Source organism: Physella acuta, unplaced genomic scaffold (genome assembly GCF_028476545.2).
Source record: "Physella acuta isolate Inbredline_101_S28 unplaced genomic scaffold, ASM2847654v3 ptg000107l, whole genome shotgun sequence".
Classification (NCBI taxonomy): Eukaryota; Metazoa; Mollusca; class Gastropoda; family Physidae; genus Physella; species Physella acuta.
This window is the reverse complement of record NW_026731627.1, coordinates 373,031-505,796: the sequence shown is the minus strand read 5'-3', so window position 1 is coordinate 505,796 and position 132,766 is coordinate 373,031. Positions and strand designations below refer to the sequence as shown.

At 38.0% G+C, this 132,766-nt stretch overlaps 2 protein-coding genes across 4 annotated transcripts; one reads left to right on the top strand and one right to left on the bottom strand.

The window, feature by feature from the left end:
• Window positions 1–27,658: 27,658 nt before the first annotated feature.
• On the top strand, window positions 27,659–27,976 carry LOC131933430 (transmembrane protein 14C-like). Its single transcript, XM_059290199.1, has one exon. It carries the CDS (start codon window positions 27,659–27,661, stop codon window positions 27,974–27,976), a length of 318 nt encoding a protein of 105 aa, XP_059146182.1.
• A 13,041-nt stretch (window positions 27,977–41,017) lies between these two features.
• LOC131933610 (UPF0764 protein C16orf89 homolog) lies at window positions 41,018–125,154 on the bottom strand. Of its 3 annotated transcripts, none has more exons than XM_059290307.1 (9): window positions 125,038–125,154; window positions 77,600–77,871; window positions 60,722–60,849; window positions 51,358–51,539; window positions 50,542–50,653; window positions 45,591–45,753; window positions 41,723–41,915; window positions 41,390–41,436; window positions 41,018–41,167 (listed from the first exon to the last, which is right to left on the bottom strand). In XM_059290307.1, exons 2-9 carry the CDS (start codon window positions 77,823–77,825, stop codon window positions 41,082–41,084), a joined length of 1,137 nt encoding a protein of 378 aa, XP_059146290.1. In that variant the 5' UTR covers window positions 77,826–77,871; window positions 125,038–125,154; the 3' UTR covers window positions 41,018–41,081. The 3 variants fall into 3 exon arrangements, with proteins under 3 accessions (XP_059146290.1, XP_059146298.1, XP_059146285.1); XM_059290315.1 differs by lacking the exon at window positions 125,038–125,154 and adding an exon at window positions 111,850–111,944; XM_059290302.1 differs by lacking the exon at window positions 125,038–125,154 and adding an exon at window positions 103,195–103,313.
• Window positions 125,155–132,766: the final 7,612 nt, after the last annotated feature.

Below are 132,766 nucleotides of genomic sequence, written 5' to 3'. Positions count from 1 at the left end.
TAAAGCTATTTGGAGAGACTAGCCAAGGACATAGATGCCTGACACCAAGAAGATTGGATACACCTGGGGACAGTTGGAGAGACTAGCCCAGGACAGGATACACCTGGGGACAGTTGGAGAGACTAGCCCGGGACAGGATACACCTGGGGACAGTTGGAGAGACTAGCCCAGGACAGGATACACCTGGGGACAGTTGGAGAGACTAGCCCAGGACAGGATACACCTGGGGACAGTTGGAGAGACTAGCCCAGGACAGGATACACCTGGGGACAGTTGGAGAGACTAGCCCGGGACACCTGGGGACAGTTGGAGAGACTAGCCCGGGACACCTGGGGACAGTTGGAGAGACTAGCCCAGGACAGGATACACCTAGGGACAGTTGGAGAGACTAGCCCGGGACACCTGGGGACAGTTGGAGAGACTAGCCCAGGACAGGATACACCTGGGGACAGTTGGAGAGACTAGCACAGGACAGGATACACCTGGGGACAGTTGGAGAGACTAGCCCAGGACAGGATACACCTGGGGACAGTTGGAGAGACTAGCCTGGATACACCTGGGGACAGTTGGAGAGACTAGCCCGGGACAGGATACACCTGGGGACAGTTGGAGAGACTAGCCCGGGACACCTGGGGACAGTTGGAGAGACTAGCCCAGGACAGGATACACCTAGGGACAGTTGGAGAGACTAGCCCGGGACACCTGGGGACAGTTGGAGAGACTAGCCCAGGACAGGATACACCTGGGGACAGTTGGAGAGACTAGCACAGGACAGGATACACCTGGGGACAGTTGGAGAGACTAGCCCAGGACAGGATACACCTAGGGACAGTTGGAGAGACTAACCCAGGACAGGATACACCTAGGGACAGTTGGAGAGACTAGCCCAGGACAGGATACACCTGGGGGCAGTTGGAGAGACTAGCACAGGACAGGATACACCTAGGGACAGTTGGAGAGACTAACCCAGGACAGGATACACCTAGGGACAGTTGGAGAGACTAGCACAGGACAGGATACACCTGGGGACAGTTGGAGAGACTAGCACAGGACAGAGATACCTGGAAAGCTTTTGTCACAGAAGGAAGACCGGCTAACCTAACATAAAAGTGTTCCCTTTCTTACGGTCTGGGGGCAAGTGAAGTAGAGTTCATCTGTTTATGCGATCTCGGATTATAACGTTCAGCACTATGCCCAGCCACCTTCTGTTTCCCTAACGTGAGTCATGTTCCCATCGTAGCTGGGTGAACTCAGTGACGTTCTGCGGACTTGAACAGTGATTTGAACACGAGACTTTCGGGTTAGCAGTCGGATGCTCTACCATTCGACCACACCGTCTCAAAGCGTATGTTCTAAATAAAAGTAATCTAAAGAAGGCAACCTCAACTCATTACTAGACTACATCAATTGATTACCAAATGGCTACATCTCGATGCAATTCTCATAGATACCGCATCTCTAAACACGTTATACATTCTGGCTTGATCACTGCCCCTAATGTGTAACGTGTAGCACAATGGTAACACAGCTCTAAGCGTAGTACAAAGGTAGCAAAGATGTACCTGCACACAAAAGTATACTAAAGGTATAACAGTGGTAAAAGGTACACAACGACCAGACAGATATACCTGTGATACAACGGTAAGACACATACCTTTAACACAACGGTAAGACAGATGTACCCGTGACACAACGGTAACACAGACATACCTGTACCACAAAGGTAACATTATACCTGTCAGTTATGTCAGAACCCCACCGTTCCCGAACTCGTCTTGCAAACTACACCGGACACGAATCGACACGGATCGTTGACCTAGGTGAAAGGTACAGTACGAAAAAAAAACCTCCGGGACTCGGAGGTATTCGAAATGTTAACGTTTTTTTAACGCTTCCCACGGTTGATTGATTCCCTAAGGTTCATCTCGCAACAAAGGTACGCCTTTCTCAAACCACGGTTACACACTCGCTAGATCTGACGGAAGAACAGGCGGGGCACCTGCTAGGGGCATTTCATAAGGCGCTACAATGACTAGCTTGTATACATATCTGTGCACATTTCTACCTCAACTTTATCTGAGATTTGAAAAGTTTGTCATCAGCTGCGAAACAAACGTAACGATGGGTAGCGCGGTACGAAATTTACAGCAGAACGATAAGATCGAGATAGATGATAAAAATTTTAATTCTAAAGGCAGGAGTAACGTGTTAAGTTAGGCAAGAGGGTGCGGTGTGTGTGTGTGTGTGGGGGGGGGGGGGTGGTGTGAATGATCTGCACCATTTCATTCGAGACTTAACTTCATCAAGTTATTTTTAGTCTTCATTTTTTATTTTTTATCTTCGATGATATGTTTCCAGTCTAATTGTGCTTGTCAAGTAGCGATAATGGTGCCCGACACCAAAGTGAATAGTAAAGACCAAGGAGAAATGAGGGAAAGGCGGAATAAAGTATTACCGGTGTTTGACAGTGGGCTCTTCCAAAAATAGGTGTGTGATGTTGTTCGAAGTTATATAATATCAGGTTTAGACAATGTATTTAAATTAAATGGCTAAAAATTAGGTTTACAGCTATGGTAGGATATGAGTTAAGGTTTGGGTTAATATTCACATTTTTAAGCTCTAGCAGTTAATAGGAAATGACAAGACACCTAATTGGTTTGGATTTGTGACTGTGGGGCGTCTGTGAGTCTACCCAGCTCTGATGGGTACCTGACTTACGTTGGGGAAAGTTAAAATGGCTGGACATACTTCTGACACACATCATCCCTTCATATGACGAGATCAAAAAACATATGAACTCTACTTAACATACCCAATGGATCGCTAGGTCTAAAGAGGAAATTTCCTTTTTTTTTAATCACAGGTATTGGCCAAGACACAAAGTTCATCACAAGAAACTCACGGAAAGGCCTCACCTTTGAACTCGCCATTGTATTGATCTCACTGGGGCAATCGACACTCATTACTTTGGCTTACGGCCATGAGCCCATAAAAAATCCCATACTTTTGATGAAATTCCCCAACATTTTAAAACGGCGTCAGACTATCGGTAGTAGATTTGGCCCATATGTCAAAATAGAATTTTTATCTAAAAAAAAAAAAAACCCCAGCTATCGCCTTCATAAGTTTACTATTGCAGCTTTTATTTTCAGACATTTTTAGCGTTTTATGTTCTGTAGTTTTGGAAAACTACATTATGCCACATAGGGTAAAGAAGAGTTCAGATTACATCGTTTAGTATCTCACTTTGGTTCCATTAAATGGAAATAGCGACACCAACCGGAGGCAATTGTCTCATTTTCTATGTAAATTGTAGGCTTTGTTCTAAGATGGGTATCGTCTGTGGCGACAAAAATATGACGTCATTAGCTACTGTGATTGCTTGAGTTTGTTCTTATAACGAAAGAGATAAGGATAGATAGAGGGCGAGAGAGAGAGAGAGAGAGAGAGAGAGAGAGAGAGAGAGAGAGAGAGAGGGAGAAAGAGAGAGAGATTACAATAGTGAAATAGAGAGATGGAGTCGTGGAAGACGCTAAAAGGTGTGGAATTGGAGTCATGGAAGAAGCTAAAAGGTGTGGAAATGGAGTCATGGAAGAAGCTAAAAGATGAATTGGAGTCATGGAAGAAGCTAAAAGATGAATTGGAGTCATGGAAGAAGCTAAAAGATGAATTGGAGTCATGGAAGAAGCTAAAAGATGAATTGGAGTCATGGAAGAAGCTAAAAGATGAATTGGAGTCATGGAAGAAGCTAAAAGATGAATTGGAGTCATGGAAGAAGCTAAAAGATGAATTGGAGTCATGGAAGAAGCTAAAAGGTGTGGAATTGGAGTCATGGAAGAAGCTAAAAGATGAATTGGAGTCATGGAAGAAGCTAAAAGATGAATTGGAGTCATGGAAGAAGCTAAAAGATGAATTGTAGTCATGGAAGAAGCTAAAAGATGAATTGGAGTCATGGAAGAAGCTAAAAGGTGTGGAATTGGAGTCATGGAAGAAGCTAAAAGATGAATTGGAGTCATGGAAGAAGCTAAAAGATGAATTGGAGTCATGGAAGAAGCTAAAAGATGAATTGGAGTCATGGAAGAAGCTAAAAGGTGTGGAATCGGAGTCATGGAAGAAGCCGATGAGCGTAGACTCGGCGTCGATTAGCTGGGCTTATGTTTTGAGAGGTCCCCGGGCAGAGAAGGTATCGGGGTCCGAATCGGTAATGGGGTCAGACGGGGTCTCGTGGGGCCTTAGTCTACTGGTCAAGAATTTCTAGGTTCTCAATCTGACCGAGGTTTGATCGTGGGTTTGGCTAAATGGTCTCCTAATATCCGAACCTAAACCACTTTGCCATGCATCTGTCTCACAAATAAACAATGGCGCCTGCAAGAATAACGAAGTATGTGGTTTTATGGGATCGTGAACGTAAAGAAAGAAGCACCCAATTATACGAAACAAATCTACTTTTATTTTTTTTATGAACTCACTTCAGTAATGTGTATTGCGTTTACAATATACCCTACATTAGTCAACGAAAAACACAAGAGATCTAAAGTTAATCTTTTTTTTGAGTACTGATAACCCAGAATGGCATTAAGCAGAAGTGGTACTAAACTTTTGATCTACCATCTCAGACAACTAAGAGAGAGCCCATTTTATTGTTGAAGAGCTCTATGTTAAGTGTCGTCAAGTACCTGAGTAGTTTTATACGAATATGTCAAGCACAAGTTACCGTGTCAATTCACCGAATGTAGCCGTACAGATCCGAATGTAGCCGTAAAATAAGATTTCGAATCAAGAACTCCTGCGTCGTAGGAGGAAGGAGGGGGGTGGGGCGCAACTCGTTACGGATTTTGATCGAGGGCGTGGGGCTATTCAGACGGCGGTGGAGTGGTCTCGTGCACGACATCCAAGTCTTGTTGACGTGGTTTCGCAATTTTCTGGAGAAATAAGTGGATATCTGACTGTCCTTTTTCAGCCTCGATCTGTTCATTCTCAGCCTGTTCTGTTCATTTTCAACCTCGTTCTAGCAAGTCTCAGCCTCGTTCTGTTCTTTCTCAGCCTTGATCTGTCCGTTCTTAGCTTCCGTCTGTTCATTATCAGGGTCGAGCTATCGACTTAAACGAAACAGCCTGCGACCTCAACAGTGTTTCTTTTAGACTTTTCTCTCCGGGGGAGGGGGCACTTGAAATTTTCGGGTCGGGACTTAATTTTCCGAGGGAGGGGGGGGGGGGTGTCGGACATTGGTAAAAGTATATATTTTCTATATAAATTATAATTCGTTCGGGGAGGGGGGGTGTTGATGCTCTTCGGGGCGGAAGCCTGAAAGAAACACTGGACCTCAACTATGACCAACGGCTCGCTACAAAACTTCAATCATGGACACGGCAGTCTAGAAATAATCTTTAAGAACCACTCAACATCTAAGTTAACATCTACTGCCCACATCACCGACTTTATAAAGGTGTTGTTGTTGTTTGTTTTATTAGTTATTATTTATTCTGATGAAGACCTTAAGTCGAAACACCGGTCTTTTGTCACAACGTTGTACCACTTACCAAGACTTAATGTTCGAAATATGCATCGAAAAGTGAAACATCTAAACGCCACGAACGATCAAACAATATACTTAAGGTTAAGAAAAAACATGTACTACTTTGTTTACATAAAATAAATACAAAGTAGTTATTCTAAAACAACAACCGTAGATATATACTTTACGTACTTCAAACCCCATTAGCTCAAACAAAGATATTATTTAATTTATATTTTAAAATATGCTAACCCGAAAGTCTCGGGTTCGGATGCCAGGCTCAAGTCTGTAGGACGTCTCTGAGTCCACCCAGCTCTAATTTGGTACCTGACTCATGCTGGAGATACAAAGATGGTTGGACATAGTGCTGACTACACTATCCCTCACATCCCGAGGTCATTGAAACAGATGAACTCTACTTCATATGCCCCGTGTGGCTCATGCACGAACAGGAAAAGATCATGATGATGATGATTTCAAAATAGCCAATACTACTTCAGATCAGACGGTCCGTGGGACAGATGAAGTAGAGTTCATCTGTCTCTCTGAGATTGTGTTATCAACAATTAACTTTCCTAAACTTTCCTAAATTCAAGCCAGGTATCTATCTGAGCTGAGTTGACTCGAGCGACGTATTAATAAACGAGAATAGATCCCTAGATTCTCATGACAGTAATCGTACGCTCTACTGCTCGACCACGTTGTCTAAACAGTTACGACTATTGAACCTGCCTTAGCGACAGACCCCCTCCTCACACACACACACACACCCCTTGACGAAAAATCTCACACACAAACACCATCGACGGACAGAGACGGACGATGTGTGATCCCATGACGTTGTAGTCTATCGATCTTCAAAAATAAATTGCAATCAAGCGCCCCCTCCACCAGATAGAGAGATACTATCGACGTCAGGGTATTATTTTAGGGTGACCTCCTTTCCGCACACACACACACACACCTACCGACGTCTTGCTACAGTTCAAAGAGTATCAAGGTTCGATAGGTAATCGATACAAGACAGGTAGCTGTCGATACACTTTCTAGGCCAATGGTTAACGGCCTAAGGTACGCGGCTTATCAGCTACGGAGCGCTTGTGCCTTTTTGTATGATTAAGTACGGCTCTTTTCAGTAAGCATTTGGAGCTGTTACTTGGAAATTATATATATATATATATATATATATATATATATATATATATATATATATATATAAAATGAGATATTCTTGCGTTGTCATCAGAAATTAATTTGTAAAGTTTAAAAGAAATTGCTGCAGCATAATAATTGGGTTGAAAAGGAGTTAGAAGATTTGACCACAAACTCATCGAAAGGCAGAGACACTGAGATCTATTTAAAAACGTGTAGAACCTTACGCTAGAGATTTGATGCGCCAACAAACGAAAAACTGGAATTGTGATGGGCAGTCCGTCATTTTACTTTAGCCAATAACAGTAAATGTTGCGCTAGATAATGAAACCATGACAAAAATAAAGAAGCGGTTATGAAAAGATTTATATTCAGCGTCCTTGGATAACCCTTGTAGAAAACTGGAAAGATACAGGGGTCGAATACGTTGCAGAATAGTTGTTGAAAAACTGGACATTAAAGGTGTCAGTGACCTAAGATAACCGGTTGAAAAACTGGACATTAAAGGTGTCAGTGACCTAAGATAACCGGTTGAAAAACTGGACATTAAAGAGGTCAGTGAACTAAGATAACCGGTTGAAAAACTGGACATTAAAGGTGTCAGTGACCTAAGATAACCGGTTGAAAAACTGGACATTAAAGAGGTCAGTGACCTATGATAACCGGTTGAAAAACTGGACATTAAAGGTGTCAGTGACCTAAGATAACCGGTTGAAAAACTGGACATTAAAGGTGTCAGTGACCTAAGATAACCGGTTGAAAAACTGGACATTAAAGAGGTCAGTGACCTATGATAACCGGTTGAAAAACTGGACATTAAAGAGGTCAGTGACCTATGATAACCGGTTGAAAAACTGGACATTAAAGGTGTCAGTGACCTAAGATAACCGGTTGAAAAACTGGACATTAAAGGTGTCAGTGACCTAAGATAACCGGTTGAAAAACTGGACATTAAAGAGGTCAGTGACCTATGATAACCGGTTGAAAAACTGGACATTAAAGAGGTCAGTGACCTATGATAACCGGTTGAAAAACTGGACATTAAAGGTGTCAGTGACCTAAGATAACCGGTTGAAAAACTGGACATTAAAGAGGTCAGTGACCTATGATAACCGGTTGAAAAACTGGACATTAAAGAGGTCAGTGACCTAAGATAACCGGTTGAAAAACTGGACATTAAAGAGGTCAGTGACCTAAGATAACCGGTTGAAAAACTGGACATTAAAGAGGTCAGTGACCTAAGAAAACCGGTTAAAAAACTGGACATTAAAGAGGTCAGTGACCTAAGATAACCGCAGTTCAAAAAACTGGACAAACACAGGGGTCAGTGACCTTAACAAACCGCTGTTGAAAAACTGGACAGATACAGGTGTCAGTGACCTTAGATGACCGTTGTTAAAAATCTGGACAGATACAGGGGTCAATGACATTGGATAACCATTTTTTGAAAAACTGGACAGATACAGGGGTCAGTGACCTTAGATTACCCCAGCACAATAAAATGGACTCCTACAGAGGAGAGTGTCCTTAGTGTGCCATTGTAAAGAGACAGGACGAAATGAATAATGTACTAATAACGGCACGGACCCCAACAGACCGGTCTCACGGCGCATGTCGGACCAAATCACGTGACACTCGCTCTTCTAGCACGTGCAGGTGGACCTTTTGTCGCGTGCAGGTGGACCATCAACCGATAATGACCAGTAGCTAGCTTGAACGGATTAAAAACTAGAATAAAAGTTGAGTTGTTTTCATCCCCCGTGTCGCATACGGCCTCCAACACGTGCAAGTACCTGACATCAGGTGCTCAGAGAAAGACAAACAGCAAGTGACCTTTGTTGTTATGACTGATTAGTATAGTTCGATCACTTGTGGACAATGAGAGGTATTTTAGTGTGACGCCATTTTACCACATCCATTACTGGCCTTGTTATGATGTTCAGATAAATAAACCAAAGACTTGTTGTTATATTACTGCATATAATTTACATTTAGCATACGATTTTTTAAGAGGTAGCTCAAGATTCTAGAATATCTAAACACACCAATATGTAATACAATAAGGTGTTCAACAAACGTGATATACATTTGTATACCAACACCGATAAATTACAGTCTTATTAAATAACCGTTGACTACCGTATAGAATACAAGTACACACAGAAGAAATATCACACTAGTATCAAGTCGACTGGAGTAGAAAAACAAAAAGACCACAAATAACACAAAGAAGACTATAGATAACAGAGACAATAACTACAAGCAGATGACCCACAACATTTCAAATAGCAACAATTAACACGGAGATGATCACTTGAACGACGAATAGAAGATGCTGGAATGGCATGGCCTTTGCTGAAGACAGAAATCATCGATTTCAGTGTGGAGTTAAAATCTCGTCCCTACGCTATATAAAAAAAAACAAAAAGAATACTAATCAGAAATCACTACACACTTTGTTTACGATGAAATCTCACGCTAGGAATGCACAGGCCTACCTGGGGCTAGAAATTCCTCAAACGACTCCCCAAAATTTTGGTAGGATTTTTATCATACTCTCAAAATCTCTTCCACACGCTTAATACCTTTAATCTTAGACCCATATTTGTTCGTGATTAATACTAAACTATACAGCGCATGCGCAGAGCGATACTTTTAACATACCGAATACCCTCGCCTAATGTACGCTAGATGCTAATCGTTTTGTTCTCTTCCATAAAATTCCATTTTTTGCTCTTTAAATGACTAATAAAAAACACGATAAGGACTTGCGCACAACGCCGCGCAACATTTGAAGATTTTTAATGGGTCGGTTCCCGTGGTAGATCGTTGTAGATAAGGGCTATTGGATCAGTTCCTAAGTCTAGAGGTGCGGTTGGTTTATGTATGTATGTGTGTTTGTGAGTGTGTGTGTGGGGGGGGGGGGGGGAGGTGCAGAGGCGTAGCGACGGGGGGGGGGGGGGGTTACATATGTCCCCGGGCGCCGACCCTAGGGGCGCCAAAATAAGCTCATTTTAGCTGCTATTTTGAATTATAAATATAGAAATATATGGGGAGGGGTCGCTACGCCTCTGGGGGGGGGGGGGGTAGTTGATTAGTTAGAATAGAGGGGTTGTGTTTATATGGTTGGTAAAGTTTTAAGGGAACATGGTTAGTAAAGTTTTCAGTGAACATGGTTGGTAAAGTATAAAGGAAACATGGTTAGTAATGATTTAAGGGAACATGGTTGGTAAAGTTTTAAGGGAACATGGTTGGTAAAGTTATCAGTGAACATCGTTGGTAAAGTTTAAAGGGAACATGGTTAGTAATGATTTAAGGGAACATGGTTGGTCAAGTTTTAGGGGAACATGGTTGGTAAAGTTTTAAGGGAATATGGTTGGTAAAGTTTTAAGGGAACATGGTTGGTAGTTTTAAGGGAACATGGTTGGTAAAGTTTTAAGGGAACATGGTTGGTAAAGTTTTAAGGGAACATGGTTGGTAATGTTTTGGGGCTAGGTTGGTAAAGTTTTGAGGGAACAAGGTTGGTAAAGTTTTGGGGCTAGGTTGATAAATTTTGGGGGCTAGGTTGGTTAAGTTTTAAGGGAACATGGTTGGTAAAAATTTAAGGTAACATGGTTGATAAAGTTTTGGGGCTAGGTTGGTAAAGTTTTAAGGGAACATGGTTGGTAAAGTTTTAAGGGAACATGGTTGGTAAAGTGTTAAGGGAACATGGTTGGTAAAGTTTTAAGGAAACATAATTGGTAAAATTTTAAGGGAACATGGTTGGTAAAGTTTTAAGGGAACATGGTTGGTAAAGTTTTAAGGGAACATGGTTGGTAAAGTTTTAAGGGAATATGGTTGGTAAAGTTTTAAGGGAACATGGTAAAGTTTTAAGGAAACATAATTGGTAAAATTTTAAGGGAACATGGTTGGTAAAGTTTTAAGGGAACATGGTTGGTAAAGTTTTAAGGGAATATGGTTGGTAAAGTTTTAAGGGAACATGGTAAAGTTTTAAGGAAACATAATTGGTAAAATTTTAAGGGAACATGGTTGGTAAAGTTTTAAGGGAACATGGTTGGTAAAGTTTTAAGGGAACATGGTTGGTAAAGTTTTAAGGGAACATGGTTGGTAAAGTTTAAAGGGAACATGTGTTGGTAAAGTTTTAAGGGAACATGGTTGGTAAAGTTTTAAGGGAACATGGTTCGTAAAGTTGTTAAGTCGGAATGGGTAAGGGTTATGTATATATGGTTGGTAAAGTTTTAAGGGAACATGGTTGATGAGGTTTTCGGGCAAGGTTGTTATGGTTGTTAAATCGGAATCTAATTATGGTTGTTAGAAATATAGGTTGGGTTAACTAGAATGGTCAATGTGTGGTTACCACTGTCGGTCGTGGCGTAGTGTGGGTGTATGTGTGTGTGTATGTGTGTGTGTTTGTGTGTGTGCGTGTGTATGTGTGTTAATTAAGTAACCTTCGATCTTCTCACAGTTGCAAGATTCGATCTAATACAAGATGGTCAATGATAGTCACGGGACTGTACTCAGCGATGTGTGTACTGGGCGGGGTGGTGTGGGGATGGGGTGTGGGGGGGGGGGGGAGCTGGTACTTATATGGAGAGCAACCAGGCTGAAAATGATGATTTAACGCCCATATTGCAGGGCAAGTGGCGCTGGTTATGGCCCTTGGCTGTGACACAGAACAGTGTTAACTGGGTAAGGTCCTATGTGAGATATCAACATGGGAAGTAATCCATTTCTCAAAACCTCATACAGTTGGCTCAGCTAAAGGGAAAGTACTCTGAGCAAGTTTGTCATTTTCGTATAAAAACAAGAGGAAGATTAATCAATTAATTACTTGAACCACGTTTGAGATATGGAGAAAAATGTAATTAGATATTTTTATATTTCGTGGTAGGAACAATTAATTAACAATTAATTAAATAGAAGTAGGCATAGCTAAAGACTACTTTTCAGTTAGTTACAATTGTGTTGGTGGTTATTAGATTAAAAGACGGCAGTTTTAAAGTACAATTATATGCGTTATATGCAACAAGGCTATCTTTGAGACGTAATTGTATTTTGATACAGTTAAAATTATACGTTTACAGTAAAGTTATATTTTTGGCAGGTATAAAAAATATTTTAAATGGTAACATTTTTTATTACTAATAATGTAAAAAAATAACGCACTATTTTTTTTCTATAAATATTTATATTTTGTCAGGTATAAAAAGACAATGTCTACGGTAAAGTTTAATATTTTAGCATGCATAAATAAGTAAATGTTTACGGCACAGATCAATATTTTGGCAGGAGTAAAATACATAAAAACAAACTACTTTTACCGTAATACCCCGACATTGGAGACACAGACTAAATGTTTTCGTCTCATAGCTACAAATCCACATTTTCCCATACCGGCGCGACGCGAGTATGTCGTGCATTTATTGGTAATTAGTCAAACCAATTAAACAGACTTTATTTACGACAAGCGGTTCTCAAGTTATCAAAAATATAAAACCTGTTTACCCAATATAGTTTGCGAAATATATGAATTTAATGAAATTGTTTGATTTGTAAAAATAATGAATGAAACTATTAAAACTCGTAAATTGGTTGACGTTAATTAAAGAGTAATAAGTAATATTTATTTAAGTATGGCATACTGGATTAGGTACGAATTTCAAATAAAATTTAACGAAGTTTGACATAGAAAAATGTCTCCAGAAATAGGAGTATTAGATGACTATATTACTCATGGGAACATGTAAGGTCCCACTTTTAATTATAGTAAATGAATGGTACCACACTTAATTAAGGTAAACTAGGTTCCTACTTCAGTGGGGTCAAGTTTATGCCCAACCGTTAATTAGTTAATGTCAACACACGAAATACAGATTTTTTTTACAGTGGGTTGGTTTTCAGCTTGATTCGCATTATCTCTTTTAGCGCTAAACCTCGCTAAATTTATACTTAAAATGCACACCGCTTTAATCAAGGCAATAAAAAAGCCCCCCCCCCCCCACCCCCATTATGCCCGTACATACGTCTAACTGCCTGAAGGCCCTAGGTCTTTCGGTGTAGGCCTATCATTACCACCTGTAGCTTCGTGCTCGGATTCACAACGCCATCCCTTCAACAGATACCATACGACATCAGCTGACTGCGTGGATCCTGTGCCGATAGAAAATTTATTAACTGGAACTGGTAAGGAATTGTCCACGGCAGACATGGTGACGCTGCGGTAGTCGTTCCACCCGACGGCACGGCGTACTGCAGATTTACTCCGGGATCCGGTTGGCTTGTCATGCACGTCGGGGGGGGGGGGGGGGTGGATGATGTGGTATAGTGGTAGACCGCGCTCTTAAAGTAAAGTAAGTAAAGTTCACTTTTCGAACATCACGGTACATGGGGAAAGTGAAGTAGACTTCGGCATATGGAGGGACAGTGTGGTCAGCATTATGCCAAGCAGCTTTTACTTTCCCTAACGTGAGCTAGGTATTCATCAGAGCTGAGTGGACTCAGAGACTTCTATTGACTTAAACCGGGATTCGAACTCGAGATTTTTGGATTAGTAGTCCAGCGCTAGGTTAGGGAAAGCAAAGGCGGCTGGTCATAGTTCTGACCGCACTATCCCTTCATATGCCGAGGTCTCTGAAACAGATGAACTCTGCTTCCTATGTGTCATGGGCACGAACGAGAAAAGGATGATGATGAGGAATCAGTACCAAAAGTATTAAACAAACGCTAGAAAATAAACATGTAATATACACAAGCCTAGCTACAACAAGCTATACAAACATCACAGAGGCAGTACTGTACTAAAATAACACCCAGCCGTTCAAAATTCGTTTAAAATACAACCCTACGCAATAATTTTTTTTTGAGAACCGCTGGAAATTCTTCAAAAGCCGCAATATGAAGAGTCGCGACGAGCGATTAGTGCTAATGACGGCCACAAGAACCGAGGTTCACACGAGATCACTCTCAGGAATGCCCCGAGTCGGCAAAACAATATTTCCCTGTGGACACGCAGCGCTGTGTGACATTTCAAACTTTTTTTTTTAATAATCAAATATTGGATCTGGTCACGTGACTGGTCAGAAGGGGGCGGGGCGAGGAATCCAAAAGTCGGGTGGTTTAGTCTGTAGCCGAAACAATTTAAATTCGAAAAAAAAACTATAAGATTTAGGCCTACCGGTTAATTTTAATTTTATTAATTTTATTTGAACTGTAATTTGAGACACGTTTAGTAGGAGTTAGTTTTGTGAAGCAGACATTGTCTGGTCGGATTGTTGGTCAGTATACAGTACGCTAGCCTGGACCATACCCATAGTCTTACACGTAGATAAACAAAATTCATAACAAGAATAGAACTCTTTGTTATAAGTGGTAACCCAAAAATCACGTCAAACACCAAGGGGGGGGGGGGGGGGGGGAGAGAGATGATGAGGCGGAGTTTTGTAACATTGAGTGAAGACGGGTGGGAGGGGGCGACAATCTGGGTGGGTGAGTAGGGAGAGGGGAAGGTTTATTGGGGGTGGGGGTAGTATAAACTCTAAGTAAATTTGGTTTTTACATTGATGACAATTTATTTCCACGCTAAAACAACAAATAAACAACAAATAAACAACAACAAAAAAAACAACATAAAAATAATAAAATTAAAATTAAACAATACACAACATATAAATAACAAATAAATTAAAAAATCAACAAATTAACAACAAATAAATAACAAATAAACAACAAATAAAAGACAAATAAACAACACAAAAAACAACACAAAAATAACAATTAAATAAAAAATAAATAACAAATAAACAACATATAAATAACAAAAAAAATACAAAAAAATCAACAAATTAACAACAAATAAATAACAAATAAACAACATATAAATAAAAGATAAATAACAAATAAACAACAAATCTAAACAAGAAATTGAGTTTTCTTTTAACTTATATACCTATGAAAGCGGTTTCTAAAGTACTAGGATTGGACTCAACGAAGCAACAAAAATAGATCATTACTGTTCCAGCTTTGTATGATCAAAGAGGAAACAATCCAGGTACCAGAATAAAATCGATATCTCTAGTATTGATGAAGATATGGGAGATCGATAATACAACACACCTGAACGCTAATTGATTATTACACTAGAACAACAACCATCCGACATGTTAGTTTACCTGCAATAAACAGGTAAATCAAGCTAGCTGCTGTAGAGTTCAAAACATTGCGGGGGATATACTAAAGTACTCTTCGGACCTATTCTTCTAAAGTGCAGGTGAAGAAGAGTTTATCTGTTTATTTGAAATTGGAATGGTCGATACCATTTTATCATACCTAACATTTCTATTACTGATGAGTCAGGTACAAACTAGAGCAGGGGTGGACATACATTTATACATACATTTATACATTTTTTCCTGACAACTAAATGTATATTAGATAGTTATTTATTAAGTTAATTAGATCATACTTATACTGACAAAACATATAAGAGTAGATTAATGTTGGTAGATAGTGGTATTTGTGTATCAGTGGTTTAGAAATTACCCGACCTTATTACGTGAGACAAATACGATGAATCATGTGTAGCCTACACACAAAACACATCAACACCGAGACAAACTCATACACCAAAACACAAACGTGTACACAAAACAGACACCACATCACAAACATAACAACACACCAATACAAAAATACACCGAAACTTCAACATATGAACACACCAAGACATCAACATATGTAGGCTATACACTAACACAATGACACATGTACACAAACACACCAACAAACGAACCAACATACATACACACAAACTCATGTACGCACACCAACATATGAACACACTAACAAATGTACACACCAGTGCACTAACACACGTACACACAAACACACCAACATATGAAAACACAAACACACCAATGTATAGGCCTACACACACTAACACACCATAACATGTACACACCAACATTATGTTCTAACACACCGACATAATGTACACAACACCAACACCTGTACACACAACGACACCAACATCCCCTAAGTACTCACCTTTCCTTTAAATCCTTTCCCCGCCATATCACAAATACCACACACCTTGACCAAGGTTCACTCTTAGTTTGTAATCCATTAAATCCATTTTTGTTCGTATATCCACAAAAATCGAAAAATCACAAAATAATCCAAGAAAAAATATCACTTATCCTCCAGTCAGCTGAAATTCTAATTTAATCCTCATGATGAAGGATTGGACCATAATTTGTTGGAGTGTTTTACAGACAAGTGTTGGCAGAGATACGTACTTTAGAGGTTCTGTGAAATAGACATAAGAAATAGTTCATAAAATACACGTAAGTGATCAGATCTAGTGGTTAGCTCTTAAGGTTGTTATATCAAATGAAAACTGACCACTGTGATTAGGTAGTAACACGATATCATATGTTAACTGACCGCCTTCATCAGAAGGTAACAGGTGACTAAAATAAGATGGTAACATGCGGTTATGATCAGATGGTAACCGACTATTAACAGGTGTATGGTAACAGATCACTATGAATAGACAAAACTTGTCGCAAGTTTCCCTGACAACTTTTCCCAATGTCCACTATAACTTGTCACAAGATCTATTTGCAAACTTATCCCAAGTTAAACTTAAAAACTTGTCCCAAGTTCCCTATACAACTCGTTGCTTATTCCATTTACAACTTGTTTCAAGTTCTACTTACAAACCTGTCACTAGTAACATTTACTAATCCAAACAATTACAACTTGTGCCAAGTTCTACTTACAAACTTGTCACAGGTAACATTTACAACTTGTCCCAAGTTCTACTTAAAACTTGACACAGGTAAAATTTAAAACTTGTCTAAACACTTCCAACTTGTCCAAAGTTCTACTTATAAACTTGTCACACGAAACATTTACAACTTGTCCCAAGTTCTATTTACAAACTTGTCACCAGTAATATTTACAACTTGTCCCAAGTTCCTTACAAATTTATCACAGGTACCCTTACAACTTGTCACATCACTTACAAATGTGCCTTAAGTTACATTTAAACATATCCCACGTTACACCAACAAACTAAACCCCACGTGACTCCCATTATCCCGCATAATCCACCCTCTAATCGCTTCATATAAAACAACTCGTCTAAAAATAAACATTTCGATCAAACGAACGAAACAAATAACGAGGTAGGCGGCAAACACTGGTCACGTCCGTCTGCCAATATTCTAAGCCTCATTACGCATGGCTGGTCGTCTGCTTCGGGCGGGTCTGGTCATAGACACATCACATGCTGATAAAGTTATGGGATTTTTTTTAAACGGCAGCAAGGTAATTCTGCTATTCGTATTCAAAGCATATCAGCGCTGCCTGTGTTTTTTTTAGCAGGGAAGTGTAGCTGTACTTCTTTGATTCGATGGTAACTTTTGGGTTAGCTCTCTACCGTTAGGCCATGTTGTCCCCTATGCAGTTCGATATATATATATATATATATATATATATATATATATATATATATATATATATATATATATATATATATATAATATTATATATATTTTAAATATCCTAACATTTTCCTACTTCCTTATGAACTCTCATACAAAATTATGCTTCTAAACCCACTAATCTATGCGTATAAATAAATATATAAATTATATATATATATATATATATATATATATATATATATATATATATATATATATATATATATATATATAATCTTTTCTGCTGTTTGTGTGTGTGCACGTGTGTAACATAAATTTTAGTGTTCGTATTTTAGTAAGGGCGATTTAGCTGAAACAACTTAAGAACATTTGATATGGTGTTGTATGTATCTCTGTTATATTACATGCTGTGCGTCTTAAAGCCATACACTTACTACACCAGTGTCGATGTTACTGCGTCTATTACACACCCATTACATACAATTACATAGGATATTTTGTCAACCCCACGGCCCCGTAGTTCTCACGACTGTCAATTTTTATTTCCATACCACGTGACACTGATCTAATAATAGACTGAAGCATTGTCTTGTAAATAAATTACTGCTATTGATTTCTTGAGCCGTTCCATTGCGTGGTACCACAACAACTGTACACAGAAAAAACAAACTCTACTGAACTCTATTATTAAATAACAACACTGGCTCACTATGAACTTATATCGGTACTATCAGGACTAAGGCACATACAATTTGTATGCATCTTTCTTCGGTAAAAGCTTATAACTTAATGCTGCCAACAGTGGCGTAGCCAGGATCGTCTCAAAGAGGGGGGGGGGTCCAATTTTTACCCGGGGACAAGCGTTCGTTTTGCACCCCCCCCCCCCCTCAGACTTTTGATCTGCACGCACCCCCCCCCCCTCAAACTTTTGATTTGCACCCCCCCTCAAACTTTCGATTTGCACCCCCCTCATACTTTATATATATACCGAGGGGTCTATGGGGGGGGGGGTTATGACCCCCCCTAACCCCCCCCCCCCTGCCTACGCCACTGGCTGCCAAACTGAAAGGCATGTGAATAGAGTTCCGTTGAGCTTAATGAGCACGCAAATCAATTAAAAAATTTGGTCCATTAGTTGTAATCAAATCATGTTTAACTAAGCGGCCTTATGTGTCTTATTGATAAAATGGTACCGATGATGATGAATGTTTAACTCAACAAAGTTAGTTTAAGTCTATTGACGGGAATAGGGATACCAATATACCATCGTGTAGAGATTTATGTACGTACTTGTTTTTTTAGAAACTTATTTGTATCTGAACTAGACACAGATAAAGCCTTCCTAGTCCCCACATCAATTAAAAATAATTAATGACCTAACCACGCCCACGCTTGTCATCTGTTTAATTAGTCTTGTGATCAATATGATATCGCGGGTAATTTACATAAAAGTTAACACAAACACTTGCCTAAACCCTGATACTGAACCTTTCCAAGCGGGTTACCATGTTCCTTCGGACTCGATGTCAGCAATTTACGGTAACTAACGATAATACAAGACAATATGCGTTACTTAGCGGTAATCCACAGCAATCTGGTCTGCCTAACGGTAAGACACGACAAGGGAGGGGGGGGGGTGGTGGGGGGGACGGACATATGTCCCCGGGCACCGACCATAGGGGGCGCCAAAATGGGTTGGAAAAATAAATTGAAAGGTTGAGGGGGGTGCAAATCGAAAGTTTGAGGGGGAGGGGGTGCAAATCGAAATCTAGAGGGGGGGGGGAATGTGTGCAAATCGAAAGTTTGAAGGGGGTGCAAATCAAAATCTTGAGTGGGGTGCAAATCGAAAAGTTTGTCCCCGGGCGCCGGGAAGGGTCGCTACGCCTCTGGATAGGTAGTCGTCATACACTGTAATCTACGGTACATAATGGCGTGTTACGGTAAACTGCGGTAAATAACGGTAATACACGGTAACCTGTGTTAATTATTAGCAACTTACGGTAACCTGAGGCAACCCGCGGTAATCTTGCAGTATGCCTATCTATGAGACAGTGAACTACAAGGACTTTTTAAAAACGTAGATTCTCTTAGTAAACGAAGATAAAAAGATACGAAACAATACACAAACGTTTACAGAACATACAAACTACCCATAACACATGAATGAATTTAAGAAAAAAAATTATAACAGTGCATTCTAAAATTAACGTTCTCGATTAACGCTGCATAAAAGGGGTTAGCCCGGTGTGGCGAGAGATAGTGGGAGGGGTGGGTGATTTCCTGGGGGGTGGGGTAGTCGTCACGAACAAGACAGAATACTTTATCAGAAAAAAATGCGATACAACACTATACTGCATTACTGAAGAACATAGAATTTTTCGAATTTGGTTTGTTTATTGGGAGGGGGGGGGGGGGAAGAGGAGAGGCATGGAGCCAAACGGAAAGAAAGGGGATATTCTACCTGCTGTGATTCACCTACACCAAGTGTTGCAGACAAGAAAAAGAAGTGTTTCGTTATTATTTGTTCACCTTCTACTTTGCCAGACTCGAATTAAAAGAAAAACCACGCTAAAACAGGAGTTAACAACCTATATTGCTGTGATATGTTGACACGTAATACTTAGTTGTGTTGGAGGAAATCACCCTCTAACATTACTATTAAGAACGAAGAAGAAGAAGAAAGAAGACTCGATTCATCGTTTTCTCATCACACATATTAGACCAACATGGTTCGGTATCAATTTTTTCTGAAACACACTTTTAACCTAACCAGTCGGTTATGTACATTTATTTAGCCATTATGGACAACACATTTTTGTCTAAAATTTTCACTTTCTCTTAAGATAACGCTGATATAAAAATAAAAACATCGAGAAATTTTTCTTCCAGCTTAAGAACGAAATGGAATTTATACAGAAAACAGGGGTCGGCATGGTCGAGTAGGTAACGATCTTGGTAGCTAAAGCGAATTGTCTCGAGATCGAAACCTCGACAGCTGGGGACAGCAACTCTTCTATGAGAGACAACTCCAAAATCAAACAACTGCTGCCTTGTAGTTCGTTCTTGGTTGGACAAAGGCTATGGAAGCAAATCCAAAAAAAGAAAAGCAGGCTGAAATCGGAATCAATTGCCTATATGCCGCTTAACAAGTTGACACGTATACTTAATTGTGTTGGAGGGGATCCCTTCCAACACTAGAATTAAGAACGAAGAAGAAGTTAGGGTAGCGTCTTGAGCACAATCGCATCAGTGCCCTAAGCTTTTTAAAAGGCGAGTGGGGAATGGACAACATAAAATGATATATACAAGCATGTATTGTCCTTAAACACTGCACAGTAGATAATCAGAAGCAAGCATACGTTATTGTTAACAGATTAACACCTAACTTAAACCCAACCAAGAAATTAGGATTAGATTTCCCATAAGCAACCAAGAAATTAGGATTAGATTTCCCCTAACCCATAATGAAATTAGGATTAGATTTCCCCTAACCCAACATGAAATTAGGATTAGGTTTCCCCTAACCAATCACGGAGTTAGGATTAGATTTCCCATAACCAACCACTGGATTAAGATTAGGCTTAGGTTAGGTCTGGCACATTAAAGAGAATACGTGACAGTAAAATATTGTGCCCCAGCGAGGCCAATGTCCGTGTCGCCGACATACATACCAATCGGGTTAGAAATATTCCACAAAGGAATGTGTCTATGGGTGGTGCTGGTTGGTGTGTGTGTGTGTGGGGGGGGGGGGGATGTTGTGTATGTGTGTGTTGGGTGTGGGTAAGGATAATAGAGTATATCCCATTTTTATTTTCTCGGATATACGAAGTATAGAGAAAGTATTGTAATCGTGCACAAAAATAAATTTTATATTAGAATATTCGAGAAAGTTTAGGGGAGATCACTCCCGGTTTATTATCTGTTGGTGTAAACACTAGAGGGTCAGGTTAGAAATATTCCACAAAGGAATGTGTCTATGGGTGGTGCTGGTTGGTGTGTGTGTGTGTGTGGGGGGGGGATGTTGTGTGTGTGTGTGTTGGGTGTGGGTAAGGATAATGGAGTATATCACATTTTTATCTGTTATTGTAAACACTAGAGGGTCAAGTACGAGCAACTATCCGAGTAATGGTTAGGTTAAAAAGTAAATGTTTGGTTTGTTTAATATCAATCAAATTTACGTTTACCTTGAAGGATTGTAAAGGTTATATTTAAATGTGATTTTTTAAACATGTTTCATACTAATCAAACGTACATTTATATAGAAAGATACCTGATTGGATAAATCAAAGTTATGAGTTTAGAATTCTTCTGCTTAATTGTCTAATATAACCCTAAATTAATTAAAGTTGGCCTGCAATACATAATATGCATCACATAAGATAGCCCTTTCAAAAAATCAATGCTTGATACATATGGTTCACATCTATATAACACAAATGTATTCATAATTCATATTGTCCATGAGTTTTCAACACCCAAATGTCTGTTATGACTTTACGACTTAGCTGATGAACACTATGTACTAATCTGTATAGTTAGCTTTTGAAAACTTGACTAAATAAAAACCCGTAACCTTAGGGATCTAATCATAATCCTAACAGCTTGATGTATAAAAGACTAAACATTGATGTATTTTAACACATCACCCAAACTGCTTGTTATTGGACCTACATTAAAAATTAAATTGTAATGGATCATTATTCAATACTCAACTTTGTATACAGCAAGAAAGTTTACCGCCCTCCCCTTATCCCCCCCACCTTCACGAAAAGGAATGTATATAGAACGAAAATAAATACTTGTGTCTGCCCTCCACCCCTTCGGAAAATTTAGTCGTCGCCTCCCCCCCCCCCCTATAGAAAAAAAGGTCTGAAAGAAACACTGTTTGATAGGAGGTTGATCATGAGAAAGTGAGTAGGCCTACATATTAGAGTAGTAAATACAGGGAAAAAGTATTATCTACTTCGATTCATGTAATTAATCAGCTTTCTAGTCAATTCGCGAAATTAATTATTTTGAAACAGACCCGAGTACCGTAAGTGGCGTCGTGATTTTTATTACCATTTCTAAACCCTATCATAGCTGATCAGTTTTAGACATACTCTCAATTTAAGAACAAAGTTTAATAATTTTTTAGTTTACTCATTGAAAAATATAATGTATTTATAACGGGTGTGGGGAAATTGCGAGACGCGAAAAGCGAAATGGCGAGGCGGGAAAATGCGAGAAGGTAATGCGAGACATACCTGCGGAATTAATGGTAAATAGCGAGACACATTTTGCGAAAAAAGTTTTTTTCTTTTTTTTTTCCATCTTTATTTATTTAAATTATTTTTTTTGTTTTAAAATAAACAAGCATTTAGCCATACCCTTTAACACGAGTGTTGTATGTTGTTATTTTTTATCTAGATACTAAGAAGATAGATCTAGATCTATATCTATATCTATCACTCTTGTTAGCGAGAGGAAAATCCCGTCTCAGTCGGCATTAATTTAAAAATCTAGCCCGCTCATGTTTATACAAACGTGAGCTGTGTCACTGTGAATTGGTATAATCTTGTCAGCAGGAGAGATATTTTGCAACATATATTTATGGATTTTTGTACTTGCAAAAAGTGTAAAAGTATAAACAATTCTAAAAAGTGCAATTTACTCTTTTATTAAGTAATTTTAATTACAAACAAACTTTACAAACAAAATCTTCTGAAACAGTCCTCAAACACACCTCGTGACACCATCTTTCACACATAGTACACCCAACCCAGTTCATTAGACTCCCATTTATACATTTTTCTTTTGCTACTTCTTCCAATCCACATTCACAACATTTCACATTCTCATCACAGTTGACCTCCTCGTTCATCCCACAAACAACACTGGCACCCATGTTCTCATCATCATCATCCGCACGCTCAACATCTGTTTTCCGTTTTTTATAATTTGTATTTTTTATCATTTCTGTAATTTTGGCACAATGTCTTGCTCATTGTTGTCACCAGCAGTTGAGTTTTTTTTTAAAACATCGATATTTTCCCAAAATCTTGTCTAATTTCGGTCAAAATAGAGTATTTTAATCAATTCCTATTACAATGTATTAAAACAGTTTTCTAAAACGCGAAAAAACGTCTAAAATTCTTTTTCTAACATTGCTTTATTATAGTGTGACTTCACATCTACCCCCCCCCCCTCCTCCCCTCAACACACATCGTCATAAAATTACAGACCCCCCCCCCCCCGCCCCTACGAGTGTGACGTCATTTATGGAAGACCCCAAATAACACCACCACCAAAACCAAAAAATTCAGATAAGTTCAACTTGGTTTTAAAAATATTTGAAGTAGGCCCATAGCTTACGATATAGCACGAGCAACTGATAATATCGGTGACGTCACTTTATTTTGTTGTATCCAAATGATGTAGGCATTTCCTTGTGCTTAGATTTATATGGTAAAAAAAGCTAGAAAAAAATCGTAGGCGGCGGCTATAATACACAATTTCTATGCAACAATAGAAAATATGTTTGCGGCGGCAGCGGATCCGGGCACGGCGATCTTCAAAGACGGTAAATCAGGCGGCCTCGGCGTTCCACACAAAAGACAGAAGTTGATCTATCGTCGGCGGTATTTCCGTCGGTTTCGAACAAGGTGGTATTCTAAGTCGACACAAAAGATGGGGGGAGTTGACAAATCATCAGTATGTTTAGCGACGGAAAAATCGGAAGTTTTAACAATGTAAACGAAACGTCTGGACCAAATACCACTGAAAATCGGGTGCGGTAAATGTTTCGCAGAAATCTTCGCATTTCAACACCACCCATCGTAATTATCGGCTTGTGGTAAAATGCGAGACAAAAAAGTCACGTGACCGACCGTTTTCGCGCCCTTCTCGCATTTTCCCGCCTCGCCATTTCGCTTTTCGCGTCTCGCAATTTCCCCACACCCATTTATAACAGTGTTTATATTTATATTTATTAAAAAAAATTCAAACAATAGGGTGCCAATGGATACCCACACCTATGGGAGATTTAATTAAATACCCACAACAATGAGAAATCAAAACGAGTACCCACATCGATGATAATTAAAATTATTATTAGATCTAATATTAACTTAAAATTGAGAAACAAAACACCGAGTAATCCGAATTAAAATCCGAATTAAAGGAGCTTAATCTCACCATACCAGTGGCCTCTGAGTGTTTTTTTTTTTTTTTAAATTATCCCTCATCACATGACATATAGGTACAGCCTAGATCTAGACTACCCCTCTAAGTCTCTACTAGCCTAGTAGTAGATCTAGTATGTTTAACAAAACAATATAGAAATCATAAATCTATATATAGACTCTAGACCTATCTACATTAAACCTGGCCCTAATGGTGAATACAAACCTAAGCTATTCCTGGTTTGAGGATGTATAAATAATTGTATACCACTGTAAACGTCGAGTCCAATCGGCTTCTATAGATTCTAGATAAACACACAACACAAAGAATGACTTAACGAACACTGCACATAACACATTCTAAATCCACTGAAATCCACTTCAATGAATGAACTGAATCACTGACGACACCACTGAATGAACAGAGAATTAATTAACCTTCCTTAAAATTGCCCTAAAGCCATGTAAAAATAAAACAGGTAGATCTAATACACACAACTTCTGGTTCAACTTTTCAACTTAACACGGAATACTAAGAATAGGCCAACAACAACACACACCAAACGAAGAGTAATTCCTTCTGGAATACAGTAGGCCTAATATCTGTCAGTCCCTTTTCAACTTAAATAGCACGGAATACTAAGAATAGGCCTACAACAATTGAACAACAGAACACACCAAACGTAGAGTAATACCTTCTGTAACACATCTACTACACACTTGAATGTTAACTCGTCAAGCCTACACACTACACACTAAAGATCAATCCTATCGCAACAGCCAACATCGAAACACAACACACGGGTTGAAGACACACACAGGGCGTTAAATCCAACACACCCCAGGGCGTCGCGTCAAAAAAAAAAATCCAACACAACTCGGTCGTCCTTACCTACAGGAGAGTTGACAACACACCCCAACCTAATTCCGTTACGCGGTGTGTTCGCGCCGTCTCGCGCAGACGACCGACTCTTCTACCTGGCCACGGTGAAAACATCGAGGGGGAAAAAAAAACGAGAGAAAAAAATCTGGCTATGTCTGCTGTCGTATGGCGGGGCGGCTTAGCGTGGACAGGTGACGGGTCTAGCGGCGGGGCGTAGCGGGGTATTTTCACCAGTTATAAAAAAAAATACTTTTCTCACGACTCATTTCTTTCTTCATTAGGTAATCGTTCTGTAGGAATTTTGAGGGGTGGGTTGTGATTTGGTGTGTGGGGGAGGGGGGAGTGGAAAGATATTGGTGGAAGGGTTAAGAGAAAGAGAGAATAACGGCGTAGTATTCAACGTTTTATTAATTCGAAACTGGAGCCAAATTTTTCAATTTCGGGTGTTATAATATTTTGGGATCTGACACGGGGCTTCGCGTTAAAGTAAATCTGAGTTGACGTCTGCTATTAGTTCAGTCATAAGCCGTAGTCCAGTCACGTAACTCGACGCGGCCTCGCCACATTCCTCGTCACATACAAAACACGAAGCGGTGCTGTTGACTCAAGCGGGTAAAGGACAGGCAACTCGGCATGTAGGTGTGTTACTCTCTAGAACGTTCTCAGTGTCGAATTTGTAATTATTAGGGGATGTAACTCCTGTATATACAGGGGGTCGTTATTAAATGACGTCATTCTTGGGAGAGAGGACAAGTTTGAGGGGGTCGGACTTTGTGACAAGGGAGGGCGGGGGTTAAGAAAGTATTAACCACAGTTTTGAGTTAAAAACGGGTGCTTTAGCCGTAGTTTTTATTTTTGTTCCGAGTGTAAAAAAGACGTTTGTAAATTGTAATAAAAATAAGTTAATATTGCTTAAGAATTATTGACTGAGCTCAATAATTAAATTAGAAATTGCAATTTTGATTGGAATGGAGGGGGGGGGGGTGTGGTCTAAGATTTTTACGTCATTTTAAGGGAAGTGATGTCTAGCTTTGTGTGACAAGGGGGGGGGGGGGGGTAAAAATTGTTTTAAAAGCCTGATATTGTTTATGGGTGACCATGTTTGTGGTAGGAACGTGGACGACAGTGAGATATTTGCAAGAGATATCTCTGTTATTTTAAACAGATCGGTCGGGTCATCATCTTCATCTTTCCTCCGTTCGTGCCCAAGTTACACAGGGCAGATGAAGTAGAGTTCATCTGTTTCTGAGACTTCGGCAAATGAAAGGATGGTGTGGTCAGCACTTTACCCAGCCGTCTTTGCTTTCCCATAAGAGCTGCGTAGACTCTGGGACGTTCTCGAGACTTTCGGGTTAGCAGTCTAGGTCTCTACCACTAGACCACACCGTCCCACATTGCTTGGATATTATGTTATTAAAGCAGGATGGTCTTTTAATTAAATTATTTTACAAGAAATTAATCACGAAGTTCCATTTCAATTCAATTCAATAAATTCAATCCGTTAAATTCTATTTCAAAGCACATTGAACTGAGAACTTAAGTGGGAGGGTGACGAAGGAAACATTATGATACCATTTCATGGTTCATACAATATGATTTGTCTTCGTTTACAAAAGTTTAAAGTATGTACTAGAATATTACAGGCCAGGAGTAAAGTAAAATAAAGGAAAAAATTCCTCTTTAGACCTAGCTATTCAATGTGCAGATGAAGTAGAGTTCATGATTCTTGACTTAGGCACGTTTAAACATTTTTTTGAATTAGTTTTGTTCACAAGTTATGTAAAAAAAAAAAGAAAAACCTGTCTAAAGAACTTTATAGCTAATAACTCAACGGTCGGGGAGTCGACATGGTCAAGTCGGCAAAGTTCACCTTTATTGCTAAACTGAAAAGGCTATGGAAGCAAATCCGAAATCAAACAACTGCTGCCTTGTAGTTTCTTCTTGGTTGGACAAAGGAAGCAAATCCAAAAAGAAAAGCAGGCTGAAATCTAAGTCAACTTCCTAAATGGCGCATAATCAGTTGACATGTAATACTTAATTAAACTAAAATTAAGAACGCAGAAGAGGAATTTGAAGAGAATTCAACAGTGATTTTCATTTAAACAAAGGGAGATAATCTATATTTGAAATACTTGTACACAAACACTGCTAGCTTCCCTTTGCTTTTCTTAAAATGTGTTCCTGTCTTCTATGCATGGTTTTGTCCATAATTTTACGGCGTCTCAAGTTGAACTCCCTTTTCCACCCCTCCCCCGTCTTTTTTTTCACATGTGTGTACGTAAAATACTTATGTCACCAAAACAGCATTTTGAGATAAATGAGTTAGAATTTAAATTAAATATAAAACATAATGATTTTTATTTTAATTGTTACTTTGAAAGAGGCACTGGAATAAGTATATGTTAACATTTGACAAAGCTACACTGTCGACTGCGTAGGCCAGAGTCACTTATATTTTATATATTCATTGTATTTAGTATTTAGAACTAGGACTACAATGTCTTTTCCTTTGGATTTAATTACGGCAGCTTATGCTGCTACTATAGCTGCTGGTGGCATAGTTGGATATGTAAAGGCTGGTAGTGTTCCCTCTTTAGCCATGGGTGTTGCTTGCGGTACACTGATGATGTTTGGAGCATTTCAGATGGGCCAAGAACCCAAAAATGTCACATTATCCTTAGTGACTTCTGCTGTTCTAACTGGTGTCATGGGATACCGTTTTTCTAACAGTGGTAAATTCATGCCAGCTGGTTTAGTTGGTGCATTGAGTTTATTGATGGTTCTGAGGCTCACCTATAAAGTTATGACAAACTAACTCCTCAAGTGTGAAAATCCTAAAAGTTATACTTTTGCAAATTTGTTTAATGTTTTTATCATTAAATGTATGTTGAACTGTTTTCTGGTCTATTGAATAGTTACAGAGTTTTGAATGGCTTAGATGTATGTTATTGAAATGAGTTTTTTAACTTATTGTGAGAAGTGAGATCCAAATGTATGGAAATCTGGTAAGCGCTTCTCAATTCAAAAAATAAACAGAGATCATTTTAATTTTTCACCAATCTTCCATTTTTTTAAACTGAACATGAATATCAACTGTGTGTACTAATTTTTTAAAATTTCTAATGTTGAAGTGAATGTCTCTGCTTGTCTATTTATCAGAACTTTATCCCACTGTTTTCTTAGATGATGTATGTAGCTATTAGTATTAGTTTGTATTTTATTCAATTGCCTTTTGAGCATTGGCTTAAACTTAAAGTAGATACTTTTCTGATACTGGTGTGCCTGGTCTTCCTTATAGATATAGCTAAATAGCAGAATCAATTGAGATCACTTTTTGCATAATGAGAAGTGTTTTATTGCAGGTTATTAACATCATCTTGGAGGTATGCAGATGAAAGAGAATGTAAATTTCATAATTTGGTAGATTTATTGAAACATGTAGAAGATAACACACAAACAAGAAGTGTTTATAAAAACTATTAAAAGAGAAATTGTTAACAAAAAAAAAAAAGTAGGCCTATATGTTAACATTTGTACATAAAATAACTTTAGATAACATCATGCTAGAAGAATAACGACCATTCCTTGGTTTAGTTTTCATTTAAATGTTGCTTAATTAAGCAATAGGCTCTTCCAAATGTATTCCTTTCCATGACAAAACTACATTTGGGATATTATGTCTTTGCAACTTGGTCAGTAAAATTGTCTTTCGGCCATACATAATTACAGGGCCGGCGCTACCTATAAGATGAACTAGGCGGTCGCCTAGGGCGCTAGCCATAGGGGGGGGGGGGGCGCAAAATGTGTAGTTTCCAATAGCAAAGAGAACCTAATAATTAATAACTTTGGTTACATAATACAAACTTTAAACTTTAGGGTAATATACAAAGGCGTGGCGATCTATTTCGAAGCCCGAGACGAACTATCAATTTTGCGCCCCATCTTCAAATTAGGCCTTATATACTCGCCCCCCCCCCAACCTCCCTCACTATGAAAGGTTGGGGGGGGGGGGGGGGGCTTTTTACCAGTCACTGACTTTTTATTTTTGTGTCCCACAATTAATGTAGAAAACAATTAAATAAGTCCGTAATGCCCAGTAGCAGTCAACATTCGTTATTTCGACTGTATATAATTGAGTAATCAGCTTTTTATATTATTATCTACGGCGTTTGGGGCCTTCTTTAGAAGGCTATTTGAATTTTTAAATAGGGCCGAGTCTAATTTTCTCTCACTTTGAATTAGACATCTCGTTAGCCAGGGAGAGATTTAGATCGTTAAACTAAATTAATTGTTGGCACCGCAAGATCCTAAACAGAATGTTAAAGTAATATTCTAACACACACACACACACACATATATATTTATATATATGTACACACGTATATATACGTTTATATATATTATGTATAGGCCTATATACATACATATATATATGTATATATATATATATATATATATATATATATATATATATATATATATATATATATATATATATATATATTTATTTATATTTAAATATATATATTTAAATATATATATATATATATATATATATATATATATATATATATATATATATATATATATATATAAATATATATATATATATATATATAAATTTCCACATATATAATATGGGGTTTCAAAAAACATTTGCGGGGGGGGGGGGGGGGGTTAATAAGTTTTGCCTAAGGCGCTAAATAACCTCGCGCTGACATTGATTGAGTCTAGTTATGTATAGGTATCGAAGTTTGATATGTGTTGTGAATGTAGTAGAGTATATCAAGCAGTCGAGTTTATCGTAAGTTAGATTATTTCAATTCAGGACGGAACACACTACAAGGAAAGGTTGGCGTTATCTAGTTGAAAAAATCGTTAGTTTTTTAGGAATCTATACATCCACTCTTTAATTATTAATATTCATTAAATAGGATGGAATTTATAGCTAACCGTAAACTTTGTTTTTCAAATTATACTTTTTTAAATATATAATAATTCTAGCAATGTCTAAAACAGTTAATGTGTTTGATTTTTTGAAAGACGTCCCTTTAAGTAAGGGATCCAAAAATTTTATTTTGCTTGTAAAGTGAGAATACCATAGAGTGAATTTCATGAAAATTGAATAGAAGTAAGTTATAATAAAGCTACAAGTTTTAGACTTTCAAATAAAACCTACAGTTAAGTATTCAATAGGTAAAAAATATACTGTTTTCACAAAATTACATAGCAAATATAAAACATGGATTATAATTAATACGTAAAGAAATTTAGATAGTGTTATTGTCTTTATCAAACATGTCTTAGTTACACTTGGTTAATTTAGCAATTCTTGTGAAAGTTATTTCCCTTGAATACAATTTTGTTATTTTGATTTTCAAATGGGAGATAAATCGTTGCTTAACTTTACATTCATTTCAAATTCCTGCACCTTAGGTTGACCGCTTACATATAAATACAACTTCAGGTTATTATTTGCTACTGTAAAAAATATATAGAGCTTAAGTTCTAAACAAAATAGTTTGGTAGGTTTTTTTTAGCATTATCAAGTTAAAAACAAATACATCAGTAGCCGTTGTAGATTGCAATACTTAATGTTAGTATTGTTAGTCTTAGTCGTAAATTAAACATCTAATTAATTGTCTTTTCAAATTTTTCACCCTCTGCTAAAGGATTCATCATATATAATAATTTTAGGCTGGAATCAATATCATTTATAACCTTTTATTTTTCAAAAACAAAAAATCGTTACATAATCACACAATATAGACTTTTTGGAATAATAACTAAAGACAGTCAAGCTTAAAACAGGTAAGTTCCGTTTTGGTCACCTTGGGAGGGCTGCAGAGAGTCCAACACTACAAGAACTTTTTTTTCAGTGTTTTTTTTCCAGCACTTAAAATTTTCTAAGGGGGGGGGGGGGAACTATGTCGTAAAGTAGACTCGTGAACTTAGCAACAATTTCAAAGAAATGTGATTGCGCTGGCAAACTGGCATTGAAGGAATTAGTACAAACTTTTGAGACGAAGGAGGCAAGTAAAACTTGATTTTGATGTCTACTTATAACGTGTATGCAATTGATGATAAATTAATATGTCACTTTTAATGAATTGTTTTCTTATACATTTGCTTTAATAATTACTTTGTGTGAAAGGGGGCGTTTTAATAAGTTTTGTATAGGGCGCTAAATAACCTGGCGCCGGCATTGTAAAAGTAACAACCGTTATTATCTTTTCCCATACGTGCCCAAGACACATGAACAGATGAAGTAGAGTTCATCAGTTTTCGGCATACATGAGGATAGTGTGCTCAACACTATGCCCAGCCACCGCCTTTGTTTCCCTAACATGAGTCAGGTACTCATTAGAGCTGGGTGGACTCAGGGACGACCGACAGACTAGAGCCCGGGATTCGAACTCGGGACTTTCGTGTTAGCAGTCTAGCGCTCTACCGTCCCCAATAACAGCTGTTGGCTATATCATAATGCCCATCTTTTATATCCAGTTTTCGATCTGAACTTATCACAATTTGTTAGCAGTCTAGCGCTCTACCGTCCCCAATAACAGCTGTTGGCTATATCATAATGTCCATCTTTCATATCCAGTTTTCGATCTGAACTTATCCCAATTTGTTAGCAGTCTAGCGCTCTACCGTCCCCAATAACAGCTGTTGGCTATATCATAATGCCCATCTTTCATATCCAGTTTTCGATCTGAACTTATCACAATTTGTTAGCAGTCTAGCGCTCTACCGTCCCCAATAACAGCTGTTGGCTATATCAAAATGCTTATCTTTTATATTCAGTTTTTGATCTGACCTGATCATAATTTGCTTTTCTACATCACGAGAGAAATTATAGTCATCCACCTCACTCTGGTTAGATAGAATCCAATCCCTTTTAACAGGGAAAGATTTCAATATCACCAATAGGTAAAGAAGCAATAAGCTGAAATATTTTCCCAGCAAATAGGCAGCGTCAGAGGCGTAGCGAGGGGGTGGGGGTGTGGACCGCACCAGGTGACACCATTTAGGGGGGGTGACACCAAGGCAAAAAATAGTAAAATATATAGAGAAAAATGATAATTCCACTTAATTAAGTGATTAATTCGAGTGTTAAATAGTTTGAGGGGGGAGGGGGGAGGTGCAAATCGAAAATTGAAAATGTGTCCCAGGGAAGAGTCTGGGGGGTGACACCATTAAGTGCCGCCCCGGGTGATACCGGACCTCGCTACGCCACCGGGCAGCGTTCCATCTTTTCAACTGGCATTATTTACTTCTATTTAAATTTAACAGTTTCTTGTTATGGATAATTTTACCAATTAGAATTTTTTTACATTATTTTTTTTCCTGCATGAACGTAGTTTTCTTTACAAATTTTAACAAAGCATCATAAAAGAGCACAACATGAACGTGTTTTTCCCACGTTTTCTTTAACTTGCTTTCGCGTCCGGTTCTCCAATCAAATCTTGCGATCGACATTTCTGGCACTTCCCAGTTAGCTAGCGCGCTGAAATTTTCAGGGAAGCTTTGTTTTGGATGACAATAGAATATTCAATTGTTATTATTACTAAATTGATCCATGGAAACATTTTATTGAGCATTTTAGACCGCTATATAATTGTAGTAAAAACGTGGGGAAAAGGGGACATAACCCAGTAACTGTAATTTGATGAAAACAAGGTTCGGTACTTTCCCTCTTTTTACTGAGTAGTGTTCATGCGGTGGTAACAACTGGTGGCCAGTATGGGGGAGACGATATGGTCGAGTGGTTGGGTACACGATTGCTATCCCACTCGACACGGGTTAAAATCTATGTGTTCTAGTCAGTAACGTATTCACACAACGTGTTTTTTACGAGTTGTCTTTTTACGAGTTGTCTTCGTTTACCCAAAAAAAAGTGAAAAGATAAAATCGATAGCAAGATTTTAATGCAAACAAACAGACAAAGACTAAAAAGTAGAAAATAATAATCATTAAAAAAAAAACAAAAAAAACACGTTTTCTGATTGAACTAAAAAGTAGAAAATAAATACTATACATCACAATAATGCAAGCGATCACTCTACTATAAGCGATCAAAAACGTGGGGCGCCGTGATTTTCTTACAGTTTCTAATACTGTTGACTCTCTACAAGCTCCCTAATAAAAGTCAATAGTATTATCTAATCAATAGTAATATAACTTTTACTTCGGCGCCCCACGTTTTTCATCGCTTATAGTAGAGTGATCGCTTGCATTATTGTGATGTATAGTATTAATTATTTTCTACTTTTTAGTTCAATCAGAAAACGTGGGTTTTTTAAAACTTTTTTAATGATTATTATTACAAATTAATGTAATTAAGAAAATATTATTTAAAAGATGTTTACACTGGGTTAAGCTATATGTGTAGATGGTTAAATTAGGTACTTAATTAATATTCTTTTAAAATCTCATGAATGCGGTGGGGGTCGATACTCTAGTGAATTCATAATAAAAAGTGTAAGTTATTTCATAAATATATATAAATTTTTTTAAAGTAAAACGAATAACTTGTTTTAATTAAGATAATTATCCTTAAGATTTATTAAACGAGAAGACACTAGGGTCTTTTTCACAACTCACACTCGCGCGATATACAGTCTCCAGCAGCCTATCTGTGAAGGCAAACAAAGACTAAATACAGATAAAGGGGTCATCCATAAATGACGTCACACTCGTAGGAAGGGGGAGGGGCTGGAGGGAGGATACGTAATTTTGTGACGGGGGGGGGGGGGGGGGGGTCAGATTGTGTGACGTCACACTTTTTGCGTTATAAAAAGTTATGTTAGAAAACTAATTTTAGTCGGATTTTTCGCATTTTAGAAAAATGTTTTTATAAATTGTATTAGAAATTGATTAAAATGTTGATCAAATTCCGTCAAGATTTTAGAAAAAAATAGATTTTTTAAGGAAAATTCAACTGCGATGTTGAGTTGTGTGTGTGTGTGGGGGGGGGGGGGGGTTGTAAGCTGAGGTGTGATCTCATATAAGGGGAAAGGGGGTTGCTTTTTTGTGACGATGTGTGAGGAAAGGGAGGGGTAAAAATCGTCAAAAAAAGCGTGATGTCATTTATGAATGACCCCTAAGTAAAAAAAACTTTACTAATGTTGACACGTTTGGTAAACTATTGGTAAACATTAAGATGTGTACACAGATGGATGAACCAGAAAAATATCAGTGAGATTTTCTTTTAAGGAGAGATGACTGATGTTGTACACCAGGGGTCTCCAAACTACGGCCCGCGGGCCAGATGCGGCCCGCGATGTCCACTCATCCGGCCCGCGGAGATCTTTTTGTCCACGGAGAAAACGTTTGTTGGTGATGGCTGAGGAACTTTGCCCAGAAAAATCGAAGACATACCTGGAAGAAACTGGCCCCCAAGTTGAAATTTAATGGTTAATGTGGCCCTCGGACTGAAAAGTTTGGAGACCCCTGTTGTACACTGAGGGTGGCATACACCTCTTTCGACTAAAGAAAGTGACTTGCCTATAGGGCTGGTAAGTAGGTCAATAAACAGTTATATGGCCCATGCAGGTTTTATTGAGCCGTAGAACTGTTTATTGACCTACTTACCAGCCCTATAGTTAGACCACACAAAACACATACACTTGTTGTAGAGACTGATCATTGAGACTCATACAGACATACTCCTGTTTTACACGACATAATTTTAAATTTGTCCCTTGATTTCAAGGGAACCAAAATTTTTGTATGTATGCTATTGCAAATTACAATCATTGTGTCGGAAGTGATAATAAATCTAAACTAATCTTTGATTACAGCTAATGTGTTCTTACTTGTGTGTAGAGTTAATTTGAGTTCACACTTGTTTAAGATGTACTAAATTGCCGAAATTTCTAAGTACAATTTAATAAAAATCAATTTAATGATAAACTAATTATAATGAACATTTCATATTTTGCATAGTATCAGACTTTGTTCTGTTACTTAAAAATTTGCTCTTGCATTAATAGTTACCTCCCTTGAATGAATTTTTAATATTAATTTTATTTAGGTGATGAAACTAGTCTAGGTTAGAGCTCAAGTAGATGGTAGAAACAGAGAATAAGTATACCTTACTTAAACAGACCAATGGCAATACAGGAGCTGACCGGTCACGTGGGACGGTCAGCTCACCAGTGAAGCGTCGGTCAGCAGGGAGAGAGCAGACGGTGATAGGTAGCAGCAGTGGCGTAGCGAGGGTGGGGGACGAGGGGGAGGGGGGTGCGGACAGCACCAGGTGACACCATTTAGGGGGGTGACACCAAGGCAAAAAATAGCAAAATATATAGAGAAAAACGATAAACTCCGAGGGAAGGGGGTGCAAATCGAAAATTGAAAGTTTGTCCCATGGCGCCGGGAAAGGTCGCTACGCCTCTGGGGGGGGGGGGGGGGTGACAACATTAAGTGCCGCACCGGGTATCACCCGTCTTCGCTACGCCACTGGGTAGCAGTAAAGAGCAGACGTAGATATGTAGGGCTAGTGAACAGTTAGATAGAAGAAGTAGTAGTAGACAGTATGAAGTATAGATTAGTAAGATGTTTTATGGCAAATAAAAGTATTAAAAAAAAAAGATTAGTAAGATATTAGTAGGAAGTTGATTATGTAAAATAAAGAACATCAAATCTTGAATTGGACCTGTGTGTGTGGTGTTTTCATAGTACTATACCAGATCGGGTCTCTTCCGGAGCCCCCCCCCCCCCGAACGAAATGGATTTTTTATAGAAAATATATAATTTTAACAGTGTCCCCCCCCCCCCGAAGAAAGTCTACCGCCCCCCCCTCCCCCCCTCGAAAATTTCAAGTGCCCCCCGAGAAAAAAGTCTAGAAAAAGAAACACTGGTCTCTTCTTCTCACCACCCTCACAGTCACCCATTACAACGTCCTCACAGATTTAGGATTTGTCCTCTTCCTTTTTTGTGTCTTGTCTTCCGCTGTTTCTGTTGCCTGTTTTATTTTACCTGGTACTGTGTCTTGTGGGTGAGTTTTTATCAGTCATGATCATCAGTGGATGTGACCGTACTATGTACTATCTATATATATATTATTCTCTTCATGGGGACCATGCGAAACACCACGTCACCGCACACCGTTACTCCCCCGCTTTCTAGGCATATAGCTACCACCTCCACCCCCACCATTTTGGTGTGCTAAGGTTAATTTTGGCCCGAATGTTTACAATCGTAGAGCCGAGTCGAATTAGGGGCAGATAATTTAGATTTTAACCATTTGAAACTAAAGCGAGGTAAGAAGTTCTGCTTGATCTTTTCATTGTCGTCCGTAATCTATCGTCACGGATGGCTGCTTTCACGGTTTCAGGGGGGGGGGGAGATAAGGAAGGGAGGGTAGTATCCAATTCACTGACTATGAAGTACTGAAAAGTAGAAAATAAAACAACTAAAAAGCGGCATATGATACGCCGCGGGTCAGCTCGTGTAGTATATTGGTCAATATACCGATTTATTCGTTTTCAGAATGTTTTTTCAGAAAAATCTGAAAACGCTGAGTGAAATAAACATAGTCTTTTAAAAATATAATTACATGACGAGCGTTTGTTTTTTCCCCATTTTAAACAAACCTAATATGTGATATTACACTACTTAATTTTAATAAAGCGGGAGTGATCTCCCCTAAACTTACTCGAATATACTTATACAACACTACAGGGGATGACAACTCGGGAAATAGACATGATTTTTAATCGATGTTTTATTACTTAAACTTTTTAATATAGAATAGAATCTCGTAGGGAAAAAGTGAACATCAAACAATGTGTGTGTAATAGTGTGGAATATTAGTACTTTATTAATTCATATGCCTTTTTGAGAAATCAGAAATAGCGTAAAGAACTTCTTTCGGTAAACGGGAATTACTCAATTTGACAGGAGGCAGATAGTTAGATCTTTTATTTATTTGTGAAGCTTCCTCTATCTATCTGAAACAGCACTCAAGTGAAAGGCTTTTGAAAAACCATAAGTAGAATAAGTTCCACCTCCTGTTACCGGAAATAAGTTGTTACAGAACCACAAATTTGATAGAATACGTATATGTGAAATTTCATCAACCTAGCGGTAACGGTACTCAAGTTATTGTGTTCACAGACACATATCCGCACAGACAGATACACACACAGACATACGGACAAAATTGCAAAACTATGTTTTTCCAACACAAGGAGGTTAAAAACGTCGATTTCGATTTTTTGCACGCTTACAATACTTTCTCTATTTTTGTGCATTGTCATTGAAGACAAATGTATCAGAAAATTTGAACGAAATTGCTGCATTAGAACTGGGTCAAAATTTGCGACAAACCGACAAACGGACGTTGTGAATTAAGTAAAAGCTTGTAGAAATAATTTATTTTTGTCGTACGGAGTACTAGATCTAGATTAAAAAATCGTCAGACATTGTCGGGTTCTAGACATAATAATATTGCTGCTTTCATTCATCACATAGGTCAGGCCTAAGTAAACACGATGATATGAAATTCAAATGCAGCATTTTTAAAAATCATTATTAAATCGGCCTTTGTTTTCACTCTAAAAAAAAAAAAAAAATTGCAGGTCTACAATTAAATGCAGACCAGCACATTTTTTTCGTGTGCAGATTACATGATTTTTGTATGATATAACATAAAAGAGTTATTTTATTTCACGTGTGGACGTTCTCAGCGAGGTGACACCCCACCCCCCTTCTTTCCAGTTCAAGCGCGCTTATTAATTTCGAATCAACCCTTTATCTTCCCCCCTCCGTTCGGAAGTTACAACCCATAGGAGCTGAGCGATCATGTCGAGAGTATGGTGAGTTTCACTGTTAATATTAATTACATTTTTGACCATTCACCATGACCAATTCCTGGCTACTCCTGTAGAAATAGAAATATTAATTTTGCATCTTTTTAATTGAATCAATAGCGTAGAGCAGGGGTCGGCAACCTGCGGCTCGCGAGCCGCATGCGGCTCTCTTGATGTCATGATGCGGCTCTTCAGCTCCATGCACACATATTAATGATTGTTTTATTTTCGAAACTTTTAAAAATATTGTTCTGCAACATTCGGTGATGAACAATATAATAATAAATATAAACAATAAACACTCGCTTTTCCATTCAAATATTTATTTACTCCCCATTTCAATGTACTTTCTATTAAATTGTCTATCCTGAATTGAAAAATTCAACTTCATGGTGGATATTACAATGAAACTAAACGAGCTTAATGTAAAACTGCAAGGAAAGGAAACCCCAGCCCATGCCTTGCTTGAAAAAGTTGATTGTTTCGAAAAAAAATACTTTTAATTGTGTTGAAGACACAGAGAGCGATAATTACTTGATTTCGATAAATTTGAAAAAAAATGAAACCAATGCTACTTTTAACATGAATTACTTCAGCATTAAAATAAACAAAATGAAGGATGGATTCCTGAGTGATTTTAGCAATACAAAACAAATGCATGTACACTTTGACGTTCATAGTAGATCCTCTTAACACGAAAACAAATGAGATCAACATTGAGCCATTTAGAATTGATGCTGGTTCCCTTCAAATGAAATGGCTTGATTTGAAAACCAAACATTTGTGGAGTGGTAAGTACACGGAACTCAGAAGAAAATTAGGAGATTTGGAGGTCCAGAAAAACATGCACGTTTCGCTGCACAACTGGAAAGCACTAAAATAAATGCCTCGAGTTGAGGATACTACAGTGAGGTAAAGGAGTTGGCATTAGGAGTGCTGACGATCTTCGGGTCACTATATTCATGCGAGCAAGCGTTTTCTTCCATGAATAAAGTAAAAAGTAAATAAGCCAACAAGTGTTTCTTCATTGCAATTCTTGGGAGGGCTCTGCTTCCTTCACCCCCCCCCTGTACGAAATGGAATTTATAAAGAAAATATATACTTTTAACAGTGTCCGCCCCGTCGGAAATTTTAGTCCGTCCCCCGCGAAAATTATAAGTGCCCCCCCCCCCCTTTCCAACCCAACCCAACCCAATCCAACCCACCCCCTCCCCCAACCCCTACTTCGGAGAAAAAATTCTGGTAGAAATATTGTATATATATATATATATATATATATATATATATATATATATATATATATATATATATATATATATATATATATATATATATAATCCAAATAAAATATCACAATATTGAAATAAATACTGGGAAATTTTGTAAACTGCAACTTTTGGTTATTCCGTCTGAAGAGGTTGCCGACCCCCGGCGCAGACGATATCAAATTAACTAAATTGTGTTGTCCCTTGAGACAAGGGATCCAAAATTTTACACTTAACAAGTGGTTTCTTCCAGAAAATCATACGTAATTGTAAGTCAAATGATAGAAAAAAGCGGACATGTTGTTATTTGTGTCTACAGTATAGTTATAGCCCGACGCTCTTTAGAATTTAATCCATTAATGCAAAGTCATTGTAATACTAAATGAAGTAATTTATGACTAAACTAATCATAATGAACATTTTTATATGTTATTTTTACCTTGACTTTTGTTCTCTTTCGTTTAGGTTTTTCTATTGCATGTATCGTTATCTCCCTTGAATAAATTTTATTGTTAATTTGTTCAAATGGGAAGTAATCGCATAGAAACGGTTATGCTGACTGCTTAGATCTAAATTACTAGATCTAATTCGCAGCTTACCACAATTCATCACATACACGAATTTAAAAAATTAAACTTCCTGTACTTTATAAGATTTTTAATTTTTTAAATTTTAAATTTACCCTCTTTTACCACAAACATTATGTTTCTAGTCTCGAGTTCGAATCCGGGTTCGTCAGTTAAACGTCCATGAGTCCACCCAGGTCTGATGGGTACCTAACTCACGTTAGCAAAAGTAAAGGCGGCTGGGTAGAGTATTGACCACACTTTTCCTTTCATACGCCGAGGTCACGAAACATATGAACTCTACTTTATCTGCCCATTAGATCGCTAGGTCTAAAGAGGAGTCTTTTTGTTTTTGTTATGTTTCTGATAAGAATTGTACTGATCAGTAACCAATGCAGGAACACGCACGTTGTACACATGTATCAAGTAGAAAAAATGTGTACATTTTTTTTACACAAACAATAACACTTTCAAATCAACTCGTTACCCCATTTAAATATTTTTGTATCATAACACACATACCAACATATTTTTAGACCCCTGTCCTCTCCCCCTAATTTTTAAAAATTAAAATAACATTAATTCACACAAATAATTAGGTATCAACATATGTTTATTATCTTTCGTCATGTTTCTTAACCCCCCCCCCCTCCACCCTCCCATATACTCTACCGATCGTTAAAAAAAAATCAGTCTCCCCCTTCCCCCCCCCCCCCCCCCCAAAGCCAGCACCCTGGTCCTCCAGGTTGGGGGTTGAGCATAAGGTCAGCAACCTTATATCGTAAAACAAATTAATCGCTACAGAAACGCAAACTCCCCCCCCCCCCACCCCCCCCCCCCCCCCACCCGTTGGACCCCGTTAGCTGACGGTAGAGGGCAAGACTGACATCCCTTCATATTGACGGGGTCAAAGAAACAGGCGGACTCTACTTCCTCTGCCTCGTAAACCACAAGGGTACCTGCTATCCCAAAATCCTCCTAGTGGGTGAGGTCCTTTCATGCCTCCCTTTTCCCCCCTCCCCCTCTTCTATCCCACCTCCTCCCCCACTAAAAACAGCACATGAAAACAGAAACGTCATGTTTTTAAATTTAAAAAAAAACAGGATCACAAATTCCACTTGTAACATAAAACAAAAGGATAAAAAAAACTTAATACATTAAAAAAAAACATGTCATAATTTATTAATAAAACATAAACATCTTTGTGGTGGAATAATATCATTTTAATAACATATTTGCTTGTGTGTTGAGTATTCCTATAACATTATTTATTAGCTGTTAACTTGAGAAACTAGAAAGCGTAGATATGTTCCTAGTGTACCAATGGCAAGACCCGTTTTATGCGATAGACAATCACCTAAAGAAATGGGAGAGAATGTAAAGGGAGATAACTATATTTTTATGATAACAATAGAACAAATTCTAAAAAATTGAATAAATTCGGCGATTAGTTTTTTTTTCTATTGGTAAACAAATTTTGATAAATTAAAGTATATGATTTTTAAACATAATTCAACAGTAACTTAAAATTAACATTTTTTTGTGCTAATAAAATAAATGAAAAGGACCGATAACTCACCATGCATAATTCTTTCTCTCATTAATTTCCTGGACGTCGAGTGGTCACTGTTAGAAATTAATTATGTCGTTAATTTTTTTTCATTTACAATGCATGGATTAATGTCAGCCACCACAATAACACCACGCCACCAGTCACCCCCCCCCCCCCCCCGCCAACGCGCATCCACCAAAACCAATCCACCACCACACCAATAAACCTCCCACCCCACCAACCCCCACCCACCCCACACCAATAAACCCCCACCCCACCCATCATCACACCAATAAACCCCCCACCCCACCCACCACCACACCAATAAACCCCCCCCCCCCACCCCCACCCACCACCTACATATAATCAGCCTCGTGCGTCAGCAGTTCTAGAAGCTTCCTCTCGTCGTTCTGGAGCTCGGTCAGGTCCGACTCGACCTGCATCATCTGCCCGGGCAGACCCCAGCAGCCCCGATAGTTCTGCCACCCGACGGTCATGCGGATCCAATCGGGTTTGAAAAACTCTTTGAACCCTAGCACACCGCACAGCACGCCTGAAAGAAATACAAAATTTATATTCATTTTTACAAGCTTTTATTTAACTCACTTCCTCGACAGTCTGTCTGTCGTCAGTCTAGATCGAAACGCCGGAGTGAAAATTCGGAAACTTCTACTTGACCGATACGATTCACATTTGGCACGTGGGTCAAGACATGAAGACAATGCAATCTGAAACTAAATTTGACTTAATTGGATGCCTAATTAATTTTTTATGAATTAATTAAAATTTGGACCGAATTAGTAGACATGTCTATCCAACCACACCACACGCGTCATCACGTTCAATAGCTGCGCCATTAGGTTTAATAGCTGCACCATCACGTTCAATAGACGCGCAATGATTTTTAGTCATGTAACACTATTGTAAATAAAACATGTAAAGTACTGAAATTTTTTTTCATAAAAAACGTTTTATTACAAGCTTTTATGTAATGATGCACTAAAAAGTAGAAAATAAATTATACACTACTATTTAAATTACTATAAAGAAAAGCATGGGTCTCTTCTCAAATATTAGTAAAGGTATCCAATAGGTACTAAAGTACTAAAGTGACCCACGCTTTTCTTTATAGTAATTTAAATAGTAGTGTATAATTTATTTTCTACTTTTTAGTGCATCATCCCATAAAAGCTTGTTATTAAAACGTTTTTTATGAATTTTTTTTTAATTATATCGTTTTGAAAAACTCTTTGAACCCTAGCACACCGCACAGCACGCCTGAAACCAAACCCAAAAAAATTCAATTCATTTTTAAAACACAAAATTTAAATTCAATTTCAATTTGTGTCGTCTCTATTGTATTGTGACTTGAGGCGTAAGGGGTCATCCATAAATAACGTCACGCTTTTTTTGACGATTTTTACCTCCCCCCTCCCCTCCGTCACACGTCGTCACAAAAAGCCAGACCCCCCCCTCCTTAAATGACGTCACACCTCAGCCTACAACCCCCCTCAAAATTGCAGTTGAATTTTTTTTTTAAACATCGATATTTTTCCAAAATCTTGTCTGACATATGTCAAAATTGAGTATTTTTAATCAATTCCTATTATAATTTATTAAAACTGTTTTCTAAAACGCTAAATAACGTCTAAAATTAGTTATCTAACATTAGATATCTATAAAGCAAAAGTGTGACGTCGCACCATCTGAACCCCCCTCCCCCTCATCATACATCGTCACAAAATTACCGACCCCCCCCCCGTCCTCCCCCTTACGAGTGTGACGTCATTTATGGACGACCCCTAAGCTGGATTTTATGTTAAGAATAAGGGGAGGGGGGGGGGGTGAATATAACTTAAATGAATTTCGAATTTAATTTAACGTAATTTTTTTATCTTAGCATAAAATGCGAAACTCTAATAAAATCATAAGGAAATTCATTTACCGTACACACCATAAAAACTACTCAGTCGTCAAAACACACAGGTAAATAGCGTGTCAGGATAAAGTGACAATATCCTAGCTTTGTCGTCATTATCACACGCCACACAAGCGACTTATCTCCCCTTACAAGCATGTTATAGTTTCGTGAGCTGGGGTTTACAGTTAATATGTTTTGGCACGCGATAACATTGTCTTTGTTGTTATAATTCTACAAGTAAGCTAATTTTTACCTATTTGTTTGTGTAACTGATGCGAAATTGTTTTTAAATGAGCGTAGTTTGTTGATACAAAAATAAAATGTAAACATTTAATAAGAAAGTATGAAAAGAACTTTGTTCTTAATGCAATGTTGGAATGGATTTCCTCCAACACAATTAAGTATAGGTGTCAACATTTCAGCCTACTTTTCTTTCTGGATTTGCTTCCATAGCCTTTTTTTAACCAAGAAAAAACTACAAGAAAGCAGTTGTTTGATTTTGGAGTTGTCTAAGATTGTCTAAGATTGGTTTATGTCCCCAACTATCGAGCCTCATCTGCCCGGGGGTTCAAACCCGGGACTTTTAAGTTTAGCAACAATGATCTTACGACCCGACCACCGTGACCCGTCGGGATCGTTTATTTATATATATATATATATATATATTTCAGAGAAGATAAACTTATAACATTAGTAGGCCAAAGTGTCGCTTCTAATATATAGGGCCTACTTTTGTAACGAGTGGAGGGGTGTTCTTTAACACGTGTGTCAAAGTATTATAATGGAATGCTTCTAACTTATTTGCAGTCTAGTTTTCAGACAATTTACTATCTGATCTGCAAACTTTCTAATACAAACATTGATTTAAAAATTAAGTAAACATGATGTATGCATTCTATGCTGTCCAAATATAGCAGTAGATGTAATGTGCTTAAATCAAATGAGATATTAGTGTCTTACTATTAAATTTTTACAGTATCTAAATGCTAAAAATTAGGGGTAAAAAATGCTGTTATGAACTTTTAAAGTACCCAAACGTCTTGATTGATTAGGTTTCTACAGTAAAAAAAATATTCTAGTTATTGTAGTAAATATTTTTTTCATTTTATTAAAACGTTTTTCTTAACTCAGCTTCGCGTTTGTTTGTTTGTTTGGTTGTTTGGATGTTTGTTGTTAAAATTGACATCGAAAATTAGCCCACTTCTGATTGCTCTAGAGACCTGAAATTTGGCATGCATGCTACTTTCGCCTAACAATTTCAGATGCAATCATAAAAACTAGCAATTAGTGACCGTAATTAGCTTAATTTAATTACGCCCCAAGGACCATAAAATTGAGGACATGATTTCTAAAGATACCGACAAGACTGGAGGCCTATTGACACAGTTACTTCGGCCCCAATCGATGTGAGCGCGCTGGCCGTGATCGTATAGTGGTTAGTACTTCGCGTTGTGGCCGCGACAACCCAGGTTCGAATCCTGGTCGCTCAAGATATTTAGTCCGTGTATTTATAAACACTTTTTTAAAAACCACGTTTTTCATGTGTAGCAACGGACTAAAAAGGAGAAAATAAAATACTTAAAAAAAACTTTTTAAAAAAACACGTTTTTTATGTGTAGCAACGGACTAAAAAGGAGAACGGACACGGTAACACATTGTTAACGGTGACACGGTTGGTACGCTGGGCATGCTAAAATACACATAAACACGTTTTTCCTTAACTCAGCTTCGCGTTTATTTGTTTGTTTATGGGAGATTTGATCACGTGATTCGTGAGTAGATCTCCACGCCAGCAACGTAAATTACACCCTTTCTCTGTTTAAAGCGTATTGGTCGCTCAAGATTTTTTTAGTCCGTGTATTTAAAAACACTTAGTCAAGTCATACTTAATCAAGTGATTAGATAAAGTAGAAAATAAACTATATAAATTTTTTTTTAAAAACCACGTTTTTCATGTGTAGCAACGGACTAAAAAGGAGAAAATAAAATACTTAAAAAAAACTTTTTAAAAAACCACGTTTTTCTTGTGGACTAAAAAGTAGAAAATAACTATTTACATACATTTGATGACAAAAAACGTGGGTCGGGCAGATGGGTCGGGAAATTTGATGGTGAACGTACCCACGTTTTTTTTGTCATCAAATGTATGTAAATAGTTATTTTCTACTTTTTAGTCCACAAGAAAAACGTGGTTTTTTAAAAAGTTTTTTTTAAGTATTTTATTCTTATATTTAGTGTATTTCAACGCTTGTTAATATAATGGATTATATACATGATTTAACAACAATCACAGTGAACTGTACTTACTCTGTTCTAAAAATAGATCTTGTTTTAACTCCGGCACGTAACCATTGACGACTTCCTCTAAAGCTTCGCTATAAATAGATCCACAAAGTTTCTTCTGGAATTCCCGAACTGTTGTGCCGTTTGTTTTCGCCAATAGCTCGTTGAAGGCAGAGGTGCATCCTGCCTGTGGGGTGGAAGGGGTGTGGTTAGAGGTGTGGGGTGGAGTTTTATGAGAGGTGTGGAAGGGGTGTGATCAAAGGGGTGGAAGTGGTGTTATTAAAGGGGTGGATGGAGTGTTATTAAAGGGGTGGATGGGGTGTTATTAAAGGGGTGGATGGGGTGTTATTAAAGGGGTGGATGGGGTGTTATTAAATGGGTGGATGGGGTGTTATTAAAGGGGTGGATGGGGTGTTATTAAAGGGGTGGATGGGGTGTTATTAAAGGGGTGGATGGGGTGTTATTAAAGGGGTGGATGGGGTGTTATTAAAGGGGTGGATGGGGTGTTATTAAAGGGGTGGATGGGGTGTGATAAAAAGGGGTAAATGAGGTGTGATTATTGGGGATGGAAAGGGTGTGATAAAGAGGGTGGAAGGGGTGTTATAAAAAGGGGTGGAAGGGGTGTGATAAAAGGGGTGGAAGAGGTGTGATAAAAGGGGTGGAAAGGGTGTGATAAAATGGGTGGATGGGGTTTGATCAGAGGGGTGAATGGGGTGTCATAAAAAGGGTGGAAAGGTATGATAAAAGGTGTGGTTCGAATATGATGAGGTTTAAGGTGTGAAATGTAGATGGTATGTGGATTAGTTTAAATACGATGTTAATTAGTTGAGTAATGTTTAGGTTAAGGATATTGGATAGATGGATTATGTTATATTAGGTAGAAAGATTTTGAACGAGAAAATGTAGGACTTGATAATGTATAATATAAGAATGAATCGCACCGGACAATGGGTATTATAATATCGTCGTTTATAATTTCTTTAGTCTAAATTTATAAATATTGGCGTCTTACTTCCTTAGATAGCTTGTGTGCTTTAAAAAGAAAACGAACCAGAGGCGGATCAATGATTAAATTGAAGAATGGGTGCGATTTCTTTTAAAATTTAGAGTCCACTCACTTTACGTTAGCTAATGAAAAAAATTGAAATATTTTTGTTTGAAGCTGAATCTAGCTAAAACTGGCTTCGATTATGGTTAGCCTCAAAGTCAGAAGTCAAAGAAAAACAAACGGGATGACTTAAGTCAAATCTTAAACAACCCCACTGTGCAGCATGCAGGTTTATTTTAAACAGAATAAAAATTATATTTTTGTATGTATCTATTTACATTGGAATTAAATAACACTTGATGTAGACTTTAAAAAACACCACCCACAAAGCACGATCTTTCTTTTCGGCAAGATGAAATAAGATATCTGATATCGGCGTCAATATATTTTATCCGTTTGTAGCTTTAATAATTTAGATGAAATTTTTTGTAAAAAAAATTTACATTTTTTTTGTCGTCAGTATCATTAAACACATCGTTAAAATAGAACAAATATATAAAAAAAGAAAGTTTGAACTGTAAAGAGCAGTTACTCCATGATCAAAGTTCAGTAGAATTATCTTCTCCTGAATTTAAAATGAATCTCAACTACTCAAAGTCCCGGTACTCTTCTAATGTTTACAATTTTTAAACGAAACAAGGGCTACACAGCATGCATTCGCGTGATGGGACGGTTACATTTAAACATTTTTTACAACTATCCTAGTGTCTAGTCCATTATTCCGGGTCCGGTCCGATATCAGGGTATCCACTGTCATGGTGTCCGGTATCCGGTCCGCTATCCCGGTGTCCGGTCCGGTATCTTGCTCTCAGGTAACCCGATGTCAAATCCATTATTTCAGTGTCTAATCCAGTATCCCAGAGTCCGTTATACCAGTGTCCGTTATCCCTGTGTCCGTTATCCCAGTGTCCGTTATCCCAGTGTCCGTTATCCCAGTGTCCGTTATCCCAGTGTCCGTTATCCCAGTGTCCGTTATCCCAGTGTCCGTTATCCCAGTGTCCGTTATCCCAGTGTCCGTTATCCCAGTGTCCGGTATCCCAGTTTCTGATATCCCAGAGTCTGATATCCCAGTGTCCGGTATCCCAAAGTCCGTTATCCCAGTGTCCGTTATCCCAGTGTCCGGTATCCCAGTGTCCGTTATCCCAGTGTCCGTTATCCCAGTGTCCGGTATCCCATTGTCTAATATCCCAGTGTCTGATATTCCAGTGTCTGATATCCCAGTGTCTGATATCCCAGATTCTGATATCCCAGTGTCCGGTATCCCAGTGTCCGTTATCCCAGTGTCCGTTATCCCAGTGTCCGTTATCCCAGAGTCCGGTATCCCAGTGTCCGTTATCCCAGTGTCCGTTATCCCAGTGTCTAATATCCCATAACAACCAAACACGAGACAAAAAGAGTTCATCGAGTGCAGGCTTTTACCCACATCTGATCCCCTGCCTGACCCCCCTGATTGACCCCTCTGGCTGACCCCCCCCCCCCCCCCCCGACTGATCCGACAAGTCCCATATAGCTGGCGACCCTAGACCGTCCTTGTCAAAAACCATCCTATCTTAACACAACACGCTAATCAGATTTTATCTTAGATATTTTTTTTTCTTTAAGGAAGAAAAAACATTTCTTCGCTAAGAAAAAATAATAATCTTAGGGCAGAGAGTGCGTTAAATGATGAATAGCTTCAGACGCCAGCACTAATTAGTTGTTTAATTAATTAATATTTTAAAAAAATTTCAAACCACACCATCTAAATGGGTCAGCGTGGTCGAGTGGTAGAACACTCAATTAGTAACACCAAAGGCTAGGGTTCGGATCATAGGCTTGATGACGTTGGATGTCGTTGAGAAAACTCAACTCTAAATTGTACCTGGTACAAAAGATTAAGGCGGCTGGGCAAAGATCTAACAACATAACCCGGTAACAGGTTAACTCTACTTCATCTACCCTATTGACCGTCAGGTAACCTTACTGTTTTACATTGCTTATCTATTTATCTTTACTTTTTTATTTACATTTTGGCTTTTACTAATTAATTCTTTTCATTAGTAAGTCTGTTATAAACTAGATTGGTGATGATTAAAAAAAAATCTTATGCATCAATTATTTCCTGATACACCTAACATAATTATAAATTTCCTAACCATAACATAGAAAACGGTATTTAAAAAAAAAATTCAAATAAAACCATGACCTTTGCCTCCATTGCGCAACGTCATAATTTAGTTAATCTATTTTTAGCCACACCGCCCCATTTATTTTTGCCATTCTGCGTTCCCCTTGCTATGGTTTATCCTAGGGGATTCCCCTTAACGGGAGGCCACTCCGCATAAAAGCATGCGTATCCCCTTGGTACACAGTTCATTACCGTTCTTTGAGCTGCATTTAAATAAAAAAATTAGAACCCTTATATGAAGTCTGTAGGCCAACTAGTGTTTGGATTAAAAGGCCGAGGTTGAGTGGAGTGGAAAGTCATTACTAAATTAGTAATTGGATTTTGTAAATTGATGGTTAGTATAGAAAGGGGAGGTTAAATTAGCGAGCGACGTTTGATTATTAATTTGTGAGGAGAGTGTATAGGAGAAAGTAGGAGAGAGAGATAGAGAAGAGAGAGACGGTATGAATGAATGGTCTGGAAAATGTCAGGAATGACGAAGATGAATGGAGTGGACTAAGTTGTGATGAGAGGTTGGGAGAACAGGTTTTCACGTAGAGAAGTTGGGAAACAGGTTTCGTCTGATGAGAGGTTGGGAAAATATATTTTTTTTTATTTAATGAGAGGTTTGAAAAACAGGTTTTCATTTGATGAGAGGTTTGAAAAACAGGTTTTCATTTGATGAGAGGTTTGAAAAACAGGTTTTCATTTGATGAGAGGTTTGAAAAACAGGTTTTCATTTGATGAGAGGTTTGAAAAACAGGTTTTCATTTGATGAGAGGTTAGGAAAAACAGGTTTTCATCATGACTAATAAAACACACATACACAAGCATATATCATGTACACCAACACATAAGGAAACATAAGTACACACACGCTCAAGTGCTTAGCCACAATGATACACACACAAATACAAACACAAGCACTAACACTAACAATAACACACATACATACACACACAAACACTAACACACATACATACACACAAACACTAACAGACACAAATATACAGCACACAAACGCACACACAAACGCACACATATGCAAACATACGTATGCATGCACATGCGCACTCTAGGTTTATTGTTGTACATTTATCTAACCACTCATACACAAACACAAGCACACAAATATATACACACACATACAAATACACAGACTTGTCATCATTTAAAATATTTGATCTCTTAGCCGACTAAATGATCTTAGAGAATAACCGGCTAATCAAAACATACGGCCGGCTAATCACAACATACGGCCGGCTAATCACAACATAAAACCGGCTAATCACAACATACGGCCGGCTAATCACAACATACAACCGGCTAATCACAACATACAGCCGGCTAATCACAACATACTGCCGGCTAATCACAACATACTGCCGGCTAATCACAACATACAACCGGCTAATCACAACATACAGCCGGCTAATCACAACATACGGCCGGCTAATCAAAACATACAGCCGGCTAATCAAAATATACAGCCGGCTAATCAAAACATACAGCCGGCTAATCAAAATATACAGCCGGTTAATCACAACATGAAGCCGGCTAATGACTACATACGACCGTCTGATAACAAAATAAGACCGGCTAATCACAAAATACAGCCGGCTAATCACAGCATACAACCGGCTAATCACAACATACTGCCGGCTGATCACAACATACTGCCGGCTGATCACACTGAATAAATGATCACACAGATAGCCGGCTCAAACACGAATCTCCCCCCCCCCCCTCCGTCCCTCACATTCACCCATCACGTGACCCACCTGCTGGACGAAGATGTAGTACAACAGCTCGTGCGTGACGGCGTAGCCCTTCAGGCCGTTCCTGGTCATCATGGTGTAGCAGTCCATGCTGACTGTACACTTGGGGGCGAGTCTGGGGAGGAGGGGGTTAAAGTTAGGGTCTGAAAGTCCGTGCTCACTGTACCTATGGGTTCTCAGAAAGATGCTCAACGGAAAAAAGTTTTTTATTGTGTTCGCATTTTTCTATGTGCGCTTTTTTCTGTTTGCGTATTTTTCTGGTTGCGCATATTTCTGTCTGCGCATATTTCTGGTTGCGCTTTTTTCTGTGTGCGTTTTTTTTTTCTGTGTGCGCGTTTTTCTATTTGCGCTTTTTTCCGTGGCGCATTTTTTTTGCGCTTTTTTCCGTTGCGCTTTTTTCCGTTGCGCTTTTTTCCGTTGCGCATCTTTCTGGTCACCGTACCTGTGATTCTCGCTGTAATTTTTTCTGAACAACCTTACCGACTTTATTACGGGAATCCATTTAATATATCGCACTGATAATTAGCGATCATCTATGCATGATTTTAACTGCAATATTTATTATATTCTTTATTTTGCTTCTCTATAATATGTTGTTTTGCTCATATTAATTAAATCATTCTCACTGAATCAAAATTCAGGGGACGCCACTATATTTCTAAAACACATTAGCGTGAAAAGTATTATTATTTTAAAATACGTTGTCTCCCCTGAAATATTTTTCATTTATTTTCAAAACGACAATTTTAAAAAAAAATGTAAATTATCTCCCCTTAAATACATTTTCTTAGTTATTATAATACTTGTGTAGAGCCTCACCTGTCGTCTACCTTATAGGTGCCCATGATGGAGGAGAAACAGACATCACCATCCGTTTCTATGTAGGACGAGTCGTGCCCGGCGGGGGGTGGGGACTCCCCCACACTCTCCAGCTGGTAGTCCACCTGGTAAGGGGCATTTATGGTGCCCTGGAAACGTTCGAAGTAGTTCGAATCTTGCTCCTGGTAAATACGAAACAAAAACGTTACATTTTTTTTAGATAATATGATCGTATGGTCAAACGTGATGCATAGGCAGACATTGTTGGTAGCTGATTGGGTTTAGTAGTTCAGCCATCCACAAACTATATATACACGATATCACTATAGCAACGTGTATGTAATGTAGATAATTGATGTAAGCCTATATATATATATATATATATATATATATATATATATGTAACTAGGGTAGGCCTAGCTACTAGTTACAAATCTGATGCAACTGATAACGAACGATAAGCCGAGACGCAGTATTACAGTCTGATGCAACTGATAGCAGGTGGCTTATTAGATCGGAATGATAACAATCTCAAAGCCAACGCGTGCTATTTTGGGAAACGGTACGAGGGGATTCAGACGGCCTGTCAACTTTGATTGATAGGACGCAGATGTTTTATTAAACGGACTGTACGTTAGAACTGCGCAACTAGTAGTCGGAGACATCGAGTACAAGTATCGATTACGGAGGAATACAAGTACGAATACGAGTACGAATACAAGGGATAAATAGGAGGGGACGGCTGAACTCGCTGCTCTTCCCTTTTTGATCGCCCGCTCTCTTCATCGCTCGCTTTAGATCAGTCAGTCTGTGTGACATATCAAGTTGGTTATATTGTGTTAAGAAGGACAATAGACATGTGGATTCAGTTATATGAAGCCTAGTGAGGACTGTTAGGGGTCAGTTGATTCAGACTATTATTGTGAAGCATTCCTGTTGATTCATGGTGTTATATTGAAGCATTTCTTGATTCATGTAATAAAAGGATCAATAGCGAACCTGCATCTTCGAGTATTTCTACTGTAGTCGATGTTGTGTAGCATGAGTGGTTAAACTCGTTACATTTGGCACTACAGGCAAATAGTCTCGTAACATGTGGCGTTGCGAGCAGGGTAACTGTTCGCTCGTTACAATTGGCGTCGTCGGACAGGATGAATTCAACTAGACTTGCCGCTTTAGGCACCCATAGTCAACCTTGTGCATAACTGTGTTTAGTGTGTGTGTGAATTCGGACATTCAGGAACTGTGAAAATTGAGGAACGAGAAAAATTTTTCATACACACACGGTAAGAAAGAACTCTTTTTTTGTTACTTACGGAATAAAATGTCTACTCTGGACGAGAAGCAGACCCATATAGTGGTCCTACCCAGAGAGTCCCACATTAACAAATTTTACGGGGACGGTGATCCAACTTTAACCAACAGGTTCAGTGAAGAGGTCAAAGCGGCCTGGGCCTCGAGAGGCATGTCACCAGAGGAAAGATTAAGACTGCTGATGGGCAGTATAGGAGAGACGGTTAGGGCAGAGGTCAAATGCCACGATAAAACCATCCAATCAGATCCAGATAAGGTGCTGGATCTGATTATGGAGACCTTTGGGGAGAGACGGTCGGGATCGCAACTGCTGGCAGGGTTCGTAGGCTTAAGGCAGAGAATGGCGGAGAGTGTGATGGAGTACTCACACCGGATGAACAGGGCCTTTGATTCGGTAAAGGTCAAAACACCTGACATTGATGTGCGCCTACTGAGGGACCATTTCATCGAGGGGCTAGCAACCCCGATCCTAAGAAGAGAGTTGAAAGAGGAGGTCCACAAAGACCCGCAGTTGACCTTCCTTCAGGTCAGGAACTCAGCGATCCGCAGGTCCGAGGATGAGGACCAATCGAACTGTTCGGTGGACAAAGTCTCTGTGCCTGAACAGAGACAATCCCCACCCACAGGGGCCGACACGATGGAAACCATGATGGCTCAACTGTTGGCCCACCTAGATAAGGTTGACCAACGTTTGGAGAGGTTAGAAAGCAGGTCAACAGCTGAGAATCAGGAAAAGAACGGGACAATACAGAGACGGGTTGGACGGCCGCGTCCTGCCAAGCCATCACTCCAATGGACGGCCGACGGTCGACCAATTTGCTTGTCCTGTTCACAACCCGGACACATGGCACGGTACTGCCAGGGAAACGGTCGTCCTCTGTAAGGCAGGGTCAGGCTACAGAGGGGCGAGGTTATGGCCCAAGAAACAAAATGATGGGAGTCTGTCCCGAAATGGTGATTACGATTGGGGACATCGCGGTGAAGGCAATTGTGGATACAGGCTCCCAGGTGACGACAATCACGGAAAATTTTTACACCAAATGGATGAAAGGAAAAGACCATAGGTTGAGGTCTGACACGTGCATGCGCCTGACGGCAGCTAATGGACTAACCATTCCATACTGTGGTTATTTTCTGGCGGATGTCGTGGTGGCAGGACATAGGTTGAAGCAGGTTGGGGTGTTCGTTACGAAACACAACCTAGAGACAAATGTGTCAAATATACCTTGCCTGTTGGGCATGAATATTCTTGGCCAGTTGCCAGAATTTCTTACAAATATTGTCGGATCGACCACACCAGGTCGGGGATCCAAGTTGGCCAGGTTTGCCAAGACCAGAGGAAGGATATCAGTCCCGGCAAACACGGTCAAGGCAATCACATTACAAATTGGTGATAGAAGCGTGAATGGTGATGTGATGATAGAACCATGTGGCGCCGCACTGAGGGCAGGCGTCGTGTTACTGCGGACATACACATCAGCGGAAAACGGACTAGTTCAAGGGTTGGTAGCTAATGTTTTGGATGAGGAAATTTTTATACCGCCTAATACTCTGGTAGGAGTACCACAGAACGTCGAGGTACTAAGGTCGGCACAGTGCATCGAACTGAGCAATACCAGCAGTAATGAAGTAACAATTAGGTCGGTCAATGTGACGGCCGAGGTGAAGAAAGAGGATGGCCGATCATATACATTCCCGGAAACTGAGGACCCAAAACTAAATGAATTGCTGAATAAATACAGTGATATATTTGCCTCGTATGAGGGTGATTTGGGGTACACGGAAGTAATCAAACACCAGATACCCTTACTACAAGACAAGCCGGTGGCGCAACCCTACCGAAGATTACCGCCAAGTCACTACTCGGCGGTGAAAGCACACCTGAATGATCTACTAAAAAAGGGAATTATTACAACCAGTACAAGCCCGTATGCGGCACCGATAGTAGTGGTAAAAAAGAAGTCAGGGGAGATAAGACTGTGTTGTGATTACCGGAAATTGAACAATATCACAAGAAGGGATGCATTCCCCTTGCCTCGTATTGATGAATGTCTTGATGCGTTGGGGGGAGCAAGATTTTTTTCTACCTTGGATTTGGCTAGTGGCTACCACCAAGTGGCCATGCACCCCAACGATCAACATAAGACTGCATTTATTTCTCCACTGGGACTGTACGAGTGGACCCGTATGCCGTTTGGTCTAACTAATGCACCTGCTACATTCCAGCGAGTAATGCAGAGTGCTATGAGTGACTTTCTATTTCAAATAATGTTGGTGTACTTGGATGATATACTAGTTTACTCAAAAACTTGGGAGGACCATCTAAAAAGATTAGAACAAGTGTTTCTCCGTCTTAGGGAGATAGGAGTAAAGCTGAACCCAGACAAATGCTGCTTTGGTCTGAAATCGGTACATTTTTTGGGTTATGTGATTTCGTCGGATGGCATCGCCACTGACCCAGATAAAATTGCAGCTGTTAAAGAATGGAAACAGCCAACAACTACGGTAGAGGTCAGATCATTCTTGGGCTTTGCTTCCTATTATAGAAAATTTGTGCCTGGTTTTGCAAAAATTGCCGCACCATTGCATGACTTGGTAAACAAAATGACAAAGAAACACAGTAAGGAGAGAAAGAAAGGCAAAACACAACTGATAGGTGAATTATGGACTGATGAATGCCTGAACTCGTTTAAGCTATTGAAAAAGGCTTTGACAGAGACGCCGATATTAGGATATGCAGACTTTGACAAACCATTTCGGCTAGAAATTGACGCCAGCTCTAAAGGTCTGGGAGCTGTGCTATCACAACAACAAAAGCAAGGCTTCAGGGTTATTGCTTATGCCAGTCGAGCTCTGAAGGAATCAGAGAAGAACATGACAAATTACAGCGCCATGAAACTAGAACTTTTGACATTAAAATGGGCTGTGACGGAAAAATTCAGGGACTATCTATTAGGTGCTAAATGTGTGGTATACACTGACAATAACCCCTTGAGTCACCTAAAGACAGCAAAGTTGGGATCCATCGAACATAGATGGGCAGCAGAATTGGCACTCTTTGACCTGGAGATAAAATTTCGCCCGGGGCGGTCCAATGGCAATGCGGACGCTTTATCAAGGAATCCTTACGAGAGACCGGGTGATGAGGAAGAAACGCTGACAGGAATATGTGAGGTCAGAGCGTCAACAGATATCCCTCATGGGGTACAAGTGATGCAAAACGGGCAGACCGGGGTGGAGCACATATCCACAGAGCCCGGACATATGGACAGTAGTGATTTTAATTGCCTTAATCACAAAAAGATAAGAGATGCCCAGAGAACGGATAGTGGCTTACAACCGCTATTGAAATACGTCCAGGAACAAAAATTCCCAGGAAGAAGGGAAAGAGAACAATTTGGTCGAGAAACAAAGAAAATACTGAGTCAGTGGGACCGTCTCAGTATAGAGGATGGTGTTCTCATGCGGAGAATTCATGACCAAATTGATGGGACAATACACCAGGTGGTGGTGCCTGGACAGTTACGAGAAGAAGTGCTAAGGTTGGCACATGACAGGGCAGGACACCAGGGTCAGGACAGGACGCACAAAATATTACGACGAAGGTGTTACTGGCCCAATATGGAAATGGAGGTCAAACGCCATTGTGAGGCTTGTGTGAGGTGTCAGCATGCGAAAATGCCAGTTGTCAAAATGAGACAGCCATCGGGACACCTATTAGCGACAAAACCACTAGAGATTGTGGCTATGGACTTTACGTCGTTGGAGCAATCATCGGATGGGACGGAACATGTGTTGGTAATGACTGATGTTTTCACCAAATGGACTGTGGCGGTGCCCACACGAGATCAGACTGCCAAAACAGTGGCAAAGGTCTTAATAGAACATTGGTTCATCAAATATGGCATACCAAGACAATTACACTCTGACCAAGGAAGGGCTTTCGAGTCAGAAGTAATTAACCAACTGTGCAGCCACTACGGGATCAACAAATCTAGAACAACCACATTTAATCCGAAAGGAAACGGACAGTGTGAACGGTTCAACCGTAGCATGCATGATTTGCTGCGTACCCTAGAACCTGAACAGAAAAAACGTTGGCCTGATTTTCTCCCAGAGTTGGTATATCTATACAACTGCACCCCCCATGCCACAACCGGCTTTGCGCCACACATGTTGCTGTTCGGACGGGAGGCTCGACTCCCTCTTGATTTGTTCCTAGGAAAAAGGGAGAGTATGACTGGCTCATACACCGCACTGGAATATGTGAATGAACATATGAAAAGAATTAGAGAAATGTACAGGGTAGTACAGGAAAGACTAGAACATGAAGCACGGCGAAGGGAACCGCCGGTACAGACAAAGGACCCGCCACTCAAACTGAACGACAGGGTATTACTGCGTAGCCACCCGTTAGGCAGAAACAAAATCCACGATCTCTGGGGACAGGAGATATGGCAAGTCGTGGAGATGCCTAAAGTAGCAGGTGGCCCCTTTAAGATAAGACCCATCGATCACGCCAAACCGGATCGGTGGGCGAATATTGCTCAATTAAAGAAATATTGGAATAGGCAGGAAGAGCAGTTACACACAGAGAAACCTAAGACAATTAGGGAACCGGAAACTATAACGGAAATTCACATACCCATCCCGGAACCATATCACCATCAACAGAACAACCGCGATACACAAGTGGAGGATAACGGCAACAAAGAGGATCCCGTTCCTTCCAGAAGCAGAGAGACAGTAGACCATCAGATAAGTGGTCCGCGGAGAAGTTTGAGGAACAGAAGGAAGACGAAATTTTTTGTCAGCAACCATCAATTCTTTCATGGTCGCGCTGGTATGAGAACAGACGGTTCAAAAAGCTATAAAAGTGAACTGGTGAAGGCACCAAACGAAAAGGGTGGATGTGAATTCTAGAACTGTTTTGTGTCTCAGGAAGATGATGTAGACACAGTTGATATGTGAAATAGGTATAACTGTCAATCGTATACGAATGGGACGACGTGGACAGTGAGTGGAACAATAAAATTTTTTTACGATTGTGCGATTGACTTTGGAGGAGTGCACCTGCCAGGCGTTGTTTGTGGTTGAAAACACACAAAAAAAGGAAGGGGTGGATGTAACTAGGGTAGGCCTAGCTACTAGTTACAAATCTGATGCAACTGATAACGAACGATAAGCCGAGACGCAGTATTACAGTCTGATGCAACTGATAGCAGGTGGCTTATTAGATCGGAATGATAACAATCTCAAAGCCAACGCGTGCTATTTTGGGAAACGGTACGAGGGGATTCAGACGGCCTGTCAACTTTGATTGATAGGACGCAGATGTTTTATTAAACGGACTGTACGTTAGAACTGCGCAACTAGTAGTCGGAGACATCGAGTACAAGTATCGATTACGGAGGAATACAAGTACGAATACGAGTACGAATACAAGGGATAAATAGGAGGGGACGGCTGAACTCGCTGCTCTTCCCTTTTTGATCGCCCGCTCTCTTCATCGCTCGCTTTAGATCAGTCAGTCTGTGTGACATATCAAGTTGGTTATATTGTGTTAAGAAGGACAATAGACATGTGGATTCAGTTATATGAAGCCTAGTGAGGACTGTTAGGGGTCAGTTGATTCAGACTATTATTGTGAAGCATTCCTGTTGATTCATGGTGTTATATTGAAGCATTTCTTGATTCATGTAATAAAAGGATCAATAGCGAACCTGCATCTTCGAGTATTTCTACTGTAGTCGATGTTGTGTAGCATGAGTGGTTAAACTCGTTACATTTGGCACTACAGGCAAATAGTCTCGTAACATGTGGCGTTGCGAGCAGGGTAACTGTTCGCTCGTTACATATATATATATATATATATATATATATATATATATATATATATATATATATATATATATATATATATATATATATATATGTTTATATAAATATGTTTAAATATATAGGCATATATATATATATATATATATATATATATATATATATATATATATATATATATATATATATATATATATATATATATAAAGTATATACACCTATATTATATATACATTTTGTAATTATATAAAATATATACAATCATTTACGTATAAATATGTATATTATATAATTATAAATATGTATATATGTGTGTGTGTGTGTGTGTATTACATTTGCAATCTTATCATAATTACTTATTTGATCCATCTGCACAAGCAAAATTTTCTCAGTAAGATTATTTGTAATTTTTATTTTTGTGTCACCCTTTGCATTGTGTTGATAGGTAAGTTACAACTGCCCCCCCCCACCCCCCTTTCACCCGGTCTCTTAACGGTGGAGATGGGAGGTATTGAAAACGTACACTTTAAAAAATATGATGCTGTTATTCAATGTTGATTTTTGTTCCATTTTTACTTCGGGCTGACATAAATATAAGATCCAATTTCTTTTACGAAGATTGTGTGTTGTAAGTTAATTTAATTTTTCATTGCCTTTCGTCTAACTTAAAGAATAGGATGAGTTTTACATAAGTGTAACCTGTTAAATGTTGATTGTTTCCTTGATGTGTTAGAAATAAATGGTTTGTGTTTATTCAGATTTATCAGTTTGATAAAAGGTTGGTAAAATGTGATAAAAAAAATAATCAAATACTGATCAAAGGGTGATACAATATTGATATAATGGCTTGATAAACGTTGATAAAATGTTTATAAAATGAGGGGAAAAAATGACAAAAACGTTAATAAAATGTTTATAAAAATGCGGAAAAAATGACAAAAACGTTAATAAAATGTTTATAAAATGAGGATAATGATAAAAACGCAGATAAAATGTTTATAAAATAAGGAAAAACAATGACAAAAGTTCGATAAAAGTTAATAAAGTGTTGATAAAAGAGTGATTATAGGCTAATATAAAATGATAAAAAACTGATAAAAAGTTGATAAAAAGTTAATAAAGTGTAGCTAAAAGAGTGATCAGAAGCTAATAAAAAGTTGGTCCTAGGACCTTTGACCACAGGTGCTTTGACCATAGGGGGTTTGACCATAGGGGGTTTGACCACAGCGGAGCTTTGACCATAGGGGCTTTGACCATAGGGGGTTTGACCACAGCGGGGCTTTGACCATAGCGGTGCTTTGACCATAGGGGGTTTGATCATAGGGGGTTTGACCATAGGGGGTTTGACCACAGGTGTTTTCTCAACAGATGGTCTTTGATCACAGGTGGTCTATCAACTGGTGTTTGATCACAAGCGCTGTGTCCGGCTTTGATCATAGGTGTTTTGTCCACATAGGGTCTTTGATCTCAGGTGTTTTGTCCAATGCTGTCCATATATGGTAAGGATTTATTTTAAAAGTTGCTAAATTATATTTTAAATTTCGACATAATGGTCAAACAGATGTACTGACATATTTGCGTGCTATAGCACATCTGTCATTTAGTAAACAATTTTATGTATTACATCTTTGACTATATTTTTGGCAAGTTTTGTATCATTTTTTATCCTTTATACATGCTATATATTTTCAAGTACTTCTACATTATTTATTTGTGAAACTTGTTATATGTCGCATTATTTGTGTTTCATTTATATTTCAAATAAATCTATGAGGTCTAGCACCAGTCTGTGGAGACTAAAATATAGTTCTTGGCTTTTTTAAATACATGTTAATTTCTATTAACGTACTCTCAGGAAACATGTATAAAATCGTGTTAATTGTATCACACCTATGATCAAAGCCGGACACAGCGCTTGTGATCAAACACCCGTTGATAGACCACCTGTGATCAAAGACCCTCTGCTGAGAAAACACATGTGGTCAAACCCCCTATGATCAAACCACCTATGGTCAAAGCACCGCTATGGTCAAAGGCCCGCTGTGGTCAAACCCCCTATGGTCAAAGCCCCTATGGTCAAAGCTCCGCTGTGGTCAAACCCCCTATGGTCAAACCCCCTATGGTCAAAGCACCTGTGGTCAAAGGTCCGCGCACCAAAAAGTTGATAAAAAGTTGATAAAAGTTTAACAAAACACAAAAGGTTGATTTTTACCTCGATATAACTTAAAGCCGAGTCTCCGTAGAAAGACAGCTTATCACTGATGCTGGTCAGATGGTTTACCAGCTGCTCTGGACATTTCTGCGAGGCTGTGCAGTCTTTGATGGTACCCATCACGGCGCCTGTTGGCAGGAGAAAGAAAATTTAATTTAAACTTTCGTTTATCAATGTTGGCTTCAAGTTAAGAGTAATAATTTAAGTGTTATTTGTTGTATTAATCTCGCCTGTGTATGTGATTGTGTATGCGATTGTGTATGCTGTTTTGTATGTGATTGTGTATCAGATTGTATAGCAATTGTGTTTGTGATTGTGTATGTGATTGTGTATGTGATTGTGTGTGATTGTGTATGTGATTTTGTATGTGATTTTGTATTAGATTTGTATGTGATTGTGCATCAGATTGTATAGCGATTGTGTATGTGATTGTGTATGTGATTGCGTATGTGATTGTATATATTATTATGCACTTGATTATGTATGCGATGGTGTATGTGATTGTGTATGTGATTGCGTATGTTAATACGCATTTAATTGTATATGTAATGATGTATGTGATTGTGTGTGTGATTGTGTATGTAATGATATAAGTAATTGTGTATGTGATGAAATATGTGATTGTGTGTGAATATGGAATGGATTTTGGATGTGAATATGAAAGTGTTGATGAGATCATGAAAATTTAATACAGGACCTTTCACAAATAGCAAATCGATGAGCACGCTGGACCCTGCCAATTAAGACCACAACAACACCCAAACTACCAGCACAACCACTTCAATATACCACAATAACATCCCGCATATCTACCATCGTACCTAATGTTATGGAGCAGCGTGGTCGGGTGGTAGAACGTACGAATGCTACTCCGAAAGTATCGTGTTCGAATCCGTAGAACTTTCTTGAGCCCACCCAGCTCTAACGGGTACCAGGCTCATGTTAGATGAAGTAAAAGTATATTAGCATAGTGCTGACCACACTATTCGTTCATATTCCGAGGATACAGAAACATGTGAACTCTACTTCACCGGCCTTACGAATCGTTAGGTCTGAAAGGGGAACTTCACCTCACATTACTTAGATATTTGTTACGTCATTATAGGATAATTAGGATAACCACTTATATAGGCCTACCTTTTTATATTTTTATTGAAATATTTTTTATCTTGATTTCTATCATTTTTCTATCGTCTCTCAAGACCGATAATCCACACAAAGGGAGGTAAATCTAGCACGAAGAAGAATCTATTATCTTCTAATATGAAACGTGGGTGATACGCTTTAAACCCGAGACAACTAGCTCAGATAACAAATGACGTTTCGCCTCAAACGTCACGATATTTGTTACCTTAGACTCGCGTTACATTCCGAGACATTGAGAGACTGGCGTAGCTTGAACCCTTTTAACGCCCCCTTGAATGATGGGGGTAAGTGTGTGTGAGGGGGCGGATTATGAAGGTGGGAGGTGAAGAATACATTGTATAACGCCCAGAGGCGTAGCGAGGGGGGGCGGGGGGGGGGACATATGGGGGGGCGCCAAAGTGAAAGTTTGAGGGAGGGTGCAAATGAAAAGTTCGAGGGGGGGGGGTGCAAATCGAAAGTTTGAGGGGGGGGGGGTGCAAATGAAAAGTTCGAGGGGGGGTGCAAATGAAAAGTTCGAGGGGGGGGGGGTGCAAATCGAAAATTTGCTCCCGAGGGGGGCGCCAAATTGAAAGTATGTCCCCGGGCGCCGGGAAGGGTCGCTACGCCTCTGATAACGCCTTAAGAAAAATGAGGATGCTCTAGAATCGTAACTAGACAATAAAACTAATCTTTACCCTAATCCTAATCCAAACTGTGCTACCATTAGAAAAACGATCACCACTATGAATTACTCCAATGCCAGAAAAACATGCGATAGATAATATTGTAAAGGTCCTATACTCTATTGCGAGTTGAATTTGCGAAAAAGAAGGAATTATTGGATTGGTCTAAATTAAACCATAATCCTAACCTTAACCCAACTTTCAACCGCACCACTGAATACAACCATACTCATTTCGGCGTTATTACCAAAACATAGACACATCGACCTAATAATGTATTGACCAGCCTGCGTCCATCAAACCCCAACAATCTACCCTTCCCCCCCTCACACCCCTCCATCAACAGGACTTCCCGGTGTTTCACACGATACTCGCCCCTTAATGACGCGTGTTTTATTTATAGCTTCATTCAACATGTACGTCACTTCCTCATACTACCGCCCGGAGGCAATGTTTCCATATCCGGGTTTTACGCTAGGGGAAGGACGCGTCCACAAACCGACAAAATATCAGCGATATACTCACATGCTGTTGAATAATTAAAGATTTTGGGGTTGTATGACGTTTATTATTTTTTATAAATTCGGTTTCCTGTTTTGTTGATATTTGTGCGTGTGGGGGAGGATAAATATAATATACTGGGAGTGAGTGAGATATGAGATTGAGGTAGGAGGGTGTAAAATGAGGTAGGAGGGTGTAAAATGAGGTAGGAGGTTGTAAAATGAGGTAGGAGGGTGTAAAATGATGTTGGAGTATGAATATATGGAGGCATGGGTGAGGTAGGAGAGTGAGGTGAGAGGAAGGAAAATGAGGTAGGGGGTGTAAAGTGAGGTAGGAGTAAGAATAAATGCAGGCCTGGGTGAGGTAAGAGAGAGAGAGGTGAGAGGAAGGAAAATGAGGTAGGAAGAAGAGGATGAGGAAGCGTGAGGGAATTTGAGAGGGATACAGGGGGAGGGAGGAAAATAGGTGGGAGGGGGTGAAAATTGAGAAGCTGGGTTGGGGAGTGTGGAGCCGTAGGCGGGACATTAAGTGGGGGTGTGAAGGGAATGAACAGTGGTAAGACTATAGAAAAGCGTGTCAGATATTTGTTTGTCAACTTGAAGGACACAATCAGGTCTAAATTCTAGATCGGAAGGATAGTAGAAAAAAAATATTTCGTGGTAGGGGGGGGGGAGGAAATGACACCCCCGGGTGAATTTTTCAAAAGTGTATAATTTCTGTACAGAATATATACTTTAGCCTGCGCATACCCCCCCCCCCCTCCCCCCCCCCCCACAACTTAAGTGGACCACCCCTCGCCCCCCTCCCGAAAGTTTCAAAAGCCTTCACCAGCCCCAATGATTAATGTCTAAAAGAAACACTGAGTGTGTTAGACGAATGCAGTAGAGTTGTCAGACATACACACACACACACACACGCAAGACACACACAATAATACACAAGACACACACACACAAGACACACACAAGACACACACAAGACACAATAACACAAACCACACACAAGACACACACAAGACTCACACACAAGACATACACACAACACACACACACAAGATACACACAAGGCACACTACACCTCTGTGAGAGCACCCACCACAGACACAGCAGCGATTCGCGCGACGTACTAGGATCTAATATATGTCAAACATGGCGGCGCTAGATAAACCGGAAGCTGATGAATTTCTATCACGCGACAGACTTTCTCGAGATGACGAACATTTTACGACGAGATAATCGAACATTTTGGAGATATTACAGCAATAAAACTCGCTTCAGTGGTCGTATAGCTTACAGCTATATACATATTATACATATACACGGTAGAGTACGTCACTTTTCTAGCTTACAGCTATTAGGTGCTAATCAGTTTTTGCCAGGGCTGAGATCCATACATACATGAGATGTTGATTTTTAGTAGCAGCCATCACGTGATATAGTGATCTTAACACAAGAGTGGGAACTTGTCACGATTTTTTAGAAATCATCATCGTCTTTTTTTTCCGTTTGCGCCCAAGACACATGGAGCAGGTGAAGTAGAGTTCATCTGTTTTAATAACCTCGGCTTACAAGGTGATATTGTGGTCAGCACTACGCAAAGCCGTCTCAGTTTTGTGTAAAAACTCATATGCGATATTATTTATTTTTAAAAATTTTGTCCAAGTATATTTTAAGACATTTTGTCTCAGATATTTTATCCAGATATATATTCTAGGTATATATAGAACACCTGACATTTTTTGTTTGCTGCGCAAAGGAAAACTGCGCAACGGAAAACTGCGCACAAAAAAGTGCGTGAAGCATTTTTGTTTTCTTAAATCAAGCATCGATAGACATAAACAAAGAAGGACCACATGTACACTGTAGCATGATAAAAACATTTTACATGAAATATGACAAAATTAAAGTGTGTTAACAAATTTTAATTGTATTTGCGCATTTAGTCTGTTTGCGCATTTTTTCGTTTGCGCATTTTTAAAATCCAGGTATTGTAACAAACCACTGGCTGTCTTGTTTTTATACGTCGCCTGTTTTACGTAAATATTGATCCACTGTCTTTAAACAATCGATACTACAATTATTATTGTACACCTACGAGATTCACGTATGTATCGTAGCCCTGTTTCAAAGAATCGATTCCTGCTAGCGGTTTCTGTAGTCGTCATGTTTCACATAGCGTCAAAATATCGCAGCGCCGGTGTAAGGAATCGATACTAGTGAACATATTATTAGAGGTCACTAAGTTCAATGTAAATATCGCAATACTACTTTCAAGAATCGATTCTACTACTGTGTCTACGGATAACTGTGTCTGGTCTTTCATCCAAACAACGATTACTCACCCTTTGATTATAAGTTCCTGTAGCTCTGTATAATTTCACGGTGCAAATATTTCACAATTTTAAAATTAAATAAACACAGCATTTGCTAGCATGCAAAATGTGTTGTGAAAACAGGTTTTGTTTTTCAGGTTTTAAAACATACTTTTGTTAAACGGCGGGGGTCGAATTGTATAGGGCTGACCACACTACACCTTCACATGTTGAAGTCACTGAAACGGGTGAACTCTACTTTAAGTGAATTCCCCTTCTAAACCCGACGGTCCATGGGACAAGTGAAGTAGAGCTCACCTGTTTCTGTGACCTCGGCTTATGAAGGGATATTATAGTTAGCACTATATCCAGCCGGGTGTAGGACAAAAGGCCGAAATCCAAAAGGCCGACAAGACAAAAGGCCGACATGGACAAAAGGCCTTTTGGAAGTCGGCCTTTTGCCTTGTCTGCCTTTTGTCCGGATCCCTGTCCAGCCGCCTTTACTTTCCTTAACGTGAGTTAGGAACCCATCAGAGCTGGGTGGACTTAGGGTCGTTCTACTGACTTGCACCCAAACTCGAAACTTAGTCGAGCTCTTTACCGCTACCTGCACCAATAATCGTAAAGGGTTGACAGAGCACTTTAATTTAACTTAGTCAAAGGGGGTAAAAATTATTTTTTTAAGCAAGAAAAAACACCCTTTGAGAAAGCCAGCATCCACCATTCCTATTTTCATTGACCTTCCATGACATGTCACCCAAGCCTTCAATAGATCAAAACATCTCTCTCTTACGTCATGATGACGCGGATCGGATCTCTTTGTTGCAGTTTATTCAAATAAAAGCAATTAGTAAACCGAGCGTTGTGAGATTTTTAAAGAAAAAGAAACTACTTAATTAACGCCCCCACTTCTTACAGTATAATCAAGTTACTGTAAAATATTTTATTTCTTCGCAGTCACCTCGTATTTTTCATACCCCCCCCCCCTCCAACCCACCCCTCAAGTCTATAAATCATACGAAATATCAATTAATTTTATTAATGACACCTCTATTAGAAAAAAAAAATAATGTTTGCGTGTCGAGAATTTATTTCTCAAATATCCACAGACGAGCATTTTTAAATATTTTTTTTTAGCGGGATTAAGGTGCAAGCGTCCGCAGTGGTCAACGACATTTAACTAGGGTGGTGTCCCTTGATCGTTTCTTGTATGTTGAAGTTAAACATTGCAGTAGTTGCAACAGTTCTTCGGTTGTTGTGTTTGTGACTCATTGATTAGAAACGTTATGGATGGTGCGTGGTAAACACATCTTTCCTATAACCAGAGGCGTAGCGACCTATTTAGGCGCCCGGGGCGCACTATCAGTTTTTGTTCCCCAACCCCCATTTATAAATAGTTAATCTCGTTGACTAAAAAACGCCCTGACTCAACAGTTTTTATTTTATTGTCACAAAAATAGATGTAGAAAACGGTTAAATAATCTCTTAAAGCCATATGCTGTGTATTATTTTTAAAACTTTGACTACAATGCGGTCAAAATGAACTTTTTACTTTTTTCTATCCAGTTTGGCGCCCCCTATGGTCGGCTCCCGAGGCGGCCGCCCCACCCGCCCTCCCTTAGCTACGCCTCTGCCTATAACACGTCCATACAAGCATCCCGTTACACACACACATACTACCATCCCATAACTCAACCTGCACACAAACACATACTACCATCCCATAACTCAACCCCCACACACACATACTACCATCCCATAACTCAACCCACACACACACATACTACCATCCCATAACTCAACCCGCACACACACACACACATACTACCATCCCATAACTCAACCCGCACACACACATACTACCATCCCATAACTCAACCCGCACACACACATACTACCATCCCATAACTCAACCCACACACACATACTACCATCCCATAACTCAACCCACACACACATACTACCATCCCATAACTCAACCCACACACACATACTACCATCCCATAATTCAACCCACACACACATACTACCATCCCATAACTCAACCCACACACACATACTACCATCCCATAACTCAACCCACACACATACTACCATCCCATAACTCAACCCACACACACATACTACCATCCCATAATTCAACCCACACACACATACTACCATCCCATAACTCAACCCACACACATACTACCATCCCATAACTCAACCCACACACACATACTACCATCCCATAATTCAACCCACACACACATACTACCATCCCATAACTCAACCCACACACATACTACCATCCCATAACTCAACCCACACACATACTACCATCCCATAACTCAACCCACACACACATACTACCATCCCATAACTCAACCCACACACATACTACCATCCCATAACTCAACCCACACACACATACTACCATCCCATAACTCAACCCACACACATACTACCATCCCATAACTCAACCCACACACACATACTACCATCCCATAACTCAACCCACACACATACTACCATCCCATAACTCAACCCACACACATACTACCATCCCATAACTCAACCCACACACATACTACCATCCCATAACTCAACCTTACTTACTACTTCATAACACATACATACTACCATCATTCGACACATTAATTCAACCTTCCCGTAAGACATTCTTACGCCACCTCTGCTACCATCCCAACTACCACACCACCGACCTGCCCCCTCCTCCACATTTTGCTTCATATGTTGGGATCGCCCTACATTGTATTTCAGTGTTTCTTTCAAACATGTATCTCCGGGGGAAGGGGAACTTGAAACTTTAGAGATGGTTGGGGGCGGACTTACATTTCCGGAGAGGGGGTGGGCGGACACTGGTTGAAGTATAGTAGTATATGTTTTGTATATACATCCTTGTTTGTTCGAGGGGGTGGGGGGTTGAGGGATGGTGGTAAACGTGCTTTGGTGGGGGGGGGGGGATGGGGTGTTTGGGGAAATGATGAAGAGGTGTTTGGAAGAAACTCTGCTGTGTTTACTTAAATGATTTGTTCGCGGCCATTAGTGTGTAATATCTAAGATTATCTAAACAATGTCAACATACCGTCCTAACGATAAAAGCATACAAATAGCTAGAATCTATATGCTAAAATTTCATGTAAGCGTTTTTAAAGAATCACAAAAACAACAAAAAGAGCCTAACGATATCAGTATCAGCAATACCGAGGGGAAAATGTTTGATACGATACTGTGTGGCTCTGATACGATACTGTGTGACCACGATACGATGCTGTTGTCCCAATACGATACTGTGGCCCGATACGATACTGTAAGGTCCCGATACGATACTGTAATGCCGTGTTGTTGTACTGTATGGTCCCGATACGATTAAGTGGCACCGATACTATACTGTATGGCCCCAATACGATACTTTCGTCCCGATACGATACTGTAAAGCCCCAATACGATATTGTGGTTTCCGATACGATACTGTATGGTCCCGATACGATACTTTATGGTCCCGATACGATACTGTGGTCTCGATACGATACTGTGGTTCCGATACGACACTGTAAGGCCGCGACACGATACTATGGCCACGCTACGATACTGTATTGCTCTGATACTATAGTGTGGTCCCGCTACGATACTTTAGCCCGACATGATACTGTATAACCTCGATACGATACTGTATGGCCCAGTTTTGCCTGACAGAAAGCCCACGTGAACTAGCACCAAAGTTTAGACACCTAATCGAGTTACTGCTTCAACTTTTTTGTAGTTAATGTAGTTTTTAAAAATAAATAAACTAAGTCTTCCTGCATTGACAAATCCTACTGTTTCTTTCTTCATTAACTTATTTAATGTACGCAGGGATTCGTATGTCTGGGTATATAACTATATATATATATATATATATATATATATATATATATATATATATATATATATATATATATATATATATATATATATATATATATATATATATATATATACACTTCGTCTTTTAAATTTCTAATATAGCCTAAAAGTGATTATCTGACAAGTATTTTAAAATATTTACAATTTAAGTTTCTAAGATATATAATTGGCAAGGATATATGTAACAATAGAATTATATAAGTTGGCGTTTAGAGGAAAAATCACAATCGTGTGATGCAAAACGTTTTGTGTGTTTATATCATCAATATTTCATGTTGGTGCCCAAGGATGATGGGGCAGATGAAGTAGAGTTCATCTGCTTTAGAGACCTCGGCATACGAAGGGATAGTGTGATCAGCACTATGCTCATCCGCTGTTTTCCCATTAGAGCTGGGTGGACTCAGGGACATTCTACTTACTTGAACCCGGATTCGAACCCGAGACTTTTGGTGTAGCAGTCCAGGGCTCTACCGATAGGCCACGCCATTCCGTATGTTTATATACTCTGCCAATTCTAATCTTAAAAATGCATTTTAAAATACCTAAGACCTCTAAAAATGTAGGTTCTTAAATTTTAATTTCCATAATTGAAATTCAAACAATGATTTAAATGAGCACAACGAACTACAATAGACACCATTTAGACAATCAACAATGATTATCTTAACTTATAGCACCAAATCTATTTGATGTAGTGTACAGCTCTCATTAGCACTAATTGAACTCCATACTGATTGGCTTAGAACAAACAAACAGGGTTATAAATCGATGGCGTAGATATGTATTGAACAACAAAGATTGAGTTTTTGACAGGGGCCATTTTGTCATCGGCCATATTGACGATATAGTAAATATTAATAAATGCTATTAAGCCAAGGATACCTTTTATGATTTATCGAGACCTTTTTGCAGTCGTTTATGTATAATGGGCTATTTGTCAGTCAGAGGCGTAGCGACCCTTCCCGGCGCCCGGGGAAAAACTTTCAATTTGCACCCCCCCCCTCGAACATTTGATTTGCACCCCTCCCCCACCCTCAAACTTTCGTTTTGCACTCCCCCTCGATCTTTCGATGTGCACCCCCCCCTCAACTTTCAATTTGTTTTTCAAACCCATTTTCGCGCCCCCCCCCCCTTAAGGTCGGCGCCCGGGGACATATGTCCCCCCTCCCCGCCCCCCCCCCCCCCTCGTTACGCCTCTGATTTGTCTGCGCCATTTAGGCCCGTTGCGAAATTTATTTTAATAGACCTTAGCTGGTCTCAGCCATACACCCGCGGAAACTAACATTGTATTACACAACTGAAGCCGTACATATTTTTTAAGTTTATTTTCCAGCTGTTATTTCAAGAATGGGGTTAAGAAGGAACACACAAGTTATTTCGCTAATCAGGTTAAGGCTCTGATCGTATTCCCGTTAGCAAATTGCTGCCTGCTATTGACGCCATGTTTTTGGAAACGATCTATTTCCGTTCAGTTGGATCTTTGTAGGATTGACTTAGTCCACACAAGGGGGAGGTCACCTAAGCTGATTTTGTAAGATGGTTATGATGGACGAGGCAAATCTTACACAGAAATTAATGCTTGAGAGTTGCGGTCCTTTGGTCTAGGGGATAGAAAACATAGATAAATGATTGTTGCCTTTGGCATAGGGAGCAGAACACTAAACAAATGTTTTTCATGCCCTTGGTCTAGGGGAGAGAACTAAGCGACAAATAGTTGCTGTCCTTAGCTCAGGGGAGAGAACACCGAAACACATGTTTGCTGCCCTTGATTTAGGGGAGAGAACATGAAGACAAATGGTTGCTGCCCTTGGCCTAGGGGAGACAACACAACACGAGAGTCGAGAGTTGTTGCCCCTTGGTCTAGGGGAGAGAATATGGAGACTATAACAGTTAAATGTTTATGAATGAATGTTGGGAGTGTGTGTGTGTTAAAAAAAAGGCGAATTGGATTCAGGGAGACAGTGGGGGTGTGCGCATGCGCGAAAGGAAAGGAAGCGGGAGGTAGAAGGCGGCAGAACAAGAAAGATGACGAAACTGAGTCGTGTTTGTTGAGTAGTGTAGCTGCTGAATATCAGTCTGAATATGTAGATCTAGTATTAATAAAATTGTGAAATCTCCAGTAATGTGGTTGGTATTTCCTTTTAGTTTATATCGTGAACCCAGTCACACAAAAAGGTTGTGACAGAGACAAATGGTGGCTGCCCTTGTTCTAGGGGAGAGAACACACTCACAAAAGGCGAGAGTTGTTGTCCCTTGGGCTAGGAGAGAAATCACAACACACAATTTGAGAGCTGCTGTCCCTAGTACAGGGAACAACCTGACAAATGGTTCCAGCTCTTGGCCTAGGGGAGAGAACCCACTGACAAATTTTGAGAGCTGCTGTCCCTAGTACAGGGAACAAACTGACAAATGGTTGCAGCTCTTGGCCTAGGAGAGGAGAACTCTGACACAGTTTGAGAGTTGCTGCTCTTATGTCAGGGGGAGAAAACCCAACAGGATGAACATATCTCATTTGAGTGAGATTTAGCTCCCTTGGCTTAAGACTTGGCTAAACAGAAAATTATAGTTTGCTGAAAGAAATTCAGTGACAAGTCGTCAGATAATGGAGTTTGTTGACAAAATGTTCCTTCAATGCTCAACGCGAAAACAAGGGAATAACAGGGGCAAATAGAAGCCATACGACAGCTTGATGTTTTCTTGAAAAACAAATATCATCAAATTGAAATCTGGGATAACAAGCTTGAGTGATAGTGCACACGATTACAAATGAAATGTCTCGAGTTCAGGTCCCAGCAGAATGTATCTGAGTCCGCCGAGTCCTGTTAGGGATCTACATAATGTAAAAAAGACAGCTGAATATAATAATGAACACACTATATTATTGTATTTGCTGAGTTCACAACAAGAAAAGGCCGATAGACAAACGGCAGACTAGACAAAACGGAAGGGTAGACAAGTTTTGATTTGCTTCTTATATTTTTATATGCTTCTCGTTATACAATTTCGATATGCATCTCAACAAATAATTTTGATATTAGTTTCACTACACAATGTTGGTGAGCTTCATCAATACAAGGATTTATATACTTAGACAATAAAATGAATATGTTTTCACAATATAAATTTGGTATACTTCAACAATAAAAGGCGATATGCTTCTTACCACACAATGTCATATGAGATCGCAATACAATTTTTAATGTTTTCATCATACTTCTTCGTCGTTCTTAATTGTAATGTTGGAAAATATTTTCTCCAACTCAATTAAGCATTAAGTGTAAATCTTTTATGCGCCTTATAGACCGTTGACTCCGATTTCAGCCTGCTTTTCTGTTTGGATTTGCTTCCATAGCTTTTGTCCAACCAAGAACAAACTACAAGGCAGCAGTTGTTTGATTTTGGAGATGAGTTGCTGTTCCCAGCTATCGAGCCTTATCTATCTTGGGTTTGAACTCAGGCCTTTTCGGTTGAGCAACCATAAGCTTACCGACCCGACCACGCCGACACATTTCATCATTTTTTTTTGTTAATTATTGATGCCGTCTACTTTAAATCAAATATTTTTATCGAAATAAAATTTTGACTTTAATTTTTTTTTTAACAGAAACGTTAATTATAACACGGAGGAAACTTTAAATCTCCCAGACTGAACCGGAAGTTACCTCCAGATTGTGCCAGCTTGTACAAGAGAAGATATAACGTCATAAAAAACAGGGAGACAAAAGACATATGGCCAGATTTTTTGATGAAGATAACATCGGCTTGTTTTTCTCGCCCGGCGCTTAATTAAGTGGAATTAATTGCCTTAATTAAGTGGAACTAATTGCCTGCTTCAAGAACGCCAAAAGCCATAAAAAAGCCACGCTTGGTTTCTTTTTATATTAAATCTAAAATTTTTAGATCTTAATTAAAACAGTTTACAAAATTATTTAAAAGATGAAAAAATCTCGTTTTATTTTTTTTTGAAAAAAGTGTGAGGAATTTTGTTAATGTTGATATAGTTAAAAAATTTAATGGGGGGAAAAATAAGACAAAATTATTTAAAAGATGAAAAATATCGTTTTTTTTTATATAGAAGTGTGAGGAATTTAGCTAATGTTGATATACTTAAAAAAATTAACGGGGAAAAAACAAGACATTAAAAAAAACAGACTTCTTTTTTTTTGTCTAAACGGCTAATTGCTTTAATCAAATGAGCATCTTCGATGCTGCACGGAAGCTTTCGTGTAAACTAATTGAGTGAAAGTAGTGGAGGGGGATCTTTTTTGTAAGTGAAAAAACTAACGAGGCACCGGGTTGTCCAAAGCCCGCGGTTTTTCTTCACTTTGAGTAGACCGGGCTAACTACTTGTTTTACAAATGGGCTGGAGGTTTAACCTGGTTTAACCTTGGCTTAGGCCTTACCTTAATGTATGTTGTCATGATTACTATTTGTTAAAACTGAACTCCTGGCTTACTTGTTCAAGGAGTTTCAAGCATACCCTGGGCAGTGTTTCTTTCAGACTTTTTTCTCCGGATTGGGGGGCACTTGGAATTTTCCTGGGTGGGCGGGTGCGGACACTAGTAAAAGTATATATCCTCTATATAAATTATGTTTCGTTCTGGGGGAGGGGGCGGGGCGGTAGACGTTCTTCTCCCCCCCCTCCCCCCCCCCCCGGTAAGATATTTGGAAGGAACTGATCCTGGGCTGAAGTTAAAATTCGGGCGTCAGGTGACTCTGGACTCCAGATTAACCCCGATTCTAAGATACGGTTTTAGGTCAACTTCAATCCTAATATAAGTCTTAAGTTTAATCTTGATTCTAATAGCAGGCTTCAGATTAACCTTGAACCTAATATAGGGCTTCAAACTAACCAAAATCCTAACTTAGAGCTTCGGATTAACCATGATCTTAATTCAGGGCTTCAAATTAACGATGATTCTGATGCTTCAGATTAACCCTGATCCTAACATAGGACCTAATGCTAACCCAGATCCCAACATAGGGCGTAAGTTTACAAACCACTACAAGTACTAGTACTACACCTAACAACGATGTATCTCCGTCGTAGTAACACAGACTCTATTTCATTATCCTCACTCGCTTATCGTATATTAGTCTCATTTCCATCGTCTGCAAATCGATCTGACTTCTAGGACGTACGCCAATAAAGTCAACCCAGCCCCAGATTTCTCAACCCGGAAGTAATGACCATAATTCAAGGTCACCTCTCTGTTGTTTATGTAGTGAGTCTGTCAGTTTTTGACTTAGCAAGTCAGTATTTCATTCGTGCCTGTCAGCATTTCATTTACGCATGTCAGTATTTAATTCATTCTTTTCAGTTTTGGTTTTAAGTCTGTCAGTATTTGATTCATACATGTAAGTTCTTGATTTAAGTTTGTCGTTGTTAGATTGACGTCTGTCAGTATTTGAGTTACGTCTGTTATTATTATCATTACAACTGTCATTATTTGATTCATGCATGTCAGTATAATGATGTACGCCAGTCAGGATTTGAGCTAAAAAAACCAAAGTAAGATATCACTTGAAGGCATTCTGTAGCGACCTAAGCTATAAAGGTCTACCCAGCGTGGCATTTAGTAAAACGGACGACAAATCACATTAAAAGTGGTTTATTCTTAAACACAATTCCAACTTTTTCTTCATCCCACTATTGCGTTCTATCAGCTATAGAAGTTCCCCGTCCTACACACACTTAGGGGCATGAATTATAAACATTTGTGAGCGCCGGCAATTTTGTAGCAGACATTTTCATCTTCGCCTGGAGCAGAAAATATTTCAGAACGGACAGGACTTTGTTCAGACGTCAAATCTGAAGGTACGGCTAACCAAATTGGTACTGGCCCAGTCTTCCTTTCTAGTAGACCCGTCCCAATAAACGTACGGGACTTTGTTTAGACGTCAAATTTGAAGGTACGGCTAACCAAATTGGAATTGGTCCACAGTCTACCTTTCTAGTAGAGCCGTCCCAATAAACGTATGGGACTTTGTTTATACGTCAAATCTGAAGGTACGGCTAACCAAAATGGTTTTGGTCCACAGTCTTCCTTTCTAGTAGAGCCGTCCCAATATACGGAAGGGACTTTGTTCAGACGTCAAATTTGTCGGTACGGCCCTTCCTTTCTAGTAGACCCGTCCCAATAAACAAAGCGCGGCATCAAAACGACGGAAAAATCTCCTACATATTTCATGAAGGCGAAAGTTGAAAACTGGCGGTAAAAGTCAGGCAAGCAACCCCACGGGCTAGCTGGGGGGGGGGGGGGGGGACACGGCGTAAAATGAATTGCAAACAAGGGTTCTAATTCAGGGGTTGAACGACCCCGTTAATTGTGAACAAAATCTGTCCGTTATAAAAACTGCAACTTTGAGTAACGGCATGGAAGGTTCATTGGTGAGATTTCTTAACCCTGAGTAAGAATTCATAATCCTGGGTAAGATTTCATTTGGTAAGGTATCATAATTTTTTTTGCAAGATATAATTAAACAAGTGTAAGTAATGGCGTGGAAGGTTTATTGGTAAGATTTCTTAACCCTGAGTAAGAATTCATAATCCTGGGTGAGATTTCATAATTGTGGGTAAAATATTTTAATCCTACTAGTGTCAGTAGCGGCATTGGATGTTCTGTGGTATGAATTTAAGATCCTGTGTAGATTTTTATAATCCTAATTCATAATCATGGGTAATATGTCATGATTGTGGATAAGATTTCAGGGGGTCAGTGGCGTAGGCATGGGGGGTTAGGGGGGGTCATAACCCCCCATAGACCCCTCGGTAAATAGAAAAAGAATGAGGGGGGTTGCAAATCGAAAGTTTGAGGGGGGGGGGGTGCAAATGGAAAGTTTGTCCTCGGGAAAAAATTGGAACCCCCCCTTGAGACGATCCTGGCTACGCCACTGCAGGGGGTATTTGGTAAGATAATAGTTTCATTGGAAACTTTTCAGTCTTTGCAATGTCCTAGTTAACAAATTTATGTATTATATAAAATTTCAAGGATTATTGGTAAAATATATTAGGTTCTTATTAGAACTTCGTAAATAATTGGTAAGATTTTAGAAATCATTCGTACCAATCCGAATCCCTGGAAAATATTATTTTTGGTTAGGTTAGGTAGATCAATCGTAATACTACAGGGTTAAACAATAAGACTTCTTAGACCATTTGTAAGATTTCAGCGCCCATGGTAAGATTTCACGTATCGTTCATAATATTTCACTTTCAAGATACTATAATGTAAATTGTCTGGTGAGATATTGATGTAAACCAGCCACCTTCTTATCTTCATACTTTCTCAGCTTCGTACATTACATCGATGTTTGCTACCATGGATAAACCGGGAAAATGCCCGTGTGATTAACGTGTTGAGAACCACTGACATTACGATCAAAGGCGGTGTGTAATTGGTAGGACGGGCAGGAAAAAAATGGTTGAAAGTGCAGTTAAAATCGATGGTGACTTCTAGTATGACTTTAAAAAAAAATTAAACCTACCGGTGATAACAAGCAACAGCACCCCACATAATTTTTATCATTTTCTTTTGATTTCTCTTGCATTCTAAATTTTTTTTCTCTTCAGAATTGGTATTATTATGTTGAGTTTTTTTTTAAAGCGGAATTTAAAAAAAAAAGTTTATTTCACTTTTAAAACAGGAAAATTATATACATTATATTAACAAAAACAAAAGTAGTACTTAACAAGTAAAATGGTTTTGTATTGCAGCAATACTAATAGTAGTCTAGGGTAAAGATATGAATAATCTTAATCCATGAGACTGTTTATCCGGATAGAAAATCGTATTTAATACTTGTTTAGTCAACATTTAGGTGTACATTAGCATAAACAGTTTATTTGGAATAAGTAGCTTATTTGGGATAAGCAGTTTATTTAGGATTTTAAAAACTCCTTAGGATAAAAAAAATATTCGGGATAAGCGGTCTATTTGGGATAAAAAAATTACTTAGGATGAACAATTTATTTGGGATAAAAAAAGCTGAATGTAGGTTAAAGAGTTATCGTGTTAAAAACTTTTGATTGAAGATTCAAATTTTAAAATAAATAGTTAAAAAACAACAAGGGCCTTGATTTCTAAAGCTGTTGCTAAGACTATCAGCAATTTCAAACAACTACCTTTTTTTATGGAAAAATCAAATAGGTTTGTTTTTACAAACAATAAAATAAAAATGACTACATATATACGACAGAGCAACACAAAGAACCACAAATCAATAGGATGTTTGACTAAAACGCATACATTTTCTTCAGTTTAGATTTACTGTAAATGGTATTACGAAGAACTCTAGAACAAGTTCCAATAATAAACACCATTAAAAAAAAACAAAAGAAAATCTCACCTTGACAGATACGGATTCCGAAAAGCCCATCAACATTAATCGAAGCGTAGTCTTTGCCAAAGAAATCCACCGACCGGTCGAGGGCCTTCAAGACCTTACTCAGAAGTACCGGCAGTTCCGGCTCGCTTCTAATGCCGGCAGTACGGACGTGGCTTACGCTGTTAGCCCACAAGAGGACGAAGGAGAAGAAGCAGAAGTCTCGCGTGATGACCGGAAATCTCGTCATTGTCGTCCGTGGATCTCACTTCCTTCCGGTGCGGCTTCCTGAAGCTCTGGGGAAATAATAAAAAAAAAAAGGAATGCGATTATAGAGTGGTAGATTACATGAGTACTAACATGAGAGTCTCGCGTTCGGGTCCCATGTGTAAGTTTATAGGATATTCACTGGGACGCCAATGTTACATAAGTACCTTATTTTTTATGGGTACCTTTCTGTGGATATTTCACTTTTGATTTGGAACTTGTTTTTATGGATACCTTTTTTATAGGTACCTTTCTGTGGGTATTTGACTTTTGATGGCGACCTTATTTTTATGGGTACCTTTCTGTGGGTATGTCACATGTGATAGGGACCTTACATTTATGGGTACCTTTTACATGGATATGTGACATTTGATGGGTCCCTTGTTTTTTAGGGGTACCAGATATTTTTTTACGGTAGGTCGCATAATGTATTAAAAAGATTTCCGGAAAGACAAACAGTTTAATTTTTACTATTTTTAAAAGTAAAATTAATAAGAAAATAATTGCCTATGTTCTTCTATGCAGTGCTTTCAACAGTTTACTAATACAAAGGTTTTTATACTTGTTCGTATAGCTAAAGAGCAAAAATTGTTTGGGCAAATAAAATGAAAGGAAAAAAATAAACATATTTTCAACGGAAACGAGATATGATAATATCGTAGATGTTTTCGTGAAATAATTTCATACAACCGAAGTTTTTAAACAATATTAGGAGCACGAGATCCCCCAAGATCTACCCTATGGTCTTCCGGAAAATTCGCACGCATTCACATTTTTTATCAACAGATAGTAAGTGTAGCAGATAAAATAAAATTAAATTAGTCCTCTCAGTCTTTAAACATTAGATCTAGGTTTTTAAAATCATTTCGCAAAATAACTCTCGGATCCTATATAAATAGGTGACCACGACAAGACTGATGGGTACCTGACTCACGTTAGGGAATAGTGCTGACCACACTTTCTCTTCATATGCCGAGGTCACTGAAACAGGTGAACTCTACTTCACCTGCCCCATGTGTCTTGGGGAAAAAGATGATGATGATGATAATAATGATGATGATAATGATAATGATGATGTTGGTGATGATGATGATGATGGTTATGAATATGATGATGATGTTGGTGATGATGATGATGGTGATGATGATGATGATTTTGATGATGATGATGATGATGATGATGATGATGATGATGATGATGATGATGATGATTATGATGATGATGATGGTGGTGATGATGGTGATGATGATGATGAAGTTGATGATGATGATGAATGTGGTCATGAGTACTCAAGTATTGGAGTCATACCTGAGATTTGACTACTCACGCACGTGAGTGAGACACTGATATTAACAAATTTGTGGAAGAAACCTGCTCCTATAGAGCTCGGGTTCAGATCTACAATCTACCAGTAAATATTTGAACTTGAACTTTAATAGTATAAGGTAAATGGCATTTAAACAGAAAAAAGATAATCTTAAATTAAATACGTTTCATGTGATAAAGGGGAGTAATAGAGGTAGAAAATTAACGCCCTTTAATTCGATTCTTTTACATTACATGATTTTAAAAATGAATACCGCAAATGTCAGTCAATGTTCTTGGTTTTTCTGATTCTCATTCTAATAAATAATTCATCTTTCGATTTTTTAAACTAAACGTCATTCGTCTTTTTTTTTTTATCTAAAAAAATATTTCAACTTACAATTTTATTTCACCAGGTTCCTTAACTCCGCAACGAATTTTTTAAAAACTAAGATTTACCTCCCCTTTTTTGTGGTATCTAAACACACACCGTGCATCCCATTTATTACCGCTGTGTCATGCCGTGCCGTGGCCGTCAATACCTTGTTGCATCGACGTGCTATTAACATCGCCGACCCACCCTCCGTGTGACGAAATGCGGAGCCAATTATTTTTAACACTGTTTTCGTTTATCATTGTTTTAATTATAGAGTTATTCCGCTCAGTGTGGAAATAACAGGCACATTTTTTTTTACTATTTAAAAATTCGATAAATACAAAAACGTAATTGGAATAATAGAAACGAAAGAAATAATAGTTTTGTTTTAAACGACGCATTACGAAAAGAAATGGCTATCAGGTACCCTATTGCGGTGTTGTAGAATGTAGAAGTTGGGTTGATTTAAGGTTATGTTTTGAACGGCATTCAAGGTGTTAAAAAAATTAGGTATAAAAAAAGATTATCCACAAACTCACAAAATAGATGTATGGTACAGTAAAATGCGGGCAGAGTTTCTTCCAGGCATCTCTTCGGGGGTGGGGGTGGGGGGTGGAGAAGTAGGGCTCCCGCATCCCCCATCCCCCCTCCACGAACGAAATAGATTTTATATCGAAAATATATACTTTTACCGGTGTTTCCCCTCCCCCGCAAAAATTGAGTCCGCTCCCCCTCCGAAAATTTTAAGTGACTCCCCTCCCGGAGATAAAAGTCTGAAAGAAACACTCGATGTGGGGGGGGGGTGTTAGAGTTGTAATAGGGGGTTGATTTAGGATTAGCTTTTGCAGTCAGAGTTAGATTAAGTATTGACAATCTCAAAATTAGCTTTATGGTATTTGGGGTTAATATAGGCTTGTTTTACAGAGTGAAAGTGTTAAATTAAGTGTAGAAATGCTGTGTTCGGAATCACACAAATATTTTATGGTACCCTATAAAGGTGTTTTATTGTGAAACGGTTAAATTAATTAATTTAATCAATTACTGAAAAGATATGTATAGAATATGTATAGAATTATGTATAGAAAAGATGTTTGAAGTCACAGAACGTTTTATGGAAATATCAAATGTTTTATTTAGGGTCCATATAGGATGATTTTTACGCAGTCAAAGGGAAATTAAATACGGAAAAGATACTTATTGCATTAAATGCAGAAAAAAATATTTCCAAAACCACATAATAGTTCTACTGTACAGTGTAACGTAAAAAGTACCCAAAACATCCATTCCGGACCATTTTGTGGCCAGTGTTTCTTCCAGGAAGATAGTCTATCCCCCCCCCCCCAAAAAAAAATCTCCAGTGCCCCCCCCCCCCCCCCCCTCCTGCCTGGAGAAAAGAGTCTGGAAGAAACACTGTTTGTGGTCTAGTTTGCTAGATCTAACACCTTCGCCACCAAAATCGTCAAAACTAACTTCAACTTTTTTTTTCATTCGAACCTTGTGATCATGACTTATCTGAACTGGCCGAGCCATAGAAGAAACCCTATCACCATATTTTTATCTTTATCATTATATTCTTATCAATGACCAATAGTTATTAAAAGAAAAACCCACTACAATTCATCATTTCCTTATCACCAAACAGAAAATACAAAAAGTCCCTAGAGAGGAAAACGTATCAAGAAATTGTATCGCTATCCACTTGTAAATCCCGGAAGATTTGTTTTTATTGGTATCAAGTATCTAGCTCTAGACGCTGACATTCGTTTGAAATTTGTAATTGCTTTTTTTTATGTCTGGTGTAGGTGTTGTTGTTAAAAGACCTTAACAGAAGTTAGGCAGTGTATCATTGTAACATTACTCGTAACTTAAACTTTCGAGAGGGGGCGGAAATAAATTACCGGGGGGGGGGGGGGGTTAGACGGGATAGGGGGACACACAGTTGAAGAATGTTTTTTTTATATAAATTCTTTTTCTGAAAGAAACTCTGCTGGGCATAAAACTGACCACATCATTTGCAAACAACATACAAGAGCACTAGCTCATATGCCTAATCGAGTGATTGCTAATGCTTAGTAAGCTCCCATTTTTTAATTAAATATAGTAATCTTTAAAATAATTGTATATCAAAGACTAATAATGTTACAGTTATTGAATTAATTGAATAAATATCTTAATGCTTATTATTAGACGGACAATCTATATATATAATTCTCTTCTTGGAGACGTTAGAAAACAAGCTGTAAGCGCGCCTAGCAGTCCCTTCTCTTCCTCTCTAGGCATATCCCAACCACCCTCACCCCACATGGTCTGGTGAGCTGTGGTTCACGCTAAATGTTTACAATCGTAGAGCCGGGTTTAGTGACGCCTATTAGGGGCAGATAATTTAGTTTGAAACTATTTTAAACTTAGGGGGGGGGGGGGGTAACTAAGAGGAGGCTGCTTTCACGTGGTGGGGGAAAGGAGGGTTTTAGTGTTTTAAAGCACATTTTTTCAGTGACAGCAATGGTACTGTCGAATTCACAAATTATGAAGTACTGAAAAGTAGAAAATAAAACTAAATAGCGGCGTGTGATACGCCGCGGGTCGGCTCGTTAGATATATTTCAGTTGCCGTCGGAAAGTATGACAAAAAAACACAACATAGTTCTAACAAAATTTAATTGGTCTGAATTGCTTTCAACCACAAACAAACCAGCAATACCAAAACCGAACATTGTAACTCTGCAAAAAACTGAAGAATTTTGGTCCACCTCAGTAGCGTAGCGAGGGGGGGGGGGGGCGGGGGGGGGGGGCATATGTCCCCGGGCGCCGACCTTAGGGGGCGCCTAAATGGGTTGGAAAAATAAATGGAAAGGTCGAGGGTGTGTGTTATGATGCATGTTTGACTAGGGCAATGGGTGCGCATGATTGATGGTGCGGCCGTATATTGAACGAGTGAGTGTGTGACGCTGTACGCAAGAAAGTGACGTTTTAGTGTGAGTTCCGTTGTTGCCGGGGAAGAAGATTGAAGTTATGTTAGAGTTAGGTTGTCTAGTTGTAGTATCGTTTGTTCAAGCTGTCCGATGTCCATCTCTTATTGTGCAATAAATAGAGTTAGTAACCGATGTCATTCTGTCAAATCCATCGTAAGCGTTGATGTCGTCGTGTCTCAAGATATACTGTAGCATAGCTAAACATAATCAAATGGTAGTGATATGGAAAGATGGTATTGGATCAGGTAGTTGTACCCTCTCACTGCATAACTGTGGTACACATATAGAACCTCAGTTATAACAGGGTGCAAATTGAAAGTTTGAGGGGGGGGGGGGTGGTGCAAATCGAAATCTCTTGAGGGGGGGGGGTGCAAATCGAAAGTTTGAGGGGGGGTGCAAATCAAAATCTTGAGGGGGGTTGCAAATCGAAAAGTTTGTCCCCGGGCGCCGGGAAGGGCCGTTACGCCTCTGGTCCCCCTTAAATGAACGCGATGCTTCCCGCGTCATCCATTCTACTAGCGTCAAGACCTTCGACCCCTCGCCTTTTGACCTCTACAACAGAGAATGGACAATCCCATCACAACATTAGAACCCTTAGCATTATGAAACTTATTTTTCTTTGTTCTTAATTGTAATGTTGGACGTGATTTTCTCCAATACAGTTACGTGTCAACCTGTTTTGTGCCATATAGGCCGTTGACTCCGATTTCAGCCTGTTTTCTTTCTGGATTTGCTTACATAGCATTTGCCCATCCATAAACAAACTACAAGGCAGCAGTTGTTTTATTTTGGTGTTGTCTCTCCTAGATTTTTTTTTGTCCTTAAACTATCGAGCCCCATCTACCCGGGTTCAAACTCGGGATTTTCGGAGTTAGCAATCATACGCTTTCCCACCCGACCACGCCGTCCCATTAAAAATAAATGTTAACCCTCATTCTGAATATAAAGCAAGACACTAAACTTAAAGTTAATAAAAAATCTAATTTCGACTCAATTAATATAAACAAAAAACCAAGTAATTAGCTAAATTTAATGTTAATTATAAGCCTACATCCAAGCATAAAACAAACAACAATCCTCACAGTGTCCCCAGGGTAAAAACACAAGCATACCTTAAAATCCCATTTTGGCTCAAGCTAATAGTCTCTTCCAACTATAGCTAATACAATACATCCCTTTAACCGGACTCTATTGTTTACATATTGTGTTAAAAACTCGAATCACAATACCTTTATCGTTTATTTAACAAAAACGAAACAAATATATTAATACAATCTATTTTAACGCCATCTCTTATTTCGCGCTGAGCAGGTATTAATAGCAACACAACGCTAAAATGAATCAGACACGGAATACATACATGAATAAATAACATCCGTTTGTATCTGTTTCAGCGTTAATTAGTTGTTGTATTCAATTAGACATCAATTATTTCTTGACATTGTTCTAGTTTGTGTCGTCTTCTGAGTGAGGGGGTTGGAAATATCTGATTGCATGGTTTAATCTTTCATCTCTTTGATATATATATATATATATATATATATATATATATATATATATATATATATATATATACACATATATATATATATATATATATATAATATATATATATATATATATATATATATATATATATATACACATATATATATATATATATATATATATATATATATATATATATATATATATATATATATATATATATACATACATATATATATATATATATATATATATATATATATATATACGCATAACCATTGAGGCCACAGAGCTTAAAATGGCATCAAGCGTCGAACAATTAGTTTATAATTAATTAATAATTAGTAAGCGGAGCGTGGCATTTTCCTAGAGTATTGGCCGTGAAATTGGAAACAGATTGTGGGTGGGGGCATTTTTGTGTGTAAGGGGAGATATGTGGGTGGGGGTAGATTTGTGGCTAGGGACAGACTTGTGAGTGTGGGGACATGTTTGTGAGTGTGGGCATATTTGTAAGTTGGGGCATTTTTGTGGGTGGGGGCATATTTGTGGGTTGGGGCATTTTTGTGGGTGGGGGCATATTTGTGGGTTTGGGCATTTTTGTGAGTGTGGGCAGATTTGTGAGTGGGGGATATTTGAGGGTGTGGGCAGATTTTTGGCTAGAGACAGACTTGTGGGTGGGGGCATATTTGTGGGTGGGGGCATATTTGTGGGTGGGGCATATATGTTAGGCATATTCGTGGGAGGATCAGGCCCATAGATAGACGATACATCAGGTTTATATTTCCCAGCGAAATGACACACGAACTATATAAAATCGCTTTTAATCTCAGTTTTTTGTGTGCTGAGATCTAAAATACAAAAATAACGGACGGATATTACCTTACAAATATAGCCCCATGCTTTTAAATATTTTAATCATGAAAAATGAAGCTTTTAACAGGGTAAAAATGATACGTATGTTCTTTAAAAAAATAGAATAAATCCAGTATAGATTAGCACTGATGTGATGCTAGTTCTATACAATATGGTGGACAGTGGCGTATGCGAGGAGCGTCAGGGGCGGATTTTACCCCGTAAGCACCCCTTAGTTCGAAATGTTTGTTTCTTAAATTGTGTAGGTTTATGGTAAATCTTGTAACTCTATTTTGACCCACTTCTAATGTAGCGATTTCGTTCAAATTTTCTAGATATCGTCTTCGATAACAACGCATGGATATAATTTTTTTATTTCAATCTTTTACTTAGTTATCCAACGCCTGTTTGCTTTTTGTTTGTGGCAAATCTTGTAACTTAATTTTGACGTTTAATGCAGATAATAGAGTAAGTAAGTAAGTAAGTAAAGTTCTGTAAAAAAACCTGACGGTCTACGAGGCAAGTGAAGTAGAGTTCACTTGTTTCTTGACCTCGGCATATGAAGGGATAATGTAGTCAGCGCTATGCCCAGCCGCCTTTACTTGCCCTAACGTGCGTTAGGTACCCATCAGAGTTGGGTGGACTCAGGGACCGTCTACTGACTTGAACCCGGATTCCAACTCGAGGCTTACCGCTAGGCCACTCCGTCCCCTAGACAATAGAGAGAACTACCTAAATTTACTCTAAACGGAAAGGTGTAGATGCACCCCTTTGTTTCTCCGAGGCTTCAAACGAATAAGTCAATACAACTAAAGCTGAGCAAAATGAAAGTGAAAGTAAACTCCGCAGTGTAGGGAAATTCCCGTTTGTTTAAGAAAACACCACGTACGTCCCCCGCCTTGTAATGATGGGTTGACATGCAAGAAAGCACTCAGTCCCCATTAGCTGCTGTCCTGTGGCAGTAGGTAAACACCGTACTGAGCATTTTCATTTGGTTTTATTACTATCACTACCATGACCTGTTCGTTACAAAGCTATTTTAAGTGAGGTTACGTAGGATATACCAACATAAACCAAATTACGAGGGGTGGGGTGGATTCGAAAATTCAAATTTTACGATGTTGTTGAAAATGTTAGGGTCATTGGTTTAATTGAAAAATACAACAAGAATATGTCAATTATCTGTTTTTTTAAAGTAGTTCTAGCAAGATCTTTTTTGACTCTTTCCACAAATTTCAAACCTTTTTTTAATCTTATTGTACTAAGTCCTCGCTCTCATTAAAGCGTGCATCGAACTTACGCTAACCAAATATATTTGGTATCATTTGAAAACTTTAGAATAATTCAGATTGGGTTAATTTTAAACCTTTTCCAAACATCATTAGCGACATTAAACACTTCAAGTTAAGGGTTTTCCCTTATATTTTTAAAAAGTTTCGTTATTTAAGCATACAAAATACTAATGTATAATAAATCAAGCATTTAATTGTTTAGCAGCTTACATATTTTGGTGTGCAAAATTGGGTAATGTTTTTTTTTTAAACATTAGATGTATAAACAAAAATATACATATATAACAGAGTGTCCTAAATGTAAGATATACAGTCTGTTCTTGTGATTCCCCCAAAAAAAAATCTAAAAAATGTGTAAATAATATCAGTACTATAGAAAAAAATGACCATTATAATTAAATTAATTATGCTCTATTTTCTGAAAATCGTTTTCGTCTACTACTTTTACTTATTTAAAAATATTAAAACGAAATGTTTCATCAAAATGTTTCACCTATTTAATTAAATATTGATATTAAATAGTTGTTTTCTTTTCAGAACATTTTCATTTTTTAAAGTATTTAAACAGTTGATCGCACTATTTTTTAATTCAATTAAAATTAGTATCGTGTCTTCCTAAATTTATTCATGTTATTAATATACGTAAATTCATCATTTGAAAGATTAAATATATCATCAACACTTTTCATTGGACTTTATTGGACTTTTTACTAAAACAAAATTGTAATTTTTAATAAGTTCTTTTTAAATTGAAAAGCTTTTCAATGGTTTTTTTTTAATTGAACCACACTAATTTTAATATACCTTCTGTCAGCATCTGGTATTTTTTTGTCTCTCTCTCCAATCATGCCTGTAGCTGTTTCATTTAGTACTCAACAAGCGTCAGATAACTCTAAAGATCGCATCACGCAAGAAGAAACACCGGTTATTAAAACTTGATCGCTGCTTTTTTTTTTTTTTTTTTTTTTTTTTGTTTTTTTTTTACCATCGCTCAATTTCTTTTTGTTTGTTTCGCTTCCTATGTCGGCGGTTGGAGTTTTTGAACAATTTTTGTTTTCAGTACAAAATTTTGTATGACGAACAAAAAAAAAAAAAAAAAAACCATTGTTAAAAATAACACACCAGGTTGGGAGAGGGGGGATTAATGGAGGAGCACTACCCACCACCCCCTCCCCGTTACACAGCTACCGCAGCTTCCCAGACAAATAAACAAAAAATACAATGTATATAAAAATATATATTTTGATCAGTATCTGCCCCAACTTCTTCGCAAGTTTCAAGTCCCCCCCCTTCCTCGCCGGAAAATAATGCCTGAAAGAAACCCTGGTTCACAGACCCCCCCCCCCCCCCTCACACTATATCCATCCTTTACGTCCACGCTTTACGTGTGGTTTAAAAAAACCAAACTAATACTATCCTTAGAGAAAATAAAACAGCACTGTTCGAAAATTATATTTTTGTTTCGTGGATTTTTTTTTCTTCCCACTTTTAATTAATGCCTTATTTTTATAGTGTCCTATACTAAAAATGAATCGTCTAGATCACGGGTTCCCAACCTGGGGGTCGCGACCCCCCTGGGGGTCGCGAAGGTCTTTCTGGGGGGTCGCCAACTGGTATACCAAACCTTAGTAATTTGAAACAAAACATTAATATTTAGAAGAATTTTTTGAAATTCGGCTTCATTAATAGCAATGGAAATGTAATAGAGAAGAAACAAAGCGCACTGTACAAAGCTGTTCTCAATCACGAATCTATGAAATCTTCAAAACTAAAACGTCATTTGAGATAAGTCATTCTGAACACACCAAAAATATATGGAGTTCTTTCATCGGCATGAAGCTAGTTGCAAACGCCAGAGACTTGATCGAACAGGAAGTTTTCACCAGCATTAGTGCAAGCATCAAATTAAGTCGCAATAGAAAATGCCAAGCAAAAAAAAAAAAAAAAAAAAAAAAAAAAAAAAAAAAAAAAAAAAAAAACAGTAGTAGAAAATCTCATCAAACGCTGCATGTACGTAAATATTAAATAACACATTTTTATTGAAATTACGCTTTCACCGTTGTTTGCTTTTCAAGTTGATAAATCAAAAGACGTGAGTTAGTGTTCGCAGTTGCTGGTTTGTGTCTATATTCATGCGGATGATAGCAAAGAAGAGTTGCTCTTTTTATGAAGTTAGAATGGAGAAAATAAACACCTTTTTAAAAACTGGATGATTAAAATGGGTTAGAAAGGCTGTGGGGGTTTGTACGGATGGTGCGCCATCTATGTTTAGCTCAAAATCGGGCTTTCGGAAAACAAAAGATTTAGCTCCCTAACCACTCCCCTAACCAATCGACATAAGAGTCCATTGCCAGTATAAGTCGTAAACTCTATAAAATCTGGAGCCTTCAAAGAAGAACTGAGCAAAAACATTAATACAGATCACGAGGTTCTGCTCTTCTACACTACAGTACGCTGGCTGTCAAACGAAATGTTGTAAATTGTGTTTTTGAATTGAAATCTGAAATCAAATTGTTCTTGGAAGTGCAAAGGAAACAATACTTTTCGGTATACTTAAAACGACATAGAGTGGTTGGAGAGAGTATCATACCTAGCAGATGTGTTCGAACATCAAGATAAGCTTAACCTGAAGCTTCAGGGAAAATGAGGGAATATTGTAACTTTCCATGAAAATCTCGGGGCATTTTTATCAAAGCTGCAAAATCGGTAAAGAAGATAAATCTAGGAAATATTGTAAATTTGAGAAACTGCAGTGTGGTAGATGAATATAATTGTGAGATAATTAAAATTTTGAAAGTAGCGATTACTGGGCATCTTGAATCTCTTGAAAACGAACTGCATCGCTATTTCTCTGAGCTGAAAAAAAGAAGAATCTGCATTTACGCATTACTCATTCTCTTCTTCCCTTGATGTTGCCAGCATTCCCGATGAATTACAAGATGAATTCTTTGATTTGCAGAATGATTCCGAGTAAGATGAAAAACTGCAGACACAATTTTGGTGTAGTATTCACCATTCATACCCAAACGTAAAATAATAATTGATTGACTTTTCGAGAATAAACTTTCAACACTGTTGTTCGATTAAACAAGTAATTAAAAAAAGGTCTAGTGACAATTTTAGCGCAATTTCCTTATGTTATCTAAAAATAGCTCTGTCGTAGCGTAAATCAAGAGCAGGGTTAGTAAAACCATTGGTTAGTTATTACAACGTTTTTTATTAAAAAAAAATTTCAGTATTTTACATGTTTTATTTACAATAGAGTAACATGACTAAAAACCATTGCGCGCCTAGCTACCGAACGTGATGTCGCAGCCATTGAACGTGATGGCGCAGCTATTGAACGTGATGACGCGTGTGGTGTGATTGCATAAAATGTCTACTAATTCGGTCCAAATTTTAATTAATTCAAATTTTTGTTTGTGACCAAACGAAAGGATATTTTTGAAAACTTTCTTCGGCAATATTGTTCTAAATTATGGCAGGAATCGATTGGTACATGTTTCAAGTCGCTAAGTGGTCTGGTTGCCGAGATATTGGCCAAAAACTGAATTTTTTTTGAGGTTGTTTTGGCTTTTCCGGGAAATCCATGAAAGAAACCCGGAATTTGTATGGCCTATGTTCATCCTCGTAACTTGCTTAACATAATTGTTTTTGGAACTAGTCACCGATATCGCTTCGTTGAGGAGGAGATACGACTTAAAGCTGCGAACACACATCCATACATTCATCCATCCATCCATCCAGAAAAGACGGGTTAATAAACGCAATTCTCCAGAATGGAAATTGCGCTAAAAAAATAAAAATAAAGATAATTATATTGACATAGGTTGGTGTTAACAAAAAATTGTTTTAATTAAAAACTTAACCACGAAGGTTTAGTGAATAGTATGCAATTTTACTTATGCTATTAAAACAGTTATCAAGAGTATTTCAAATTGAAAGCCTACTAGAAAATCTTATTTTAGTGATTATTAATTTCCATACTAATTTCGGCTTTTTAATTCTATGGGGGTCGCGGGTCACTTACTTTTTATAAAAGGGGGTCGCCACTCGAAAAAGGTTGGGAACCACTGGTCTAGATCTTGACAAGTTATTAGTTAACACCGCTCAAGGTGTCATTTATACCATACAACGGGTCTCATTATTTTCTTTCTTTCTTTCTTTTTTTTGCACATTTATATATGGGTACAAATAATACACTTGTAAAAACTATGTACAAATAAAAAAAAATGCAATGCCTTATTAATGTAACGGAAAAATTAACTACACATTTTTTTTGCGCAACTTAACACTTTAAAATTCAGGTTCTTGTCACGATGTTTTTTTTATTTTACTTGCCACGTTACTTGAGAAAACAGCATTTATTTTTATTTTTAATTACACTAATTATTGAATGAAGATGAGTTTTAAAAACGTAATCTAATTAATCGGGTAAAAATTTATAAAAATTTCAGACGGGTCTACTGCAAGAAGTTTCTTGTCAAGCGTATTTCCATGTGTATTTTCATATGTATCGTCATTTGAATTTTAATGGGTATTTTCATGTTTATTGTATCTGCGCATTTTTATTTGTATTTTCACGTGTATTGTCATTTGAATTTTAATGCGTATTTTCATGTGCAGTTATTTCATGTGTATTGTATTTTGAATCTTGGTGTATATTTTCATGTATATTGTATTTGCGTATTTTCATGTGCATTTTCATGTGTATTGTCATTTGAATTTTGATGTATATTTGCATGTGTATTGTATTTGCGTATTTTCATGTGTATTTTGATGTGTTTTTTACATGTGTTTATCATGTGTATATCATGTGTATTATTCACGTTAGGGAAAGTAAAGACGGCTGGGCATAGTGCTGACCACACTATCTCTTCATATGCCGACGTCATATAAACAGATGAACTCTACTTCACTTGCCCCGTACACCGCCAAGTTCGAAAATGGAACTTTATAATTAGAATAAAATCTTAGCTTTAAGTTTCGGTAAAATCAAGTAAGAACTGCTGTTCCACACTAACTACAACTCAGCTCACCCCCCCCCCCCCCACACCCTGTAAACCCATTACGTAGTATGTCTCTATTATAATGTAGTTTTTTTAATCTCTAAACCAATATCTTCACGGCTCTAAAAAATTACTATTTTTGTTTCGTTTTTTATTAAAATAATTTCCACAGTACATTTTAATTATTGTTTCATGAAGTCGAAATCCCTGATTGCTGAAGTTGAAGACGAGATGGCTTTAAAAGGCGAGATGATAATTGGATGAAATGACACGCGCTAAGGACCTGTCATCAATTCTCCTTTGACGAGTTTCCCTTTTAAGTTTCTCTGAAGCCGTTAAAATTGAAAGTTAAATTGTGTGGATTTTAAGATAGTTAATGTATTAAAACATCAGAGGGGTTTACTGTTAATTTTTGAGGTGGGTGTGAAAAGGGGATGGGGTGGTAGTGACGTGGGTGAGGTTTTAAATCGTGTAACTTCTGTGGGTGGTTGGTGCTAGAGAGTAGGGGCGGGGGGGGGGGGGGGGAGGTAGCACTGTGTAAGTGTTAACTGTTGTCTGAGTGAGGTTTGCAGGGATGGGGGTTGGGAGGGGTGTGGCCAGTGCCGGCGCCAAGTTATTTAGCGCCCTAGGCAAAGTTTCTTAAAACGCTCCCTTTTACACATTAATTACTAAAACATATGTATAAGAAAACAATTAATTAAAAGTGACATGTCTATATATATAATTCTCTTCTTGGAGACCATCATAGAAAACACCAAGCTGTAAGCGCGCTCCCTACCGCCCCCACCCCTACATGGTCTGCTGAGCTGTGGTTCACGCTAAATGTTTACAATCGTAGAGCCGGGTTTAGTGACGGCTATTAAGGGCAGATAATGTAGTTTGAAACGATTTTAAACTTAGGGGAGGTAACTAAGAGGAATTTGCTTTCACGGGGGGGGGGGGGTAGGGGTTGGGGAAATGAGGGGGTGGGGAGGGGGTTGTCGTCCTTAACGAGCTACTGATAGTGTTTTAAAGCAAATATTTTCAGTGGCAGCATTGGTACTGTCGTTACTGAGCGGCGTATGATACGCCGCGGGTCGGCTCGTACTATTAATTTATTATCAATTGCGTACACGTTATAAGTAGACATCAAAATCATATTTTATCTTGCCTCTTTCGTTTGCTAGCGTTATCACATTTTATTGAAATTGTTGCTGTCCACGAGTCTACTTTGTACTTTACGACATAGCCCCCCCCCCACCCTCCCCCCCCCCTAGAAAATTTTAAGTGCTTCCCCACCCTCCCGGGATAAAAAATGTGGAAAAAAAACACTGAAAGAAATAAGTTCTTGTAGATTTGGGCTCTCTGCAGACCTCCCAAGGCGAATTCCAAAACGGAACTTACCTGTTAAAGCTCGACTGTCTTTAGCTATAATTGTAAAATGTCTATATTGTGTGACTGTTTAACTATTTATTTTTGTTTTTGAAAAATAAAAGGTTAGAAATGTTATAGATTCCAGCCTTAAATTGTTATATATGAATCCTTTAGGAGAGGGTGAAAAATATGAAAAGACAATTAATTCGATGTTTAATTTACTACTAAGACTGTATGTCTACTAACATTAAGAATTGCAATCTACAACAACTACTAATGTATTTGTTTTTCAACTTGATAATGCTAAAAAAACTACCAAACTATTTTGTTTAGAACTCAAGCTCTATATAATTTTTACAATTGCAAATAATAACTTAAAGTTGTATTTATATGTAAAAGGTCAACCTAAGGTGCAGGAATTTTAAATGAATGTAAAGTTAAGCAATGAATTATCTCCCATTTGAAAATCAAAATACCAAAATTTTATACAAAGGGAAATAACTTTCACAAAAATAGCTAAATTAACCTAGTGTAACTAAGATATGTTTAAAAAGACAATAAAACGCTATGCATTTCATTACAATTGTAAAAATTCTTTTATATTCGCTATTTAGCCCAAAAACAATATATTTTACCTATTGAATACTTAACTGTAGGTTTTATTTGAAAGTCTAAAAGTGGTATCTTTATTATAACATATTTCTATTCAATTTTGATGACATGCACTACAATGTAATTGTCTTCTATCATGATAATTGTGGTTTAATTTTTTATCCCCTAAGTAACGGGACGTCCCCATTCACCCCGACCACCAACTTCGATTCGTTTGTTAATTATGGTTCCTTTTCCTTTGTATTTTAAATGTTCAAAATGTGATGAAAAATAATTATGTTAACACATGTTTGATGTCAATTGTTTTAATTGAAAATAAAAGTATTAAAAAAAAGGAACGTATTTCAAAAAATCAAACACGGTTAACTGTTTTAGACATTGCTAGAATTATTTATTAAACATTAAAAAAAAAATTTAAAAAGTTTACGATTGGTTATAAATTCCATCCTATTTAATATTATATATTAATACTTTAAGAGTGTAAATATAGATTCCTAAAAGACTAAAGATTGTTCAACTAGAGAACGCCTACCTTTCTTTGTAGTGTGTTCCATACTGAATTGAAATCTTCTAACTTAAGATAAACTCGACTACTCGATATACTCTCCCAATCAACAACGATTTCACTGGACCTACTATTACACTTTAACAGTCAATATAATTCAATACCTTGATACCACAAGAATCAATACTCCCGAACTTCAGAATTACGATATTTCATCACCTGCATTCTCATTTGTATGTTACCAATCCGATTCCACTAGATCTTTAACTACAAAACAGCCGAATAAAAATTATGACACTTTAACATTTCGATACTTCATACCTACGAAACCATATCAGCAACAGCTTTCCGCCGTTACTCCCAAATCTAAACGATTCATCAAAACTTACCAAACAAGTACAATACGTTGAACACCCCGTCATTACAAAACTCTGTACACCAGGACAGATTTCTAATTTAAAGTCAGAGAAAACGAGACTTACAAGCCCTATTACAATTAGATAACTGTTTGAAATGTTTGAAATTTAAATTACAAATTTATTTGATCGTTTTCTATATCAATTATGTTACACCAAATTAAAAAGGCAAAGTGACTGGTAAAAAGCGCCCCGACCTTTCCAAATTAGGGAGGTGGGGTTGCATTTTCAACATCGCGAATAAATATAGGTCTATATAGACCTAATTTTGGGGTGGGGACGCAAAATTGATAGTTAGTCCTAGGTGCGGAAATAGATCGCTACTCATTTATAAAAGTTATTAATTATTAGGTACTTTTTTATAATAGCAATTAAACCTTTTGCGCCCCTAGTACGGATGGCGCCCTAGACGACCGCCTAGTTCGCCTTATAGGTAGCGCCGGCCCTGGGTGTGGCGGTCAATAGGTGCTAGAAAGTGGGGAGGTAGCCTTGTATATGAGATAACTGCTGTCAGGTTTCTTTCTAATATTGTTCCCTGTGGGGGGGGGGGGGGCGGGGGGGGGGGGGGGTTGAGAGGTGTGTGTGTGGGGGGGGGGGGTTGGCCCATAGGTGCTAAAGAGTGGGGAGGTATCCTTGTGTAAGAGTTCACTGCTGTCAGTTAGGGTTTCTTTCTAATATTGTTTCCTGAGGTGGAGGGGGAGGGGTGTTAGAGTTAGCTGTTGTCACAGTCAGATCTTCAGGGGTGGGGGTGGGGAGGTGTGGGGGGGGGGGGTGGCCCATAGGTGCTAGAGAGTGGGGAGGTATCCTTGTGTAAGAGTTCACTGTTTTCATAAGCAGTGTTTCTTTCCTATATTAATCTCTGGTGGGGGTTTGGGGGGGGGGGGGGCGGAGGGGGGAGAGACACTTGAAACTTTCATGGACACTTAGGTAAAAGTATTTTCTGTATAATTTATATATATATATATATATATATATATATATATATATATATATATATATATATATATATATATATATATATATATATATATATATATATATAATTATTATTTCATATTGTGATGGAGGGGAGGAGTGCTCGGTGAGGTGAAGGGAAGGGGGGGGATGCAAGACTTCCCTTTCCCGTGAGAAATAACCGAAATAAACACTTGTCATAGTTATAATAAAAGTAGCAAATTTGTTTTCAACAATCTCCTAGCATCAGGTTGCATATATCGTAGTTTTTAATCTGCAGAGACCGTCATTTGTAAACTAGCACGCCATTTTGTGAATACTATCTTTTGTCCTGTACTCAAACAATAATTATAAACCTACAGATCCCAACATTTGCAAAATGATCCGTACTTATCATTTTTATCCTAAACCTAACCATAGTTTTAGACATAATCCGTCATTTATAAAATAGCGCTACATTAAAAAAAATCTTCTTTTATCCTTGATATCCCTAATCATATTAAAGTTAAAGATACCGACAGTTGCAAAATGATCCGTACTTATTATGTTCATTAAACCTAACCATAGTTTGAGACATAATCCGTCATTTATAAAATAGCGCCACATTTTAAAAATACTTCTTTTATCCTTAATATCCTTAATATCCCTAAAAATAATTTTAAACCCAGAGATACCGACAGTTGTAAAACTATCCGAACTCATCATCTTTATCCATAACCCTAACCGTAATTTATAAAGTAGAATTCGTTATAGAAATCAAATTCTTCAAACGGCAACAAACAAGTCCTATAGCACTCCAAGACAATATCCTGTCAACATCCTGTCAAAGTCCTATCATCCAAATTCTCCCATCTTCCCTTTGAGCCGCAGATTTCCGAAGATTCCCGAAGACTCCCGAAGACTCTCTTCAGCGTATTTGATTGGTCCAGCCCATTCAGCGGGCATTAAAGAACAAAAGCAGACGGCATCATACCCATAACCTAATTCTAAAACCTGTCGCCAGTGTCTCTAGCTATTGTCAGTCTCCTTTATCTCTCCCCATCCTAAAGACGTATTGATTCCTCTTGGCAAATTGGTCCCAACGTTTGAAAAGTGGATATAAAAAAAAATTACGATTTCTCATATTTTTCTCATCATTTTTTTGACGGCTTCGTTTTTTTTCCACGTTAACAAACCCGTCCTACGTATTTATCTTAATTAGATAAAAAAATCAATTACAAATTGCCACGACGCGGGTTATAATTTTATCCTTAAGGTAAGCATTCGATACCGGATAATCTGGATTTAAAAAATTTCCTTTAAAATAAAATATTTCAAAATTTCCGTTTTTGAAATATTTTTTTAGAAAAAAAAATTTTCTACAAAAAAACAAATCTTTAAAAATTCTTTTAAGATGATATTTATTGAAATCCTTTTAAGGTGTACTATATCATTTCGCACTAAAAATAAATAAATTGATTCGTTTCATTTGATATTTATATAGAGATGAGTTTCAAAGGCCGAGGAACATATTTTCTTAACACCCACTAAGGGATTAAACAATTTGAGCTATAAAAACATTGTAAGTGTTTAGAGTTTTTGTGGTAATGAACCCCCTTTAATCATTAAAAACACGGAATAGTGTATCGAGTTTTTGTGGTAATTAACTCCCCTTTATCATTATAAGCACGGAAAAGTGTTTTTGTGGTAAATAACTCTTTTATCATTGTCAACACCAAAGAGAATTGTTAATAGGCTAATTAATTTCGCTGAAAGAAATGCATTGACAAATTTGGTCATTGTAGTTTTTAATTATTTTTTTTGTCTTAGTTGTATAAATACAGTTGTCTTAATCAGTGGCGTAGCCAGGAATTGGTCATGGGAGGGGTTCAAAAATGTTTCCATACGTATATAATCCTATATATATATATATATATATATATATATATATATATATATATATATATATATATATATATATATATATATGACTATATATATATATGACTATATATATATATATATATATATATATAGGGGTCGGGGTTAATGGGTCGCCACTGGTCGTAATATATTTTTGGCATGTGGCCACGGCTAGAAATGTTACCTTCTTGTGTACTAATTAGGTCGGTAATTAACCATGCTAGAAAATATCATGTTGAAATAATTTTGTTAGACAATATCATGTTAAAATAATCTTGTTAGTAAATATGTTCAAAATAATCTCGTTTGAAAATATCGCGTTCAAAATAACTTCGTTAGCAAGTATCGCGTTCAAACATAATCATGTTAGAAAATATGTTTGAAATAATCCTGTTAGGAAATATCATGTTTAAAGAACTCATGTCTGTAAAATCATGTCAGAAGTTATCATGTAAATAATATCATGTCAGAAAATATGCACAGATGTCATGTCAGGTAATGTCATAGAGAAAACAAAATTAGTAAAAAAAAATGTTTAAAAAAATCATTTCACAACTAGTAATGTTAGAAATAATCGCGAGAGAACAATGTTTACATAAAATACTCTGCTTAAATTTTAAAATGGGTTTAATTAATAATTTAAGTTATAATAAACTGATCAGGCTAACAGGGCTGGTAAGTAGGTCACCAACCAGTTCTACGGCTCAATAAAACCTGCATGAGCCATAGAACTGGTTGGTGACCTACTTACCAGCCCTATTGTGAAAGTGATTTTTTAAAATGTGTGTTCAGTCATATAGAACCACCAGGTTGAATAATTTTATCCAGCTTTTACTGTTTTTGTTGTGGTGACTTTATCGCTTCAGTAAATTTTACATCATGTTGTAGTCATTGTTTATCCTTTTTAGTCATTTTACCATCGCTTTAGTCATTGTTCGATCGTTTGTAGTCATCGTGTTGTCTTTTTACTCATTAAATCATCGATTTTGTCATTGTATCATCGTCTTCCGTCCTTACGAACGAATTCGAATTTGTATAAGAAAATATATCCTTTTACCAGTGTCCGTCCCCGTATTTAAAATTTGGTACGCCCCCCTCCCCCTCATTAAATTTCAAGTGCCCCTACCCTCCTGTAGAAAAAAGTGTGATAGAAACACGTATCATACCTGACTATAATCTTACATTACGTTGTTTTTTATTATTTAATCAAGCACAGTTGAATTTTATTTTGATTTAAAATATGTTTGCTTTTAAAAATAATTATGTTGTTTTTCTTTAGACGATTTCTTTTTTTAAATTATTTTTTTTTCATCATTGAATCTCGCTTTGACAAACAAAATGATTAGAAATGAGATCCTGCTACATACAAAGACCAGGGGAAGTAGAGTGAATGTATAATTATATCATAGAGTTTTCATGTGCTTTATTTAAGCTTAATATACGACACGCACATAACCCAGGTGAAGTAAAGTTAGCCTGGAGCTATGTGCTAGTGCCGAAACTCCGCTCACACGACTGTTATTTGACTTCATTAGAGAATAATTAACGCAATGATCTCATTAGCCATCGCATGACGTCAGAAACCGGATCATATTTTTTTTCTTAATCGAACCGGTCACGGTTTCCGGTTGCTGTTTTTGTCGCCGCGGTTGTTGTTGTAGTTCAACTTTTAACCATTCCGGCTGGTTTTTTTTTGTTTTTGTTTTTTTGTTGTTTTTTTTTGTCCCCCGCGCGCAGCCAATTAAGTGACGTCACTGAGCATTAACGACCCTTGCGACTAAGACATAAAAAAAACCACCAAGGGAAAGAACTCGGTCTTTGATTCGATAATATTTGATTTTAAAATTTTTAAGCGTTTTGAGTAGGCGTGGGAAAGTGGGATTAAGGGGTGTGAAATGAATCGTAAAGAAAATATGATAAAACAAAAGACGGCCAATTAGCGAAGAAAGTACATCATTGAATTAACACAAAGGTGGGGAGATTTGATGGCTATTAAGGTAGAGTAGGAAAGTATACGAGAAAGGAAGTATACTTTTGTTGAAATTATACTTATATTGAATTGTTATGTAGCCTATTTTATTAGAAAATGTCGGAGTAAAATACATATGGCGCATAAGATGTTGACACGTGATACTTAATTGTGTTGGAGGATGTATTGTCCAGAGTTTTTGTTAAAATTATACTTATATTGAATTATTATGTAGTCTTTTTTAATTAGAAAATGCAGTAGCGTAGCAAGGGGGGGGGGGCATATGTCCCCGGGCGCCGACCTTAGGTGGCGCCAAAATGGGTTGGAAAAATAAATTGAAAGGTTGAGGGGGGTGCAAATGGAAAGTATGAGGAGGGGGGGGGGGTGCAAATCGAAAAGTTTGTCCCCCGGTCGGGACGCTACGCCTCTGAGAAAATGTCGGAGTAGAAGAATATGGCGCATACGAGGTTGACACGTGATACTTAATTGTGTTGGAGGATATCTTGTCCAGAGAAAGTCTACCACCCCCCCCCCCCCCCGGAAAATGTTGACCCCCCCCCCCCCCCCCAAATATGAAGTGCCCCCCGCAGAAAAAAGTCTGGAAGAAACACTGATATTGTCCCACAATACAATTAAAAACGAAAAAGATTAGAAAATTAACGGAGTTAAAATATGTTGAACTCTACTTGATTTGGAAGTATAGAAAATAAAAGATTACATTTATTGACAGTATACTTTAGTTGAAAGTATAATTTTTTGGATATATGCACGTACGAGACGAGATTCAGAAGTATAGGAAAATTGAAGTGTACATTTATTGACAGTATACTTTAGCTGAAAGTATACTTTTTTGGATATATGCATGTACGAGATTCAGAAATATAGGAAAATTAAAGTGTACATTTATTGACAGTAAACTGTAGTTGAAAGTATACTTTTTTGGATATATGCATGTACGAGATTCAGAAATATAGGAAAATTAAAGTGTACATTTATTGACAGTATACTTCAGATGAAAGAATACTTTTCTGGATGTGTGAGCACTACCTATCGATAATAAGATATTAATGACGGTGTATATTTGAATGTATGCTATATTAGAGTGTAGGGGCCTACAACTAATCCCCGAAAGACACTTGCCCGAATGCCGTTTGCTAGAAGGCCGATTTCCCGAATGGGAAATCGGCCTTCGGGCAAGTGTCTGTTGGAAAAACGTCCGGCTCCCGAGTGAAGATATGTACCTACAGGTTTACGTAAATTATGCTTACACGAAAGTATACGTATATTGGTAGTATATTTAAATCATACTGCCTCCCACCAATACAACCCCCACCCTAACACTCAAACCTAATACAGTAACCCCAGTCCCACCACCCGTTCCAATATCAACAAACCCTCGCCACCATATCCCCACCCCTCAAAGGTAACCTCCATATCACCGAACTACTCTTCCACTTCAACCCCACTCCACATTACACAATTACCCCCCCCCCCCACACACACACACACAACCCACTCCCTTACCCAACCACCAATATTCACCCTTTTTTTATGCTTGGGATCCAATTTGCAAAATTTGAAAAACACAAACTCAATATTCCGTCAAATCTGGACAAACTCCTCGCCGCGTAATCAAAATTCTGGGGAAAATTAAATGAGAATCAATTCAGCGGCCGCGTCCACGACGGCCCTGCACGCTGATTTGATTTCATCAGCACATGTTTTCTACTTGATACACGAGAACCTACATGCTATGTGGGGTGGGGGGGGGGGGGAGCCGCGAGAGATGGTAGGGGTAAACTATGTGTTCTGATTTAATGCATTACATAGTAAATCTTAATTCTTTATTGCTTGAAATAAGAAGTCGTTTTTTGGTAAAAACCTGTTTAATACACAGACACAGACACACACATATAAGCCTATACACACACACACACACACACATATATATATATATATATATATATATATATATATATATATATATATATATATATATATATATAAACACCAATAAGCCTTCATTATAACAAATTTTCTTTATATGCTGATAATAGGTGACATGTTTATACTATATCAGTACGTGTCTGATCATTTTCTCAAGATAGTCTCTGACAGATACATTCAGATATTAAAGACTATATCTTTATCAATCCCTGTGTACACTAAAACAATCCACGGAGATTTTTGATACAATAATCTGCGGTGGTGTTAAAAATAGATGATGGAAACTTGATTTTTTTTACGTAATCAAATAGAAAGATATATGATGAGTTTTGTCTGAGATATTGCTACCGAGATATATTTTCTGAGATATTTTTCTATGGTATTATGCTTCAGATATTTTGTCTTATATTATGTCTTAGATGATTTGTCTTCGATATTTTTTCTTAGACATTTTGCTTTAGATATTTTCTCCGAGATACTTTGTTTTAGATATTTTCTCTAAGATATTTTTGTTTTAAATATTTTTTCCCAGATATTTGGTCCTATTCATTTTTAATATAATTTATCTGCGATATTTTATCTAAGATATTTTGTCTAAGATGTTTTGTCCGATATATTTTTGTGACGTTTTACGGTAATTACCCTAATTAAAACCCCCACTGATTTAGCTTAGTTAGTAAACTGAAACCATCAGAGCTGTTTATATAAACAGAAAACGGAGTAACGAAATTAAAGATGAACGTGTTAATAATTCAGCAGATGACAGCTTTTGACGTCCTTTGAGACAGGGAGATAATTAGTTAAGATAAATGTACATTAGTGACTAATGACCTATGACGTCAGAACGGTTAATTATTTTTCTATGTCGCTTTAAATACATATTGGTAAATAATTATTCTGTTTGATACTAATCTTAGATTAATTATTCTGTTTGATACTAATCTTAGATAATCTCTTACTATGTATCGTAATCCTTTTCCACACCCTAAACCTAAAATAATTAAAGCAGAAAGAATGATAGTGAAGTTCGGGTATGCTCATTTCATCTTTTTCGTATAATTGTAAATAACAGTGATGATGTGGATTGCAGTTCGAATTAAATCGGGCTAAATAAATAGTAGGTTAGTTTGTGAAAACGCGCTCGATTTTTTTTCGAGAAAACTTAGACCTAAATTTCTTAGAATATGCTGCATTGAGATAATACGATAAAAACACATTTTAAATTCAAAAGCTTTTAAGTATACCGGAAATAGAGTAAAGTACAACTTCCGGTTACCGGAAATGTATAAATTCGTTCTCCAAACTGAAACATTACCCATGTGATCGTGTACACACAGATTGACAGACAGACAGACAGACAGACAGACAGGCAGGCAGGCACGCAGGCAGACAGGCAGGCAGGCAGGCAGGCAGACAGACAGACAGACAGACAGACAGACAGACAGACAGACAGACAGACAGACAGACAGACAGACAGACATACAGACATACAGACAGACAGACAGACAGACAGACAGACAGACAGACAGACAGACAGACAGACAGACAGACAGACAGACAGACAGACAGACAGACAGACAGACAGACAGACAGACAGACAGACAGACAGACGGACGGACGGACGGACGGACGGACGGACAGACAGACAGACAGACAGACAGACAGACAGACAGACAGACAGACAGACAGACAGACAGACAGACAGACAGACAGACGGACGGACGGACGGACGGACGGACGGACAGACAGACAGACAGACAGACAGATAGACAGACAGACAGACAGACAGACAGACAGACAGACAGAAAGGCAGGCAGGCAGGCAGACAGACAGACAGATAGACAGACAGACAGACTTACAGGTATGAAAGCAAATCGGAGTTTTCCAACTCAGGAAGGTGTATAACTGCGCTATTTGTTAAAAATCTCGATTTTTTTTTGTGTGTGTGAACAATTACAATACCTGACATATAGGCCTACTCCACAAAAAGAGAAGTAAAAATTTCTCGAGTATTAAAAGAAATATTTAAAAATCGGGGAGGTTATTTACAGTAGAGTCATGTACTAAAGGACAGTAGTCAAAGAGTCAAGATCTGTGGAATGGTCAAGGACTTGGGGGTAGAGTCACGGAGTCATTGTGTGATAGAGGGGGGTGGAGGCGCTGTTATTCTATAAAAAGGTTATACATAGCTATATTTCGGTAAGACTGAGGTAAAATTTCTAATTCTATGTTGTACATTTACAACACATTCTTCTTATGAAGTTATCGTATATTAAATATATATTATAAAATTTTAAGAAACATAAATAAATCATTTAATAATAACAGATTAATACATAAAGAAATGATAAATTAGAAAATTAATTATTATTTATGAAAAAAAAAATTGATGAAATTCTACCTGTATGTTACCGTGTGTCTGTCATTTGACCTAATTAATCAGATTAATTGGGCTAGAGTTGCAGGCAGAGAATTAGGTTTGTAAATGTACAGCTGGCCAATATAAGATAAGATCTAAGGGCCTAGGTAGAACAGGATATGGGAATGGGGCCAAGGAAGGTTTGAATAGTTCTTTTAATAGGTCAAATATTGACAAGCTATGAGGTAACACACGGTAGTGTGTAGGTGTGTGGGTAGGGTGGTGTGGTTGTGGTGGAACAGTTAATGACAGAGTGTGTAGGTAGGGTGGTGTGTGGTTAGGGTGGTGTGTAGTTGAGATAGTGTGTTGTTGGGGTAGTGTGTAGGTGGGGTGGGGTGGTGTGTAGGTGGGGTGGTGTGTAGGTGGGGTGGTGTGTTAATGAGGTAGTGTGTTGGTGAGGTGCTGTGTATGTAGATTGGTGTGTTGCTGTGGCTCGTAGAACTTCTGTTGACACGGCGGTGTGTCGTGGTGCTTGAACTATCAGCCCTCAGCTGTGCTACGTTTCATTCGGTAGGTGTGTGTTGGGGTGGGGTGTGAGTGTGGGGCGTCATTGAGATTAGTGGGGGGGGGGTAAGAGTGAAGTAGATTTACTTCTGTGTACTTCTGGCTGCCATTAAACACTGCAGCCAAACATTTCTGCAACTAGTTTTAGCTATAGAAAAACGACGTGTACTTTAAATACTATACTGTGTAGTACCACCTCGAACCTAGCCTTGATCTTTAGCATATCGTATTTTCACTAGGCTCCGTCTCAGCCGTACCCTAGCCTATCCCCACCCCTTCCTTAAATAGTAGCCAACTGACCCCTCTCCTGGTCCCTAGTCAAATCAAACATCACCACTATCCTACCCTATCAAACTGTACTCATTCAATAAAACAACCCATAGAAAATATAAGTTATATTTTACAATTTCTAATGTTAAAACTGCAGAATTACAAAGACATCAACGAGGCATCAACAATGCGTTAAAACACATCAGCCACCAATGAACAACATACTACAACACAACTCACCTTGCATCGACAACATATCATAACATCATCACCTTATCAACGCTGTATCACAACATATTGTTCACCTATCAACACTACAGCACGTCAAACAGAAATATTAAAAGAATCTTCCGAAAAAAAAAACAACCCACACACCACCATTGTTAGTGAGGTCAGCCAAGCGGAACACTTTAAATTGCAGCACCATCATCGATCAACTGTACCAGCATCTATCAACTTTAGATGGTGAAAACACACCCACTAAACGTGGAGACATTTTAGGTACATAAAAATACGAACCCAAAGTTAATATTTCTAGAGTAACCTATACCCAAAGGCGATGAAATATAAAAAATAGATACATAAAAAATAGACAGGGGCGTAGCGAGGGGGGGGGGGGGGGCGGGAGGTGCGGACCGCACCGGGTGACACCATTTAGGGGGGTGACACCAAGGTAAAAAATAGCAAAATATATAGAGAAAAACTCGAGGGGGGGGGGTGCAAATCGAAAGTTTGAGGGGGGGGGGGGGTGCAAATCGAAAGTTTGAGGGGGGGTGCAAATCGAAAATTTGAAAGTTTGTCCCCGGGAAGGGTCTCTATGCCTCTGGGAGGGAGGGGGGGGGGGGGTGACACCATTAAGTGCCGCACCGGGTGACACCCGACCTCGCTACGCCACTGAAAATAGATACATAATACATTGATTCATTTTTTACATCAACTTGGACCCATCACGATTAAAAGCACAATGCTAAGTTTCTTTTGTTATCTACACAAATTCTTGTCTTTTCTATTCGTCTAATTTAATCTCTTCGTAGAATTTCTTATTGTCTTATTTAAAATCTTACCTAAAAATATCACTTTCTGTTAATATTGCTATTTCAGTAACAAAGCCTGCTTTCATCCCCTCTATACCTAAAAGCTCGAGATTTCTATTTTAATTCATATCTAAAAACTCGAGATTTTTTTATTTTTTTAAAGTCTTATCTAAAAACTCGATTCGTCTATTAAAATGTTTATTTTAAAATCTCGAGTTGTTTGGTTTAAAATCTTCCCGTAACACTCAAGAAGACTAATTTAACGTTTAGCTTAAAAACTCAAGTAGTCTAATTTAGCATTTTGCTTAGAAACTCAAGTCTAATTTAAAGTGTTGCCTAAAACTTAAGTAGATCTAGTCTAATTTAAAGTGTTGCCAAAACTAAAGTAGATCTAGTCTAATTTTAAAGTCTTGCCAAAAACTAAAGTAGATCTAGTCTAGTTTAAAATCTTGCCTAAAAGCTCGAGTAGTCTATTAGAAAGTTTATTTTAAAATCTCGAGTTGTCTAATTTAAAACATTCACTATACTCTACAGACGCCTACTGTAAGTACACAACAACCTCCCCAGCAGGAAAATAAAATCAATGAAAATAATTTCTATCTAAATAAAGCAGGGATTTGACACAATCAGCTGTCATAAAAAATAGTTCTAAAAATAGTCTATATTCTTGGACAGTGGTTAAAAATCGTATAGAGACGTCGATAAATTTTAATGTGTGGGCCAGAGATTATGTGGTTTGAAGCGGTTTATATTACTTAGCGGAGATTTGTTGGAGGAATGGGGCGGTGCGGTTGAGTGGTAGCGTGTTCGATTGTGTATAGGGGGTTGCAGGTTCGAGTCCGTATTGCGTGCAAGATTCCGCCTAGATCTGACAGGAGTTAAGCTAATTAAGGCGTATGGCTTTCTCCAAATATATTTGAATTCATCGAGTTCACAAAAACAGGTGAGATCTGCTTCACCTGTCCAACGGATTATTGCACCCCAATTTAATAGAGGACCTATTGGAATAACAATAAATGTATCGAGGATACTGTACCAGTGTGATTGTTGGTACTTGATGCATGAGTTGTTTCCCTTACTAAAACAATTATTTAAATTGAGTTGTTTCCCTTTTTATGAATTTATTTTGAATGAGTTTCTTCCCTTTCTCTTAAATTATTTTTAATAGAGTTGTTTCCCATTCTATAAAATTATTTTGAATGAGTTGTTTCCATTTTTATAAAATTATTTTGGCATAACTGTCTTTTTTTTTTCACCAACAAAAGAGTCCGTCAGTCTAAATATACAGACGGATCAACGTCGTGTTGCCTGAGGGGGATATTTTTTTCTACTGGTTTCTCTGTAAGGGTTAAGGTTAAAACTAGAATAGGGACTAATATCATGGCTAAAGTTAATGACAAGACTAAAGTTGGTAATAATTAGGACAAAGGATAAAGCGATACTAGCAACACAAAAATATTTTCTAAAACTCTACCTTTTTCATAGAATTATCCTTAAATCAGTTTTTTTTAATATCTTACTAAAGTTCGAACCGCTATCTTGCCATTTTTTACCCATTTTTTTTAACTTTAGAAGCGGGACTCGAACCCGACCCCATTACAATCACAGCTACTCAAATTTTCAAGATTCGCGTCATATACACTCCCAAAAGCAATACATCAACTATTTAATTTCCTTTCCTTTCTTTTTGTTCTATTAAAATATACATTAATTCACACACTATTTTTTTTGCATTATAAAGACTTAATTATTACCAGCAGTATTTGAACCCACGTTTCAAGAAATTATTTCTATTTAAGTCACAATACGCGATAGAGAAGAAAATATAAATGGTGCATTTCGACGCGAACAGCTAATGAACAGGTCGATTCTAAACTTGTATCGGGAAATCCCAAAGATAACTCTAGATACAATTTTAAACGATGGGCTCTAGGCGTAGACAAGAGTTGTCGGTATTGGTGGCGACGAGTGCGAGGTCATGACTTCGTGAACTCTCGAGTACAAAACAAGGACGGTAAGCGGCGCTCAGGGGGAATAACTTGTGGAGCAAGTGACTCTTCATTAGTAGCGAATAGAAAAGATATTGCGAGGATATTGTGAAGTATCATGAGTAGAACATAAGCGAGAGGTCTTTGAAGGCCTTTATTCAAATGGAGGTTCAACAGAAATGTTGGTCGGGTTTTTATGACAGGTTCTAAATATCTATCATGGTGTCTCCACCTCTACCCTACCCCCCCCCCTTTTTTTTTTGGCTACCCCTCAGGTAAATGTAAACCCCTGGAGTCCAGCGGAATCGTAATGATGACATCGGACTGTGGTCCAGCAGGGGTCATAGTCTAATACCTGTTGGGTGGGACAATTTTAGTTCCGTTACTAATGGGACGGAGTGGTCTAGCGGTAGAGAGCTGGACTGCTAACCCGTAAGTCTCGAGTTCGAATCCGGGTTCAAGTCAGTAGACCGTCCCTGAGTCCACCCAACTCTGATGGGTACTTAACTCACATTAGGGAAAGTAAAGGCGGCTGGGCATAGTGCTGACCACACTATCTCTTCATGTGCCGAGGTCACAGAAACAAGTGAAATCTACTTCACTTGCCCCATAGACCGTCAGGTTTGAAAGGGAAACTTTTTTTTTTTTACTAATGAGGTATGCGCTTTTTTTTGGTGTGACGGTGCTTGCAAGTAAGTTAAGATTCCTCTTTAGATCCAGCGATCGATTTGGAAGATGAAGTAGAGTTTATATGTGGTCAGCACTGGTCTGGTTCTACGATCACAAATCCGAGCCGAGATCCGAACTCAAGACCATCAGGATAGCAGTCAAACGCGCTACCATTCGACCACGCCGTCCCACCTTTCAGAGTTTCTTCCAGGCATCTACCGCCCCCCCCCCCGAACGAGATGGAATTTATATAGTAAACATAAACTTTTACTAGTGTCCGCCCCTCCCCCTCGAAAATATCAAGTGCCCCCCCCTCCCCCCCCCCCCCCCCCCCCCCGGAGAAAAAAGTCTGGAAGAAACACTGCCACCTTTCAAGTCAGAAATGACAATTATTCTGGTTAAACAGTACTTATTCTCCACAGAGAATTTTTTGTGACTTGATCTGGCTTTGTGTTCAGATGGTTGTATGGTTTCGTGTGAAAGGTAATTGGTAAATCTACAAACGTATTCTTACACTGATTTTCGTTGAGTGTTGTCAGAAAGTCAGTTACTAAAAATCTCGCTATATCACATTTAGGGACCTCTTGTCTGGCAAGATATATACTAGACTTATACATTTTTTAATACGTTTTTTATTTTTTTTTAAATTGTACGTACGACTACAACATATATGTGTATGTGTATGTCTATAGAGAACGTAGTTTACGCTTTTCTATATAAGGATATTGGGATAATCTGGAGGATATAATCACGTTTTTTTTGTTATACCGTCATCTAAGTTAAGATAGTAAACCTGAATGTGACTTATGGGAGTTGGTCGCATTTGTCGCATTCTTCCATTTGTCGCATTCTTCCATTTGTCGCATTCTTCCGTTTGTCGCATTCTTCCATTTGTCGTATTCTTCCATTTGTCGCATTCTTCCATTTGTCGCATGCTTCCGTTTGTCGCATTTTTCCATTTGTTGCATTTCTCGCATTCCATTTGTCGCATTCTCTATTTTGTTGCATTTTCGCATTCTTACATTGTCGCATTTGTCTAGCGTATAGTTCGTCGGCAATGAAAGTGATATTACCCCTCAAAAGGGACGTAGCAGCCGGCAATAGATCTAGCTGCCGGCAATGAATTTGATATGATCGGTTAGAAGGACGCAGCAGCCGGCAATGAAAGTGGTATGACCGGTTAAAGGATACGCAGCCGCCGGCAACAACAGGTATGAAAAGACCGGCCGTTAGTGGAGTGTGTTCAATGACTGGGGTTGGTGGCATCTGGTTTGTATGGGGGCGACAGCTTGGTACGTTCTACTGTCTGTATGTTGTATACAAGGCTCTGTATCGGTGGTGGAGGGTAGGGTGAGGGTAGGGTGGGAGTGGGACGAGAGGTGGGTGGGAGTAGAGGGTGGGGTTAGAGCAAGAGGTGGGTGGGAGTGGGGGGGGGTAGGGCGAGAGGTGGGGGGGGGAGTGTTAGTGGGGCGAGAGGTGGGTGGGAGTGGGGGTAGAGCGAGAGGTGGGTAGGAGTGGAGGTGGGGCGAGAGGTGGGTGGGAGTGGGGGTGGGGGTAGAGCGAGAGGTGGGTGGGAGTGGGGGTGGGGGTAGAGCGAGAGGTGGGTAGAGTGGAGGTGGGGCGAGGGGTGGGTGGGAGTGGGGGGTGGGGGTAGAGCGAGAGGTGAGTGGGAGGTGGGTGTAGTCGAGAGGTGGGTAGGAGTGGGGGGTGGGGGTAGAGCGAGAGGTGAGTGGGAGGTGGGTGTAGTCGAGAGGTGGGTGGGATTGGGGGTGGGGGAAGAGCGAGAGGTGTGTGGTAGTGAGCGGAAGGTGGAGGTGAAGGTAGAAACGCTAGAGTTGTGTATAGTATCCGGCTAGCAGTCGGTTTTGTTATAAGACAAAATAAACGGTCAGGGGTGGAAGGGGGATAATGGTGGCTGGTCATAATACTGATAGCTTTCTCATACGTTGAGAGTATAGAAACAGATAAAATCTATATTATCTACTTTACGTACCGTTATATCCGAAACAGTACTGTTTTTTTTTTCTAAAACTCGGTTTTCATGTTGTGGTCGGTGTATCGGGTCCTAACTGGTCACACATGACTACAACTATCCTAATTTAGGTTAGAGGATACAAATCTACCCAAAACAAAATTGATTACTGTTTTTCGTAAATTAATAGTGATAAATTGTAATAATATTAACTGTTTGAACAAACACAATTTGTCTATACATAATTTGTTGTGTTTTATAGCATTAGTTGTCCGAACTATATTTTCTTTATTATCTTCTCGCCATTTTTTTGACGTGTTTCGTCTAATTAGGTGACGTAGCTTGGCCTCGCCGTGAGTTAAATCCCTTAAACACTGACTTACTTCCCTTTGTCCCGGCTAAGCCTTGTCGGTGACGTCACTCTGATGAAGGGTGACAACCGGGGTAAAAAAGATACTAATAGGGTTATCTTCCCTGAAAAGTTGACACTAAAGTGGGTCTCTATACCTCTTTTTTTTTACCTTTTTCCGTGGACACAGGCGGGATAACTCTGTAACAATTAATTAAAGGGCTAATGAAAGGGGAGGTAATGATGTGTCCGTAATATTAGAAACGTCATCAGTGTTAATGACAAAAGCTTTGACATGTGGGTGTCAGACTTTGATAATCCAGCACTAGGTTAGTTTTTCTTTCTGTTTGCTTTCTTATTTTTTTTCTTACTTGGTCTTTTTGTCTTTCTTACTTTCTGTGTTTCTTTCCTTGTTTGTATGTTAATTTTTTTTCTTTTTCGTTTCGTTTCGTTTCGTTTCTTTCTTTCTTTTGTTTGTTTGTTTCTTTTTTTCTTTACTTTTTCTTTTTTTATTTGTTTATTTGTTTAACTCTTTGTATGTTTCTTTCTTTCTTTCTTTCTTTCTTTTTTTCTTTCTTTCTTTCTTAAAAAATTTTATAATTCAGATAAATATGTTTGTTTCTACTAAAATCAAATCGCCATACTAATTTTACGATTAGTTTACCAATAACGAAATGTTGAAAAAAAATGTGGAGATGGTTGGTGGTTAGGAGAGATATATTAAGACACTTTATCTGTTTATCTGACTTGTGTAACCCCCACCTTTAGCTAGAGTCCCTCCGCCCCTCCATGGTAACTAGAGTTAAGCAACCCCTCCCACACACACACACACACACACACACACACCATTTAAGAATACATACGTGCACAGACACACACACACACACAGACAAACAAACACACTTATACACCCAGTCATCTGAAGCAGAAGTCAGCCGTCACACCGAAGAATTTGATTACCAACTGGCACCATCACAGACAGGTATTTATCAATACCGCGGCCCTGTCATTAAACCACGCTGGGGGAAAGTAGGTGAAGTCTGCGAGGGGGGGGGGGCGGTGATGTGATTGGGGGGGGGGGGGGCAACGAGCTACGATCACAGCGAGCACTTGTTGGGAAAACTTGACCTACATATTGGTAAATGTTTACAGAAATTGCTCCAAGTTTACGGTTTCGAAATATGTGTGTGTGTGGGGGGGGGGGGGGGGGGGGGGGAAGAGGGAGGAGGAGGTGGGGAAGAAACTTTACCCTATTACCAGTTTTAATAACTCGAAATTAATTTAGAACTATGAAAAGTGTCTCAGGAACTAAGTTTATAATATAGTTATTTTTAGTGTGGTGTGTCTCCATTACTTTATTTAGAATTACGGAAAGTTTCGAACATCGTTCAAAATTTTGTTATCTTTAATGTGGGTTGTCTTCATCACTTTATTTAGTTGGGTGGGGGGGGTATTGTCTGGCTTTTTAATGACGTAAAACCACAAGGGAGTGTATACAGCTTGATTGAATGACGTGGTTTATGGATGAACCCTTAAATACGGGCAGATTTATAATTAAAACGCAACATAAATTTGTCGTAAAAGGAGCGAATATGCAGTTCCTGTGTAGAACGTTAGCTTGCCACTTTATTCTACGTTTTGGTAATTTGTGTAACCTATTTAAAATAGACTGCTATTAGCCTTTTAGTTTCAGCGTAGTGTAGTGTAATTAATTACATTAAGTTCTATAGACATCCAAGCGATAACCGAGTTCATATTCTACTTTTGCACAATTTTTTTTCTTTTTTACACTGAAAAGTATTATGAAGTAATAGCATGAAAAGAATGTATTTAATTAAAAATTTTAATTACCTTCCCGTGAACTAATCTATTCCATTTCCTTTTACCGTAGAAAAAAAATTAAATTTGTTTAGTTAAAACTTTTTTTTTTAGAAATCTCTTGCCAAAAATAATATTCCATTTTCGCGATATGCCGGCGTGAATCAAAATCTATTTTCAAACCGGTCGCCTTGCTGTTCACGAAAACCGGCGATATCCGGTTTCGTCCTTAACCCCCAGCTACGCGTAACAACGTAACGAAACCGGATGTGACTAAAAGTTGTTTTTATACCCAGCATGCTTGCTTTTTTACGGGATTTGTGATTCTAAATGAAGATTAGCGATCGGGGCAGATCATTTCATTTGAAAAATCGATAATTTATTGATCTGTTATTGGCGCTGTGTTATTTCGGATCATTTTTTAATCTATTTCGACATAACCGAAGCAAAGTCTGTGTTGTTCAATGTGTATGGGCATATAACCCTGTGTGTTGAAGCGAGTGTGTTCGCGTATGTGTGAACGTGGGGGTTTTAACACCTGATATATTTTTAACAATACGCCGCTATTTTAGTTATTTAATTTTCTACTTTTCAGTAATTCATAATTTGTTAATTCGACACTACCAATGCTGCAACTGAAAATATTTTTTGCTTTAAAACACTATCAGTAGCTCAGTAGCTCTTGAAGGACGGTTATCCTACACCCCCCCCCCCTCCCCCCGTGAAAGCAGCCGTCCGCAAAGACAGTTTACAGACGACACTGAAAAGATCAAGCAGAACGTGTTACCTCCCCTTAGTTTCAAATTTTAAAAAATAAATTATCTGCCCCTAATAGCCGTCGCTAATTCAACCCGGCTCTCCGATTGTAAACATTCGGCGTCAACCACAGTTCACCAAATTTTTGGATGTGGGGGGTGGTAGCGATGTGGTCTGTTGCGCATGCCTGGAGAGCGAGGGAGGGTGGCTGATCGGCGTGAGTACGTGGTGGTGTTGGTGTCCCGCATGGTGCCACGAATAGAATTATAGATATAGAAGATATAAATTAAATATATGTATAGTCCTCTGTTACGTAGATGATATCAACAGAGGTATGGATTAGAGACTATCAACAGATGTACGGATTAGAGTCTACGAGGTAGGTATTAGAGGTTAGCAACAGAGGTAGGGATTAGAGGTTATCAATAGAGGTACGAATTAGGATTTATTAACATAGTTACGGATTAGAGACTATTAACAGAGGTACGGATTAGAGACTATCAACAGAGGTATGGATTAGAGACTATCAACAGAGGTAACGATTAGGATTTATCAACAGAGGTACGGATTAGAGACTATTAACAGAGGTACGGATTAGCGATTATCAATAGAGGTACGGGTTAGAGACTATCAACAGAGGTACGGATTAGAGGCTATCAAAAGAGGTACGGATTAGAGATTATCAACAGAGGTACGGATTAGAGACTATCAACAGAGGTACGGATTAAAGTCTACGAGGTAGGGATTTGAGGCTAATGACCGATGAACGATTGAACCCAAAAACTGCTAACTGGCTGCCTATCACCAAAAAAAACCAACTTGAACTCAACATCATCACAGATGTTTTTGCATATGTATTTTTTTTATGAATAACCAGTACATGAACAAAGAATTCGGGCAGACACACAATATTTTGTGTTCACACTTGCTTGTTGATAACCCGAGTAAGCGAACTAGAGAATTACTTTTATTGGACATTCGATCCCATTCATTCACACTCGTCTAGATCTAGACAGGGAGTCTGAAAAACAAAAACCAAATGACATTTGATTCAAAGCATTCACACTAATTTTGATTTAGACTAGTCTGAAGATTATTTAAACTGACATTTGATTCAATGCATTCACAATAGTTCTGGTTTAGAGTATGAGTCATAAAAAATATGGTTTGATATTTTAAACAATTTGGTCACAGTTTTGTGTTTATATATGGGTTTGTTTAATCACTTGCACTTATAACAAACGCAATTTAGCTCAATATATATATATATATAGCTACATTAGCTACAAGATATTTATTTTCGGTCTTTGTGAGTTATTTCCCTTGTTTCTACCTGACCTTATATAGATGTTTAATCACAAATATGAATCAAATCTGGGTGCACTTTTTTGACTCAGCTAAGACACAGGTCGCAGTTTATAAGGGGCATGGGGTCAGTTTGGTAAGGAGGGGGACACGGTTGGGAGGGGGGGGGGGGGGTAGCCGGGCTTAGAATGATGAAATTTGGAGATACGAGTAGGCCTACGGGTGAGAAATATTGTCCATTTGAAGCAACTAGAATGAACGGGGGTGGGTGAGGGAGGAGGTTTTAGATAATGCTTTACAACCGTACTTAGTTGGGGAATGGATATGGGGGGGGGGAGATGGAGTACTAGGTGGACTCCTATTAAAAGAATATATATATATATATATATATATATATATATATATATATATATATATATATATATATATATATATATCCACCTATACACCATAGACTATTAAAGAAGGTTGTATTCAAACATATTTATCTAAACACAAAGTTCAGAATTCGTCTGTGTTGTTCAAATGTTTTAAATTCAATGTACAGGCAGGTCTAAACCAATGCAAACTTAAACAAGTTACTGCAATTATCACATCAGTTCCCTAACATGTTCCCACAATTATCACAGTGGTTCCCTCTCATAATTATCACAGCGGTTCCCTTGCATGTTCCCAAAATTGTCAAATTAGTTCCCTAGCATGTTCCCACAATTGTCACATTAGTCCCTTAGCATGTTTCTACAATTATCACAGCGATTCCCCAGCATGTTCCCACAATTGTCACATCAGTTCCCTAGCACGTTCCCACAATTATCACAGTGGTTCCCTCTAACAATTATGTTCCCATAGTTCCTAAGTCATAACAGTTTCTGCCACCCTTTTAATCAATGATTGTACGTTCCCTCTGCGTGAAGAGAAACAGATTTGATGTCAATGTTGTCGAGCGTGACGTTGAAACATCAATGAAAATTATTTTATCAATGAGTCAATATTTTGACATTTTGTCATTTCCGCCACTTGTTCTGTCTATGCCAGATTTTTGTTCGTGTATGTTGACTTTCGGCCATTTGTCGTGTCGGCAGTTTATCTTGTCGGCATTTATTACAGCTTTTTAAATTTCTCAAATAACTGTGCTCCTTTTTAGAGCTGGTAAATCTAACATAAAATACAAATATCATTATAAGGTAGGCCTACATATTTTTTTTTCTTAATTGGATCCTCAACTCATAGCGAAAATACATAAATAGGATTAATTTTGTTAAACTTATCCGATTTGGTTGGAAAATTCTGTAAAATCTAGCTCACACCCTTAGAAATGTGCTAGCTAATCCTTTTCATATAAATATTTGGGAAATTTTTAAAAAATCTGTTGAAAGCTTTGGGTGTCCGTGTCATATTCAACTTAATCTTGAGGGTGTATGTGTGTATGTACGAATGTGTGTGAGTGCACGTGAGTTGTGTGTGTGTGTGTGTGTGTGTGTGTCGAATTCCCAATATACGAGTTAATTCGGTCAAGCGCGGCTTGTGGAGTAAGTGTGAGGGTGTAGGTGTGTGTATAAGTATGTGTTTATGTGTGTATGTGTGTATGTATGTGTGTGCAGTGTTCCTTTCAGACTTATTTTTACTCCTGGGGGGGGGGGGCATTTGAAACTTCTAGGGGCGGGTGAACTGGTAAAAGTATATATTTTCTATATCAATTACATTTCGTTCGGTGAGGGGGGGGGGGGGGGGGGTGAAAGTACCCCCCCCCAAGGGATGTCTGAAAGAAACACTGTGTGTATGTGTGTGTGTGTATGTGTGTGTGTGCGTGCCCTCATATGCGTGAACGTGTAATACAGAACCCGGTAACCAAACCGAGCGCACTACCCCTAAACCACGCCCGTTCCACCATTGACGTTTTAAAGTTGGGGGGGGGGGGGGTCAACATTCACGTGAACTGGACGTTACGTTGACCGATGTCCTAAAACAACCATCCCCCCCCCCCCCCCCCACCCACCCAAGTATCCCCCTCCTATAAGAGCCGAACTTGTAAAAGCTTTATTTAACAACACATCGGGTAAAAAAAAAATTTAAAAAAAAAATACACTCTACTAACTACAGCATTTAATTTTTTCCCTGCTTTAAAAACCTTAACCCAACAAAACAACCGGGGGAGGGGGAGGGAATCAACTCGCTTTTATCTTGGCTGTACGAGGGTAAATAATAGCGAGCGAATGACAATTATTTTAGCCAATGTCACAATCTCAAATGTCAATAATTTTTGACCTGAAATACAATAGCATCTGTATGGTTGTTCGAGTGACTAAACTCACTCACCGATGCCCGAAGTCGTTCAAGAAAAAAAAATGTAATAAAAAATAAAAATAAAAAACGACCAATTTATTTTGGACTTGAAATCTGTATTGCTGTTTCGAGTGACAAAATCACTCAGTGATGCCCGTAGTCATTCATGCAAAAAGTTTAGTTAAAAAAACCAAAAACAACGGACTATGTATTTTGGACTTGAAATCATTTCAGTGTGTTAATATGTTCTGCTGATCCCCAGATGATGCCGGTGAGTGGGCCCGATGTATCAAATATTTAAACGATGAGATAGACCATTTTCAATATGAAGCTTCAGCTATAGAGTCCTTGCAAACACGTGACCTAAATCACGTGATACCTACGCCCGCCGCCACAGTGGTGTACATCAGACGTAAACACAATCAGCTGTTCGCCAGCGCTGGACGTGTTCACCAGCGCTGGACGTGTTCACCGTATGTAAAGAATCGCGCCCGCGGAAAAGGAAAAATATGTTAAAAAACTTGAACTCTTAGGAATTGAAGATCCTTATACAGTTATTGACAGTTTCGTGGATAATATAAATATGTGGCCGAAATTTCTAAATAAAAATACTGTTAGTAATACCGTTTGCGTTAAGAGTTTAAGTAGACGAAGCTGATCAAATGCAGTAATATATTATAGGTTATCTACTGTAGCAAACGTGAGACCACTTAACTCCTACAAAACCCACACTACAACGACTAATATAATCCATGGGTAATAACCAATCTGGGTAGCATGTTATACAATTTAAGACCCTTATAATCCAGCAGGGAAGTAATCAGACACATTAATACTGACGTTCAACCCTCATGATGGCTGCCCCCACCTGTATCTAGCCCACAATAAAACCAAAGAGGAGTCTGCCCTGCCCTCCCCTGAAAATGTCTCACCTCCGTGATACCCAGCCCCACAGAGATAGTATTTCTTATATAATTTTGACCCTCAGGGCCCAGCAGGGAGAACAAAGGGGAAAGTCCCACTGCTCTCCCCTCAACACTTCTCACCTCGGAGTCATGTTATGTCATTTATAGCACACATGGCTTATCAGGGGAAAACATTAAGAATCTTAACTCTGGACAGCTACACACTAGTATAGTAGCTACACACTAGGTGCCTACTGTAAACTACTAGACTGTAGGCCCTATGTAGACCTGCAATTGTATCAATTGTAGACTGGGTCCATTGTTATTATTCTAAACCATCTCACTTATAATGTTTCTAGCTTGATTTGTTTCTTTTATAAACAGTGGATTTAAAAAAAAAATTAGCCTAATCATTAACCAAATAATAATGTGGTTATTTGTTGTTGGCTGGTATGATCTAGATTGTACTACTAGGCTACAAAAACTTAGTAGACCCATTACTAGATATGAATTTGAATTTAATTAAACTCAGTCCAGTATCAGATACATATTGCTGTAAAAAGACAACAAAGTAGGTAGGCCTTAGTAATTTATTAAAGCCTTCTACTACAATAATATCAACTACATGCTTGTATAAAGTTTTTACAATTTAATTTAAGTAGCAGATTCTAGATCTAAGTCTAGTCATACAATCTATTTCAATTTCAGAAAATTTCGTTTGCTAAAAAAAATAATTAGATAATAGAGCGAGATTTTAGATCTTAGAGACAATTAAATGCTTTATTAGGCCTATTATGACTACTTTTGATTTATTATGGGTGTATTTTGAATCGAATGTAGATCTAAAGTAATTAAATTTAAGTAAAGAAGTAGATGCTAGATTCAATGTCTACCCAGCGGAGCCAGGTATTAGGCCTACTATTAGATCTTATTATTCTTATTATTACTTTTGACTTTGTCTTTTACTATTAGTATTTGTGAAGGTCGAGCATATTTGTTTTATTAATAGTTATCTTTTATAATTAAAATGAAGTTTATTATTTTACTGTCCTTACCTGAAACAAAGTATCGAGAACTGCATTTGATCAGATTCGTCTACATTAACTCTAAACGCAAACAGTATTACTAACAGTATTTTTATTTAGAAATTTTGTCCACATATTTATATTATCTACGAAACTGTCAATAACAGTATAAGGATCTTCAATTCCTAAGAGTTCAAGTTTTTTAACGTATTTTCCCCTTTCCGCGGGTGCGGTTCTTTACATACAGTGAACGCGTCCAGCGCTGGTGAACACGTCCAGCGCTGGCGAACAGCTGATTGTGTTTACGTCTGATGTACACCACTGTGGCGGCGGGCGTAGGTATCACGAACGGACGTGACGTCATATGAAAGGACTCTATAACGATTTGGTAGCGGCTATAAATAGTTTTCTTAGTATTTATATTTACCCCTGCCCTAAACTATATATATATATATATATATATATATATATATATATAACTTTGACTTAGTCCTCTTTGCTCCTTATGGAGCATAGGGCCTCCACCATTTCCTTCCATTTCTTCCTATCCTCGGCTATTAATTTTGACATCTCCCAAGACATCCCTGTTGGCTTCAGTTCTTCAAGAAGACTCCGCCTCCAGGTCTGTCTATATATATATATATATATATATATATATATATATATATATATATATATATATATATATATATATATATATATTCTACAATACATACAAGAAACGTCATTTTTGAAAAAAAATGGAATATTTTATTTTTGATTTTTGCACGAGTTGCAGCCAAAAGAAAATAATTGTTATTAGCACGCTATCAGACTTGTCCCCCTTGCTTCCGGTAATTTTATCTCCCTTTTCCATTTGTAAAATTAATTTTTCTCTTTTCCGGCGAAAGCAGCAACGCTAGACTGTCACGACCTAGAGTAATGTGGCTTAAACGCTTCTTAAAGTCAGCGCTTCTGAACATCATGTCTACGGTGTACAGTAGAGATTTGATCACAGATAAAAAAAATTTACAGTTTTTCTTGGTTCGTTCTTTTTTTTTTTTTTATATAGATTGATTTTATCGTTTAGTCAGCATTTTGGTTTTTATTTTATAGCTTTGTCATTTTGTCAGTTTTAGCTGTTGTTTTTTATTTAGTTTTATTTAAATGTACATTATTTTTCCTTTTCGATCTTCTTGTTAGATTTACCTCCCTTTTTTTAAATTGACTCGGTTTGTCAGCTTTCTGTATTTATATATATGTATATATATATATACATATATATATATATATATATATATATATATATATATATATATATATATATATATATATATATATATATATATATATATATATATATAAATATATATATATATATATATATATATATATATATATTATATATATATATATATATATAGGCCTATATATACATATTTATATATTACTGATTTTCAAGTTTTATTGCTATTTTCAATTTTTAAAAATCTTTTTACCTTTTTCGTTAGATTTATCCCCCCTTTTTAATAATTTCTCACTTTTTCAGCTTTCTGTATTTATTTAAACTGCGTATACACAATATTCTATCTATATATATTCAGACACTTGCTAGCCTAATTGCTATACATGTGAGCACATTAAATGATAACGGTGCGAATCAGCAGGCTAAATTTTTTTTTTGTCCATGAATGTTGAGCTCGAAAGTATGGTATTAGTGTAGTTCAAAACCAGATACGTTTCCAAAAATAAAAACTTTTAGAAAACGATACTCACCACGCCCTTAAAATAGTTTAATAAAAATATAGACATGAAAAATTACAAATTGAAAAGACACGAAATAATACATTTTTTTGCTCACAATACATTTTTTTACTATCAAATTTCAATTGTTTTTTTTTCGCACAAAGAACAAACAAAAAGGACAGACGATATATATATATATATATATATATATATATATATATATATATATATATATATATATGAAAGTACAAGTTTAAAAAATTATAATTAATTATCTCTCACAAAAATATACTTTATTCTATCTTGATATTTAAACTACAAGTTTAATTAAGAATTTTTATGTTTAATATTAAACGATATTTATTCTTTTTCTCTTACAAAATAAAAATCACAAATTAAAAATGAATTGCAAGTATCTATATAGAGTGGGCTGAGTTTGCGGGAAATCTTTACATGAAACCAAGTTGTTGCGGGGAGCAGGGTGAATGTGGAATGATAAGTCATATAATAAACTAGTTTGTGGGTTGGCGGGTTGACTTGGTATGTCACTGGATGTCCAGCGGGAGGGTTGACAATATACATGACTGGATGGTTAAGGGATTGGTTGTCGCGATATCTCACAGGTTGTCTAATGAGCGGGTTGGCAAGGTAGGACACTGGATGTAAAATAGGCGGGTTGGCATCATACGGCGCTGTATGTATAATAGGCGGGTTGATATGTTACGCCACTGGATGTAAAATAGACGGGTTGGCAACATACAACGTATACATAATGGGCGGGTTGACATGTTACCCCACTGGATGTAAAATAGACGGGTTGGCAACATACAACGTATACATAATGGGCGGGTTGACATGTCACCCCACTGGATGTGTAATGGGCGGGTTGTCGCGATACAACACAGTAAGTATAATGAGCGGGTTGGCATTGTTACGCCGCTGCACCTATTATATAATCAGCTCCTCAACCCGATGTTATTTTATTTAAAATTGCACAGCCTCGCACCAACACCCGCCCCCCAAGCTTTTAATTCCCTACCCCCACTCTGATGACAATGCCTACCTTCAATCAATGTTTTTCCTACTCTAGCCAGGCTACATATGTAGCTGGCAGGTAGCGACTAACACTTTCGCTAATAACTGACTTCACCCCACACCAACAAATGACATTTCACCAACGTCCCCAACAGCTCTTTAGTAAATGTAACCTCTATGTATTATTGACAAAGCGGGACAACTCCCCGCACAAGGGATGAATATCGAGATTGTCCCCCTTTTAGCTTGAGAATGATAGCTTTATTATTGGATGTATACGTTTCAAATATGTTTTTTACTTTTACAGAAAAAAATGTATAACGTTACTGACAGTGTATTTAGATCTAGGGAGCAACATATTTATGAGTTTGATTAGAAATCCTATAGGACGTGTGGACTAACGAGCATAATTGGGTCACGTGTTTGTTGGATATGAAGGTTGTTTGTATCGAATCTTCAGACAAACAGAATAAACAATCGCAATTTTTTTACGTTTATTTGGACCAATTTTCATTTAATCAGATCCAAAAAAGATATATATATATATATAAAGATATATATATATATATATATATATATATATATATATATATATATATATATATATATATATATATATATATATATATATATCCATATATATATCCATATATATATATATATATATCCATATATATATATAAACGTCACTCGAGTATAAAATACGTTGTGTGTGTGTGCGTGTGTGATCACGTGATCTTTGGTCACCAGACATCACGTGGGCTCGATTATGTAAGGGAACCACGAACTGCGCCGTATGTCTTTGGCAAGTATCATATCATATGACATACGGGCTGACGTCATACACTGCGTAATTAAACATCTTTTGTTTCGTTTTATTTCACACTTGATCCGACATTTTAGATCGTATCGAGTTTTTTGTTTTTTGTTTATGGCGATTGTGTAACACGTCAACAACATGTTGGATCCGAACACCCGTGAGATAGGTGAAGAAGAGTTTATCTGTTTCAGTGAGATTGGTATAATGAAGTAAACGTTATGGCAGTGATGTGTCCTGTTGTCGCTATTGTCTCTCGCTATGCAACCCTGCAGTCGAATGCCAACCCTACGGGTCAGCTAGTGAGTGCTCTAGCCCTCGATCAAACCAACCATTCGTCTACCTGCTAGACTTTAATATTATTGGATCGGTTTTAATTTTTTTTTTTTTTGTTATTTCTTGGAATTTTGAAATCAAATCGCGTTTTATCTAACGGAAATATTATTTTTTCATTGTATCCACTTTTGTTGATAAGAACTCCCATTTATACTTGACGACCGAGTTTCCTTTTGGAAAACGAATTTTGTTTATCACATCTGAATTAGACAGAATTTTAGTTCAGACAACTCTTTGGAGAGGCACTATTTCCTCCCCTCCCCCCCCCCCCCCCCCCCCAAAAAAAAAAAAACGGCCACGGTCCCCAGGACGAAATTGCAAAACTATGTAATTTATATAGAAATACAATTTAACCAGTATCCGTCCCCACCCCGTAAAAGTTTCAAGTGCCCCCCACCCCCCCGGAGTAAAATGTCTGAAAGAAACACTAGAATAAGAACAATTGTCAGCAGTATAGTAATTAATTAATCTTTTATCCTTATCTTTATTTTTACCTCTACCTTAACTCTTACCCTAAACCTAGCGCAACTCAAACCATACCCCTCGTCCTACCCCTGGTATTAACAAGATCCGTAACATCACATTCACGTTAACGTTAGGTTTAATCATGACATCAGTTTTAGTGTCAATGTGTACCCGATAGGTGATAATGTCATATTCCAATAATTTTTGGCAGGGGGAATATGATAAAGGGGGGGGGGGGGGGGTAATTACACAGGGTGTGTAATATCAGGGGAAATAACCGTGGGTTATTGATAAGTAATTGCTTCCCATATGTTGTTGTTTGTTCGTCAGAAGTAACTTTTTATTTTGCACGATCCGTCATTTACTAGCGGTGTTGACTTAATATTAAACGTGGTCTCGTGTTTTAAATAAGGTAGTTTCTTTTTAAGTCGGTAGATAGTTTTATTCATGTAAAATTTTAGTTTGTATTACGATTTATGCTAGGATCTAAGTTAGTGGTTCTTAACCTTTTTGGGGGTACCGAACCCCACCAGTTTCATATGCACTATCACCGTTCTTAAAAGTTTTGTCTTCCACACTGACAATATCCTATCGTGAATCATGAGTCGGGTGTGTGTTTTGACCACCGCCGAACCACTGAGACTGACTCACCGAACCCTGAGGTTCTATCAAATCCAGGTTAAGAACCACTGATCTAAGCATAGGGTTAACATGAATTGAGATCATAATTTGGTTTTGATCTAGATTAACTCATGTTCAATGAACTCTATGATTAACTTAAGTGTGATGTTTTGTCGTAAGCTAAAAATGAGGTTTTAACTTTTTTTAAGAACTGCCTGGTCTGGCGAGTGAGTGTGTGAATGCTAACTTTAAACGTCCCGAGATCAAACCCCCAGACAGACGAGGCTCGATAGCTGGGAACAGCAACCCGTCTAGGAGAGACAACTCCAAAACCAAACAACTGCTGCCTTGTAGTTTGCTCTTGGTTGGACAAAGGCCATGGAAGCAAATACAGAAAGAAAATCAGGCTGAAATGGGATTCAATGGTCTCAATGGCGCATAACCAGTTGACACGTAATACTTTGTGTTTGAGGAAATCACCTTCAATATAACAATTAAAATCGAAGAAGCACTTATTGTCCAATTTTATTTATTCAGGTTTTTTTTTAAATTATTTTTCCTATGTATGTTCTTCTACTTGGTATAAGAATTGATTTGGTTTGTATTCTTAGTGTAAATTTACGTCAATGATTGTGTTTTAAGCAAAACGGAACTTTCCAGTTTTGGATTAGTTGAAATGAATTACGTTTAGGGATAGGCTTAAATTTGGGCTCTGGTTATAATTTAGGGATAACAGTTTATATCAAGTGTAAGTTTTGGCTTAGTTTATTGAATAAGTAAAACTTGTTTCGATATTGAAAACTTTAAAGTTTTGGCGTTTATAAGAGCGTAGGTGCGAGTAGATTTTAGGTTAGTGTTTTAGTTAAGATTTGAGAATATCTTTTTGTGTTGGTTAATGTTTGGGGTCAGGATAAAATTTAGTTCCAGCTTCTAGTTTTTTTTAGGGTCACCTGATGTTTTTTATTGGACGTAACCTAAGCGTTAGTAGGGCGCTAGGCTGTTCTGGGTCCAAGCAAGTACCCAACTCAGGGAAAGTAGAGGCGGCTGGGCAAAGTGCTGACCACACCTTCCCTTTATGTGCCGAGGTCAAGAAACATATGAACTCATCTGCCTAATGGATCGCTAAGTCTAAAAAGGATTCTTTACATATTATTTATTATTATTATTTTTTAAGTTTAATTTTTTTTTTTAACATTTTTACAATTTTTCTTACTTGATAGTTTTTATATGGCTACCGGAAAATTATTTTCCCAACGGCGTGATGAGTCCTCTCAGCGTAAATACGTACCCGAGTCGAGGTTTGATAAATAACTACACGATTTTTCACACGCTGAGCTCATAAAAATAGGATAACTCTACTTCTACTGCTCCACTGACCACCAATAATAATAAAAAATTATTTTAAAACGGTTACAATATTAAGCACGGTAGTCGTTCTACACACTGTCTGTTATTAAAGGAAAAATTACAACATTTTAATAATATATTAAAGACAAACTGCTCGGCTTAAGCCACCACAGGTTTAAGGCTTTAAAGGGGGGGGGGGGGGAGGGGCGTACTTACCAATAAAAACGTATATGTTATGGAGTGGCCTATATAAATTACGCCCCTTTGATAATATGAGAGGTGCTAGTTTGTGTTTAATTTTCAAACGAGTGAATTTGTTTTAAAAAAAAACAAACAACGCCGCTAAATTAATAAAATATTTCTTGATTGTTACAAAAGTCTTTGTGTTTCTTCTTGATATATACTAATATATTTATTATGTAAATAATTTGACCATCTTAACTTTAGCTTTGTCATATACAAACTTTTTAAACAAATTAAAGTAAAACTTTTTTTTTAAAGTTGAAAACAAAACAATTATTTCATATTAAAACCAAACCAAATACTTAAAACGAAAGAGAACATGAAGAAATTAAAATTCAAGACGTCTTTTAATACTCACATTAGCAGCGTCTACGGCGTGGAGATAGTGTTTCAAGAAGTTGGCGCGTTCATGGCTTATAACGGGACGCTCATGCGTGTGGGACATCGTTTCCTCGCGGTAAAAGCGACACTCGACGCGCGCGACAATAGCGGAAATGTGGAGGGGGAGGGGAGGGCGGTGTCGATGTGCAGGAATCGCCGTGATGTCTGCTGGCTGATAGTTTTGTCACCAGAATTTATAATTTGTTGTGGGGGGGGGGGTGTTGTGATGGTCAGTAGGTGGGTAATTAGGTGGGTTAAGTTGGGTGGGTACAGTAAGGTGGGTACAGTAAGGTGGGTACAGTAAGGTGGGTACAGTAAGGTGGGTACAGTAAGGTGGGTACAGTAAGGTGGGTACAGTAAGGTGGGTACAGTAAGGTGGGTACAGTAAGGTGGGTACAGTAAGGTGGGTACAGTAAGGTGGGTACAGTAAGGTGGGTACAGTAAGGTGGGTACAGTTGAATGGGTACAGTTAGATGAGTACAGTTAGGTGGGTACAGTAAGTTTGGTACATTATGGTGGGTACAGTAAGTTTGGTACATTATGGTGGGTACAGTAAGTTTGGTACATTATGGTGGGTACAGTAAGTTGGGTACAGTAAGGTGGGTACAGTAAGATGGGTACAGTAAGATGGGTAGGTGGGTACAGTAAGGTGGGTACAGCAAGGTGGGTACAGTAAAGTGGTACAGTAAGGTGGGTACAGTAAGGTGGGTACAGTTGGGTGGGTACAGTTAGATGAGTACAGTTAGGTGGGTACAGTAAGTTTGGTACATTATGGTGGGTACAGTAAGTTGGGTACAGTAAGGTGGGTACAGTAAGATGGGTACAGTAAGATGGGTAGGTGGGTACAGCAAGGTGGGTACAGTAAAGTGGTACAGTAAGGTGGGTACAGTAAGATGGGTACAGTAAGGTTGGTACAGTAAGTTGCGTAAAGTTGGGTGGGTGCAGTTGGATGAGTACAGTTAGGTGGGTGCAGTAAGTTTGGTACATTATGGTGGGTACAGTAAGGTGGGTACAGTTGGGTGGGTTCAGTAAGGTGGGTACAGTAAGATGGGTACAGTAAGGTTGATACATTATGGTGGGTACAGTAAGTTGGGTACAGTAAGGTGGGTACAGTAAGGTGGGTACAGTAAGGTGGGTACAGTTAGATAAGGTTCGCTGATGGGTTGAGTGTGATTAATAACTTAGTGAGTACATTGATGTGGGTAAGTGTGAAAAATACGCTAGGGATTAAACAAGTATTGTATGTTAATCACTATTGAATTAAGCTAAGTTCACAACGACAAAAAAAAACGCTTTAAAAATCAGGTATATAAAACAGTGGTGCGACGAGGAAATGTAGTTTCATGGTAGTGTGTGTGTGTGTATGCGTGTGTGTGTCTCAGTGTCTGAGTGTGTGTGTGTGTCTCAGTGTCTGAGTGTGTGTGCGTGGGAGGGGAGTAGGTGCAATGTGTAATGAGCGGCTCAAGCCCACTGTTTATCTTAATGAAGAAACAAGTGGTAATTGATAATTAACTTTCACCCATACTTTTTTTTAAATTCAGAGATCGCGTCCAATTAATTAGCTCTGTTTTTTTTTAAATTTAGAAACTTAATCAATACCTACACAATCACCTAACAGCTGCTATGTAAACATTTGCTAAACGCGTAAAAATGATACGGGCGCAAAGAGAAATATGATACACAACTCACAAGTTAAAATAACTCTACTGCAATAGCCCATGATTTTTTAGCTTTACCAAATTAAAAGAGTTCAAAACTAATGTTTGATCTGAATTAACTTCAATGGTCAGACACTTGAGGGGTCAGGCGTTGTATTATCAGACAGCCTACATACAGGAAGTTACAACAACGATCTAGTGCTTTTATGGATTGCAACACAACACTTCAATGTGTTGCCACATGGTCACACAGCGAGTTAGTAGGGGAGGCAGAATGGTGAGAGGTAGGAGCCAATGTTTACAAATATAATTGAATCGCCATCTGTATATATATATATATATATATATATATATATATATATATATATATATATATATATATATATATATATATATATATATATATATATATATATATATATATATATATATATATATATATATATATATATATATATATACGACATATAATGTATTCGGAGTAGTTGTGGAGAACAGAAAGAAAGAATGTGTACATTTAAAATTGAATAGCTGTATATAAGTATTGGGGTGAATGAAAAAAATCAAAAGTAAACAGCCGTATGTACTGTTTGTGAGTGAGAGTGTGGGTAAACCGGTCAATCCTTCCCCTTCAATCATTGAGCTGCAGTGTTTATTAAAACTAATTCTAAGGGAGGCATGCAAGCGGTGAAAAAATTAAAAGAGCGTCGTTGTAAAAAGTCACAGTAAATTTACGCGTTCAGACATCGGGAAAAAGTCAAAAAGATAAGGTCAATACATTTCAGCTGTACATAATTCAGCTGTTCTTAAACCTTTTTTGGAACTACCGAATCCCATCAGCGTCATAATCCCCCAACATCATTTCAGACAATGAGTTGTTTAAAAAATAGAAATGGAAGACGTTTCGTAAGTAAACGAACAAAAATAAGATGGCGTTGGATGGGCAATGTACTAAGGATAAGGACGTAGAATTACAGCAAAGGAGCTAAGTTCGGACTGCACAATGGAAAAGGATAAGGGGTGGGGGGCAATGGTAAACATTTGGTAAAACATGGAATGTCTCGAAGAACTGCTCAGAAAGATGCCAGGCACTGGAAACAATAAAAAATATTAACTTTCTGTGAGGACTCAAAATGTAGTCGAGTCGATAAAGCTCATGGTTGTTAAACCAAAAAGTCTCGAGTTCGAATCCCCAGGCAGATGAGGCTCGTTAGCTGGGGACAACCACTCTTCTAGGAGAGACAACTCCAAAATCAAACAACAGCTGCCTTGTAGTTTGTTCTTGGTTGGACTAAGGCTATGGAAACAAATCCAAAAAGAAAATCAGGCTGATAGAGTCAATGGCCTCAATGGCGCATAACCAGTTGACACGTATACTTAATTGTGCTGGAGGGAATCTTTTTCAACACTAAAATTAAGAACGAAGAAGAAGGAGAAAGAAAAAAATCAATATTCCATTACCGAACAACACAACATTATTTCTAAAGCGGACTTGTTTTCTCACATCCACATTTAAGATATTTGTTTCGCTAATCTCCGGAGCGAAATTTTAAAATGCTTTTTAAAATACATCAACGCATCTAGTGTCGGTTTTCCATATTCCCCGGTAATAAATTTGCTTTTAACAACAAATTTCAGCTGTAAAATCATTTTGTGAGCTGATGCATTTCGGGTCGTGGTGAATAACTGTGTCGAGTTGGGTGTGGGATGGGGAGGGGGGGTTGGCTCACAGTGGCGCAGGAATGAATTTATCGTGTGGGGGCAGTGTTTCTTCCAGACTTTTTTCTCCGGGGGGGGGGGGGGGCACTTGAAATTTTCGGGGGGGGGGGGGGTGGTAGACACTGTTAAAAGTATATATTTTCTATATAAATTATATAAATTTCATTTCGTTCGGGGGGGGGGGGGGGGGGGGAGGGCGGTAGAATTTTTTCGGGGGGGGGGGGGGGGGCTTTGCCCCCCCCCCCCCCCCCGAAGAGATGCCTGGAAGAAACTCTGTGTGGGGGTAGTGGATGTTAACATTTCGTCTACACACGCATACATTATATATATATATATATATATATATATATATATATATATATATATATATATATATATATATATATATATATATATATATATATATATATATATATATATATATATATATAATGTTTGTGTGTCTTTAGACAGTATTTTAACATCCTCTACCCAATTTTGAAATTGTACAGATAAAGCGGCGAGATGTCATTCTGTCGCCAATCTACATCATTGTGGGGTTTTTATTTTTCTTAGCTTTTGACATCAAAGAGGCCGTAAATAAATTGAATTAAAAAAAAAAATAACTTAACCCTGAAGAAAATGTTAGAATTTTAATATTTTTAGATTCAATGTTATAATAGATGCAAATCCAGAGAAATTTGAAAATATTTTTTTTTTAGTTTAGATGTGTAATTCTATAAATTTTATCGATACAATTTTTAAATTATTTTTTAACCACATGACCTAGTTCAGCAATGTTATTTGTCAATTTCAGTGATAAAATGTACACAAACAAAAACTTTTTGAATTTAAAAAAAAAATTCTTTAGTTCCCAAAAATACTAAAAACATTAAGTACATACAATCTTAAATAAAGCCAAACAAAAATCAGTCAGATGTGTATAACCATAATTTTTTTAATAACATGGTATATTTTTAAAAAAATATGTAATGGGACTTCCGAATAATTTCGAGACCATCCCCAACTCGGCCCATTGCAGTACAACTTACCCTGAGACAATTGTCCTTTTAAGTAGGAGGCTATAACCCCCCCCCCCAACATAACTCACACCCTCTGCATACGCTACTGCCTGCCCAACACATTAGATAAATAAACTATGTATGTGGGAGGTTGACTGAGCTCAATGAATAAGTTAAAGTGCCCTTCGCAGACGTCAAGTCCAGCTGGGCAGGCGATGGGCTGTTATATCTACCTCAGCGGGGCTATACATGTGTCCACTTTTGCTAGAGGGAGTGCTAGATTAGGGTTGGTTATAGGGACTTGAACTGGGCTAGATTTAAAGGTTTGGGGTAGGGTTAGTTATAGGGACTTGAACTGGGCTAAATTTAAAGGTTTGGGGTAGGGTTAGTTATAGGGACTTGAACTGGGCTAGATTTAAAGGTTTGGGGTAGGGTTAGTTATAGGGACTTGAACTGGGCTAGATTTAAAGGTTTGGGGTAGGGTTAGTTATAGGGACTTGAACTGGGCTAGATTTAAAGGTTTGGGGTAGGGTTAGTTATAGGGACTTGAACTGGGCTAGATTTAAAGGTTTGGGGTAGGGTTAGTTATAGGGACTTGAACTGGGCTAGATTTAAAGGTTTGGGGTAGGGTTAGTTATAGGGACTTGAACTGGGCTAAATTTAAAGGTTTGGGGTAGGGTTAGTTATAGGGACTTGAACTGGGCTAGATATAAAGGTTTGGGGTAGGGTTAGTTATAGGGACTTGAACTGGGTTAGATATAAATGTTTGGGGTAAGGTTAGTTATAGGGACTTGAACTGGGCTAGATATAAGCGTTTTGGGTAGGGTTAGTGGTAAAGATACGATTAGGGCCGGTGTATATTTTATACTTGAAAAATGAAAAAGTTTTGAAACGTCAAGGACAGATGAAGTTGAGTTAAGCTGTTTTCCTAACATCGGCATTTGAATAGAGTTATGTTGGCGTTATATCCAGTTATTGAACAGCGTGGTCGGTTGGCAGCGCGCAAGACTGATATGCTGAAGTCACAGAAACAGGAGTAATCAACTTCATCGGCTATATTGACCGTCAGATCCAAAAGAGTAATCTTCCGTATTTTCCCAACTCTAGACTGTACTAGATAGAGCAGAGTGAACTCGAAATCGTCTTGCAGTTCAAGCGTCGAAAAGAACATTTTAGGAGAAAGTTTTATTTGTCTTTTTTTTCATAAAGAAAGCTGAATGCGTCATTATTCAACGAATGTAATATAGTTAATTAAAGCTTAAAGACTATCAGATGCACGTTATTATCTCGAAAATGAAGCAAACAAATAGAGTGGAAAAGTCTATGTAATCATACTAAATTTTTTAAAAATTATTTTAAAAAATATGGCAAGCGATAAAATTATAGCTACAATTTTAAAAATTAAAGTCGATTAGGAACCATCGATTACACTCATTTTCATATTTTTGTGTTGAACATAAGCCGTTGAAAATGATTTTGAATTATTGTATAAATTTAAATATTTAATAAAACCGCCCTCAACCCCACCTTGAACTGAACTGAAGTGGCCAGGGAGAGTAAAACGATAAATGTCATAATATTTATTGTCCATGATAAATACGAACAAGGTTATCCAAGAAAACGAAATGGCGAACTAGGGAATATTTTCAGTTCGATTCAGGCTTTCAAAATTCGTTTGTATCCCTTTTCATTATAGTTGGCTTATTTTTTTATGACTGTTATGCTCAGATTACTAATATCTAACATTATTCTTATTAATTATTACCAATGTTTTTGTAGAATGTTTTTAACGCACGTTTCATTATTTTTGTTAGGCCTGTGTTGTGACTACTCACTGTGACTGTGAGTTCTGTGAGTGCTCTAAGCTAGAGATCTAGCTATAAGTTTCTAGATCTAATCTAGATCTAGATTATCTAGACTAGATATTTTTATAGAGAATCTAGTACTAGATCTAGATCTAGATGGAGTACACTAGAGATCTATTATCTAGATCTAGACTAGAATCTAGCTAGATTCTAGAATCTAGATCTAGATCTAGACCTAGATAAGATAGATCTAGATCTAGAATCTAGTATTAGAATCTAGATCTATATACTATACTATATAGACATCTAGATCTAGTCTAGTTGTAGATCTAGTATGTTACGGCTTTTTAATATGTTTAATTATTTAGGCCTAATAAATATAAAAATACTAGATCTAGATCTATTCTATTTAATTTATAAACTTAATACTACTCAATAATACTAACTATAGATCTAGATCTTATAGTTAGTTAAAGTTAAGTAACTTAAGTAACGTTATATTGTAGGACAGTAGATTTCTAGATCTATTAAGTAAGTCAAGTAGTAGAGATCTACTCTAGTCTAGAAGTTATATAATAAATATATATTAATATATTTTATAAAAATCTATATTAAATAATTCAATTTCAATAAGTAGATCGAGGTCTATATTCTAATAGAATTTCTTCCAGACATTTTTCTCCGGGGGGGGGGGGGGCACTTGAAATCTTCGGGGGGGGCGGTAAACTTTCTTCGGGGGGGGCGGACACTGTTAAAAGTATATATTTTCTATATAAATTATATAAATTTCATTTCGTTCGGGGGGGGGGGGGCGGTAAAAATTATTCGGGGGGGCTTCGTCCCCCCGAAGAGATGCCTGGAAGAAATTCTGATATTCGATAATGATTGTACGAATAAATAGTAGTAAATATATTTACTATCGTAGTAGTATTAGTAAGTATAGTTATTCTATACAGTTACTAGGTATATAAATATTATAATACTTACAACCTCATAATTGCAAAATCATGACATTAGTGAATAAATTATTTAGTAGGCCAATAATTTCTATATTAATTTAATTTTAATAGTTAATACTTACTAAATTACTAGATCTGTACAAAACACATTTTATTTAGAATAATATAGGCTATGGTACAATTACATTGTTATTATGATAAGGGCCTAGTTAGAGGTAATTACTAATTAGACTTATGATGACTTATGTTAGTCTAATAACTAATAGATTCATATTTAATAGCAGTAGGTCTATAGGCTTAAAATAGTATTGTAAAAAAATAAAGTATGCTTAATTTTTACAGTTGTCATATTACTTTTAGTTTCAGTAAGCCTATCTAGACTGTAGATTTAGATGTAGTAGCTTAGTAGTAGTCAAGTAGGCCTGTGATAGCGTAGGTAGTTAGTATTAGTATGTAAGTTAAACAAAGTTAACTAGGCTTAATAAGGCTACAATTTTAAACTGTCAAAATTACATGTAGCCTAAATAAAAGGTTACAGACTAGTACATTAAATAATATCCAAAA

Bases quoted from the DNA above. Each gene is read 5' to 3' on its own strand.
- LOC131933610 (XM_059290307.1), bottom strand. From the start codon at position 77,825: ATGACGAGATTTCCGGTCATCACGCGAGACTTCTGCTTCTTCTCCTTC. The intron at 50,654-51,357 runs GTGAGGCTCTAC...CCTCCTCCCCAG, and splicing joins ACCTATAAGGTAGACGACAG to ACTCGCCCCCAAGTGTACAG. The intron at 41,437-41,722 runs GTAGGTGGTGGG...AATTTCTAACAG, and splicing joins ACGCACGAGGCTGATTATAT to TGACCACTCGACGTCCAGGA.
- LOC131933430 (XM_059290199.1), top strand. From the start codon at position 27,659: ATGTCTTTTCCTTTGGATTTAATTACGGCAGCTTATGCTGCTACTATA.